The 133,813-nt window shown below is 43.0% G+C and overlaps 1 protein-coding gene across 1 annotated transcript; it reads right to left on the reverse strand.

Moving 5' to 3' along the window:
• Window positions 1-32,386: 32,386 nt before the first annotated feature.
• LOC126356218 (cholinesterase-like) lies at window positions 32,387-101,145 on the reverse strand. The gene is made up of 10 exons (XM_050007030.1): window positions 101,019-101,145; window positions 98,085-98,219; window positions 79,503-79,779; window positions 72,071-72,256; window positions 63,737-63,939; window positions 63,001-63,151; window positions 60,619-60,800; window positions 53,096-53,225; window positions 45,121-45,253; window positions 32,387-32,773 (listed from the first exon to the last, which is right to left on the reverse strand). The coding sequence occupies exons 1-10, from the start codon at window positions 101,079-101,081 to the stop codon at window positions 32,605-32,607; spliced, it is 1,629 nt and encodes a 542-aa protein (XP_049862987.1). The 5' UTR covers window positions 101,082-101,145; the 3' UTR covers window positions 32,387-32,604.
• Window positions 101,146-133,813: the final 32,668 nt, after the last annotated feature.

Genomic DNA, 133,813 nt, shown 5'->3' on the forward strand with positions numbered 1-133,813 from the left:
CTCTTTTCGAAAGGCGGCAACATACGAAAGAGGTATGGATGATGTGGTCGGTGGGGGCACAGCTTCACTCCTCGGCATTTGTATTCTCTTTTGATCGCACTCTCAGATCCAGAGCAGGTGCTGGGCTGCCCGTCGTAAAGGTCAATTGCTCTGTAGCCACCAACAAGAAAGCCAGATGGGACTTGCCTTGTGAGCTCGAGCCAAACTTGTCTCACACATTAAGAGTGGGGTATGTCATAAAAGTGATCCAGTTTTCTGCGACATGTCTAAGGACGCGTCCGTAGCGTTGTAAAGCATTGACCGCAACATGTCACAGAACCTGAAGTTCAAAAACCCTAATAGTGTGGAGTCCAAGACTCACGTGATAGTTTGACAGTGTCCCCACATTCATATCAGAATGTTTGAATTTTAGCTGAATATTATGGTCACACAATTTTATTACATACCTTGTAGATCAATTTAAACTGCACTACTCATAACAGAGAGGTGGACGCTTGTCAAGTCCTGTGGATCAAATCTGATCTCTTCCCACACAAACCATTCGATTTTGAAGAACTTGGGTCTTGCAATCAAATAGTGATGCTGATTATGATGATTTACTTTCTATAGAGATGAGCCATGATGTGTAGATATCGTAGTTACTTGCGAGAAGCACAAGAGGTAAACATTTTCGAGCGTGCAAGGATCTGCAGCGTCGACGTTAACAGGTGACCGAGCCGCGCCGCCACTGGAGGCAAACTGCCTTTGGGTACCCTTGCACAACTCATGCCCAGACCCAAACTTTCGTAAGTCGTCAACCATCCGTCTTCAATATGAACTCGTACATCCATTTTGTATATTGCCATACAGATTAGACATATAACTTGAACTTATATGGTTATGTTGTCTGCTCTTTCAGACATGTTCGGCAGAACAGACACCATTGATGACCGGCAGCCGTCTAGAACGATATTAGAATTCTACTGATACCTTCAGCAGGTTACGAGCATTGATACATATCAACGGGGCGAGGAGAAAATATGTGCCCCGACCTGGACACGAACCCGGTATCTCCTGCTGACATATCAGACGCTCTGTACATCTGAGCCACCGAGGGCACAGAGGATAGCGCGACTGCAGGATTTATCTCGCGCACGCGTCCCGCGAGACCCCCATTCTAGAACTATTACTTATATGGATATCGTGTCTGTTCTTTCGGCAATACAGGTCATTACCTTCTTCTTCTGTGCGGATGCATATATATTCCCCGAACTCTTACGGGACTCGGTAAGACTGTCTTCCACGAGTAATGAGTGTGCTGGTGTGAGACAATGCGAATGTAGTGTGTGGACATACTAGGTGAGGCGGGAGGCCGCCAGCACGGTAACTCAGCGTGTTCGGTCAGAAGGTTAGCTGCCCTCTGTAATAAAAAAGAAACTGAGTTAATGGATCAACGACGAAGTGAAACGAGTGTCTTGTGACATCCGCCCAAGCAGATACAACGAAAGAAAACGAACAAAATGATGGACAGAGGGTCTGTCATGTAAGCAGGAGATCCCGGGTTCGAATCCCGGTCGGAGCACACATTTTCACCTGTCCCCGTTGATATGTATCAATGGCCGTAAGCAGCTGAAGGTATCAGTATAATTCTAATTAATATAATTTGAACGTCGGTTGCCTGGTATCGGCGAATAAATACTTTATTGCAGTACCTGCCTTTTTCTGAATTATAATCCAAAGTTCCTTTTGGATAATTAATTGATCAATGTAATACTTTCATAATTAATTTGATATCTGTTTGCTATAAATTGTCATCGTTCACGCTCTGTCCTACTACTTCCACGGTGGTTCCGTGTTCAGGAAAGTTCGCTAATAACACAGCGCTAATGTCCCAGAACACTGACACAGGAACTTTTCTAGCAGATTGAGTAACTTTGAAATTGTTTTTAACTGGGTAACCAGCATGGTTCCACTCCATAGAGGGATGCTTAGGTCTGGGCGCGGTAATAAGTCCACGACTCATCACCAGTGACGATTCCTTTCAGTAAGTCATTGACCTTCTGCAGTGTAACGCGTTAAGTGATCCAAGCTTGTCATCATTCAATGGTCTTTGTCTGCCTTAGGCACTAAGCGACCATTAATTTTAAAATTTGAATATGTCATGAACAATATAGTAAACCGTACCGTAACAAATGTCTCATTGCTGCAACAATAGTTGCTCTCACCGGTCGTTCAAAATTGCTGCCTCAATGGCTCCTACGTATCGCGGGGTGGCAGCTGTTACCGGCAGCTAGGAGCATGGAGGATCAATAAGGATCATACGGTCATCTTGGGATAATGCACACCACCTGAAAACATTGCTACCGTCCATACAGTCGTACCCATACACGCCGTGCGTGTCGTGTGAGTTTCATTTGGTTTATGCCCTCTGCTCCACAAATACATGTCTTCACTTCGCTGCTCTTCCCAACTTCAGGACAGTAACACAATCGCCATTTTTGTTTCGTAGTTCAGCATTCTCTCGCTAGAGCTCCACTTAAAAACTAAATACCCTCTGTAGAATTAAGTTCAAATTATATCGCAGTGAAATTTCGACATTCCGGGTGCAATACTAGGGGAGAGAAAAATGATTGTGCATTACTTTCCGATCCTCCTGTGTATTTTAGTTTACAATGTCTGTGTGCTATTGGGCAATGCTTGCATGTCTAAAAAACAGACACTGCTGATATTGCACTGGTGTACTAAGTATTACGATACTGATTCGAAAATTTCGAAATCAGTTTGATGTCTGCTGTAATATTTATTAGTGAAACAAGAAAATTTGTGTGGGACTTGGACTGGATCCCGGATATGCCGCCTATCGCTAGTGACCGCATTAACTGCTTCCGCTATCCGCGCATGCATGTCTGAAGGAAGCTGTGCAACAGCATAAAAACATTGTAAAATACAAAAATTGGAAACAAATGTATTACATGCGCTGACTGCAAAACGGCGATGACATTGTCTAGTCCTATTGCGGGAATCACATAGTGTGCAACCATTAGGAAATGTGGACAGTTGGCATATAGTGGTAAGGATCGCTCCCAGAAGCGTGTGGGAGCAGCCGAAGCAGTTAAGACGCGATTGGTCGGAGGTCCGGGACAGAGTCCTGGTCCAGCACAAATTTTCAAATGTCGTTAATAAAGCGTAAAACTGACGTAAAATTTATTTCGCTGTTTGCCAATCAATATCATAATACTGGCACATCTCACAAACTAAAACATATGTTTAAGAAAAGGAATTATCATTCAGAATTTTGAAATTATTTATATGTACCCTAAATATATCAATCAGAAGATGTCACTATGTAGGATATAGTAATGACTATTTACGAGTTTTCGGGTCCATATTTTAATAATTTCAACTGCATGTCCCAACTCATTATTTAACTACATTGCATTTTGATTCTTTTGTATTTAGAAACACCATACAATAAAAGCCATTTATTTTATTTTTATGCGAAAACATTTACCTCATAATTATATGAACGCATGAGGCAAGTCTAGGCCGCTTTCACTGCCACCAGAAATAGGAAATTTGTTGCGAATATCATTAACCATATTTGTAAGCAAATGTGAAAAACTAACTCTTCTTGAATGTACCATATAATTGCAATCTTCGGCAATGCTTTCTACTGATGATCTACAGCAGCCTATAAATGGTCGTTAATTGCTTGTATAATTTAACAGCAATCAGCACCCCAGGCCTTACATCATGTCGATAATTATGTACACCAGTGAATTCCATGGAGTGTTTTTGAGGAAGTAATAAACTTTTAAGTTGAGTCCAAGTCATAACTTACATGATCATTAAGCCAGATGTTTTAAGGCTTGTTGTGTACATAGTTCTGTGTGGTCAGCGCATACACAACTTTCCCACTACAGCGCGCCCCGCTAAGTACAACAACGCAGGCGCAGCCCTCATCCATCTCCGCACTACGAGATGGCGCTACCTTAGAGACGGACCAAATTCTGCTTCTGCCGATCCACGTATTAATACACTCGTGGAAATGGAAAAAAGAACACATTGACACCGGTGTGTCAGGCCCACCATACTTGCTCCGGACACTGCGAGAGCGCTGTACAAGCAATGATCACACGCACGGCACAGCGGACACACCAGGAACCGCGGTGTTGGCCGTCGAATGGCGCTAGCTGCGCAGCATTTGTGCACCGCCGCCGTAAGTGTCAGCCAGTTTGCCGTGGCATACAGAGCTCCATCGCAGTCTTTCACACTGGTAGCACGCCGCGACAGCGTGGACGTGAACTGTATGTGCAGTTGACGGACTTTGAGCGAGGGCGTATAGTGGGCATGCGGGAGGCCAGGTGGACGTACCGCCGAATTGCTCAACACGTGGGGCGTGAGGTCTCCACAGTACATCGATGTTGTCGCCAGTGGTCGGCAGAAGGTGCACGTTCCATCAACCTGGGACCAGACTGCAGCGACGCACGGATGCATGCCAAGACCGTAGGATCCTACGCAGTGCCGTAGGGGACCGCACCGCCACATCCCAGCAAATTAGGGACACTGTTGCTCCTGGGGTATCGGCGAGGACCATTCGCAACCGTCTCCATGAAGCTGGGCTACGGTCCTGCACACTGTTAGGCCGTCTTCCGCTCACGCCCCAACATCGTGCAGCCCGCCTCCAGTGGTGTCGCGACAGGCGTGAATGGAGGGACGAATGGAGACGTGTCGTCTTCAGCGATGAGAGTCGCTTCTGCCTTGGTGCCAATGATGGTCGTATGCGTGTTTGGCGCCGTGCAGGTGAGCGCCACAATCAGGACTGCATACGACCGAGGCACACAGGGCCAACACCCGGCATCATGGTGTGGGGAGCGGTCTCCTACACTGGCCGTACACCTCTGGTGATCGTCGAGGGGACACTGAATAGTTCACGGTACATCCAAACCGTCATCGAACCCATCGTTCTACCATTCCTAGACCGGCAAGGGAACTTGCTGGTCCAACAGGACAATGCACGTCCGCATGTATCCCGTGCCACCCAACGTGCTCTAGAAGGTGTAAGTCAACTACCCTGACCAGCAAGATCTCCGGATCTGTCCCCCATTGAGCATGTTTGGGACTGGATGAAGCGTCGTCTCACGCGGTCTGCACGTCAAGCACGAACGCTGGTCCAACTGAGGCGCCAGGTGGAAATGGCATGGCAAGCCGTTCCGTAGGACTACATCCAGCATCTCTATGATCGTCTCCATGGGAGAATAGCAGCCTGCAGTGCTGCGATAGGTGGATATACACTGTACTAGTGCCGACATGTAACGCAGCCAATGAGATTGCTGCTAATGTAGAACCTTTTCTCCTCGCAGATCACAATCGCGCATTGATACCTGAACGTGTGAAGTATTATAATGAGTGTACAGACCTCCGATTAGTCGGTCTACATTAGTCTGCATTTATCTGCACGTGTCTGTACCAGTCTACGTTAGTCTGTACCAGTATATAGTCAAGTTTCAGTCTGCGCCTAATACGATTATCATATTCCTGTACATAGCCATGAAGAGAAATGTATAGACACTTTGTCAAGTATCGGAGATATGCGACAATAAGATTAACGTACCAAGACCAAAGGAACTTCAGATTGTCAATTGTAAATAGCATCCAGAATCAAGTTACGTAAGGTTTATGCTTCTTAGTATTTTAATAAATGTGTGTGAAAATTAATCAAGTACTGTTTAAAGTTGGTCACTGTCAATCTGCTACTCTAAGCGTGCAAGTGGCATTTCTATCGTCTGACCTAACGGCAGAAGATAAACACGCCGCGATAAGGCCACGAGACATATTGCTCTCACTCGCCTACTTCGTTAGAGGACAAGTCAAATAATGTGATGGTGTGTGTACTGAAGATCTTACAGTACGCACACCACAAAGCACCACTACAGACATAGTGAATACGATTAATCGTCGAGGGTTTGTTAGCTGGTGGGAATGGAAAAAAAATACAGAGACTCTTCTTTGAGGTTTTTTCGCCTGTTCACGTAGTACAAACGTGGTACGTCCGTTCTTGAGGACAAAAATTGTGATAGCGCCCATTTGTACTACCCATCCATCCCTTTAACATGGTTAAAAAAAAGCGAGCTGCGTGACATGCACAATTGAAGATCATCACAAGGAATAGATAATTCTGAGATAATCATGCTCATATGTTTGAATTACCTTCTAAATGGTTTTTTCGGAGACTCTTAGCTTTGTGAACAGAAGTATTCTGTGTTACACCATAAGAGTTTGAAATCGTTTGTTGCATGTGGTCTAGACTGCACAACCTCGGGTATTTGAAGGTAAACTCTTTCAGCGTACCTGTACGGCGTTTATGTAGTAATGGAGAGGTGGTTCAGGCTACAGAAGCACTGCGACACACGACTGGATATCTCAGGCGATATTACAACTGCCCACGAATCACAAGTGTCTGCCTTCGAGACACAGTCCGCCACAGTATTACTCTCCCAACAAATTTTTCGTAAGAGAGACTTACTGTGAGTAAGAAAATCATTGTGTAAATGCAAGACCTTTATCATACAGTGGGGTATATTAATGGCAGAATTTAAGAAGCGATTCTACGAAACGACCGGGATACTTCATAACCCTCTGTCACTTTATAATAAAGTCTATGTGAAGCAGCCGGAGAAATTTGCCGCTAAACAGGGTGGATTAATTTATGTGTGATTTTTAAGCAAGAAATTCTTCTTTCGGGGCGTATGCACTTCAGGTGGTAAGCGCTACAGTGGCCACTCCTGCGAATGAGATCATATAACGAGGCTGAATAATAAGATAAAAACATTGTGCAGTTATCTCTCATTAGGAGTTTTTTGTACTTACGGAACTATACTCAAAGCAATGGTGCTCTGCAACAGTGCGCTTTTGATAAGAGCGTAACAAAAGTTTCACAATGTGATCCAATCGGTGATAGATTTCGGTAAGTTCTTGTTTAATGACACAGCTTCTAAACCGTAGTATTAAAGACGAATAGTTCGTATGACTTATGAAAATGGCTAAAACTGTAAGTATAATTATTATACAGTATATTCTGAGTTATTGGGAATCCCAAAGCGGGAGTTTGCAGCATACACCTGCAGAGTAACTTGTAACATAAATGGAAGTTTATGTGATCCAGGCAAACAAGCTTGTCGCATATCGTCAACAGGGGAGAGCTTTGCCCCAGATGATCATAGTACGATACGTTAACTAGTACCTCATACACGCACCTGATTGATTTAGTGACGCATTGAGATCAGATTATTAAAGCTAAGAGATATGTCCATTATAATTTTCCGGGCTGTTATGCCGTGGTGGTTGATGAATTCTGTGTCAATTCCAAACGTTTCGTCTCCGACTGCAGGAGACATCTTCAAGGGGATCCGTAGCTCGATGGAAGGTCCAACACACCCACTGGCTCGCTAATAACTACCGCTAAATTCCGTGTCCGCGCGCTCCCGTGCCGCAGCGTGACGTCATGTGTTTGGAAACGTCAGTGCAGTTGGCCGCTGTCCGTCGCTGTCGATCGCCGTTGCCATCACCCAGTAGTGGACGGGTGGTACAAATCATCTTTAACACCGGCATCCATATACCGTTTAATTTCACGTCCTCCTCCTTTCGATTGAAATCATTAGGTTGTTTAGCGATTTCGATTGCCTCCCTGTAGAGCCTTTCGTAATATCCGCTTGTGGCCACTAGTACTTGAGTCTCCTCGAAACGAATATTGTGGTTCCCTGGCTGGAAAGCATGCTCCACAACAGCTGATCGTTCCGTTTCTCATCTTCTTCAATTGCCCTTGTGCTCTTCCAAACGTTTAGAAACAATTACTTTAGTGGTACTGTAACGTTCCCTCTTTCTGTTTATTTAGGTTGGATTTGTTTGATTGTTATTCTTTATTTCTATTATTCGGAATCTTTTTTTTTTAATTGAGCCTGAAACTTACGTAATAAATACTTCGCGTGAAGTACGATTTGCAGCATAAACAAAAATTAATTTCGGAAATGTCATCCACTGAATATTAAAAGTAAAGCTTTTGAACAACGCGCGTGACTGACTAGATACATTCAGAGGGTACGTACATTCGCGTGCGAGTGGTTGCGGTCTGATGAGAAATTTTCATTGTGAAATAATTTCGTCGTAACACACTCGGAGATTGCGAACGTACATTCAGAGTAGAGGCACGTACGTTCTATCATTCCCCGTGGCCTGGGTAAAAGAATGGCAATTATTTAAATCTAAGAGTATTTCTTTTGCATCGGACTAGTATTTTTATAAGAAAAAGAAGATTGCAGGTTCTGAATGTCTCGGCAAAACGAATCGGAAGTAATTTTAGCGGCCACGAAAGGAAAGTAGAGAGCACAATCACGCACCTCTATTGTTGAGCAGCGCCGTTTTGAAGATCTTCGGTTCCATCTAAAACTCGCCTTCTCTGCTTAACATAAATACTCCATAGGCATGGGAATAAGGCTTGTTGTGCGATGAAAATAATATAGAACACATCTTGCGTCTTTTAACTCTTTCAGTACCCACATAAAATCTCCACAGCTGCATGGGATCCTATACACTCCGGCTTTTTCCAATGGTTTGCGAGCGTCCTTGGCAGGCTTAAGGTATTCCTGTATCTTCCTGGTTGGCTTTTAAATTACGGTAATATTCCGCTTCGTCAAGATCCTCCCTATTCTTTCCGTTACATTTTTAACAAACGGCAGGAGAACCTTACATTTTGCAGTAGCCTGTACGTCAATATGAGTTCTGCGTGGCCACGTCAACGCACGTTTTATTTCGGCGGACGAATATCCGTTCTTCATTAGTAGATTGTGGAGATGTTCCATCTCAGCGTCGAGCAATTCAGGTTGGATGCCGGTGTTCAAGAAGATGTGTACCACCCGTCCACTACTGGGTGATGGCAACGGCGATCGACGGCGACTCACAGCGGCCAATTGCACTGACGTTTCCAAAACACGTGACATCACGCCACGGTTGCAGGAGCGCGCGGACACGGAATTTAGCGGCAGTCAGTAACGAGCCAGTGGGTGTGTTGGACCTTCCATCGAGCTACGGACCCCTTGAAGATGTCTCCCGCAGTCGGAGACGAAACGTTTGGAATTGACACATGATTCATCAACCGACCACGGCATAACAGCCCGGATAATTATAATGGACATGATATTTCCGGCCGTGAAAGTCCACATTTTAGTAGCTAAGAGATACCCAAAACATTTGAACATGAAGAACTATTTTCGTCGCAGTGCTTTGTGAGATTGGGCAAAAATTCTCTGTTTGTTGTGACCCGTTAGTAATGTCTTAAGCTTTCCTTACATCGAGGTGAATAGAACAGTTTGTGCAACAACGAATGAGAATACTCTCTGGTGTAAACGCCATTCGCGATTGAACAAATGGTTTTCTGGCGTGTCCGGGTCGCACTCGTTCGTGTTCCACTGGTTCTCGGTCTATTAGCAAACCACCAAAGGAAGTTCAAGTCCGCTTCGGCGATAGCAGCGAAAAAGCTTCCGCCCGCTGTCCTGTCTGCTTTTAATGTCGCTGCATGAGTTACGTGAGCAATGAAACGGCCCTAAGAGAATTTAATATTGCTGAATCAAAACCAGAAATGTGAGAGGAAAAATGTGGGATAAAATTACCGAAGCACTCAAAGATCGTATTATTACATTTATTCATTAGGCAGAAACGGAGTGAATAAGCACCAGCTTTGTAATACTGTGCATTAAAAAGAGGAGCACAATAAATTTCGTTTAAAGTAAACAAATGCGAATACGTATCTATTATGCTGATTAAAATTAAAAATATACGAAAGACTGGTCATTAGTGTTACATGTATCTTCAATTACATTGTTTTGTGTCTCTGTTTCATTAGAGACTGTTGATAATAAATAAAAATGGCTTAGCCCGGATGACGCTGTCTTCCAACGTACTATATAGCAGATTTTATCGTGCAGTCCATATCATGTGTTATGTGTACAATGTAAGACAAAAGAAAGGTACCACGAAGGGATTGTCTAGTGGGACGGATATCGATAGATATGAAGTGCAGTGAAACAAATGATTACAATTTCAGAAATACTGGATTACTTCTTCATAACGAATAACTTTACAAATTGAGCTAGTCAGTAAGGCAGTGATCCACCTCTGGCCCTTTATGCAAGCAGTTGCCAGGCTTACCGTTGATTGGCAGAGTTTATGGCTGTCCTCTTGAGGGATATCGTGCAACATTCTGTTCAATTGGCGCCTTAGAGTGTCAAAATGGCGAGCTGGTTTGAGGGTCCTGCTCATAATGCTCTAAACACTCTCTATTGAGGAAAGATTCGGTGATCTTGCAGGTCAAGGTAGGGTCTACTGAAATGTAAGAATAGAAATTTGTTAACATCGAGTATAGATTTAAGTCGTTTCTGAAAGTATTTGTATGGAGTGTAGCTATGTATGGAGGTAAAACGTGGACGATAAATAGTTATAGACAAGAAGAGAATAGAAGCTTTCGAAATGTGGTGCTACAGAAGAATGCTGAAGATTAGATGGGTAGATCACATAACTAATGAGGAGGTATTGAATAGAATTGGAGAGAAGAGAAATTTGTGGCACAACTTGACCAGAAGAAGGGATCGGTTGGTAGGACATGTTCTGAGGCATGAAGGGATCACCAATTTAGTATTGGAGTTCAGTGTGGAGGGTAAAAATCGTAGAGGGAGACCAAGAGATGAATACACTAAGCAGATCAGAAGGATGTAGGTTGCAGTAGGTAGAAGCTTGCACAGGATAGAGTAGCATGGAGAGCTGCATCAAACCAGTCTCAGGACTGAAGATCACAACAACAACAACAACAACAACGTTATCGTGAACATCAGAAAATATAGCGTACAGTAATTAATGCAATTCTAAAAAATCATTAACTTAAATGTCCCATATTGCTAATAACCAGAGTATAAGTGCTACCACTTCTGCAGATCATGTTTCTCGTCGGTAATAATAGTGTTCTGCTTTCAAATATTCTCCTTTATCTTAATGAGAAGCCAACGAAAAGCGTAAACCGATACAGGCACAGAGCTTAAGAACTAATGATAATGAACACTAGACTTGCATCTCAGATGCACTACGTCCGTGCATCTCATGTTTACATACAAACTGAGATACCCCCGCCTTTTGGCTTCCTTCGTCAAAATCAGTGCACTCGCATTGCATAATAATCTTATTTGAATATCAAAGTTTTGCGTTGTGGCCCTAACTACATATAAAATGTTGTACTCTGTGTGCTTATTCTTAGCGCAAAAAGAAACGTAGCTCAACGTTAATAGGCAATCTTTGTTATCTCGTGTTCTTTCGCTCGCCCTCTCTACCACGTATAAATATTGATACAGTGTCATCTTTTGACATTTACACATACGTCTAGTGCGGACACGCATAGGTTTGTCAATTACAAAATTTGTAGATTGGTCCGCCTTGGTAGCAGCCCAGGACTGGAGTTGTAGACTTCGAGACTGATTATAATATGAATGCTGATGATGCCTAAAGAATCGATGTTCTCCGTGGAAAGTTCACAAACACTAGCGATTATAGCGAACACTGGCGACTATCTGCAAATCCGCATTAGCATGTGTATATTTCCATTCACTCTGGTGTAAAGAGGGCTACAGATAAACACTTAGAAGTTTGGACGCGAAAAGTCGACAGCGTTTATACGAACACCATTCTCTGTATGTGACTGGAGGCAGAAGAAGCTCAAAAAGCAGATATCACGGCTATAAACAGCCCGAAGGTTCGCGACGCAGCGTTACGCAGCATTCGTTAACATCCGTTTCCTGTTGCGACCAGATAAACTCCTCCTGTGCGATAATGTTGCCGAATCTCGCTCCGAAGCCGAGAACTACATATTACATAAGATACAGTTCTTACATCACAAGCAATCAAGTTCACAACTTCATTCTAATGGTTTCTTTTATTTCATCATCTTATCGACTGATTTGACGTTCAAGTCATCACCTTATTTTTCATTAACATAAAGCTTTTTTGTACTGGGCTTCCACTCTCTCTGCCTGTTTCTCGCCTTCCCTACTTGCCTTGAAGAACGTGATGAGTATTTGTCTCTATTGTCTTTCAGTTTGTTCTGAAAATTTATTGCATTATATGCAGCCTATTCTCATTCACTGAAGTTGAACTACAGTGGCGAGAACCTGCTTATTTACCTAAAAGTCTTCTAAGCAAGAAATTTCCTATTACTATTTCCTACTGTTTTTTTATATATATTGTAACCTTATCGACGTCAGCAATCTCTGGATCCTTTTACGTTGTCATAAACTGTCTTTTTCCACAAATACACAACATACTTAAAAAAAGTTTTCATCATCTCGGTTTTCAGAGTTCCGGAACCAGTACAGAAAATTGGAATAGAGATCAGAATAAACATCATTTCCGCTCTATTTATTGCTCATGAAAACCACACATTGCATGTTGTACCACCACACAGCAAGACCTTCAGAGGTGGTGGTCCTGACTGCTCTAGACACTCGGTATCTCTAATACCCGGCAGCACGTCCTCTTGCATTGATACATACCTGTATTAGTCGTGGCATACTATCCACAAGTTCATCAAGGTCCTGTTGGTCCAGATATTCCCACTCCTCAGAGGCATTTCGGTGTAGATCCCTCAAAGTGGTTGGTCAGTCACGTCGTCCGTAAACAGTCCTTTTCAATCTACCCCAGACATGATCGATAGGCTTCATGTCTGGAGAACATGATGGCCACTCTAGTGGAACAATGTCGTTACCAGAAGGAAGTCATTCACAAGATGTTCACGATGGGGGCGCGAACTGTCGTCCATGAAGACGAATGCCTCGCCAATATGCTGCCGAAATGCTTGCACTATCGGTCGGAGTATGGCATTCACCTGTCGTACAGCCGTTACATCGCCTTCCATGACCACGAGCGGCGTACGTCAGCCCCACATAATGCGACCTCAAAACAACAGGGACCTACACCTTGCTGCCCTCGCTGGACATTGTCTAAGGTGTTTAGCCTGACCGGGTTGCCTCCAAACACGTCTCCGAGGATTGTCTGGTTGAAGGCATACACGACACTCATGGGTGAAGAGAACATGTTACCAATCCTGAGCGGTCCATTCGACATGTTGTTGGGTCCATCTGTACCGCGCTGCATAGTGTCGTGGTTGCAAAGATGGACCTCGCCATGGACGTCGGGAGTGAATTTGCGCATCATGCAGCCTATATCCCACAGTTTGAGTCGTAACAGACGTCCTGTGGCTACACGAAAAGCATTATTCAACGTGGTGGCGTTACTGTTAGCGTTCCTCCGAGTCATAATCCGTACGTAGCGGTTGGGCGGCCTGTGCGAGGAATGTCATCGACAGTTTCTGTCTCTCTGTATCTCCTCCATGTCCGAACAACATCGCTTTGGTTCACTCCGAGACGCCAGCACTCTTCCCTTGTTGACAGCCCTTCCTGGCACAAGTAACAATGCGGACGCGATAGAACCGCGAAATTGACCGTCTAGGCATGATTGAACTAAAGGAGACACGAGACGTATACCTCTTTCCTTGTGGAATGACTGGAACTGATTGGTTGTCGGGTCCCCTACGTCTAACAGGCGCTATCCATGCATGGTTGTTTACATCTTTGGGCGGGTTTAGTGACATCTCAGGTCAAAAGGACTTTGTCTTTGACACAGTATCCATCGTCCACATCTATCTCCAGGAATTCTGGGGACCAGGGTGATGCAAAACTTTTTTTTGATGTGTGTAGCATAAACGTATCTTTGTGTTTATTAGCTCTGTCATTCACAACTTGATGTAAGTTGAGTTGCCTTTCCGGAATTTCTATTTATTCCTCGACTGCTTCATTGTCACGTGGATTCGTGATGTTCATCTGATTCTACTTCCTTCTCTAGTGTTATCTCCGTAAACTACAGAAAATTAGTTCCACAGAAGGTTAAATATGTTTATATTTTTTATACAGAGTAACTGTGCTAAATTTAAAAATCTAGTTAGGATCGTATGAAGGCACTGTCTGTGTTCATTTTTTTGACAATTCAGACGGACCAATTCCAATGAAGCAGAAGTGCAGAGATAGTGGTAAATACTGTTTCGAATTTATGCGGTGTGGCACGGTTCAAGTTCCGCCCCACTCGTCAGGTGGCCCGAAGGCTGCTGCAAATTTTTCTTCTCGGTAGAGGGTGCTGGTAACAGGTAAGGAGACTGCACCAGTGCCACATGAAGCCTACAAGCAACTGACTTCGCTGTGTAGAGGATGTAACTTTTCTAGCAAATTGGTACCGAGCGAGTCCTAATGTTGTACAGTATATCACAAGTCGAATTGTGTGTGCAACATTCTGCGTTGTTGTGGCATCTCGGTTAAGCGCTGAGTTGGAACTGTTCACTTGGAACCAGCGTCTCCTCTTTCTGATTTGGTCTTAGGAGTACCTCAGCGTATTGTAGTGTTGCTTTTCCTTAACGCTGATTGTTGAAAACGCTTAAGCCACAAGCTCTACTGAATGGAGAATCTATCGCAGAGATAGGATGCAAATTGGTCTGGTTTTGCTCTGTCTGTCACGTAACGGATGGATATAGTGGAGAAGCGGGTAGCGAGTCCCGGGGTTACTGCCAGTGAGACGATCAAATGCTTGTCAGTATTTGTAAGAGTTTATGGGGAGTGTAGTGTTGAGTATGGTACTTGTCTGGCGCCAGTCCCACTGATTTGTTTTGCGTTTTTGTGGGGTAGTAAATTTCATAATTGTCTCTGTATTTTCCGGTGGCCTGTGAGAGTACCCTGGTCGAGAGTACGCAGGAAGGAGCGGTACATGTGACGGGATTATCGATGGAAGAGTATGGTTTTGAGGCATGGATGGAAATGTGAGGATATATGATCTTCATAAGAACGAGGGTGGGTATAGCGTCTGACAAGGTCTCTTGCAGGATGGAAGTGGCATGAGGGATACCGTCAGGCTGCTGGAAGGTGAGATGATGGCTTCCAATCTATCTACGGATTATAATTGTCGTGGAAGTGTTCACGGCCGGACTGTTGGACGGATATTGCGGTGGGATGAATGGGGATGAGATAGTGAGCAGTAGATGGTGAGGAGTACAGGTAGGGGGTCACTCCCAATAGGATCGAGAACCTCTGCTGCAAGGCGTCCAAAGAGGTAGGGAGATGCTAGGTTGATATTTGAGGTGATATTGCATTCATGATGGTGTGATGTGGGATGGGGTCAATGTCATCATGGAGGAAGCAGGTAAAATGACACCACAGTTGGAGCTCTGCGTGGGATCTGCTGTGGATATTGAGGCCAGCATTAGTAATATAGGTGCGGTCGATGTGGGAGAGCAAATCATTAGGGAGCAGTGATTTGGTGTACCATGATCGTACAGGTGACATTCAGGGTTTCGAAAAAAGTCCAAGGGTAAGATGTTTCTTGACTTTATCGAAAAAGGGTTCTGGCAGAAGAGGGATGTTATTCTGGTTGGTGGCTGCAGCTCCATTTCTGGCTGTGAAAATGGAAGATCTGTTAGATGGCGGAAGGTTTGGCTTTCGGAAAGGTGAAGGCACCAGAGAGGACGTTCTGACGTTGGTTCGACAATGGAAGCAAGACCGAAGAAATATCGACACACGTTCATTGGACTTGTCGACCTGGAAAAAGCGTCCGATATGAAAATGATCGAAAATCAGAAAAAATAGGGGTAAGGTATAGTGAAAGACGGGTAACATACAGTATGTACAGAAAACATGAGGTAACATTAAGACTGGAATATCAAGAACGAAGTGGTCGGATTGAAACGGGTGTAAGTCAGTGAGGTAGTCTTTCGCCAATACTGTTCAATCTGTACATCGAAGAAGCAGTGATGGAAATAGAAGAAAGGTGTAAGGGTGGGATTAAAATTCTAGAAGAAAGGTATAAGGGTGGGATTAAAATTCCAGGTGAAAGGATATCAATGATAAGATCAACTAAACACATTGCTATCCTTAGTGGAAGTGAAGAAGAATTACAGGATGGATTGAATGGGATGAACAGTCTATTGAGTACAGAATATGGGTTGGGAGTAAATCGAAGAACGACGACCGTAATGTGAAACAGTAGAAGTGAGAGCAGCAAATAGTTCTACGTCAAAATTGTGGATCACGAATTGAAAGAATTTAAGGAATTCTGCTACTAAGGCAGAAAAATACCCATGAGGGGTAGTTGGGAGCTCCAATGTTAGGTGCGTAATGGGGCATCTTAGGGATATGGCGGCTAAGAAGGGGAAGAAATCCAGTGTGCCCTCTGTGTGCATTCCGGGTGGAGTCATTCCTGATGTGGAAAGGGTCCTTCCGGATGCCATGAAGAGCAGATGATGGCACATATCGGCACTAATGACGTGTGTCGCTTTGGATCTGAGGAAATTCTCTCTGGATTCCAGCGGCATACAGCTTGATGATACAACCTTAAAGGTACTTAGCAAGGGTCTCAACTTTGCTGTGACCCCTAGAAACGTAGCCATTTCAGGTTTCGTCAGTGCAGTAGAGCAGGCTGCAGCCACACATCCACCTAACGTGGCAGAGGAAGTCCGCTGAGAGACCTGCAGGGCCCTCACCAAGGCCAGGACGCCGAAATCAAACATCACAACCGAGGAGAGGCTTGCACTCAAGAAACTCTGGGAAGACAACAGCATTGTGGTATTGCCAGCAGACAAAGGGAACTCCACTGTCATCTTGCAGCAGGTGGATTATGATGAGAAAGTACGCCAACTTCTGGAGGACCCTGCATACAGAATTCTGGAGTGTAACCCCTCGGACAAGGTGGCCAAGAAGACTAATGCTATCTTGAAGGAAACAGGGATGCCCGATAAGATCATCAGACAACTACGGAAAAAAGCGCCAGTGCCACCTAGACTGTATGGTCTGCCCAAAATACACAAGGAGGGCGTGCCCCTACGTCCAATTGTCAGTAATATTGGGGCACCTACGTACAAAACAGCCAAGTACTTGAAAGGTCTCCTGCCCCGTATGTGGGGAAATGTATTCACCACATCCGCAACTCAGAAGATTTCCTGCAACGCCTCAAGCAACTGCACATCACAGATTCGGACATCATGGTTAGTTTTGATGTGGTATCGCTGTTCATCAGGGTCCCACTGAAGGACTCACTAGAACTGATTGCAGAGAAATTTGACGGTGCTCTGTTGGACCTGTTCAGTCATACACTGACATCCACATATTTCCTGTATAGAAACCGATATTACGAGCAAACTGAAGGTGTAGCTATGGGCAGCCCACTGTCCCCTGTGGTTGCCAACAGGTTTATGGAGAGCTTTGAGGAGAGGGCATTGGAGACAGCCGTATTTAAACCCACATGCTTCTTTAGGTATGTGGATGACACCTTTGTGATCTGGCCACATGGGATGGACAGGCTCAATGAGTTTCTTGAACAGCTTAACTCATGCCACCCTAATATCAAGTTCACCATGGAACTGGAGAAGAATGGCCAGCTGCCATTTCTGGATGTACTAGTCCAGAGGAAAGCAGACGGATCAATTGGCCACAGTGTGTACCAACACACACTGATTTACATCTGCAGGCAAGCAGCTGTCACCACCCTGCACAGAAGAATGGGGTCTGAAGACTCTGATCCACAGAGCACGTGCCCTGTCAGACGAAGAGAATCTACATATAGAGATAGAACGTCTCAAAACAGTTTTCTCCAAGAATGGATACAAGGACAGACAAATTGAGAGGACACTCCAACCAGCCACTATACCACAGGTTCCTGAAGAAGACCAAGATGGAGCAAAGAAGGTGGCATATCTGCCTTATACTGGCTCTATTTCTGCCAAAATCAGTAGGATCCTCCGTAAACACAATATCAAGTGTGTTTTCTGTCCACCCAACAAGATTGGGGGACTGCTGGGGAGTGTCAAAGACGACCTGGGGTTATGAAAACCAAGGATTTACAATATACCTTGTCAACGTGGTATGTCCTACATTGGCCAGGACTAGAACTGTAGAGATCAGGTGCAAAGAACATCAGAGGCACACTAGATTAAGACAGGTAACTAAGTCAGCCATTGCTGAACACTGTCTAGAACTAGATCATGCCATGAAGTATGAGGATACCAAGCACAAACACCCAGATGTTGGGACAGTGTTATAAGAGAATCGATAGAAATAAAAAAGGCAGACGATCTTATGAACCGTGACACAGGGTACCAGCTAAGCAGAGCCTGGGATCCGGCTCTGGAATTGTTAAAGGAGCAATGGGGCCAGCTGCTACACTACACAAATACAAGAACCAGAGACATGGAGATGGAAAACGAGCCCCTGACGGACCGCCAGGCGCACCAGACCGAATATGGAACACACAGATATGGGGGCTTTGGTGGGCGCGGACCGCCGAGGGATCATCCCGAGCCGCAGCGGACGAAAAACGGAGCGGCAACGTTCCAACAAGTCGCGGTGAGCGGACGCGGACCGCAGGGGGAACGCTTGGTACCCCAGACCGTAGATGAAACCCCCAGGAGCGGGTTTGGTGGGCGCGGACCGCAGAGGGAACACCTAGAACCGCAGCGGACGGAAAACGGAGCAGCAACGCTCCAGCAGGTAGCAGGGAATGGGCGCTAACCACAGACGAAGCGCCTGCAGCCGTTGGTGGAGGGAGAAGGCCATAGGCATAAATACTGGACCAAGTCCACTCGAGGAGCAGTCTCAGGTTGCACCTGATGAAGGTTACAAGCTACGAGACCGAAATATCGTGCAAGTACGACGCTGATATCCGGCAGAACACCTGACAACCCAAGATGTGATTAGATCGCCGGGAAAGCCTTAAGACTTACATCAATAAATACCCTACTCATACGGTTATAGTTGGTGAGGACTTCAACCTTCCATCAATATGTTGGCAAAAAGACTTGTTCAAAACCGGTGGTAGGCAGAAAACATCTTCCGAGATTGTCCTAAATGCTTTCTCCGAAAATTATTTCGAGTTATTAGTCCGCGAACCCACGCGAATTGTAAATGGTTGCGATAACACAATTGACCCCTTAGCCACAAACAATCCAGAGTTATTACAGAGCATCATGACTAAAGCTGGGATATGTGATCGCAAGGTTGTTGTAGCTAGGTTCAATACCGTTTCTTCCAAATCTACCAGCGACAAACGAAAAATAATTTTATTTAAAAAAGCGGATAAAGTTTTACTAGAAGCCTTCCTAAGAGACAATCTCCATTCCTTCCGAACTAACTATGCAAATGTAGACGAGATGTGGCTCAAATTCAAAGATATAGTAGCAACAGCAATTGAGAGATTCATGCCTCATAAACTGGTAAGAGATGGAACTGATTCCCCATGGTAGAGAAAACAGGCCCGAACGCTGTTGCAGCGACAACGGAAAAAGCATGCGAAGTTCAGAAGAACGCGAAATCCCAAAGATTGGCTAAAATTTATAGACGCGAGAAATTTGGCACGAACTTCAATGAGAGATGCCTTTAATAGGTTCCACAACGAAACATTGTTTCGTAATTTGGTTGAAAATCCGAAGAAATTCTGGTCGTATGTAAAGTACACAAGCGGCAAGACGCAGTCAATACCTTCGCTGCGTAGTGCAAATTTTACTGTTACCATCGACTGTGGTGCTAAAGCGGAGTTATTGAACGCAGTTTTCAGAAATTCCTTCACCAGGAAAGACGAATGGAATATTTAAGAATTTGAAACACGAACAGCTGCTAGCATGAGTTTCTTAGAGGTCGATGCCTTAGGGGTTGCAAAGCAACTCAAATCGCTTGATACGGGCAAATCTTCAGGTCCAGATTGTATACCGATTAGGTTCCTTTCAGATTACGCTGATACAACAGCTTCCTACTTAGCAATCATATACAACCGCTCGCTCACCGATAGATCTGTACCTACAGATTGGAAATTGCGCAGGTCGCACCAGTGTTTAAAAAGGGTAGTAGGAGTAATCCATCTAACTACAGACCTATATCATTGACGTTGGTTTGTAGTAGGGTTTTGGAGCATATACCGTATTCATACATTATGAATCACCTCGGAGGGAACGATCTATTGATACGTAATCAGCATGGTTTCAGAAAACATCGTTCTTTTCCAACTCAGCTAGCTCTTTATTCGCACGAAGTAATGGCCACTATGGACAGGGGATCTCAAGTTGATTCCGTATTTCTAGATTTCCGGAAGTCTTTTGAGACCGTTCCTCACAAGCTACTTCTAATAAAGCTGCGGGCCTACGGGGTATCGTCTCAGTTGTGCGACTTGATTCGTGATTTCTTGTCAGGAAGGTCGCAGTTGGTAGTAATGAACGGCAAATCATCGAGTAAAATTGATGTGATATCAGGTGTTCCCCAGGGAAGCGTTCTGGGACCTCTGCTATTCCTGATCTATATAAATGACCTGGGTGACATTCTGAGCACTTCTCTTAGGTTGTTCGCAGATGATACTGTAATATACCGTCTAGCAAGGTCATCCGAAGACCAGTATCAGTTGCAAAGCGATTTAGAAAAGCTTACTGTATGGTGTGGCAGGTGGCAGTTGACGCTAAATAACGAAAAGTGTGATGTGATCCACATTAGTTCCAAAAGAAATCTGTTGGAATTCGATTACTCGATAAATAGTACAATTCTCAAGGCTGTCAATTCAACTAACTACTCGGGTGTTATAATTACTAACAACTTCTGTTGGAAAGACCACATAGATAATTTTGTGAGGAAGGCGAGCCAAAGGTTGCGTTTTATTATCAGGACACTTAGAAGACGCTACAAGTCCACTAAAGAGACATTTTACACTACACTGGTTCGTCCTCTGTTACAATATTTCTGCACGGTGTGTGATCCTTTCCAAGTGGGATTGACGGAGGACATCGAAAGGGTGCAAAAAAGGGCAGCTCGTTTTGTATTATCACGTAATAGGGGGGAGAGTGTGGCAGATATGATACGCGAGTTGGGATGGAAGTCATTAAAGCAAAGACCTTTTTCGTCGCGGCGAGATCTATTTACGAAATTTCAGTCACCAACTTTCTCTTCCGAATGCGAAAATATTTTGTTGAGCCCAACCTACATAGGTAGGAATATATCATCAAAATAAAATAAGAGAAATCAGAGCTGGAACAGTAAGGTTTAGGTGTTCGTTTTCCCGCGCGCTTTAGGGAGTGGAATGGTGAGAGATAGTATGATTGTGGTTCAGTGAACCCTCTGCCAAGAACTTAAATGTGAATTGCAGAGTAATCATGTAGATGTAGATGTAGATGTAGGAATGGAACAAGGAGAACATAAAAAAAAAAAACAGTTTAGCACTGGCGAATACGGCATTCGGGCTAAGCCTCAAACATTCCTGCTAGCGCCAAACATGGGCCTTAATTTGGGCAACAAAATTTCTGAGGATGTACGTTTGGAGCACAGGATCCTGTGCGAAAATCGGAACAGAAGAAAATCGATGTCTTTGTGATGTGGTTCTACTAAAGAACGTTAAAAATGTGGTGTACTAAGGTACCACAGAAAAAGAGTTTGCGACAGTTGGTACCGTAATTACCATGCACCTTCTGGAGAAACATAGCTGCGCTCAAACCAATCAAGCTGCACGCGAGAATCAGGCCACCTAGAGCGGCAGCGCCACCAGGAAAAGAGACGCACGCTTAACTATCCGTGCTCTCCTAGAGATTTTACGTCCTAGTCTGTCTAGGAATTTCCTGGACAGTGTTGGTCGTATCAAGTCTACAAGTCCTCGAGTGAGACAGAAACAGTGGCCAGTAGATAGACAATGGTTATTCTTTAGTAGAAACATAACAATGAATAGAATTATCGTGACCGGCGGATACAGCCTACCCAGAGATTTAACTGAGTAATGTTATTTTCGAACTGTTCTTCGGATTGTACATCAAGATAGAAGATTAGTTTCTTTCCTTCTGAGTTCAGAGAACATTATTTAATTTGTGTTCATGGAACTGTAGTCATCGCTGGGCGCATTAATATTAACAAAGCTGAAGAGTATATTTTAATATTCACTTTACCGTTTTACATTTATGGAGCGTGTGCTGCCCTAGAACCCAAGCATCTACCCTACCAGATTTTCACCAAAGTAGATGCCCGCAGTCCACAACACGAAATAACGTGGACTGATAAGATTAGGAATGATGAAGTTTCCCTCAGAATCGGCGAGGAAGGAAATGTATGGAAAGTACTTACAAGAAGAAGAGACAGGACAATAGGTCATTTACTAAGACTTCGGGGATTAACTTCCATGGTAAACACTAACAAGAAGAAGGGACAGGAGTTCAGAGGAATCTGATCTTCGGCAGTAGGATTCGGGCTGAGTGAGTTATTCGGTTGCACAGGATGACCAGTAGGTTGGACGGGTATTGTTAATTCCGGTTTGGCGGGTGGCTGGTTAGTCTTGGCATAAACTTACAGTTCTTGTATGCAGCAGTCATGTATCAAGCTCATAGGAGAATGAAAAACACTTATAATTACTTACAAGTCGAGTCTCAACCGTCAAAGATACAGCAAATATAGACGATGAGAAAACAATGACATCTTACGAGCATAATGACCTGTACCCTTCCTAATCACTCTATTGCAACACGAAAAACTCACCAGTATCAAATGCTAGATCACAGCGCATCCTGTAGAGACGTAACGGCATGTGCGAGTGAACAAAATCCTACAGTCGTACGTGTAACGGAGGAGCATGTTGCTCACGGCACACGGCCAATGAAATATGCGGTGCGGTGTGTAGAGAAGTTTGTTGGCGCCCGTCACCTACCCGACCACAGCCGGTCTCGATCATGTAATTATTGTGCTGCTAAGCGATTCACATGGAGTGTGTGAGCAGTGTAGGACACACAAACAATAAGATCATACCGACGTCTTCTATACCGTTCTCTTTACAGTATGCAGCAGTTCCCCATTTCATGTCAGTTAGGAAAACTTCGAAACAATTTTGGAAGCGTCGAATACAGTACAGAAATCAACGAAAATTTTGTACCTACAGCAGCGTAAATCTCCCCCTCCACAAGCTTTTGAAATGAGTGTTGTACCTACAACACTGAATTTTGCCGTGATGGTCCATCTCTTTTCGCACCCAATACAGTATCGTGGTTCTGTGCTACACGGACTTGACAAGATCGGGTCAGGTTGAACGGGATGGAATACTTGTTGTTGTTAATCTGTGCTCAGAAAGGGCGAAGGATGTTTTCCAAAACTGAACAGACTGCTAGTGCTAGTGATATAATAGACCTTTGATTGTTTGCATCAACTCGATGATGTTTCACACAGCAGATTTTTGATATATATTTCATATCTATCAGGACACTTCCCAAGAAGAGGCTTGTGCTATGAATTTCTAGCATATCATTCACAAGTGACATTCCAACAAAGTAAAGCACTGAGCAGCGGAACTGTATTTGTGTGGCATCATCCTACAGGCACCAACCAGAATGGTTCTAAGCTTAGAGGCCAAGACCGCGATCCATGACATCTCTAAAGACGTCAGAAGGTAAGCCGGCTGATCTCGGGATACGAGCAGAGTCCAAAGTGGTTCTTCCAGTTCCTGTGGGGCTGCAGTTGTCTCCCCCGACCACTCATCCTCAGCTCTGCTCAGTCCCTCTCCCCCACCCATTACGGGGGGAGGGGGGGATGAAATAACCTGCGCAAGAAAAACCCCAAAAGTGCAGAACTTCGGGCGGGGTACATGGAACTATAGAGCGACGGAAAGGCCACCACCCACCACTACTGAGACCTCTAAGTAGCCGTAGTTACTCAGTGATCCACTGCTGATATTTCCAAAAGTCTGATAATTAACGAAAATTATCGAGGGAAAATGCCGATTTCATAATAGCCACATGGGCTTAATTTTCTTTTATGAGGTGGCATGTGGTCAAGGAAGAAAGTTGGTTTCGTACGATCTGTACTATTAAAAGGTTAAATAGCAGTAGGCTGCACAGTTAAAGAGAAGTTGTGACTGACTTCTAGATAGGCCAAAATGCGTATGTGTCGGGAATGCAAATAATAAGTAACACAGGTAAACGCTACGAGGGTATATTGGTGACAGATTTCCTAATGGGTTACCACACTCACAAGGAATATCATGGGTGCTAGGTTGCAAAATGGCCAGTGATGTTTACGGCATCCGACCTCCGGCGTATTGTCTACCATGCAGCCATAATACTGGCTGTCAATCGCAAGAGGGGGCGGGGCTGGAGGTGTCCCAGAATGAGAACAGCACAGGCTGCGGAGCGTAGCTGAACTGCTTAGTCGACGAGTAACTCACAAAAGTGCTCCAACAGTGCTACAGTGCTAGTCGTGTTGATACAAAGCAGGGTAATGGCAACGATAAACAAATCAAATATTAAACTGTATCTACAGAAATAGTTCCCGAAGTTGACATTTTTCCAGAAGGAAACCCAAGTAATTTCGCAGAGTGACGAAGAAGCGGCAGATGAAACATTAGAGTATATGCGAGATGAATCACTGGAGTCTGTGCTGTAGTTTACAGTCGACAGTGTGTACAACGTACCTAAAGACAACAATGATGACGATATGTGCTTAAAAAGTGAATGCGACATTGAAACGGGTGTCATATCATGTATTTCATCAAACACTTCGGACAGGGAGTCACAGATTCCGTCTCCAGTGAAACGTAGCAGAGGACAATCTTTGTCCATGAAGCAGGTGCTGAACACAATCACGTATGTGGAAGGTCATCCGCTGAGTTGGACGTTCTGTGCCGGCCGCAGTGGCCGAGAGGTTCTAGGCGCTAGAGTCTGGAACCGCACGACCGCTTCGGCCGCAGGTTCGAATCCTGCCTCGGGCATGGATGTGTGTGATGTCCTTAGGTTAGTTAGGTTTAAGTAGTACTAAGTTCTGGGGGACTGATGACCTCAGAGGTTAAGTCCCATAGTGCTCAGAGCCATTTGAACCATTTTTTGAACGTTCTACACTATTTGTAGCTGTCATGGAGTTCGTCTTCGATCTTGATGTCGCGAACCTCTGTGATCACTCTGGTGCAATTTTTATTCTGTGTTCATGGTGCAAGTTAATGATTTGTTTTGAAGAATCCTTGAATGTCGATTATGTCCATTTTGAGAAGTTAATACATGCATCCCTCAGAAGACTGATCTCTGAATCTTCCGGACACTCATTTACTATCGTCTTCCTGATGTACGTGATGAGTCACTGGCAGTGAATATTTTCCCTGGCACAATTATTAATACAAGACTTTCAAATGATCATTACTAAAGACTCCAACTGCTCCCTCACACTCAATGGGTTCCTTGTCAGATTAATGTACCAGAAAGAGAATCCGATTCGGTTGTAGTAACTGTGCTGCAATGAGAACCTTAATATTCAGACGCAGAGGAATAAGTATTAGTGCTGATGAGATAATGCGCTAACCGAATAGCAAAGTAGTTACGCCGTTCTCAGTCGACGTATGTATAATTGAATGTGAGTGCATCACCCTCGGGAATAAGAGAAACTCTGTAGACCTAAGTGACGATGCCTAAGTGCAAGGAATGTAATTCGTTGTAAACAGAGCCATCAACAAAGTTAAAACTTGCTAGACCACAGGCATTGATGTGTAACAGAAGTGTCAGGATAGTTAAAGAAGAGAAAAGTGGAGAACTGCGTAATCCATAAAGTATTGTAGTTGCAACAGTGTGGAACATAGATCCGAAAGACGTGGTTGAAGTACTTACTAAGGAGCCAGAGATGCAGGTTGTAAATCCCCGTAACGACAGTGCGAGTAAATTAACCGATGACAATTGAACCAATCGAACAGAATCTGCTTGCCAAGTTAAATCATTCATTGCTGGAATATCAGAGAATAGTTTCTCCTGCTACACATAGCCTCGTTGATAATTTCCGAGAATGGGGTAATCTTCCGCAACTCCTTTAGTTGAACTCATAATACATACCGTGGCTCAGGAAGCAGTGAGAGTAAGTCGAGACAGAGGGTTCTATTGGATTACATTCTTAATAAGTTTTACATGCACTTATTAATGAAGCCAAACCAGTATTACCATGTATAGAACGTGATGATAAGCAAATAACGCAGTACTCAAATTAAAAGTACCTGCCTACTATCTATCACACTATAACATATCATGAAATTTTTTGCCTCTCAGAATACTTTTAGTTGTACAACAAGAGGGCTTAAAACTGTATATCATAAATCACAGAACAATTTGAAAAGTATAACAAGAAAAGTTATATAATTTTAACCCCAAACACAATGCCTAAAACATACCTCACCAAAATACGACTCTGTGAACTCATCACCATCAGCAGCATTTTCCTTTCTAGGATGAAGCTGTTGCCTGTTCTAAATCCTGTAACAAAATCTTTCCCACCTTTTTCCAGGTGTTCCAATACCTCTTTTCTCATTCGGCTTGAAGTCCAGAACTTTATGGAGAAGTCTGCGACATTCCATTCATGTGAAGTGTTGTCTCCAATTTTGCACGCTACCTCTCAAAATTTTTGAATTAATGTTGAAAACATTTTATTCATAATATTTTCATTTCTAATCGTTTCTCTTCTCGTGCAGCCCTTTGTCTTTCTTAGGAACGTCATGTGAATTGTTTTAATTTTTCTATACTCATCCAGATTTCGCTTCCAGACAATAACAGACGAACCGCAATTACTTTGTAGAATTTTGTGATGGTCGCTTTTTGTACTTTATCGCCCAATGTTCTGCTAATGGGACCACAGACTGCCTGGCATTTGTGTATTTTATTTTCAGTATGAGAATAAGAAAGAAAACTTATAGAACAGCCGAAAAAAGAGATGTGAGGCACTTGTTGTAAAACTGAATTATCCAAACCAATTTTTGATCTGACTGAATATTTACTTTGGAATGCTTTTGATTTCATTTTATTATTAGAAAATTTGAAGTCGTACTTCTTACAAATTTCCTGCAGCAAGTATACTGATCTTTTACGATCATCTTCATTCTTCTGAATGATAACTATGTCATCAGCAAACAAAAATATATATAGGTATTCCTCATTCGTTTATCTTAGTTCCTTTGTTTACTTCACATTTCCGTTTATGAAGAATGAGAAAATGATTGTTCACACTGTTGTCTGACATCTTGGTTAATAATTATTTCTTCTAGTCGATTCCTACCTCTGGTTATTACAAAGCGTGTAGTTTTGTATAGACTTTTCACCACCTCTGCTAGATGATAAGGACATCCAAATTCAGACGCAATCTTCCCCGGAATATCACAGCCCACACGGCCAAAAGCCTTTTCAAGATCAGTTAGAGCCATATGTGTTTCTATATTGAATTGTCTGTGTTTTTCTATTATATTTTTAATGACAAAAATTTTTCACATGGTTCTGAGTACATGGGACTTAACTACTGAGGTCATCAGTCCCCTAGTACTTAGAACTACTTAAACCTAACTAACCTAAGGACATCACACACATCGATGCCCGAAGCAGGATTCGAACCTGCGACCGTAGCGGTCACGCGGTTCCAGACTGTAGCGCCTAGAACCGCTCGGCTACTCCGGCCGGCCATTTTAATTACAAGAACATTGTGTGTGCGTGAATGACTTCATCTAAATCCATTTTATTCTTCAGAAAAAATAACTTCTTTGATATTCCTCATGTGGTCATTAATTATCGAAAAAATGGTTCAAATGGCTCTGAGCACTATGGGACTCAACTGCTGTGTTCGTTAGTCCCCTAGAACTTAGAACTACTTAAACCTAACTAACCTAAGGACAACACACACATCCATGCACGAGGCAGGATTCGAACCTGCGACCGTAGCAGTCCCACGGTTCCGGACTGCGCGCCTAGAACCGCGAGACCACCGCGGCTTGCTGGTCATTGATTATCTTTGAGTATAGTTTACTGCCACATTTTAGAAGACTGATGACACGATAGTTTTTATACACATTACGTTTCACTTTCCTCGAATGAGAGATCACTTCTGCTGCATACCAAGCGTCTGGGTTCTTGCACTTCGTTCAGTATTCCTTTTTAATTGTAGAAGTCTTTTATCCAGTGGTAACTCTGCATATCTAATTAGTTTGGGATTTATTCCATCTATTCAAGTAAAGTAAAAAACAAGGGGCCCAAGCATAATAAGTAAAGTCTCATCCTTATGACAACGCTTTGCTGACTACAACCCACAGTAAGTAAGAGAGCAATTCAGTCAACATCACAGTAAAACAGGACAAAATTTCTTACAACACGACATGTAACTATTTGCTAGTTTTAACACAGTATCCCCTACAACGGCGTCAGCCTACTGGAAATGTGATCAGTAACACAATTTAGATCTACCAAGCAAGACACAATAGCCAGCACTACGAAGATTTCCACCGGACATAACAGGCAAAACCAGCTTTAACCATGGTACCTCAACACATACCATGGCTAATAATAACTTCTACTTTGCCAGCACCACTCTTCTTGAATCCACCTAGTCAAGCACCACCTGCTCCGTCCACAGCAAGACCAATGCGCTGTGTGGACAGGTAGCACGTCAAACACAACTCCCAGACTCCACCAGATGACCTCTGCTGTTTTGTTACACGAACTTCTGCTCTGCCTCGTCCAGTTCACTACCATCTTAGATAATCACATCTTTCGTCATCCCTTGCTGCCCACCTTCATGCCAGCACCTCTCCATTGGGGCGCCATGTGGTAGCGCTCGCCATCGACTGCCGTGCAGCAAGGTGACCTCTACGTGACCCACATACAAATTGTTCTGGTGCAACCACAAGCGCCGGAACGAAGAGTAAGAACCCAAGACCAGAAGAGGTGGTGAGGCGACGTCATCCAATAGCCCGTTGACAAGGACAACGCCACGACCGGAGCGACCTCTGCTAGAAGTGAATATAAGCGCCGCTCCTGCCAGCCTCGCCCGGACATTAGTAAACAGCACCAGCGCCGCCTTGCAGAGAGTGCTATGAATTCAGTTATTAGTGATACACAAACAGTGTGACAAGCTTGCAAGAACTCTGACTTGGTTGCATGCCGCCCATCGATGGCTACACCTTTGTAAATACAAGTTAAGCGTTGTCAATCTGCTTTACTGAAATAAAACTAATAATGTTATTTGCTTGAATTGTTGTATAGCATTCCGAGAACGCAGCATCCCTTAGGTACGCTATGCGAGATGAGTGGACAGTATCCCACATTTGATGGCAAGGACTCAACACAAATGATGTCTGATACAACCCACAAGCTGCTAGGAAAGTAAATGTCACGTAACGCACAGCATGGTGTGGGAGAAGCAGTACCCATCACTCAAGGACTGTATAGAACCCCATATAGTGTACAAGCTGTAGTCGAAGAGATGATTAATGAGCAGCTGGCTCAGGGCTATTCGAACCTAGAGAACCATCAAATCGACCAAGGCCATCACTAATACTAATTGTCTGGAAAAATAATCTACAGGAAAACAGAAAGACATATTTTTCGTTGGTAACAGGAAGCTGCATGCTGTAATGCCACCACGTATTCATTCGTTGCCAAATATGATACAATCCTCGGGTTTTCTTGCTCCATAGGAAATCTTCTCTGTTTTTGATTTAAACGGTGCGTACAGGGATAAGACATCATTTACTATGAAACTTCTGGGCAGATTAAAACTGTGTGCCGGACCGAGACTCGAACTCGGGACAATTGCCATTCGCGGGCAAGTACTCTACCGACTCAGCTACCAAGAACGACTCACGGCACGTCTCACAGCTTTAATTCCGCCAGTATCTCGTCTCCTACCTTCCAAACTACTAGAGCACCTGCCCGCGAAAGGCAAAGGTCCCGATTTCGAGTCTCGGTCCGACTCAGAGTTTTAATCTGCCAAGAAGTTTCATATCAGCGCACACTCCGCCGTAGAGTGAAAATTTCATCCTAGAAACAATCCCCAGGCTGCGGCTAAGCCATGTCTCCGCAATATCCTTTCTTTCAGGAGTGTTAGTTCTGCAAGGTCCGCAGGAGAGCTTCTGTAAAGTTTGGAATGTAGGAGACGAGGTACTGGCAGAATTAAAGCTGTGAGGACGGGGCGTGAGTCGTGCTTGGGTAGCTCAGTCCGTAGAGCACTTTCCCGCGAAAGGAAAAGGTCCCGAGTTCGAGTCTCGGTCCGGCACACAGTTCTCATATGACAGGAAGTTTCATATCAGCGCACACTCCGCTGTAGAGTGAAAATTTAATTCTAGATCATTTACTATGCCTACGAGTGCGTACAACTGTCTTCCTTTGGTATTCACACTGCACAAGCAACATTTCAGTGACTAACGGGTACTGTCGTCAGAGGATTAACAACCATACAGTACCTGGTTCACTCAATGATGTCCTCATTTTAAGCCAGGACGTATAACAACATGCTGAAAGGTAGTGGGCAGTATTTGAGACACTTCGCATGCATATATTTGCTAGTCCATGTCAAACTTTCATTTCCTTGTACCTGAAGTAGAATATTTAGGAAACAGGATAACCACAGATCGAGCATAACCTACTATAAAACTAGTAGAAGCTGAGAGGAGCTGTAGGGAACCGGTAAACCTGAGAGAACTGCACGCATTCCTACACCTTGCTAATTTTTACTGAAGATTCATTTCGCCGTATGGTGGCACAATATGCCTGATGGCTACTCAAAAATGTAGCGGTTTTTAACTTGGAGTTTCAAATAATCAAAATCAATAGAAACACAGAAAATTGGTTTTCACAAAGGACCCCTTATTGCCTTATTGGCTTGTCCAGACTAAACAAAAACCTACATCCCAGCAAATTAGGCTAGAAGTTGAGACGTCTTATCGTAAGTAAGTAACAGAAAAGACCATCAATTTCCAGTAGTTTTCCTCCCTTCTGAAAGGGACAGAAAAGGAGTTACGTGTTTTATATACCATAAACTAGTCGGTTGAGAATTCATTGTAGTAACAGATCATGCAGCACTGAAGTGACTTATAGACCTGAAAGACTTCAGAAGCAGATTACGCCTATGAGCCTTCCATTTAAGTGAGTACTAATTCCGTGTAGTTGATCGACCGGGGAAATGAGATGTTGTATTTTCACACCGCCACATCTAGTCACATAAAACTCTGATTTGAGTAATGAAAGAGACCAAGAGCCATTTATTTGCCAATGTATAATATTTAACTAAGCATTGTAATTATGAATTTTGATGATTTAAAAGGGGAAATGAATCCAGCGCCACTGACGCGCCTAAGAAACTATAAACTTTGTTTAAATGTACAGAGATATATGGTTATTTTGTGGCATGTGAGACTAATATGTGTGAAAAACGCAGAGTGGTGAATGAATGAACATTTATACGTGATTTCTAAACTTTTCAAACGACTCAGGCTCTGTCATTGTTGTTGACCTAAGTCTTAACATGTTATATGTGTTTCAAACCCAAGCTCGTAATAATAGTATCAATTACTGTAAATTTGTGTTTGCTTTGGTAGTTGGATAATCTTAATCATTTACTTCTATGTGCCAAGTTTTTTCACAGAGACAAACGTGTCCGAGGTGTCATTGTGTAGGCAGAACAGTCGAGGCCGACGTTAACGTACTACTTATATTCCCCCTTGTAATATTTTTCAAACTCAGTTTTAAACTGGCCCTTCGGTACATTTTCAGTGTTAGTGACTTCCGGGAATTTCTTAGCAAACTTTACTTCTCAAGTCGCACATCGCTCGCACAAAGCCTCGCTGTTCCACAATGGTACGCGGCACTTTCTAAACGGTAACGGGAGCCACGCAAGTATATGTTTTTTTCGCTTCTCAGTCTGAAGCTTAATAATAATATTTACTTACAGAAAGCACATAGCAGTCCAGACAGATTAATTAGGGAAGACAGAGAATGATTCACAACTCTTAGGAAAGACGAATTAATGAACTTTCTAAGGACTGACATGCCGTATCAATTATGAAAACAAGTTTTAGGTAGTGTAGGTGCCCATCAGATCCAGCGCCCTACGGGAGTGTATCACAAACAAGCGGACGTGCGATGGTGAACTACTTTGGAGCATTGGGGTCCAAACATCATTTAATTATCAAACATTTATTTCCAAGAATTGTCCATTCACTGACTTTTTACCGGCGCTGCCTATGAGTGCTGAGCTCGCGCTGCATGAAGCCGCAAAGTAGCACGTTAGCACCAGGCGATGAATTTGCCGGCGCAGGCTATGGCGCTCACGGCGTCAGCTGCACTAGAGGCGCCACACGAAATTTTTGAGGTAAAAGTACAAGAACACTGAAACCCTTAACGCTGACACCATTCTAAGGATATATTTGACTTCAGTCAGTGGGTGAGTTGCTCTCTAACATGCATTCTTCTTGTGCAATTTACTGTCTTTCCTCCGCTCCTCCATCTGTGAATGTAGCAGGAAATGGTAGTAGGATGTATAATACCCGCGTATGTTAATTAGTTTAAATTCAATTTAATTGCAATTAATAGTCCACAGTCACTTAGACGTTCATACGTTTTTTATTATAGGTGGTATCATGAATGAGATGTAATTTTTCCATAGAGGAACGTCGTTTTTAAGTATTTCGAATTATCCCAAAGGTTTTATCTCATTGCTAACTGAAGTCCAGAATTAAGATACTTCACTACTGTCGCTTTGATTCTGTTGTCTATCATACGGTGTCGGGAAATGGCAGCAGTGGCACGTTCTCACGCCAGAAGTCCATGCGCTCACCAAGCCTGTCGTGCGCGAGCGAGAAGTTGGCCTGCATCAGCAGGTAGCTGCGGCTGCTCAGGTCGTACGGCTCCCACACCACGGGGTCCGCCTCAGGGGTGGGGTTCCTGTCGAGAGATGTTGTAGAGATATTCACAAGTACACTCTAAAGAACAAAACAGAAAACTCCTTATTATAATTGTGCATAGATAAGCCTAAATTACTGTACATATTCAAGCAATCTGGAAGCATAATTCACTGACACTGTACGTGCTCCAAGTTGATGTTAAAGGCTACTTCTGGCTTGTATATGTTTACGTTCAGGATTGAATCTGACCTGTCACAACATGTAGCAAATGCAGTTATTACTAATTCTATTTCCTTTATCACTGTGTATATCGAATCAGTTCTCCGAAGTGAAACAACGTATTTCGATTTCAGTATTCATTCAAAAATTGATTATCTTTAACGGAGTAAAAAACCACTTAAAATTAATTTTTTGTAAGAACACTGAGAAGTAGCATGAAAATGACATTTGAAAAATGAGAGACACCGTTGTGCAATTGGTAGTTCTAATGCAACCACTCAGTGGCGACAGGCAGAGGAACAATGATAATGAGCACAGGAAGAGTTATAGCCATATTGTAACAAAAATGTCAGCTAGTTTGAAACACCTGAAACCTAGGCTACTGGAAAAGGCCTTAAACGCCATTCACGATCTCATATCTCATGATCGTCCACTTCTCCTCCGGTAGGTTAATTTAGATGAACGTATCTTAGTGTAATGTTTAATCGTTACAACAGAAACTAACTTGGCGGTAATGACGGTCGTTTTTAACCGTTATCAGCAAGGAGCGGTGGCAACTAGAAGAATGTGTCAGATAACGACAAATCGACCCAATTAATGATGGCGAGAGGTCCCTACGATGACATAGACTCTAAAAACAACTAGTCCACGTCAAGTTTTACTACATAGCACTATATGTAACGAAACTGGTTTCGTTGTGCGCATTATAGAATTTACCTTCAGTCTCTCTTACATAATTTGAGAATGAACAAGAGAGATGCTTAATACCGGAAAAATAAAGTACTCAATTGAAATGTAGATAAATCTGAGACATCCCAATTGGGGGATGGAAGGTGTGAGTCTAATCAGCAGTCTTGCTCCATCAGTCGTCAGGTTTGTTGCAGTCAACCACGACTACGTCTCCTTCTCAGAGGAGTACTTGCATCCAAGCCTAAACTATTTATTGCATGTAGTCGGATCTTTAACTTAAACGACAGTTTTCAACATGGAAAGATCCCTCTGGTTCCACGAGAGTATAAAGGAAGAAGCCTATTTCAGGCCTTTTCCTCACATTTTTATCTTATTTTTATGCTTGATTTCCGTATGAGATTCTTCTGCTTCGTATAGTTTCCGATTCAATTTTTTTGCTAACTTAGCACTTGTATCGTGAGCTGATTACATACGTGATTATGGCTAAGACTGTGCCAATGTAGATAACGCATCCCTCTGTACAGAATGCAACATATCGTACCAAAGTAGCCGTTTCTCTTTAACTCATCTGGCTCTGGGACTACCGGAAATTATTTCCACTTCAGGTGGGCTTCAGGTGAAGCTGTAGAGGGATCAGCCATCAATGAAAGTGCTGTTTTCGCGGTAATAGACCGTATAAAGAGGCGAGCGATCTTTGCAGCTCTAATCCTGCCGAAATCCTGGACAATTGGACAGGACAGTCCAAGGAGCGTCTAGCGCTTTTAGTAGCAGAACGGAGCACTGGAGTGATGGGCCGAGAATTTCGCCTGATAGCGAACTGTCGGTGGAGTCTTCAACTGTCTTCAACTGTCAATTCCGGACGTTATGATCTTTCTTACCTCTGCCTTTTCATGGGAACGCATGGCGAAGCTCACACCAAAATTTCCAGAATTTTCTACAAGCGAGTTTGGCCATGACAGTGTGATGAACTCTGTTCTCGTTTCTGAAAACTAAAAGCGTATTGGTAAGTACATTATTAACTTGTTGGTGGGAATTTGTTAGCTGACTTTCAGATCCCTTTTTGGAGGAGCTCTTAGGCCCTGCCTGTGATTGGCTAGAAGAACTGCGCCGAGTACATTTCCGAGGTTTGAAGGAAAGCTTTCTAGAATTAGAGAAGTATTTTTACTCTGGACTCAACTTATGGTTCCACGTGTGTCCGTGTTTCCTAGAGTTCGGCCTCATGCCAGGTCGTCAGAGTTTAACACTGGACTTGCTTTGGACTTTTCCGCATCTGTGAAAGGTAATAATGCAGGTGCCTCGAAATCACAACATTCCGATCCACACTGACCACAACTGGCAGCCATTGTAGTACATGGCACAAAGACCCTTCATCAGCCAGCCCAGTCACAACAATGGTACGACCGCTATTCCAGTCTGCTTGCCAAAATTCTGAAGTCACGAGAGAGTGAGAGGGGAGAAGCTCATATCGATTTATGTTCTCAGCTTGTGCATCATACGTCCTACGCGCTTCACCAAGTTGTATGCATGTGTTCTATAATTTAATTTGCAATTTCAAGGGGATCTTTTTCCGTATTCAAATAATCACTCATATTTCGATTCTGTGTTGAGTCGATTCGCTGGTGTTCATATGTCTTGTGACGAGCTTGCTAATCCTCTTATTACTTGTTAATCTGTTGAGCACTCTTTTCTGACCCATACTGTTCATCGTAATTTTTTTCATTACTACACATTTTTATATCACCATTTCATTTCACAGTTTTTGTCGTTTTTGCGTATGAACGCCACTTCAATCGTAATTGTCCAGTATCATGTTCGTGTTGACTCAAGTAAGCATTCATTATTTTTTACTTTATTCTGTTGTAGTAACGTCGTTAGAAAGCTTTTTTTTTAAATCTCATCTTTGATGTACTTTGCTGAAATTTACGTTTTATAAATAAATTCCATATTTACTAGATCAAACTCTACGATGCTGTGATTAACAAAATAATTTATCCATTTGAGCGCCAAAGCCTTCCAACCACAAGTAATAGTAAGGGCCGCTGAAAAGTTCAGGAACTCATTCTATTTCGTTTACACGGTGGTAATATATCATTTCATACGATCGAGGATGAGAGCAATGTAGAGCTAGAGGTTGTGATCGCAGTACACCTGCTTTCTGCCAAAATTTAGCACTTCATGTCTCAACACATGTTCTATCATCGTTTCCCTTCTTCTAGCCACTGTTTTCTACTTTTTTGTAGATGACTTTATGGAAAACTCTTCATTTCTTATCTAATCAGTTTACTTAATCTTAAAACTTCTTTGTAACCACCACTCACACGCCTCTTTTTCTGTTTTTTCACAGTCGTTGACTCAATTCGATACAATGTTGCTTCCGACACATAGAATTTCAGAAATTTAATCCTGAAATTTAAGCCATTGTTTGATAATAATATGCTTCGTTTGGGCACGAAAGCCCTCTCTGGCCTTTCCAGTTGGTTTTTCTGTCCTTCTTGCTTCGTCCATCATCTGTTATTTCGTTTTCAGGATAGTACAGTTCCTCCACTTCATCTACTTCGGGGTCTCCTAAATTTGTGGAAATTTTCTCACTAATCTGGTTTCTGCTACCCTCTAACTTTTTCTTTCGTGTGCTCTCAATGAATGTTCTGCGCTCTGTTGTCTGTTCATTCCAGTGTGTCCGGTAAATTTTTCTCGCTATCACTACAAATGGGAATGTGATCAACGAATCCAGGATACAGCTGCAAAAGTACGAGCTCTATTCGGAAAGTAAGGAACGATAGGTTGCGAAATGGAAACCACAGTGAGAATCAGAACTGTTTTATTTTCAACAGTTAGCTACAACTTCGAACTACTTATCCCCATAGACGTTTGTGGTAGTGTTGTACCAACTTTCCTGTACCCTCGTTATAGAAGGCAGCCGCCAGTGCTTTCTGCCAACTACGCTGGCCCACAGCTCGTTATCTGTACCAAAATGTCTTCATAGCCACGGTTCATGTGAGCAGAGCTGAAACTCGGGCGGAGACATTTACGGGGTGTATTGTGGATAATTAAACATTTCCAATTAGAAACGGTGCAGGAGCATCTTCATTGCCCCTGCAGAATGCGGCTGAGAATTGCCTTGAAGAAGAAACCGCACGACAGTCGTGTAATTTGGCTGCATAGCTTCAGGCGAAATTTCTCATCAGGCCCTCGTACTTGGCGTGAGACACTATTGTTCTAGGTATCTTTATGTGCTCCCTGGGTGCTCAGAACTAAAAATAACGACGTAACGTGATCGACAGGCATACTAGAGACACTGCCCAACAAACCTGTGCAAAACTTAATAGGATTTTCACTGTGGTTTCCCTTTCACGGACGATCGCTCCTTGATTTCCGAATAACCCTCGTATTTTGTGCCCAATTTTATTCACATTACTTTAAAACTGCTGATATACACGTAATACTTTGGTCAGAGACTTGGCTCAAACGAAGTATTCCTACAACTTCCGTGAACCTAGATGGCTATATCTTTCTCAGGCACGACAGATGCAACAGACGAGGGGGGCGGAGTAGGGGCGTACATACGCTCTGATTTGTCACCGACAGTACTACAAACATCCGACAACAATGTAGATAAACAAGTGGAATATATGTTCATAGAGATCAAATCACTTAAGAGAAAGTGGTTAATATGTGTCCTTTACAAACCTCCTAAAGTAGGTGGGTTCGCCTGCTTCGAAACTGCCCTCTCTAGTCTCGAATCGTCATATGAACATGTAATTATAGCAGGTGACACTAACATTAATTTTCTGTGCAATAGTCCTTCCACTGGGAAATTTAAGAGGATGCTTTCTTCCTCAAATATGACGCTACTTCAGCTGGCACCTACTCATCACACGACTACCAGTCACACTTTCATTGATATATTCGCAACTAAATCTCCGAACAGAATAATCCGCACCTCTCAAATATCTGCGCCTGGCATGTCTGCCCATGACATCATTTCCATGACGTATTCACTAGAATGTCCTAGAAAGAAACAAAAACTGTCCACATACCGAGACCTCAAACGCATAAATTTGCCTGAACTCGAAACTGAGGCACAAGAAATTGTTTGGAGGATGACCTCTACTCCCCTCATGGACATAAACGACAAACTCCAGGATTTCACTAACAAAATTACTCAACTGTATGACAAATATGCTCCAATAAAGACCAGAAAAGTAAAAAGGCAGGCAACCTGCACCATGGCTGACTGATGAAGTAAAACAGCTCATGAATCTCAGAGATGCTGCACATCGAGCATACAAGGTACACCCTACACCTGAAAATCATGCTGTATACAAGCAGAAACGAAACAAAGTCAGTCAAGCGGCGAGAAACGCTAAGCTCAGACATGCCCGTACATTAGCTGACAATAGATGTAGACCAGCTATCCTGTGGAAAAATCTTCGTAGTCTCGGTTTAGGCAAAATAAAAGTTGCAGAAAATCACATGGTCCCAGCTGAAGAACTAAACCGATTCTTCACGTTACCTACAACCAAAATTGTACCGCAAAAAAAAAAAAAACAGAGAATCATTGATTACTTCATGGGGTTGAACGACTGTAGCAACGAAAAATTCTATCTACAGCACGTCACTTGCAGTACTGTCAAGAAAGCCATAATGCGGATTAGATCAGCATCTACTGGACATGATGGTATCACTATCCAGATGGTAAAACTTATTATTGACCAACTACTGCCCTCTATAACAGACATTTTCAGCGATACATTAATCACAAGTGTTTTCCCTGAGGCCTGGAAACTGGGACAAATTAAGCCACTGCCTAAAAGGACATAGCCACTGCACCCTCTGACTACCGCCCCATCTGCCTTCTTCCTGCACTATCAAAGGCCTTAGAATTTATAGTTCGTGACCAGCTCACCATCTACCTCACTACTAACAACCTACTAGACGAATACCAATCAGGTTTCCGTAAACATCGAAGCACAACATCTGCTCTGATAAAGGTGACAGATGACCTGAAACTTGCCATGGACAGACAAGAAGCGACTATCATTTGCTTCTTAGATTTCAGCAAAGCATTTGATACTGTCGACTTCGACATCTTACTGGCCAAACTTAGCGGTCTAAATTTCTCACCAAGTGCAGTGCAATGGTTTCGCTCATACATGACGTCTCGTCAGCAACGCGTCCTATCTGGGGATATAAAATCACAATGGCGGCAGGTAGTGTCAGGCGTCACCCAAGGCTCAGTATTAGGTCCTATACTCTTCTCTCTGTATGTCAACGATGTGTCATCGGTTCTGACCTATTGCAAATACCATATGTATGCTGATGACCTTCAGTTGTATCTAAGTGCGAAACCAAGCAATCTCAAGAAAGCTATTGAAAATTTCAATACTGACCTCGATGCACTGTCAGAACGGGGCACAGGACATAGGTCTAAAACTAAACCCGTCTAAAACCCAAGCGGTACTTGTTGGTCACTCTAAGCTCATTAGCCCAAAACATCGGGAATCCTTACCACCTCTTATCCTAAATGGAACAAATATTAACTTCTATCCCTCAGCAAAGAGTTTGGGAGTAATAATAGATGAAAATCTAAATTGGACAGAGCACGTAACTGCAGTGTGCAAAAAAGCATCAGAATCCCTTCATGTCCTACAAAAATATAAAAAAACTCTTCCCTTTCGATCTGAAAAAGAAATTAATACAAACGCTTATACTCCCAATCACTGACTACAGCGATATTATCCTACAAGGCCTCTCTCAGGAAAATTCCCGACGTCTAGAACTGGTCATGAATGCCTGCGTCCGCTATATCTGTGACGTTCGACTTTTTGATCACATTTCACCAGCATATGCAAAATTGTTCTTGCTGCGTGCAGACAAACGCAGACATTTCCATACACTCTGTCTCATCTACTGCCTTATAAATGTAAACTGTCCCTCATATCTCTCCTCGTCCCTAACGCTCATGTCGGAACAACATGACAGAAACACACGTTCCCATTATAATAAAATCCCCTCCGTTCCACTGCATCGCTGAGTCACTTCCTCCAAGTCCTTTACAGTAGCGGGAACCCGACTCTGGAATAACCTCCCTCGTTATGTTAGAGAACTTAAAAACATGTACAGCTTCAAAAAACAGTTATTGACGTATCTACTTAAGCAACAGTAATGCCTTCCTCTGTACATGAATGCACTTCACCTCATTACTTCCCTCTTTCCCCCTCCTTAAATCTATATTCCCCAAAACACGCTAAACTAGTAAACATCTACTTTACACACCAAGATATTATGTACATATGCTCAAACCTTCATTACTATTGCCAATCCTTCTCATGTTTGTCATTATTATTTGATTTTTTTACTATTATTATTATTGCTTATTATTGCTTTTATCATAATCTGTATGTATAGCACCTGCTGTAAATATACTGCCAGCATTTAATTTATTAAGTCTTAGTCATGTTTATCATTACATTTTTTTACTCTTATTATTATTGCTTTTATCATAATCTGTATGTATAGCACCTGTTGCAAAAATACTGCCACATTTACTTTATTAGGTCTTAGTCACTACTCTTTATTCATATTGTCACTAGAGTAAGCTAATATTCTCATTTAAACTATGGTCATGATGTAACTCTGATGTGTGAAATGCTGCATGTGTGGAACACTGATCCGATGTAAGAGAGGGCCTGATGGCCCTAATCTGATCAGGTTAAATAAATAAATAAACAAAAATAAAAATACGACTCGTTGGTCTGAGTCCTGCATGCCAATATTTTAATTATTATGTTCTGCTCCAAATTTCCTGTCCTAACTAATATTTACGTTGTATTCTCATTCCCAAACAATAACTAATCCCATAACTTTACGACAGAATCTCAGGTTATTTGACAGTTATCATGATCAGCGCATATTTTAGTTGTAAATCATATTACAGAAAGAAGAGATTTACCAAAAATCCTTGGTCAAGCAAGCCTATGTCCGTTAGTAGACACCAAGGAGGTGGACAGAATAGTTAGAAGGGATAATGCATATGGGAGCAGCTGCCCACAGAGCAATCACTGGAAGGTCAGCAAAGGTGCAAGTACACGGTAATCACTTCTGAGAAGGAGAAGAGGCAACAGGAAAAAAGCGCAGCTAACTCCTGTGTATAAAAGGGGAAAACAACGGACCCGGAAAACTACAGACCCGTGTCTTTGATATCGATTAGCTGTAGAATCTTGAACATAATCTTAGATCGAATATAATAAATTTCCTTGAAAGGGAAAAATCTCCTGTCCTCGAATCAGCCCTGTTTTAAAAAGCATCACTCGTGCGAAGCTCAGCATTGCCTTTTCTCACATGGGATACGCCGAACGATGGATGTAGGGCAACAGGCAGATATCATATTCCTACGTTTCTGTAAAAGCATTTGACATGGTGCCATAATGACGACTGTTAAGCATACTGAATGCGTTCGTAGGGATACGAGTGGCTCTAAAATTTAAGTAACACAACCCATTGTGTTCTCCTCGACGGCCAGTGTTCATCAGAGGCAAGGGTATCGTCAGAAGTGCCCTAGGGAAGTTTGCTGCTGTTAATTTTACATAAATGATCTGGCGAGCAGGGTAAGCAGCAGTCTGCGGCTGTTTGCTGGTGATGCAGTGGTGTATGAGAATGTGCTGTCACTAACTGGCTGTAGGATGATACAGAAGATTCAGGTAAGATTTCTGGTTGGTGTGAATAATGGCAGCTGCCTCCCAATGTATAAAAACGGAAGTTAATACAGATGAATCGATAAACAAACCTATAATGTTCGAATACAGTATTAGTGGTGTGCTGCTTGAAACAGTTACATCGATTAAACATCAAATGTGAATGGCCAACTTCGGTTTATTGGAAGAATTTTATGGAAGTGTAAAGGAGACCTCCATAGGACGCTAGTACGACCCATTGTTACATACTGTTCCCATGCCTGGGATCCGCATTCTCTCAGATTACAGGAAGACATCGAAGCTATTCTGAGGGGTGAGGGTGGGGGAGGAGTTGCATTGGGGGCTGCTATCTTTGTTACCGGTAGATTCGAACAACATGCAAGTATTACGGAGATGCTTCGGAAACCAAATGAGAATCATTGGCGGGAGGGCGATATGCAGAACGACTCTACTGCCATCAACGGCTATTTCGTGAAAGGATCATGAAGATAGATCGTAAGAAATCATGTAGATAGTCGTTTATCCTCGCTTGATTTGTGAATGGAACAGCAAAGGAAATAGCTGATAGCGGTAGTCTACCCTCCGCCACCCAGCGTACTGTGGCTTGCTGAGTATGTATGTAGATTCAGATACAGATTTGAAGGTAGACTCATCGTACAAAAGGTTAGACTAAGCAACCAGTGTATTAATTGGAAATAACTGGCGATACACTGAAACAGAATGTGCGAAAAGCCCAAAGATAATGAATGACGTCGGGTGCAGTAGTAATCGAGTAGAAACGATCCTAGAGAAGCGTGTAATATCAAATATCAAAGGAGTACCAAAGAAGTGTCCAAGCAGCAACCAGTCATTAAAGTTTGAAAGTTTATTGTCTTACCTCCTTGCCTAGGGACGCCAGACGAAAGTTGATGTAAAGCCCTGAATCAAAATTGCACAACGGATAACTGGGGAGACGAGCTTGAGGGCGCTACCTAGAGAGCGTGTTCTTTCTGTACGTTACTAGGCAAGGGGCTGGAGGGCTCACACGCTGATGTGTGGGTCCCTGCATTCTATCCCTTTTCTTTTAAATACATTCCTTTAACTTGACTTCTTTGTGATTTTTAAGGTATGTTAAAGAGAGAATACAGTTGATTTCCTATTTATTTTAAACATTATCACACGACTTTACACCGATAGCAGCAATTGTTTCAGTTTACAGATATTACAAATTTTCAATTTATAGCTCGGGTATATTATATACTAATCTGCACGCACATTTCTACAGGTACGACGGAATTGCGTTGGCCAAATGTATATCAGCAAAGTCTCTCAACATTTTACATAGGACATCCATTATGTGAGGAGGATAACGGGCAAACTAGGGACCAGATATATTAACACAGGGGGTCAAATTTCCTAAATTAACAAGATCATTCATTTCCTTACACAATCCGAAGCTTGAAATAAAAGAATTAGTAGAAATATTCAAATACCTCTCTTCCATGAGTGAACATTGAGACAGACGCCCTGAGGGCACGTCTGCTCACTTACCCGTCTTCTGTAACACTCCAAGAATATGGCGGGCACCCGAAGGTCTTCCTTGGCCCCGGTGGAGGGGGTGGTCGAACCACTTGGCCGTGACCAACCTCTCTACCACAAATCTTGTGACCCTGGAAAGTCTTTGCTTTTACTTGGCTGTGCTGTCTCTCTGATCCCCTAGCCAGGAGTAAGGTTGGCACTACTATACTACAGAACTACTTCCCAACAAAGATTTGGCCACGCTTTACGGAAAGGTGTGAGGAGGATTAGGAAAGTTCATATGCAGATTCACATCCACGTACAAGAAAGGCATTATACACGACACATATAAATACGTATTATGAAGCCTCACACATTTGTTTCCACCCGTTCACATGGGCTCTGTTGCACCCGCGGGCGGTCGCGTCGTGTAATAAAATTGGCTGCGCAGCCGCCTCTGTTTCTGTTTCCCGGTGCGAGCGAGGAGCGAAACCTGCTGCTTATAGAGCGGAAACTACTGTACCGTTTCAAGTTGACAGAATTAGCTACTGATGTAGCAGCAGAACTTAATCCAGAAGGCGACAATATTACTTCGGGTTGTGCAGCTAGAACTGATAGATAAGTGCCTAACTTAGAAAAGTCCCCTACGTGTTTCATTGAACAGTGTTGAACAAAGACTGTATATGATTCATGTAACATTGTAGTTGAATTAAGCCCAGGGGTCACTGACATAATATTTTAGACCTGGTAGCCATTGATATACTGTAGTGGTTAGGTCTAGTTGCCACTGAAGTAGCTGAATATTGCTTGTCTCCTGTGAAGTAGGACAACGGCCAGTGATATAATAACTAGGGTAATAAGTGCCCATTGTTTTAGTAGTTACGCCTCTTATCCATTGATTTAATAGACAGCATAACAAATGCCAACGACTACACCTTTGCCTGAGAGAGGCACCCCGTGTAGTCCATCTAATAGGGTTTATACAAAGAATCCAGGTGTCTCTTGTCAGTGTTGATCACATGTGTGTTATACGATGGAGTAATAATTAAAGAAATTCCGGTCTATGTGTATGTGTTTGTGGATTTGTTGTTCAGACACCTCACACACAAATGTGAGGGATTGTAAATATACTTGTTTAAAGAATTCATTTAATGTTGTTACTTTGGCAGATCACCATACCCATCATAGATCCTGCCCTGCTACCCAGAACTAACCCTAAACAAGGAAGGAGACTCTATTTCCTCTCGACTCCTTTATAATGGTTAATTAGGGGCGAACTACTATTACAGCAGCATAATATTGTCGTCTACTCTCTGACTGCACGGCATAGGTCAGACCACTCTACATTGGTAACTTCGACCTGTGGCGGGAAATGTCACACCCGCCTGCATCACTTATGTCCTTTCCCTCCCTTAAGTACCTAATTCCTTTCATTTCCTAATTTACTTGTTCAACTTATTTTTATGAAGAGTATGTAACGCCTTGTTTCTGTTACCCTGCTCCTCCGCACTCTTTTACATTATATTGCTCCAGATCTGCAGTTTTATGCAATAATTACTTACTATGAGGCAACTAGATGTCGTTTACACAGCATGGCTACTTTATATGTCAGTCTGTATCGTCATTTCGAAATTTGGCCTCATTGCTGTCCCCCTCCTCCCCCCCCCCCCCCCCTCCCCACCCTCCACACCACTATCTATGTTTCGGTTTTCCTTCGTTCTTCTCTATGTCGCTTCTATGTAAAGATATTTTTATATTACTTCTGTATTCAACTTCAACGGCATTCTCAAAAGCGCATTAAATCATATGGCGAAATCATTCTGTATGAACAAAAAGCGTTTCTCCGAGGTGTAACACCTTACACAGTCCTGTGAGTCAAGTAAAGGAACATACTCCTTTGATTTGACAACGTGCTAGTTTTCAAGTTTATGTATTTTCAACTTGTATCCCCGTATTTGTAGAGTTCCGCCTTTGTAAAACGCTGCCACTACATTTTCTGTTGCTGACTACGTTTGTAATACTATACCGAGTGGACACAATGACGCATTTAATTTCTTATTCGAAATATTTGTATAGAGTTCCAGTGGCGAAATGTGTCAACAATGGGACATGCTGAAAGACGTCAACACAAACTAACTAGGCGCAGCCTAGCGATGCTCTTAATTTCCAACGCGTTGACTGCAAGTGTGCATTTACTAGTGACTTACTTGCAGAAAGTATTCATTACAATTTCGATAATTTAATTTTTCATTACCCCCGGCCAGTGTCAAACAAGGTAACTACGTACCCATATTTTGCGAAGTTCGTCCAGAGACGCAGCATATTTCTGCGCACTTTCTCTTCTTCTGAATCGGGGTCTAAGTTATATTCGGCATCTTCTCTCAGAAAAAGAATAGGTAACTCCCCTGCATGCGACACTCCTGAAAAAGAACAAGAAAAAATGGCAGATGGAAAAGATTTGTTATTATTAACTATATAGCATCTGAGGAACGAACGAGCAACTCTACGACCTCCCTCTTTTACACAGAAAGCGAAACAAGCACTTGTTGAACATAAACATTTTTGTGAGGGACATAGAGGTCCTGAAGCAAATGAATCAACGTTGCAGTCCCTGTTCTGGCAAACGGTTTTGCGATGTTTCCCACTTTTAAGGCAACCGGTAGTGCTCTCCAGATATTCCCAAATGGGAACTCCTCAAATTACTTGGATCTGGCTCAAAAGAGTAGCACTCTTCCATAGAAACGGATCTCAAAGGCCATATTAACGTATGAACTACGTGGGAAATTTTGTTTCTGTATTATTCACCTAGGCCAGATGTTATTTTCCGTTCTGGACGTCAAAACCAAATATCTCCGTAGAAATTTAACTATCCAAATGACCAATATTCTTTCAGCCTCCCTATTACCTCAACTAGCTACAATTACTTTACCTTCAGTGATAGTAAAGTGTATTGGAATGCAGGATTTGTTCGAAATTTCAGGTGACTCATTACCACTGTTTTCAATGACCGAAAACTTTTTTCCCATTATGTTATTTGAAATATCGTCAGTGAAAAGCATATTTCAATGTATTTAAAAAACTTTTGTATATACATCATCTTTCTTCAAAAATTTTGTCCATCTTTGTTTAATTTGAACTCATGTGTCTGAGGAGTGGAACATTAATCCGCTGACAGCCCATTATTGCTCTTCTGGAAAGAGAGAACGAAATAACTACTAAGTAAAAGAGAAAGAGAGAGACAACATTTCCCCAGAAGTGGGAAGAGCCGAAACATAGCTATCACAATGCATATTGGTGCAGCAAGAGACGAGACAAGATAACAGGGTTGGTGCTGTTGTTTGGAGTGATTCTGACTTTCTACACTATTATTCACCTGACCTCACAATACTTTCTATCTTAAAGTTCCATCTTCATCAAATGTTTGGTCACTGTCTCCGCATCACGTTATACGACTCAAAATAAGGGACGCCTTGAACAGTGCTTTTGAAAGTGTTACGCAGCTTTAAGCAGCCAATACTTTTCGGTAGGATGAATAATCTAAATTAGTATTTTCGATTCGAGTTAACCGGTATTACACTTCATCCAAAAGGACATTAGTTTTACTTCTGCATGTGTGCAGAGCAATTTACGCATTCGTGGAGTAGATAAGGTAGATTTTGGTATCTTTTTTGGCTACAAGGCAGTACAGCGACGCACTACCAGATGAAATCTACATCTACATCTACATGATAACTCTGCAATTCACATTTAAGAGTTTGGCAGAGGGTTCATCGAACCACAATCATACTATCTCTCTACCATTCCACTCCCGAAAAGCGCGCGGGAAAGACGAACAGCTAAAGCTTTCTGTTCGAGCTCTGATTTCTGTTATTGTATTTTGATGATCGTTCCTACCCAGTAGGCTGGGATAAACAAAATATTTTCGAATTCGGGAGAGGAAGATGGTGACTGAAATTTCGTAAATGATCTCGCCATGACGAAAAACGTCTTTGCTTTAATGACTTCCATCCCAACTCGCGTATCATATCTGCCACTCTCTCCCCCCTATTACGCGATAATACAAAACGAGCTGCCCTTTTTTGCACCCTTTCGATGTCCTCCGTCAGTCCCACCTGGCAAGGATCCCACACCATGCAGCAATATTCTAAAAGAGGACTAGCGAGTGTAGTGTAAGCTATCTCTTTAGTGGACTTGTTGCATCTTCTAAGTGTCCTGTCAATGAAACGCAACTTTTGGCTCGCCTTCCCCACAATATTATCTATGTGGTCTTTCCAAATGAAGTTGTTCGTAATTTTAACACCCAGGTACTTAGTTGAATTGACAGCCTTGAGAATTGTACTATTTATCGAGTAATCACATTCCAACGGATTTCTTTTGGAACTCAAATGGACTATCTCACGCCTTTCGTTATTAAGCGTCAACTGCCACCTGCCACACTATACAGCAATTATTTCTAAATCGCTTTGCAACTTATACAGGTATTCGGATGATCTTACTAGACGGTAAATTACAGCATCATCTGCGAACAACCTAAGAGAACTGCTCACATTGTCACCCAGGTCATTGATATAGATCAGGAACAGCAGAGGTCCCAGGACGCTTCCCTGGGGAACATCTGGTATCACTTCAGATTTACTCGATGATTTGCCGTCAATTACTACCAACAGCGACCTTCCGGACAGGAAATCACGAATCCAGTCCCACAACTGAGACGATACCCCATAGGCCCGCAGCTTGATTAGAATTCGCTTGTGAGGAACGGTGTCAAAAGCTTTCCGGAAATCTAGAAATACGGAATCAACTTGAGATCCCCTGTCGATAGCGGCCATTACTTCGTGCGAATAAAGAGCTAGATGCGTTGCACAAGAACAATGTTTTCTGAAACCATGCTGGTTACGTATCAATAGATCGTTTTCTTCGAGGTGATTCATAATGTTTGAATACAGTATATGCTCCAAAACCCTACTGCTGACCGACGTCAAACATATAGGTCTGTAGTTCGATGGATTACTCCTACTAGCCTTCTTAAACAATGGTGCGACCTCGCAATTTTCCAATCTGTAGGTACAGATCTGTCGGTGGGCGAGCGGTTGTAGATGATTGCTAAGTAGGGAGCTACTGTATCAGCGTAATCTGAAAGGAACCTAATCGGTATTCAATCTGGACCTGAAGACTTGCCTGTATCAGGCGATTTGAGTTGTTTCGCAACCCCTAAGGTATCTACGTCTAAGTAATGGTTCAAATGGCTCTGAGCACTATGGGACTTAACATCTATGGTCATCAGTCCCCTAGAACTTAGAACTACTAAAACCTAACTAACTTAAGGACATCACACAACACGCCATCGAGAGGCAGAGAAAATCTCTGACCCTGCCGGGAATCGAACCCGGGAACCCGGGCGTGAGAAGCGAGAACGCTACCGCACGAAAACGAGATGCGGGCCTACTTCTAAGATACTCATGCTAGCAGCTGTTCATGTTTCAAATTCTGGAATATTCCATTCGTCTTCCCTGGTGAAGGAATTTCGGAAAACTGCGTTCAATAACTCCGCTTTGGCGGCACAGTCGTCGGTAACAGTACCATCGGCACTGTGCAGCGAAGGTATTGACTGCGTCTTGCCACTTGTGTACTTTACATACGACCAGAATTTCTTCGGATTTTCTACGAAATTTCGAGACAATGTTTCGTTGTGGATTCTATTAAAGACATCTCGCATTGAAGTGCGTGCCAAATTCCGGGCGTCTGTAAATTTTAGCCAATCTTCGGGATTTCGCGTTCTTCTGAACTTCGCATGCTTTTTCCGCCGCCTCTGCAACAGCGTTCGGCCCTGTTTTGTATACCATGGGGGATAAGTTCCATCTCTTACCAATTTATGAGGTATGAATTTCTCAATTGCTGTTGCTACTTTATCTTTGAATTTGAGCCACATCTCGTCTACATTTGCATAGTCAGTTCTGAAGGAATGGAGACTGCCTCTTGGAAGGCTTCTAGTGACACATTATCCAATTTTTTAAATAAAATTATTTTGCGTCTATCTCTGGTGGATTTGGAAGAAACGGCATTATGCCAAGCTCTGGTGATCACTAATCCCTGTATCAGTCATGATGCTCTCTATTAGCTATGGATTGTTTCTGGCTAACAGGTCAAGTCTGTTTTCGCAGCCATTTACAATTCGCGTCGGTTAGTGGACTAACTGCTCGAAATAATTTTCGGAGAAAGCATTTAGGACAATCTCGGAAGATGTTTTCTGCCTACAACCTGTTTTGAACAAGTATTTTTGCCAACATATCGATGGAAGGTTGAAGTCCCCATCAACTATAACCGTTTGAGTTGGTTATTTATTTCTTACGAGACTCCAATTTTCTCTGATCTGTTCAGTAACTATATCATCGGAGTCTGGGGGTCTGTAGAAGGAGCCAATTAACTTAGTTCGGCTGTTAAGTATAACCTCCACCCATACCAATTCGCACGGAGTATCCTCTTCGCCTCCACTATAAGATAAACCACTACTGACAGACACAAACACTCCACCAGCAATTCTGCGTAATCCATCTTGCCTGAACACCGACTGAGACTTCGTAAAAATTTATGCAGAACTTGTTTCAGGCTTTAGCCAGGTTTCTGTACCTATAACAATATCAGCTTCTGTGCTTTCTATTAGCGCTTGAAGTCCAGGGACTTTCACAGCACAACTACAACAATTTACAAATACATTTCCGACTGTTCCTTGATCCAAGCACGTCCTGTATTTGTCATGCACCCTTTGAGATTGCAGCCCACCCCGTACTTTCCCGAGGCTTTCTAACCTAAAAAACCGCCCAGTACACGCCACACAGCCTCCGCTACCCGTGTAGCCGCCAGCTGAGTGTAGTGAACTCCTGACCTATTGAGCGGAACCCGAAACCCCACCACCCTATTGTGCAAGTCAAGGAATCTGCAGCCAACACGGTCGCAAAATCGTCTGATCCTCTGATTCCGATCTTCCACCCGGCTCTGCACCAAAGGTCCGCAGTCGGTTCTGTCAACGAAGCTGCAGATGGTGAACTGTGCCGCCATCTTGTAAGCAAGACCGGCAGCCTTCACCAAATCAGATAGCCGCTGGAATCCAGAGAGAATTTCCTCAGATCCAAAGCGACATACGTCATTAGTGCCGACATGTGCCACCACCTGCAGCTGAATGCACCCTGTGTCCTTCATGGCATCCGGAAGGACTCTTTCCACATCAGGAATGACTCCACCCGGAATGCACATGGAGTGCAAACTGGATTTCTTCCCCTCCTTAGTCGCCAGATCCCTAAGGGGCCCCATTACGCGCCTAACATAGGAGCTTCCAACTACCAATAAGCCAACCCTCTGTGAGTGTCTGGACCTTGAAGGCTGAAAATCATCCTCTGAAACAGGGCAGGCAGCTGAATCTTGGTCAGCCAGAGACAGTACCTGAAAACTGTTCGTCAGATGCATCGGGGAGGCTTTCTGATCAGCCTCCTGCGACGTCTTTCGCTGCCTGCCACGCCTTGGAGCGACCTCCCAACCAACCACAGGCGAAGGCCCAGCCCCACTGCGGGCAGCAACCGGGGCAACCACAGCGGCAGACTGGTCTGGGCAAAGACGGGACGAGGTTGACATCCCTGTACTACGCAAGTCTGGCTCCCCATAGTGGTGCCCATTGGCAACAGCTTCAAGCTGCGCTACTGAAGTCAGCGCCGCCTGCAACTGTGGGCGAAGGGATGCCAACTCAGCCCTCGTCCGAACACAGCAATCACAATCCCTGTCCATTGTAATGGATGTTCAACAACAGTTACTGAAACACGAGTCTGTGCCTAGATTACGCAAGGGAAACATGCAAAGAATGTATGAACTAACCTGTACAAATGCCTAACGACTGTGCTACAATCTGCCTGAATTTACGATTACAGTAACTAAAACTCGAAATTACACCTCGTATACGAAACTCACACGCAATTTAAGTAAGAATCTACGAAGTAAAAACAGAAAAGAAGCTATATACATATCTTTCTGCGCTGTCGATGTGCACCAACTGGGAGCCTAGGCCCAATTCTATTGTATCGACTACAGTTGGTTTTGTGTTTCAGTAATTACTACTGTATAAGGTTGGCCTAGGGTTTGATTAGAAGTGGACGTGTTTAGACAAGGACTGTTACAGGTACTTCATCCAAGAAATTATTTGAAGAGATTGACTTCCAGTTTTAATAAAGCGCATGGAGTAGTCACAATAAACAAGCTATGCGCATTCAGTGCAAGTGACTGAACTTCATAAATTTAACTGGGCTGTTGAAGCTAGATTCAGGAAGTAATTGATACGAAGATTACAAGTTACATATCTAACGACGAATAACCTAGAAATACGAGAAATTTCCGTCATGGGAAATTAATTACCATTATCTCACTTTGAATTTCATTATACTCTAAAGTAACGGAAATGATGATAATTAACAGCTCATTTCAAATAAAATAAACTTCCATTTAAATCTCCAACGTAGCAATTCCGCTTAACAAACATTTATGTGACCATGAGAAAAAGATTGAATAATCAACGGAAGAGAAACGTTCTATGAGTCGGGGCATGGAATGTCAGAAGTTAAACAGAAAGAAGGCAAGGATTTCTGGCCAGATAAGTATACGGTAATATTAACAGCATCAGAAATGATGTAACAGGCGTGCGATTCGTTATGCATATGAGGTAGGGCAGAGATTATGATACAGTGGACAGTTCAGTGGTAAGGTCGTTATTATCAGAATCGACAGAAAACCAAAACCGACAACGATAGATTAGGTACACATGCCGACGTCGCAAGCTGAAGATGAAGAGATAAATTATATGAGGGCATTTTGAGGGTATTACAGTATATAAAGGGAGACGAATATCTAGTAGGCATGAGGGACTGGAACACAGTTGGAGAGGAAGGAGTAGAAGAAAAGGTTACAGGAGAATTTCGGCGTGGGACAAGGAATGAGAGAGGAGAAAGATCAATTTAGATTTGTAAAAAATTTCATCCAGTAATAGCGAATACTCTGTTCAAGTGTCACAGAAGGAGAAAGTATACTTGAAAAAGACCGCATGCTACGAGAAGATTTCAGTCAGATTACATCAGGGATTCCGAAATAAGATACTGCACTGTAAAGCATTTCCAGGAGCAGATGTACTCGTAGACTCAGATCACGATGTGCTAACGATGAAGAGTAGGCTGAAGTTTAAGAGATTAGTCAGGAAGAATCAATACGCAAAGAAGTGGTGGAATACAGAGTTACTAAGGAATGACGAGAGACGCTTGAAGTTCTCTAAGGCTATAGCTCAGTATGCAGTACCGTTGAAGAGGAATGGACATCTCTAAAAAGGGCAGTCAAAGACGTTGGAAAGAAAAACATAGGTACAAAGAAGTTAACTGCTAAGAAACCATGGTTAATAGAAGAAATACTTCAGTTGAACGATGAAAGGAGGAATTACAAAAATGTTCAGCCAAGTTCAGGAATACAGGAATGCAAGCCGTTGCTGTTTTACAATTGTTCACTGGCAGTAATCAGCGCTCTCGGTACTTGCAGTCGTAACGTCAGCTGCATATTAAATTTTCAGCAGTCGAGTACTCGCCCATTTAGGTAACCTCACGCTACTTGTTCGCAGTAACATTATGTGGGACTTTAGCATATTGAAACTAGCAAAGTTACACGTATGAGTTTGCGTACTCACGGCACAATCTTCTGGAATTATTATCCTCAGTTACTGAAGTATTAACCGCGGCTCACCTTAATAGCGCTGTGACTGTTCAACAAATTTGGAGGTGACGAAGGAACTATATCTGGAGCATAGAAGTTTCAAGAAGCAGCTTGCCACATTCTGGAATCTGACTGCACAGCTACTGTGGAAGATAAATGGGTCAAAATATACGTAGAACAAAAGAACTTTCTAACGTTTTTGTAGCGCAACAGAAGAAACATGCAACTAAGTATGTGTGAAATGAGTAACATGAGGAGCTTCGCACATGCAGGATCGCTGAAAAAATCCATCAAGAGCAGTTTAAATTACTCGAATTTCAAACAGTGCTAACTGAATTCTTCTTTATTGGTATGTAAAAAGAAGTTACGCACCTTACTACAGTCTCTATACACAAACAGCAACGCAAAGAAACATTAGTCTGCTGGAAGCGTTTTCTGTTTCTTGCTAAGAAATTTTAAACTAAAGAGAAGAACATGTTAGGCATTAACTGCATTATTGGCATTTGTATATTTGCAATTATCTTACTTACCCCATGGGTTTGTGGCAACGATATCTCCTCTATAGTCGAACACGTAGAAATAGAGCGTCAGGTTGGAGACCTCGACAACTTTTCTAATCAACGCATCGTTGGAGTCGAAAGATCCGATGTCGTCGTTGAACTGTGACATTGCAAAATATAAATAATGTAGACGGATGACCTTAGTGTGCTTCATACTAGGAAGATGTAAAGAGAAAAAATAATAAATGCAAATATTTGAAATGTGTAATTAACGTAAGGATAGTGGAAGAAAATAGACGTTACCGGTACAGATTCTCTTCCACCGTATTTTTTATTTTTACATTAATGGCCCAAAATTCTGACCTGATTTCTTCTCTACCCCTCCCCCCCTCCGGCAGCTCCCCACCCCACGCGCACCCCAAACATTCTTTCTTTTGCCTAGGACCTATGGCCTGTTTCGGTCTCGTCATCTCTTCCCACACATCTCTTGCCCCTTGGTTTATAATCTGTTCGCAGTTTAAGAAGTCTCTGTCGTTGCGCACGAAGTACATGGTCTCTAAATAGTTTTTCTTATTGGATTGCCTTGAGGGGCACTGATTGCATCCGTAATTCTTCCCTTCTTGGTTCGTTTCTAATCTTACCTTCCCTAGTGCAGCCCTTTAGAAATCCTAAAAATAGTGTCTCTGATGCATGTAGTTGCTGTAAACCATTATTTCTCAGCGTACAATTATTCACCCCATGTAATAAAGTGGAAGCTACTATAGTTTTTATATTTTCAGTTTGGTCTCTTTCCTTGTTCCCCTTCTCCTTATAATGCCACAATTACCCTCGTAGGTACTAGATTTTTTAATTTTTTATTTTTTTTGCATGTCTATATCTTGGTCATATGACATGTCACATCTTAAAACTTGAAATCAGCTACGTGTTGCATCGGTTTATTAAGGACGAGTATTTGTATTTGCTTAGGATAAATACATAAAAAGACCATTGTTTTATTTTATATTTAGATATAGTCGGATTGTAGTTTGCTCTTATTTCATTTCGTTTATGTAATGTCATTTGTAATTGATCTTCGCTGCCATGTATAATAATTAGATCGTCCGCAAATTACATCGCGTTAATATGTTTATTCCGCCAAAATTTGTTTATTTATTTATTTAACAGCGCAAGATTAGGGTCATCAGCCCTCTCTTACATCTAACCAGGCATTCTACTAATTTTACATTCATATGTTTTAGTAGACATGTTAAACTACATCTAGTAAAAAAGTGAAATAAACAATCACAAAGGCACACCTGGAAAAGTACATACATATAGAGTTCATATTCGTAGATCATAAGTACTGTTATAATTAGACATTATTGAAGAGACAGATTTTAGATAATAATGCTAGCAGCAGGGAGTATGAGGGAGACTGATGGTGAAGGGAGGAGAAGAATAGAGACATGACGGAAATAATTAAGGAAATATAAAGGAAAAGAAGACTGCGTGGCTAATAGAGATAGATGAAGGCATCTGAGGAGCAAGATTGGAGACGCTAGCTTTGCAATTTGACAGATGAGGGGATTGGCCTTTTACATTAATTTTGTGGAGAACGTTTTGAGGATAATAGTAGGAAATGCTTCAACTTCTTCTTAAAAGCAGCAGGGGATTGAATTTTGCGCAAGGTAAGGGGCAGTTTGTTCCAGAGGCGGACAGCGGTAACTGAGAAGGAGTTTGCAAAAGATTTTGTTTTGTGAGTGGGCACAGTTAGGATATCAAATAAGAGTGACCTCGTGTTTCGATAATGATGGCATGACAGGTTTTTAATCTCTGAAGCAAGGTACTGGGGTGCTTGCGCGACGAGGAGTTGGTGAAATAGACATAGAGTTTGGTAGCCACGCAATTTTTCCGGCCGCAGCCACCCTAGCTCGGAGTATGAAGCACGAACATGATCATATCGGCGAATGTTGCAGGTGTAACGCACACAGGCATTCATGGTTAGTTCTAGCCGTCTTTTGTTTTCACTACTCATGCCTTGTTGAATTACATCACAATAGTGGAGGTTCGGTAGAACGAGTGCTTGAACGAGCTGGCGTTTCCAGTCCTGTGGAAATATGTTCCGAAACTTTTTGAGAGCATAGAGACATGCAGACGTCTTCCGGCACATTGCGAGTGTATTCTCCGCCCAGTTTAGATGCTCATCCAAAGTTATACCCAAGTACTTAACTGTTTTCCGATATGGTATTGGAGTACCGTCGAGCAGACTAGGAGGTAGCCGTTCGCGGTAACTTGAACTTATTGATTTCTGATGGGCTATTAAGATTACTTGCGCCTTTTTTTGCATTTAGTTTAAGCCCCAGGTTTTTCGCCCATGTCACTACTGAAGACAGATCATCATTCATCTGAGCGATCGCAGTGTTTACATCCTCAGGTCTGACGCTTAGGTAGAGCTGGAGGTCGTGGACATAGAAATTATATTTACTGAAGGACAGAACCGACGAAATATCGTTCACATATAAAGAAAACAAAAGTGGTCCTAAGACTGATTCTTGTGGCACTCCCGAGGAAACATGTTTCTAGGAAGATTTTTCATTTACACAGACAACACAAATTAGGGCTAGTGGTAAATAGTACGGTGTTAGTTTATAATCGACTCCCATGAAACACGGACCTTTCCGTCGGTGGGATATCTCATGTGCCTCAGCGACACATAGAGATCAGCAATGCATATTAAGCGTTACAAATTTGTCGTTCTCATCGACAGAGAATTTGAAAATACGTTAATAACAGTCTTCGGTCTTAAAAGTGAAAATTAGGCGTGAGTGTAATTAACATTACAGTGAAAATAATGGTGGGATAATTATTAGATGAGATCAAGACTGTAATACGTAGCTGTGATTGCTGTGGATGTTGTGATTTATTTTCTGCTTGGAGTCGAAAGCTTAACACAGAGTGCAAAGAAGCGTGGGATGTAGCTGTGTGTCTGAAACAATGATTAATATAAAGTACAGGCACTTTCAATCACGAATCGTACAAAATACAGAGATTAGAAACGACTCTCACAATTTTCTGCAGAAAAACTCTTGAACCGCAGATAACGATCTTCAGCAACATACATTCGCTAAACATTTTTCGTAGTGTACAAAATTAAGATATATGATATGAGATATTAATCATCCTGATGACATTTGCAATCCTGAGTACTTTTTTTTATCACTTTACTTGGTCACGAAGAACAACACTTCCTAAGATTGATTACTACATAGGTAATGCCCATTTGTGGATTACATATATTTATACAGCTAAAGTCACTTAGCACTTCCACCTTCAATGGCCTTATTTAATCGCGAGATGACACTTTTGGACAGGCCCGTTATGGTGGCCACAGTAGAAATGCATTGAGCGACTTCGCGCTGTCCTACTGCTCGTCTTTGATCATATTAACTCAGTGATATCTTGCAGACATGGTGCACAGATCGATTCCACAACAACATTCATCACCACCGTCCTGCATGAGCTGTCAAATGCGTGCAGAGCATACGTGCAAAGACTGCAGGGAACACGTCCTGCCCTCTACACTCCCTTTCGTTATTATTGATAGGGTGTTCCGTAGCAATTGTCGGTTGTTTGTAGACGTTCCTTAGCAGGTGTCAGCTCTTCCTTAGCATTTGTGAAGCAGTGTACGTATGTCGTGAACAATAACCATGACACTCTCTTAGGATGCTTTCCACGCTATTTTTACGACTAACTGTTTCACGCCGCTAAGAACGATCGATGTAGTTCCATACTTTGGGGAGATATCCATCCAATTACAAACCGTGTACAATGTTCCTCTGGAAGATCGTATTCACAAGCCGACATTGCGTGACTGTATAGAATACCTTTCGAAAATCAAGCAAGATAGCATCAACTAGGTGTCTGTTATCTGCTATCTTCTAGATCTCATGGACGAACAGAACAGTTAAGTTTCACAAGACGGCTGCCGAGAAATCTGTGTTGCTTCGTGCAAAAGATATTATCAGTCATCAAAAACTTTACAATAACAGAGTATAAAGATTATTCGAAAATTCTACAACAGGTTTTGTTCAGTGGTGTTGGCTTGAGGGTATAGATACTTGCATCTGTACGACAATTATTAATGGAGAACGTAATCACTTGCGCCTTGCTCCAGTAGCTTGCATTGTTATAAAGTTGAAGAGACTTACGATAAATGCTGCTAGAACCTGTGAAGACTTGTTTTCTTAATTTACGTTGTTTGTAGCCCATCATGTAACTTTTCCTCTGTTGAGCTTGTCAAGCCGTAGAATATGGACAAGAATGGTTTCCAAATGTTGTGCTTCACTCTGAAAGGGATGCCGTGTTTATCTGTCAGCATCTGGGGTCAACAATACGCTCCCAGACTTCGTGAGATCCTTGAGCACCGACCAAGATTAATGTTTCACCTGTTATTCAAGAAAGTGACGCAGGAGAAGTATCCTCGTTTTCGAGAATAATATAGTAGTAATGCTGACAGGAGCCGACGTGGGTTACAGAGCTATGTAGGAACACGGGCCGAAATACTGACCATAAGACGTTATATAGAAGATAGAAGGAATAAGTGGAAACCTACGCTTATAGCTTCTGAAGAAGTGGAGGAAGCTTTGACGACGCTGACTGCCGCATTGTCCTCAAAATTTTGCAGGTAGCAGTGGTGAAATACAGGTAACAAAAAGATCTACGGGCTGTGCAGAAGCCACACAGGGTCACAAGAGTCGAAAGATTTGAAAGGGGGCAGTAGTTTGGATGAAAGTGAAACAGTGTTGCATACAGTGTTACACGATGTGTGCAATTAACAAGAAGCAACGGAAAGTAAATGGTTACCTGGAAAGGATGCTAAAATTCAGGGAAAAGAAATAACACTGAGATTTGACGGTGGCAGTTAGCGAAAGACTTCATAATTCAGCTGCTCAGAAAAAATCATAAAATGAACATCAACTAAAGCAAAACAAAATAATGGAATGTGGTAGAAAGGAATTAGACGTACCAAGGTAAATACATTGAGAAGTGAGACACTAAATGTATCTGATGAGTTTGGCTGTTTGGGCAGCAAAATAACTGATGATAGCCGAAGTGAAGGAAATATAAAATGCAGACTGGAAATAGCAAGAAAACTGTTTAGCAAGAATTATTTGAACATCTCATATAAATATGAATACCAAGAACGCTTTTATGAAAGAATTTGTCTGGAGTTAGTAATGTACAAATATTAAATAGTTGGAAACAGTACAGAGAGAAAAGAAACTTTGGAAGTGTGTCACACATAAAAGCTGCAGATTGGATGAGTAGCTTTTGTACCTACAGGTCGTGAATCGTACTGGTAGTTAATAACGTTTGTTCCACAACTATATTAAAAGAAGAGGTCACTACAAAGTGTATATGATGAGGTATCACGGAAGAGTGAAGAGTTAATTTGCAATGGAGGCAAGTTGGAAGAGAAGGGTATCTGGGATAGGGTACTGAAGAAGACTTCCAAATTTTGATTGCAGTGAGCAGAATAAATAAACATAAAATTATTAAACTTCTTTGTTAAGACAAGAGTATCTTAATATCTATAGCTGTAGTGTATTTCTATACACTAATCTAGCATTTACGCATAAACAAAGAGGCTTGCAGTTTGCTGAAATACTCAAGCTTGTATAGTTGCATCAAACCAGTCTTCAGATCAAAGCTCTCAAGAATAAATGTGATTGAAGTTCATTGTAACGGTTCTATTGCTGGCTTCGGAAAACCCAGTACGTCCTTCTATTCATAATATGATCCTTAGTCAAAATTTCACCTACATTTTTTTTTATTTGTTTACCGAATTTCTCTCCTTACTCCCAGTCTGGCTTATTTGAATTTATATTTCTGTGGAACACTTCATTTAAGACTCTGATGAAGCTAACATTGTTCATGTAGCCTTCCTCTGACTCAGTGTAACAGGAAACACTTCTGTCATGATGGTTATGCTTTATATGTTAGGAGCAAAGTTACCGTCTCAGGAAACGCGTCCATTTCAGGAATATATACTTAAATTTCCATTAGAACTACTGACGGCCTTGGGAGAGCCAGTCATGACAAAACTCTACGAGCTGGTGAGCAAGATGTATGAGACAGGCGAAATACCCTCAGACTTCAAGAAGAATATAATAATTCCAATCCCAAAGAAAGCAGGTGCTGACAGATGTGAAAATTACCGAACAATAAGTTTAATAAGTCACAGCTGCAAAATACTAACGCGAATTCTTTACAGACGAATGGAAAAACTGGTAGATGCGGACCTCGGGGAGGATCAGTTTGGATTCCGTCGAAATGTTGGAACACGTGAGGCAATACTGACCTTACGACTTATCTTAGAAGAAAGATTAAGAAAAGGGAAACCTACGTTTCTAGCATTTGTAGACTTAGAGAAAGCTTTTGACAATGTCGACTGGAATACTCTTTTTCAAATTCTAAAGGTGGCAGGGGTAAAATACAGGGAGCGAAAGGCTATTTACAATTTGTACAGAAACCAGATGGCAGTCATAAAAGTCGAGGGGCATCAAAGGGAAGCAGTGGTTGGGAAAGGAGTGAGACAGGGTTGTAGCCTCTCCCCGATGTTATTCAATCTGTATATTGAGCAAGCAGTAAAGGAAACAAAAGAAAAATTTGGAGTAGGTATTAAAATTCATGGAGACGAAGTAAAAACTTTGAGGTTCGCCGATGACATTGTAATTCTGTCAGAGACGGCAAAGGACTTGGAAGAGCAGTTGAACGGAATGGACAGTGTCTTGAAAGGAGGATATAAGATGAACATCAACAAAAGCAAAACGAGGATAATGGAATGTAGTGAAATTAAATCGGGTGATGCTGAGGGAATTAGATTAGGAAATGAGACACTTAAAGTAGTAAAGGAGTTTTGCTATTTAGGAAGTAAAATAACTGATGATGGTCGAAGTAGAGAGGATATAAAATGTAGACTGGCAATGGCAAGGAAAACGTTTCTGAAGAAGAGAAATTTGTTAACATCGAATATAGATTTAAGTGTCAGGAAGTCATTTCTGAAAATATTTGTTTGGAGTGTAGCCATGTATGGAAGTGAAACATGGACGATAACTAGTTTGGACAAGAAGAGAACAGAAGCTTTCGAAATGTGGTGCTACAGAAGAATACTGAAGATAAGGTGGATAGATCACGTAACTAATGAGGAGGTATTGAATAGGATTGGGGAGAAGAGAAGTTTGTGGCACAACTTGACTAGAAGAAGGGATCGGTTGGTAGGACATGTTTTGAGGCATCAAGGGATCACAAATTTAGCATTGGAGGGCAGTGTGGAGGGTAAAAATCGTAGAGGGAGACCGAGAGATGAGTACACTAAGCAGATTCAGAAGGATGTAGGTTGCAGTAGGTACTGGGAGATGAAGAAGCTTGCACAGGATAGAGTAGCATGGAGAGCTGCATCAAACCAGTCTCAGGACTGAAGACCACAACAACATACTTAAATTTACATTTTGCTTCTCGATTAGGCTACCTTGGTAATTAGGAACTAATAATAGAAATACAGAAATACTCACGTAGACCAAAGGGTCTGGATCATCGACAGAAAGAGTGTTGTTGCCAAAGTAGAAATCCTTCAACTTGTAGGCGGCCTCTGCCTGCTGTTCTGACGTAGGGAGGTGAAGACTGGGACCTACCACAGCTGCAAAGTCTTCGTTCAGACTGGCGATCAGCTCAGAGTCTTCAAGAATCGTGAATCCTGTGAAAAAACTACGAAAAATAGACAAGAGCGAGAAACTGCAATATACATGCGGTAACACAGCTGGGCATATAAAACTGTCAATCTTCTCTGTTAAAACAAATGTCTACTAAAATCTCCTTCTGTCATATATATTTGTATATTAAAATCGAATAAAGAGACTACAGTATTTGTAAATTGTTATGTTAAATAGATCTTAATATAAAGGACGCAACAAAATCATTTATGAATAACTGACTATTCTCTCTCTGAATTAGTTATTACAAATAGTATTTTGACAGCAACAGATATAAATACCACAGAAAAACAAAGCGAAGTGAAAAAAAAATGAAATTCTGAAACTCTTTGACGTGTAAATATATTATTTAACCAGCAAAGATTTTTAATGAGGAAAGATTTGGACTGTAGACAGTTTGCTCGAGTTCTGTTTATTATGGCATAACTTTCCATCTTTAAGTAACTGACAGGAAACTCTGGTTTCGTTCGTTTTATATCAGTGACGACGAACAATTGGCCCAGTTATTTCTCCTGTAAAATATGTTCCAGTGGTTTATTGGCATTTCAGACAAATGGAATGTAAATCGAGTACTGCTTCCAAAAATCAAAGAGTATTATGAAACTTTCTGACTCTGCAGTTCACTATTAAGTGCCTGGTAGAGTATTCATCGAACCAGCTTGAAGCTATTTCTCTATGTCTCCACTCTCGAACAGCGAGCGGACATAACGAGCCCTTAAATCTTATTTCATTATGATACTAATTTCTTTCTGTGTAGATGGGAGCCAACGAAAATTTTTCTCACACTGAGGAGAACGTTCGTGATTGAAATTTGGTAAGAAGAACTTGTCGGAGTGTGTCATATCCATGGCACGCCCTCCCCTAGTTCGCGGTAATGCAGAACGAACTGCCCTTCTTTGAACTTTCTCAATATCCTCCGTCAATCCTATCTGATGCGGATCGGACGCCGCACAGCAGAACTCCAGAAGTGGGTAGTCAAGCGCAGTCTAGTTATTCTCTTTAGTGAAGCTGTTAGGCTGTACCGTCAATGAACCGCAGCCTTTCGTTCGCTTCCGCCCATTACGTGATCGTTTCAGTTATTCATAATTGTCATTACCAAGTATTTTGTTGAGTTTACAGCGTTCCGTTTTATGTGATTTATCGTGTAAATGAAATTTAGCGGATTCTTTTTAGTGTTCGTGTGGATGACTTTACACTTTTCATAATTTAGAGTCAGTTTCCACTTTTTGCTCCAAATAGATATCCATTCTAAGAAACACAGCCCCGGTTAATAGAAGAGAAAATTTCTGCGGACGAAAATGATTGACGATAGATTATTAAGAGGACTAGACTAACTGATCACGTCTTATTGAGGGGAATTTGTTATACTATAGTCTGTATTTTTGGTTCCAACCTTTTAACTTTTACATATAAAAGTAGCGGTTTTGTAACAGCGCCAATACGTTAAGATCTACATCTACATCTACATCCATACTCCGCAAGCCACCTGACGGTGTGTGGCGGAGGGTACCCTGAGTACCTCTATCGGTTCTCCCTTCTATTCCAGTCTCATATTGTTCGTGCAAATAAGGATTGTCGGTATGTTCTGTGTGGGCTCTAATCTCTCTTATTTTATCCTCATGGTCTCTTCGCGAGATATACGTAGGAGGGAGCAATATACTGCTTGACTCTTTGGTGAAGGTATATTCTCGAAACTTTAACAAAAGCCCGTACCGAGATAGTGAGCGTCTCTCCTGCAGAGTCTTCCACTGGAGTTTATCTATCATCTCCGTAACGCTTTCGGGATTACTAAATGATCCTGTAACGAAGCGCGCTGCTCTCCGTTGGATCTTATCTATCTCTTCTATCAACCCTATCTGGTACGGATCCCACACTGTTGAGCAGTATTCAAGCAGTGGGCTAAAAAGCGTACTGTAACCTACTTTCTTTGTTTTCGGATTGCATTTCCTTAGGATTCTTCCAATGAATCTCAGTCTGGCATAACATGAAGCATACATTCAAAGGCAGTTGATGGAACATTTAAGAGACGTTAGAAGTCTAATTTTAAAGGGCAAAATAATATCTTTGTTGATATTTTTTTAAGCTTGAATTTGTGCAAGTGTTACGTTTATCAAGAAAGCGCTGGTAATGGAGAACAGGTTTTGGCAGGAACGTTCCAGATAGCAGCAGACAGGCGATACGTACCAGTTTCCGCAGACGTAGTGCCTGTCATGACGGGCACCTTGCTGAAACGGCCGTCGATGAGCATCTGGATAGGGGAGTCAGAGAGGAAAGCACCCTCCATGTCGGGCTCGATGTTTGGCGCCCAGAGAACGCTTATAATCTGCTTTTTCTCCTAGAATCGTAAAGGGAACTGTAATTCACACATTAGATACTGTAAGTGATGTAGACATCAAAACTCTACCTAGCGCCACACATAATTTCGCTTTAACAAGTTTGTTTGCTTGGCCGTCCTCCGCAGCATAACAGAAATATTGTCTTTTGTAAATGACACCGCCTTTTCCTGCTGGCACTTAATTTATTCATCCCAGACGCGTTTCATTACATACGAAATTCTTTGCTCTGTATCACACCACTGTCTGAACAACGAGTATCACTGCAATATATGTTCCAGCTGAAAGCATTTTCCAGGGTGACAGAGAAGGATGAGAAGCCATTGCGCCAGTAGATAGACATTGTACAGCTCTTAAGTAGCAGCCGGCCTGTGTGGCCGTGCGGTTGTAGGCGCTTCAGTTTAGAGCCGCATGACCGCTACGGTCGCAGGTTCGAATCCTGCCTCGGGCATGGATGTGTGTGATGTCCTTAGATTAGTTAGGTTTAAGTAGTTCTAAGTTCTAGGGGACTGATTACCTCAGAAGTTAAGTCCCATAGTGCTCAGGAATGATGTGTTGCAGGGTTAGGAAGAAATGTGTCTACATACCTCATCTGTCTGGATGAGTGAGTCGTCTACCAGCAGGTCTGTAGCGTTCACTGACTGCAGGAAGCCGAGCAGCTGTTGCGAATCGTCTGTTTCGTAGCCGAGCGCGGCGCCCAGTCTCAGAGAATGAGTGCGTGCTGCTGCGGTCGAGCGTGGGTGTCGGCCGATGAAGTTCCCGCTCTGCATAATGGCCCGTGAGAACAGACCTGCGCAGTGAACCCAGTTTTAGGGTTGAGAAATTCATTACAGATACAGCAGCTGAAGAGATCATTATATTGGCTTTCATTTGGAGTGTTCTGTCTACACTGGAAATCAAAGTTAATGCAAGGCGCCTAGGCTGCATTGTTAGTTAGGCTCCGCGTACTTAGTTTCCCTCGTGTTAATATTGTCATACCATGAAATACGCCTTTTACAGCAGACATATAGACGCGGAATGGAAGTGTTGCGAACTGCAAAAACTCATTTCTTCAGTTTCATCCACAACGCCTGCGGCCTATAGCAAAAGTAAGCCAACGCGTAACTAATGTATAGTTCGTTCGTTTGTTATTATGACTGTCTTACCATGTTCTCTAAATGATGTCTTTCAGCACTGACACACGTTATAAAGCGATTACGGTCAGACTACATACTCAGTTTCCACTCAACATAATGTAGCGCAGGACCATTTTGTACAGTAATTCATGTCCTCCAGAGACATCGCTATTTTCTTGCAAGTCTCTAATTTTCTTTTTTCCCACCGATCAAAAGTTCAGAGCTGTTGTGTTTGGTGTTTTTAGAATCCAACGAAATTCAGTCGTTCTGGTAACAACTTCTATAATTATTTGTGCGAACTGGTAAAACATGGGTTGTCATAGATTGTGCAGTTCCATGTCTTCCAGTGTCTGCTAGGCATTGTACATATTTGTGGCTATTTAGACTTACAACGACAAAAGTGGAGTCTGTGATGTGATTCTTCAAAATCCTGCAACACACGTTGTTTATTCACTTCCCTTAGCTGCCGTGTTTGTTTTTATGTAGCCAGCAGTGCATATTGTGAAGAGGGATTTTCTATGTTTTGTAGACTACGCTTCATCTGTAAACAAAGTTTTGCAGTGCAACGCGATTTCACTTTGTAATGATCCTTCGCAAAAACATTTTCAACGTTTATGACGTATCACAGTAACTTTCTAATGCTATTTGAGTAGCTGATCCAGTAGCATGGAATCAGATCCCAGTACTGAGTGGGGGAGAAAGTTAATTATACTTGAACGTTAGAAAGAAGTTAAGAGAGAGAGTCTGGGCTGTATAAAGCATGATATCGATCATACGTTTTTCGGAAGGCGAACTGACAGCAGTCACAGATGTTCATAAGACTAGAGCCCTTTAAACAAGCAATGTCACTAGCAGCACAGAAAGATGTCTACAAAGAAGTGCAGTAGGGTATCAGTTACCAGAATGAAGAAATATATAGCGGTATTCCCGATATGGAAATCTGAGTCGTCGTCGTATGTGCCTGAAGATGCATATACAAACCAAGAGACGCTTTGTTCGGCAGTGCGTCTTATTTAAACAAATAGTCTACGGAAATATTAGTCAATCTTGTTAATGAATTTGACTACATGCCCCAGCTCTTCGGAGGTGGGAGCGGGAGGGGCGCGGGTGTCCTTACACAACAAAGAAAAGATATTACCTCCACAACAGTTCCAGCAGCGTTGATCTAATGTGCGTAGGCAAAGCTTTGGTGGGTAATAAAACACTAATGAACACATTAGAGACGGTGGTTGAGTATCACTTGTGTACGGGCATAGCTACAATAACAGAATTTGCTTCATCGTTATTGATGAACTCACTTAAAAACACTGCCAACTCTCACTTCTTTATAGATCTAATGATGTCACTGGGAGTGGAATCGTCCTCAGAACCAAAAAAACATTCATTCGCAGTAATCCGGATCTTCACCCTCACTAAGAACATCCGAATAACCGTCAGCAATGTTGTAAAGTAGACTTATCAACCAGAGCGATTTACCATTCTCTGACAGAGCAAACTAGAGAAAACTATACAGGAATTGAAAGAAGTTGCATTGAAAAATTCCCTTTTATTCCTTACGGGAAGTTCTTATGGTGAAATTGGTCAAAAATTGCCTCTTTCCGATTATTATCTCATAATAAAATTTGATCCCTCCTGAATAATTTGATGCATCATTTGTCGATTAATTCCAGTTGAAAGTGTAGCTTTTATTGTTTCAAAGTTAACACTGCAAATGTAAAAAAAAACCAGTCATTGTGCACTGACTTCCTGAAGATTCCAGAAAGACAGTTTCACTCTGCAGCGGAGTGGGCGCTGATATGAAACTTCCTGGCAGATTAAAACTGTGTGCCGGGCCGAGACTCAGACTCGGGACCTTGGCCTTTCGCAAGCAAGTGCTCTACCGACTGAGCAACCCAAGCACGACTCACGCCCCCTCCTCACAGCTTCACTACTGCCAGTACCTCGTCTCCTGCCTTCCAAACTTTACAGAAGCTCTCCTGCGTGCACTTGCCGCGAAAGGCAAAGGTTCCGAGTTCGAGTCTCGGTCCGGCACACAGTTTTAATCTGCCAGGAAGTTTCATATCAGCGCACATTCCGCTGTAGAGTGAAAATTTCGTTCTAGAAACAATCCCCAGGCTGTGGCTAAGCCATGTCTCCGCAATATCCTTTCTTTCAGGAGTGCTAGTTCTGCAAGGTTCGCAGGAGAGCTTCTGTGAAGTTTGGAAGGTAGGAGACGAGGAACTGGCAGAAGTAAAGCTGTGAGGACCGGGCGTCAGTCGTGCTTGGGTAGCTCAGTTTCTAGAGCACTTGCCCGCAAAAGGCAAAGGTCCTGAGTTCGAGTCCCGGTCCGGCACACACTTTTAATCTGCCAGGAAGTTCCTGAAGTATCTCTGTAACTATTCAGTCTAGAAGGCTGTGGTTTTAAAGTATTTATTCCTGGAATTCATGGCAATGTTCGTGCTGAGAGGTTAGATGCAGTTCGTAAACGGAAACGGTGGCATTGCACATCAATTTGTTGAGATTCTAAATTGGTAAGGGACACTTTCAAACAAACACGTTGATGTATTCCAGCAATACTACGTAATGGCCATAAGAAACAATACACATGACCTAAGGGATGGGCTACATTCTTCCACAAATTATCTACCGATGATACACCTATATATGGTCTCTGCGCACCTGGTGATGATTCATGGTGGAAGTACCACAAAGACAGAGGGTACACAGGAAAAATTTAGGCACAAATACAGCATACTATCAGCAATGATGGAAGCTATTAAACCAATATATAGAGAGTTAGCTCAACCTGACATTCTTTGCAAATGTCTCCATGCCCGAAAGCAAAACTCAAATAAATCATTCAACTACGTCATTTTGGCTCACATCCCAAAAAATTTCTTTGTAAGAGGAAAAACTCTATCCTTGAGTGTTTGCGACTCTGTGATAATGTCTAATGATGGTAATAAGGGAAGAATTACGGTACTAGAGTAACTTGGCATCACTCCAGGAGGCAAAACACAACAAGCCCCGCAGCGTATGGATCGACTTAGTATCATGAAAACCCGGAATGCAGCTGAGGAAATGACTAAAGAAGAAAGAGGCAGGAAAAGAAATAAGCTTTCGGGTTTGCAGGATGATGAAGAACAAGATCCAGATAATGCTGATTATGGGCCTGCCGGTTTCTAGGAGCTGCCAAGACGCCTATGTAAGGTAACATCAAATTGAATGTCTAAATTTGATTTCCTGGAAAAGAATTTTTTTAATATTTGACGCATTATCTGGGAACTATTACAAATATGTATTTCTAATTTTACATTATGTCACCTCTTAGTATACTGCTGCTGCTGCTGCTGGACCACCAAAATATATCTACCTATAAATTTCTTTTACTTAAAGAAGCAATATCGTACAATATCGTATTTTAAAAAATTGTACAGAAATTTGAAACAAATCATAACTAATTATTTGTCAGTGTATTACGATACTGGTACTGTAATCAGAAAAGAAGTGAAACTATACTTCATGTAACTTTCGGATCTCTATCTGTCAAAGGTTCTGCGATAATTGATCACCAATATTGTAATAATTATCACCGCAGGTGTAGCATGCATGTAATCGCCTTAATGGTGAATAATTTCGGATACCTGTGCACATTTTCAAAGCATTCGTAAGTGTGAGAAATACAGGCGATAGCCTATGTACATATACTGCCCCTGCATTGGTCAAAGCGATACTATGGCTGACTCAACAGTAAAATACACTACATAGTCCGGACATTCTCCAATATCTGACGTACGTCGCGTATTTTACTGTTGTTGAGTCAGCCCTCCGGGCATTCTCCAATATCTGACCTATGCGGCGTATTTTACTGTCCTTGAGTCGGCCGTAGTATCGCTTTGATCTGTGCAGGGGTAGTTTACGTACATAGGCTACAGCTTGTATTTGTCACGCTTACGGATGCTTGGAAATGGACACAGGTGTCTGAAGGTAGTCACCATCAATAAATAAAAAAGATACTTCTCAATGCAATTTACGCCGGAGCTACAACCACTTATTTCAAATTTTAAGACGAGCTGCGGACCTGTTTTTCTCCTGCAGCATGGTGCAAGTTAGTAACTACACAGTAAACTTTCTTCTAAGAGCACACCTCTGCGATTCAGTTAGTTCCACTAAGTAGGCCTTCGTTGCAACATAAAAATAACGTTTTTCCACACCAGTTTTACTGCTGTCCTCTTAGCACATCAGTATTATCCGTGTAGAATGCATTAGAAACGAAAAATACTCTCACGGTAAAATCTTACTGAAGCTTTATGTGCCGTTCGAAATGTCGTATGTTTGGTGGATATTTCGTTATTTCTTGCTTTTCCTCCAACACGTGGACTATTGGCGATTAACAGGCAGGAGAGCCATCCAGAATTTCCAAATATCAATTCAGGTTTAATATTAACCACGCTCGACTTATTTTACTTTTGAATAAGATTTTTAAACGTAGAGTGGTATTCCTTGGGAGTCATATTTCACGAAAAGCTATTGTCAGTTGTAAGAGAATACGCTGATAACCTTGTCGCTGAGCGCCCGGAAGCTCTTCCCTCCTTCAAGAGAATATGTTGAGAAAACTTTAAAATCAGTAAACAACTTGATGCTCCTCAGCGGATGATTCAGATTTTGTTTACTACAATTTCACGGAACGCAAGTATCGTCCTGACAATATTATGAATGCACTTTCAACTGGATGAATTGATCATCTTGTGGCATGTGCAACAAAAACGCATGGTCAAACTTTTCATGAAACATTCCTTACACGCAGAGAAAGGAAGTATGTTGTATGGACATGGATCCGGAAACGTTTCATGTCCATGTCAGAACTAAGTTTGTACAACTCTTCATCACATTAATCATGGAATGCACAAGGGTAAATAGTGTATCGGTGCAATATGAAGCACTCCCCTAAATTAAATGTTCAAATAGGCCACCGTTTAGAACGCTACACGCATTAACCAGCGGTAGCCCAGAATCTCCGATACCCTGATGTAGCACTGTTCAATCGTGTATTGATTCACAACCTTCAACAACACGGACACAAAGATTCTGTACATCTTGTACCTGAGTACTGCGTACAAGGACTGTCAAATGCCCTCGCAATTAAAATATAATGGTTTTACAACCGGTTTTATGTTCGAGATTTAGCTTTACTATATTGAAAACATATAATATAATTTTTAAGTAGCATGTTTGGACGGATCTCTAAATGTTAAATTTTGTTTATTAGTCACTTTCTCCAGATATTATTTATAGAATATCGTTTTTATTGCATGAGATTCTAAACTGTGTTGACTGAGAAATGAGTTCATCAGCAAATTCTACGTCTCGAACTCTCTGGGTACAATTCAAGGTAGCAAAGTTGAAAAGTTGACCTAAATGTCCAAGTCGTTAGGAATTTATGTTCCGAGGTTAAAATCAACAAGAAAATACTTGGTTTTTTTCACCAGGCGCATTTTTCTTTATTGGTTTAAAGCATTATCAGTGGTCTGTAATTAAAGATATTTACAATTGGATTCGTTTTTAAGATAAAAAAATAGTTCGTTAACAATTTGTTCGATTTTATTTAGGGTGATTTCTTCTTGGTTTCTCGTCTACTTCTGAAATTGCTGTCTACACATCTTGTCGTGTGCTTTATAAAGCGTAAGAACAACCGAAAATTAGGCCACAAGTATTGGTGTCTAATGCGGAAAGACACCAAAGACGTGCTAGCAGACGGTATTTAACTATATAGGTGAGAGACCAAGCAGGAATCAGTGTAAGTGATGTCGAACAAATTGTTAACGAACTATTAGTCGATCTTAAAACTGACTCGAATTGTAAACATCATTAACCACAAACCATTAGTGATGCTTTATGTCAATAAAGCGAAACGCGTCTAGCGGGAAAAAGCACGAATTTTCTTGTTGCTGTAACGACGGAACGAAAATTCCCTGAGGAACTTTAAAGCTACTAAGGACAATATGGCCACACAAATGAAGAAAATAAGTGTCCAATGGATAATATGATATAATTATAGAAATGAAGTTCTGCCTTGAGAAAACACAACTATTTCTTGTTTAACAACCAGACGTGTTTCAGTGATGTTTCTCCATCATCAGTCACTTTATTTATTTTCATAGTGAACATACTGTGTTTGTACGGATGTCTGACATTCGCTGCACAGCTCATTTTTGTTCATGTGTCTTTTTTGTCTTTGTTGATTACTCTTTTTCATGCTTCGGAATGGATTGTAAACTGGTCCTTTGTTATCTAATGTTCACTAGCTGGCATCAAGTGAGTATCTGATGAACAGTGACATTGCCTGTAGGAAGCACAGTTTGCATAATTTGCAATTTACAAAAAACATCATGCTGAAACAGATACCATCTCATCGTACTGCAAATGTCAATCACATGAATACCAATATGCGATACTATGAAGATACGTAAACTCAATGACAGTGTGAAACTTCACAGACACATACTTGTGCGTTGAAAAAGAATTATATATGGTTCACAGAAGCTACGATTGTGGAATTCAGAATCCAGATCATAAATTTAGAGCATCCAATGAGTGGTATGTAACACATAAGCAGTAGAGTCATGTGACCAATAAAGTCTTCATGATAAAGGTGCTCCTGCTCCACCCTTAATCTGTGTTGTTGGGTTTTATCGTGCACAAGCTGGAAACCAGGATCATACATATTACGAAAAATGTACAAAAATCATTGCTATACGTCGTGCTTTTGCACTGAATGTGTAAAGTTGCCAGAACCAAACATATGTAGTTGCGTAGATCTTCTAAAATAATATCAACATATGTGAGAACTCTGTCATCGCCAGTCTTGTTTCTTTCAGCATTACTCGTGGAGATGCCACTTGTAGCAGGGTAACACCTGATAAAAGGCTGCTGGACCTTATCGTTCTTTGGGATAAACAGAGACCCTTCTTCGAACGGGAAACTATTCTACGATACCACTGCCCACTGTCGGGAAGAGTATCACATTTGATGAAATCGAGCATTGACTTTGTTTCGTCTCAGCAACAGACCGTACTGTACTGAAGTCACAAACATTACAGAAACCCTCCTGGTACAAGGCTCAGTACGTATATCAGTAGCGAGTAAAAGTTCGTACCGTCAACTTTACACTAGGAAATCATTCACAGAGTTATTCCGTTGCAAGTCCGACGAAAATCCCAAGAGGTAATAGTACGGTATGGTGTAGCACTTTTCGTAGGTGAATCCATACGGTAAGTTCTGAATGTGAGAAACGTGCTAGAAGGTCTGTTTCCGAAGTAACCGCGGGCTCAGATGCAGCCACCATCACTTTCAGTGAGTAGCTAGTGGACACGTCCACATTACTGTGTGTGGTCTATCTGGAAGTCGAAAATGGTCTGCAGGACACGTAGCACTGCCTTGAGAACTGCCACCTGCATCTGCATCTCAGTAGGTTTAGTATGGACAGTGCCTACATGCACTAAACTTTGAGTGAGGAAAATCCATCTGAGGCCATCAAGCAAGCAGATCATCAGAGACCAACGATATACAACCCAGCAGTTGACATATTATGTACATGTGGCCATCTGATTTCTACCTAGCTATGTCCTGCGCTGTTTAAAAGGCTCTGGGCTCTTAAGGCAACATAAAAGAATGTACTGTAATTATTGCTCTGCTTTCTGGAATTTTGTAATCTACACTTGGTACCACTCTAAAGGAGCACTTCCTGGGACCTTTTGCGGAGATTTCCTGAGGGCCCTATAAGTTAAATAATGTAAAGATGATCAGAAACTTAGAATTTAGTCTTACCTGAGGACATCGGTGAGACAAAATGCAGAGAGATGGAAACGCCACCGGCGCTTTGTCCGAATATTGTGACTTGCTGAGGATCGCCGCCAAAGCTCGCGATGTTCCTCTGCACCCAGGTCAGCGCCAGCTGCTGATCTTTAAGACCTGCGTTGCCAGGGGCGACAGCGTCTCCCGTGCTCAGAAAACCTGCAGTTAACCATGATATTAACTCACGATTTCAATATTTGGACTAAAGGCACTTTATCTTCGCTGAAGTATTGCTTGCTGTTAGGGACCAACATTGATGACTTGGACGTGAGTTACACCAAATTAGAACTGCATTTCCCGGTAGACGAAGCCTCAAATTCATTCAGTCAGTGGACAATCCTTCCGTCTTGCGAAACAACCTCCAGAAACAGAAGTTAGTTTCGATAGCACGTAGCGTTTTCAATGTGCCATGTGAACTTGACGAAACTTACATAGGGTAGAGAAACCACCCCTCTTTAGAGCGCTGTAATGGGCACTGACGTCACATTAAATTCAGGAACTTTTAAAAGTCATCGATAATGGACCATAGCCTTACGAAACAATATAAAATCTCTTTGGAGATAATTAAATCCCTCTTGGGGCTGGGCCCTAGAAATGGTGTGTTAACAAAATATTTAACATGACAACTGATAGCAAATAGAGGGATTGCTACTGAGGCGGTCTCTGTTCTCCTTCCATTCTTCATATTTATTGCCCACCTTTTACTGGGTGTTTGAGCATAGGGGCTGTACTGACTTGATGGGTCATACAGTGTGAATTCTGCCACATATGGTGAATTTTTTTAGATGGGCCTGTTTCCAGCCTTTTCCTACATTTCTAACTTCTTAATCGGTATATAAATGCCCTGAACCCTCAATATCGATTTTCCTTTGCTATATAGGATTAAGTCCACGTGGAGGCTGAAGGAGCGGTTTAGTTATAGTTTGTAGTGTGTCTTTTACAACTACTTTAGTTCACATGTTTAAAATTGAGGTTTCGGAGTTGGTGGAACAAAATTTAGGAATTCCATGGTGTTCAGCTGCTACTGGGGATTTATAATCATGATGCTATTCAGTTTCAGATACCGTCTCGCGTTATGTTTCCGCTTCTCAGTGGGGGAGATCCGCCGTCCTTGAATGGAATCCACCCGGCGGATTAACGAGGAGGGGCGATGAGCAGACCAGACTGGATGCAGTCTTAAGCGAGTTCCTATATTCCGCCAAGTTATTCCCGGGCTGCTATCCAAATCCGCCCCAATTAAAGGTCTTTCTCTGACTTTTATGTAATAACACCATTCGCAGGCAATTGGGGTACATATGTTCCGTATTTGGGGGTAACGAGATGTTGACGGAAAGGACACTGGTCACGCCTTAAAGTAATCACAGCAAAATCCATCAATAACTATGCCGATCTTGTGTCAACACGGGATAAGATCAGAGGGAAAAGAAAAGGAAGAAGAAGCCATACGGTTTTGGATACTTGTCGTGCCGTATCTCTCATTTATTTATATGTTTTGAACTTTCCAACTGATTTCTACGTAAATTACATTACTTCTTCCTAAAATATGGATTCAATATTCACCGTTCATTTTGACAGCTCCGTTTTTGGACATAACTTGAATTCCTCTAATGCAAAATCATTCACCCACGTCACTACTTAAAGATTGTCGCTTAATGTGTGCTTTTGTTCATAATCTTCTTATTGACATACAGTATTCATTCGTGAATTTTTGTTATCTTTCGAATATTCAATTTTTGTTGTTTTTAAAGCATTATTTGCATCGCTGATCGTATTTCCTCATCCTGTAAATCTTTCTTCGTTAATATTAATTTAATTTTTACATCATCACGAAGAAATAATTTTGCAATAATTCCAGGGATTCTAACTCTCACACATTTTTTTTTGTCAGTTGTACAGGTACACACCTAGACCCCATGAAGACCAGCTTGAAACTAATAGCCGTCACCAGTCTTCTTCCATCTGTCACGGACACGTTACAGCGGCTGATCAGACATTATATAGCAAAAAATCACATCAATGAGTTGTTATTTATTTTTCTTTAAGTTAACAGTTTCGGTATTTCACTGTTGCCATCGTCAGGCCTCTGAACCTTAGAACATCAACAAGTAAACAACGTAGTCTATTTCTGATGTGTAACACAAGATTTTGCTACAGATACAAATTAAGACTGGCAAAGGTTGTAAACTACACAAAACGTAAGGTAAAAAGATATGAAGAGTTAAATGTGCACGCTTCACACCATAATAAAACATGTATTGGTTGACATCAATAAACTAACACGTTACATGTAAAAGACCTCTAATAGAAACTACAAAAAAAGGCAATGTGAGATATGACATAACCAATAAAATGCATGAAATGATCGGGAATCAGAACACATATTAGTAGAGGGGTTCATTTTAACCTTTTTAAATACACATTCAAGTCATACGGAAAAAATCCTAATTATAGAAAGAAGACCACAATCTTTCATATAAAGCATAATGTTAAGACGTATTATGAGCGATTAATGAAAGTAACTGAAATATCGTCTCCCTAGCAAAGAAAAGGTTTTCTGTAGCAACCCCAATAGTCCTTGTATTATTATGTGAGGGCCGATACAGAATTAGCTAGTGCGGGAGGAAATCATAAACTTGAATAGCATAAAACGTAGTACCCGACCAGTAATTATATGCTAAGCATACCTTTATCATCGAGTAGTCTGAACTAACCAGAGGACAAGCACCAACGATGGCTAACAAGAAACTCCAGACATCACATCAACTGTTGAAAATGCACTTACGAAGAAGAAATTTATATACAGGTTTTTAGTGGTATAAATGCAAATATTTCTATTTTCTGAGGACAGTTTACTGAACAACATTAAATCAGTATGCAATTCTTTGGCAGAGTAATGATTATTGCCATTACGAGTAGTATGTTCTTAGATTGGTGAGTACCTCCAGGTACACAAGGGAGTAAGTTAACTACTAATATTAATTTTCCCCTGACAGCAAATCAAGTAAAATGCATTGTCCACTTTATTGTCTAATTACGACCAATTGGAAAGCGGCGGGCACTAAATTATGTGATGTGTTTGCGGGAAGACTGTTAGACATAGGCATAAAACAACTTTCACATTGACTCAGGTACATGTTAAGCTACCAATGATCACAATATCTCTTATTATACCCCTAACACACTTTACGAGATTAAAGTTTCTATGGAAATATCAACACAAGAGCGCAAAAGACATGGTTAATAAAAACCTTAGATCTAATTACCAGAACCGCTTTTCAGTCAGAAGTACATTCAATGGTCACAATTAGCGTGAAAGGCTTAGAAGGCGTCGCAATTTCTGAACAACTCAAAAATACGATTAAAAAAATATGTGCCGACCATAAAGTCTAAGCTAGCATGGATATATACATCGGGAAAAAAAATTTGTACACCTGCAAAGACAGTTCCGATTTGGATCCGATGAGAGCATATCTCATCTGGGTAATAGTAGCGTAATGGCATAGCTATCCGAGAGCCATTTGGGCCTACCCTTTATTAGGGAATGCCTACAGCCAGAAGGCTCAGTGTGGTGCAAACGCGTGAAGCAAGCAGGCAACAATGATATGAAGATGCACTTTTGTTTTCTACTGCCAAATGAGCGAGTTTGAAAGGGATAAAATTGTGGCCTTTGGAGTGTGGGATGATCCTTTTGAAGAATTACCACACAGGTTCGACGTGCTGCGTCAGTAGTTCAACGCTGCTGGTATCAGTGGTCACGCCAATATCCTACACCCGAATAGGAGGTCCTTGGTGCTTACACACCACAGACGGCAGCCAGGGTCGTTGTATTATTAACGGCAGCGTTGGTAGATCGCGTTTCTGCCACAGAAAAAATAATAGGAATTGTGACCAAAGACGTGTCAACAGGAACTGATGTGAAACTGTTATTAGCAGTGGGACTTCAGGCACGCACACAGCCCATCTTCCACTCACTCCGCAGCATGGACCTGCTCAGCGCGACTGGGGCTGTCAGAGGAACACTTGGAAGATGGAATGGCGTGCCGTGGTCTTCAGCGATGAAAGCAAATTCTGCCTACACGAAAGAGATGGTTGGCTGCGAGCACGACGTAGACCTGGAGAGCGCTTTCTCACAGAGTGCATTCACCGAAGACACACTGGCCCCACCTCATGCACTATGGTCTGGGGAGCGGTATGCTATAACTCTTGTTCATCTCTGGTGCTTCTGGAGGGGACGGTAATCAGACTCATCCTTCCGCCGATCTTGCAACAGGAAGGTGATGTGTTGTTCCAATGGCATAATGCTCACCCACACACTGCTCGTGAAATTCACCGTGTTCTGACGGAACAGCAACTTAACTGGGCAGGACGATCTCTAGACTTGTGGGATGTGATGGAACGAGGAATGACTAGTGCGACTCTCCAACCAAGAACTTGTACAGAACTACGTGAACAGTTCGAGCAGGCATGGCGTAACGTGCCCCAGGACAGTTGAAGGAGTTCTGTAGTCCCCTTTCATTATCATTTTATTTGCTTTCCAATCATACAGAACCTTCTGGCATGCGTGAGTGAATGAATGTGGGTATGCTTCATTTTGCTATACAGTGAAATTACAATGAAATGAACACCCTTAGCTGCTTACAGGCGTTGACATACGTCAACGGGGACATATGAAAATGTGCGCCCCGACAGGGACTCGAATCCGGGATCTCCTGCTTACATGGCAGACGCTCTATCCATCTGAGTCACCGAGGACACAGAGGATAGCGCGACTGCAGGGATTTATCTCTGGCACGCCTCCCGCGAAACCCACATTCTCAACGTATTGTCCCGCACTACATACGTAGTGCCCCCGCCCATTATACTCATTACTCGCGGCGCGTTGCCGATTCCAGTAAGAGTTCGGGCACTGTTCGTGCATTCGCACAGAAGAAAATGATGGTCAAGTGGCCGGTGAGCCTCAATACAGTAGTTTAGTCTGCTGCAGAGAATCAGAGGTGGTCGTACAGAATGGCCACCCCTTGTTGTTTTCAGGTAGGCAAAATGGTTTGCTCCTCTTGTGTGAAAGTTATCCTTGTTCGGTTGGGGGCGGAAGCCTCATATCTGGGTTTTCTTGGCCACGGGGTCGCGTGGGAGACGTCGAAGTTTGTGAGATGGGCAATCTCCTTCAGCTCGCCGAGGGTCTGCAGCCGAAGTCCCTTCGAGGAAGGGTCAGTTTACTTAACCGCGTTTCGCGTTGTCTCATAGCGAGAGGGGAGCTTTTAGCTTTTGGTCTCGCGTTTCGCCTTATAAAGATTTGCTGGGTCGCAGCAAGGTTTGCAAGGCTTTTGCACACTTTCAATTTGATTTCTAATGCAGACTTTGATCCGTAAGAGGAACGTACCACAAAGGCGTTGCATATGTTGAAGCGCACTCGGTTCAGGGTGAATGTTCGTATGCCTGCAAATGCGTGTTCGTGTCTGCGTGGGTTGATGTCACTAAAATTTCGCCACGGCTGGTAGAAATTGTGTCTCTGTGAACCACGCGTGCACACGAGTCTGTATTTAAACGTATAGCGTTTCACAAGCAATTGTACTTAGTTAACAGGCAACAGCAGTTTTATAGACCCGTGGTGGCCGTGCGGTTCTAGGCGCTACGGAACCGCAGGACTGGTACGGTCGTAGGTTCGAATCCTGCCTCGGGCTTGGATGTGTGTGATGTCCTTAGGTTAGTTAGGTTTAAGTAGTTCTAAGTTCTAGGGGACTGATAACCTAAGATGCTAAGTCCGATAGTGCTCAGAGCCATTTGAACCATTTTATAGATGCATTACATCAATGTTTTAAGGAATAAATAATTTTGCCTACAATCTTATCCAGTGTACCGATGTTACGTCTCCCATACCTACGCCATTTACCTTGTAGTTTTCCTTGTTAGCCCATCCATAGCGTTTCCATGTGCACAGGTTCAATAATTAGTGTCTTTTTTATTTAAAACAAATGCTCTGGAAGAGATCTTGTTTTCAGGAATGTTGCTGCAAGCTGCACTTATGCACAGTGTTCACGCACTCTTTACTTTATTCAATATTTGATGCACGGGAACAATGCCTGGATCATGTTAATAATTACATCCCATTCTTTATCAATGAGTTTACCATGAATGTTTTTTGTGAGTTTTTCTTATGAATAAATTAAATAATTTTGCGACACAGCGCAACTTCTATTTGTCGTGTGGCTTTTACGTCGATTTCAATGTCAGATAGCATTTTCTTATTCACAGTGAGTGTGGCTCTTTTAGCCATCAGGATGCATTCAAAGTGCGCTTCAGGCTTCTTACACATATCGACCTCTTATTGACGCTACTTACACAGTGATTGCCGTCCGTACGATAGACTGGATGCCAATAAAAAAGCCTCCATTGCCACTCTTGGAGGCTACACCACAAACTAATATGTGTCTTTGAGCTTGAGTCGATACCTGCTACTCAGAAACCCTTGTGATATTCATCGGTAAATGCAACCATTTCATCTAGTCCATACGCACTGTTGCAACAGTAAATACTGAATGAATTGGGAAGCTCTACGAGGAGGTACTAATTCTAAATTCAAAAACGGCTCTGAGCACTATGGGACTTAACATCTATGGTCATCAGTTCCCTTGAACTTAGAACTACTTAAACCTAATTAACCTAAGAACAGCACACAACACCCAGCCATCACGAGGCAGAGAAAATCCCTGACCCCTCCGGGAATCGAACCCGTGAACCCGGTCGTGGGAAGCGAGAACGCTACCGCAAGACCACGAGATGCGGGCGTACCTTTTTTTTTTGCACTGTATATAATGTACATCGATTTACTTCATTGCGCCGTTTGTGATACAAGATTCTGTAACAGTTGCGTGGAAGAGTGTGCCAGCTGCTTGTTCTTAAAACTTGGATCCGCATATTTTTCTGCTGAATAATAATTAAAGATTTTGTTTCGTGTTAGGTAACGATGCAGGTGAAGGTTGTTTGTACTTGAACGTTAATTTTGAAGATTTGTGGTGAGAAAGCGTTTCCTCTTAATCATCAAACTGGTATCCTTGGAAATGTATTGTTTAAAGTATACGCACCCCATTTTGTAACTCTGTCTTAGTGTTTCGCCTCAATATCAGACTCGCAGATTATTATTATATTTCTTCACTTTAATTTTTACTAAGCGGGACACATCAGAAATTTCGGATACAGATACATAGGTTACCATTATTGCTGCTACGATATTGTTCACTTTTATTACAGTGATATTGAAATGTCGTACTGGGTGTTCTTAATGGACAAATCGTGTAGTTTAGGGCTAGCGTTGTGACGTTGGAAAATCCTCGTCCGCAGGGGTAATTTTCGAAGAACTATTTTAATAGTTTAGGAGAGCTGATGATAAGAGGAAATGATCACTTACCAAGCTGCCCCAGGCGGTAATTAACAGTGACCAAAATGACACCGTAGGAGATGAAGAAATCGGGACCGTACTCGCGGTCAGAACCGCTGCCGCGTACGTACGATCCGCCGTACACCCAGAACATGACGGGCAGCTGGGCGCCCTCCTGCGGAACCCCCGGCACGTACACGTTGAGGTAGAGGCAGTCCTCGGAGCCGCTGCCGTCCTGTTGGACGCAGTCGCTGCCGTATTGAGTGGCATTGCGTACCCCTTCCCAGTTTCCTGCCGGCTGCGGAGCCTGCGACAAATTGTTGGAGTAAATTTCAAACCGCGCAGTGCTTCTTCAGATATGCGTTAGCCAACCTTTTCATTCAACTTAAAGCACAGGTGCAGATAAAATAATCAGAGGTGCTGAATGTCACATAAAGTCCGATTTCTTTGTGAGGTAGCTGCATGTCATATTTTTTGGCATTTCTTGCAGGAATCTCATTCTTGCTTACGGCTGCTTATAGTCATGTAGCAACAGGTGATTGGGCTGCAACCAGTGGTAAAGAAAATAATCTTCGCGTGCCCCAGTGATTCTTTGTTTAAGGTTATCGTTTCCATTGTGCGCGAAGTGAGTTACTTTCACTTAGTGCTTGCAGTTGATAGATAGCATTCTTGAGATGTAGCCACATCGATATCTGTATCACGTCACGTTGTCACATTAATAATTGTTTCAGACAGAGTGCTCGGTATTGCGAAGTGCTTTCAATACATAATTCATCCCCCTTTTTCTCTGCCAATTTGGTCTGAAAAAAAGAAAAAATGCGGTACTTGTTGTGAGACATTGTGGAACGTTGCTCTTCAGCCTCTATAGTTTCATAAAGTTCCGATAGGCGGAGTATTTACATGTAGACTTCAAAATGGCGTCTGTAACAGAGACACGTTCCAGGCAGAGATATTGCTGATTTGCTTTTGGTGGAAAACCAGAACATCGCAGATAGTCACAGGCACTTGCAGAATGACTACGGTGACTGGAAGTGACCAAAAGCATGGTGAGTCGTTGGGTGAACTGTCTGTCATCGTCGCTAGAAGGTCATGCAGACCTGTTCGATCTCCTGCGTGCCGGCCGGACGCACACAGCTGTGAAACTGAAGAAACGACTTCAGCGTGCTTGTAGCCATAAAAATGCAAACGAACATCTCTATGGCAACGCAAGGCTTCACATAAGTCTGCAACCCGATAGTAGCTCAAAAAACTTCATTAGACTGTTCTATCTCACCCACCCTACAACACGGATCTCGGAGCTTACGGCTTCTATATTGTGAGCCCAATGGAAGATGCACTCTGCGGGAGGCAGTACGTCGATGATGGGGAGGTTATTGATGCAAGCAAGACATTGCCTCCGTTATCTACCAGAAGTGCGGTACCGTCCGGGCAAAAAGCCCTCACGGTAACGTAGTGTATGGCCGTCGCACAGAACGAAGTTTCTACATCTACAATTTGAAAGATTGGGTTATGTAGCCAAAAGATACTAAGGTATACTAAGGTATATTGGAATTCTGAATAAAATCAACCTCCCTTCAAAGAAACATGTGTTAAAGTGCTTCCTGAACGCCCCTAGTAGACTAATCATTCCTGTCAGGAGTTTAGACAACATGATGTATCAGTGTAAAAGTATTTCTCGAAAGTCACGACTTACAGGTATTCTTCAAACATAACGTCTTTCCGATCGCTTAACGAAGGAAGCAATAATTAAGAAGTTTGTTAGCTGTAATTAAGTGTTAGAACTTACAACCAACATCATCCGAATCATCATCAGATTCAAACTAAAATTTCCACATTAACTTTGAAATTAAGAGACATATATCGATGCACCTCCGTGTCGTCAGTGCTACAGGCAGAGATAATCATAATTACCCGAATGGAGGCTTATGACTGACGGATTGGTTCAAATGGCTCTAAGCATTATGGGACTTGACATCTGAGGTCTTCAGCCCCCTAGACGTAGAAAATCACACTTACGACATCACACACATCCATGCCCGAGGCAGGATTCTAACATTCCACCGTAGCGGCAGCGCGGTTCCGGACTGAAGCGTCTAGAACGTCTCGGCCACAGCGGCCGGCACCGACGTATTGGAATGGACTGGAACAGTAGAGTAGAAGATTGCTGAACGTTGTACTGTCTCCGGAAACGGATGGCATTCTTTCCAGTGCGTTATCCATAAAAAATTATCGTTACAGACCCAGAAATTTTGACCCTATGCACTGGGAGAGATGTCGTTGTGTCATGTGACTGGCCGGCACACCTGCTTAATGAAGTACGTGGATCTCGTCTGTTGTCATCAAAGACTGCCAGTGCCCACTTTACTCCCATGCACTAAGTGGGAGGGTTAACTTCTACCGCCGTTACTCTGATGGCTGTACTCGGCGGTTAACTGCAGTGAAAATGATATGTTTAACGGCAGGCTGTCCATATTTGGAACGCAGTACAGCAGCGATACTAAGAGTAATGATTACGGCAGGTCCCTGGTAGGATATTGGTGGTACGTAACACCAGCTGTGTGCGCACAGGACACGCAATTCTCGTCGAATATGGGCCCATGACATTTGAGCGCGGAACTGGTCCATCATAGCAACCTGAAGCTTTCCATTGGGTTTATATTAGGCGAATCTGATGGGCAAGACGTCTGTGTTAGCTGCCCTGAAACCATTGTACCACGATTCTGATTTTGTGGAACGGATAGATACCGTCGTCATTGGGGAAGACTTCAATCATGAAAGAACGCAGGTCCTCGACCATAATGTTCACGTAATCCACAACTTTCATGATAGATAATTCGTACAGCTTCCATGGGAGTCAAGGCGAATGTTCCCCACATCATAACAGTGTCCACATTGGCCTGCCACGTGGCTCGGTACGTGTTTCTTACAGCTGTCCTGCACGATACCGTAACCAGATGCGAGCGTCGACCTAGTGTAATAAGAAAGTGACACATCGCCCAGGCGACACGTTCCCATTCATACACCGTGCAATATCGATGATACAGTGCCCGTGCCCTATTGGTGTCGCAGTTGACAGTGTCGTTGGGTCAACATGAAAACACGAGTGGGTCGTCCGCTGCAGAGCCCCTTGTACAACAACGAACGCTGAACAGTGTACTCCGTAACATCTTTGCCTGGACAAACGTTTTGCTGCAGATAATGTATCACAGACACAGTCCCTTCGACTGTTCAGATATGTCACTAAACCCACCCAAAGATATAACAACCATGCAAAAGCAGCGCCTATTAGACAGAGGGGGTCCGACATCGATTAGCTCCAGTCATTCCACCAGGAAGGAGGTACACGGTTCGTGTTGTCTGTAGTTCAACAATGCCTAGACGGTCAATACCGCGGTTCGATCGCATCCGTATCGATACTTTGTGACAGGAAGCGCTCTCAACAAGGGAAGTGTCCAGACGTCATAGAGTTCAGACATGGAAGAGATACAGAGAGACAGGAACTCTCGATGACATGCCTCGCACAGGGTGCCTACTAGATGACCGCTACGAACAGGTCATGACTCGGAGGAAACATAACGGCAACGCCACCATGTTGCTGCATGACGAGCAACGTCACTCCCGACGTCAATGGCGAGGTCCATCTTTGCAACCACGACACCATGCAGCGAGGTAAGCATGGGCCCAGAAACATACCGAATGGACCACTTAGGACTGGCATCACGATCTCTTCACCGATGAGTGTTGCAAATGCCTTGAACCAGACAATCGTTCGAGACGTGTTTGGAGCCACCCCGGTTAGGCTGAACGCCTTAGACACACTCTCCAGCGAGTGCAGCGAGGTGGAGGTTCCTATCTGTTTTGGAGTACCATTATTTAGGGCCGACGTACGCCACTGGTGATCATGGAAGGCGCTATGAGGGCTGTACGATAGTGCAACCATATCGGCAGCATATTGGCTGAGCATTCGTCTTCATGGACGACAATTAGCGCCCCCATTGTGTGCATCTTGTGAATGACGACGTCGCTCGACTAGAGTGGCCAGCATGTTCTGCCAACACGAACCCTATCAACATTCCTGCGTAAACTGAAAAGGGATGTTTATGTACGACGTGACCCACCAACCACTCTGAGTGATATACGCCGAATCGCCGTTGAGGAGTAGGACAATCTGGACCAACAGTGACTTTATGAACTTGAGGATAGTATTTCACGACGAATACAGGCGCGCATCAGTGCAAGAGGAAGTGCTACTGGCTATTAGAGGTACCAGTAAAGCAATCTGGGCCACCACCTCTGAAGGTCTCGCTGTAAGGTGGTACAACATGAAATGTGTGAATTTCATGAGCAATAAAAAGGGCGGAAATGATACTTATGTTTATCTCTGTTCCAATTATCTGTACAGGTAAAGAATCTCCCGGAACCGAGGTAATGCAAAACTTTTTTTGATGTGTTCATGTTAGCTAATGAAAGTAATGGGGCTTCAAACACTCATGTGAAAATTATCGTGTTTTGAATATGTCTTGACATGGGACCATACCATTTACTGCATCAAATTACGGGTATAGAATACATTGTACGATTACGAAACAGATGAGGAATTACTCTCAATTTTAATGAAGCGCATTGCTCGATTTCGACATTCACTGCTCATGATTAAATAATACATTTTCCAAAAGCTTTGCATCAGTGGCTTTAGTCTTTGATTTGGCGTGTGGCTATGAGCCTACTTCGAGGCTCATCGTTTTGTTGCCTCTTCTACCAGCTCACTTGATAGTTCCGTTGTTCTTGTTTTTACATAGAAATTTTACTCTCAATCAGTAATAAGGAATTCGACAATCTATATAAATACAACTGCAACATCTGATTTTGAGTTATTTTGTACCTGTATCGATATTTCTGTATCAATTTGTTGTGTTGGTTATATAAAATGTTGTATCTCTCATGGAAAATCTTTGGTGATGTATACGTGTTTCGTTTATGTGAAACGTTTGAACAATGTTGTTTAAATTATGCTTGTGAATTTAAATAACTACTGAAATGATTGTTATGTAATGTACTATAAATGACTTGGTTCATAATTACGGAACGTGTAACAACAACGACTCTGTACTATTGTACATATAAGTAATTCCTTTCATCTGATTTTACGATGAACTTGTGTAACTGATGTTCTGATTTGATTTCTTTTTGTTTCATGCCATTATGTTAAGAAAACTGTAAACAAGTTTCAATGTGAATATTAATGTTTATGTCAAATGTCAAGTAATATTGTAATAGAATTGAAATGTAACAAATGTTGAAACTGTTGTTAGAGGTTTAAAATTCTAACTCTGCGTCTGGTCCATATATAAGCAATGTGTTAGGATATGTAGAATGAAAAACCTTGGGTGAATACCCGGTCTGTCAGGGAGCGGTAAAGGGTGGATGGCAGGCGAGCGCGGAAAATGCGCGCGGGCACTGCACGGCACTACAGGCTCAGTAGTAGTTGGAGTTTGGCACTGGTCTGAGCAACACCTTCTGCAGCGAGGAGGCTCTCCTGGAAGACATAGCTTCACTGAGCCTCGGGTCTGCAGTTCCAACGCCCACACAGCATGGGAAAATTCCATAGGCACTAAATGGAAAAGTATTGCGACGCTAAGAAGAATTAAAGTGCCGATAGGTCAAGAGTCATAGCTGTAGTTGTATGTGTGCTCTGTGCCTCGCCATCTTACCGCCCTCCAACCGCCGCATCGATACTAGCTCTTTGAAACTTTTAGTACTGTACTCGTATGGATCAGAGTGTAAACTCTGTTTGTTTGGTGCAATAATAACCTAAATCTTATCAGAATTTTTCCATCATTTAATTATCCTCACACCTAACTTAGACAGGGTCCTTTCCAAACGTTGTGCAATCCAAATGTCCCGAAATGAAAATTAATAAATTGTGTTAATAATAAATATTTGCTGAACTGGCTATATCAGAATGGTGTTTAAAGAAATGTTTTCTTAATGAACCAGTAAATGAATAGCAAAGGTCTAACGAAGTCGAAAGATAGCTTTAGTATTGACATAGTACTGAAGTTTATTATTTCGAGACAGATTTAAGGGCATTTAAATGAGCAGTAAATAAGGTGAAAAGAGTAGTAACTTATATACTGGAATTCTTGAATGAATAGTAAATTCAGAAATATTTCTTTTATATACAATGATCATAGCAGTTTCAGGGTGGCCCCTTCATTCATTTGAATTTTGAAGTGTTCTAAGTTGGTTTGACCAGCCAAAGGTTAAAGTCAATATAAAAGTCAAAATTTACCACTGTTTTATCTTTATCAAAATTGACATTTTGTGTGTGGCATGAAAGTACAATTTCTAGGGTAACCTATGCCCGATTTTAATCAGATTAATAGACAGCATAAAGTTTTGTAGTAAACATTATAGTTTAGTGTTATGTACCACGATTTTCCACATCAGTAGAACGTGAAACTATCAGTTCAATAGATTTTCTTGTTCTAAAATTCTACTACATTATGCATTGTTACAACTTGTTGTTTTGCATGAATGTATACCAACTTGTACAGGGAAGAAACTCAGTTAATGCCTAATTAGGCTGGCGACCGTATCATTGTCAGGTTGGTAGCATCTTCTGGTTTGCGTTTGATCCATCGTTACTTGTGATTGCATTTCGATCTTACTTGACTGATCATAGTAATTAGAGAGTGGATGTAAGTCTGATTTGCCACCATTCAGGTACACACGGTCGATATCTATGCGAAAATCCTTTCTCATAAGGTGAATCCCGATCACTTACCATCACACAGGCTTTAACGAGTACTGTGTCTGGGATTACAAATGTAAGGATAAATGTAATAGATGTGAGGAAGACCCACAGCCGTGCATGGCAGAGTGAAAAAGGTGTGGTTTGTGCGCAAGTGGAAACTCGTCCTTTGTGCTAGTAAGCAGTCGGGGCTGAGCAGTGCTGTGCACGATATCAGTAGCGGATCATTGTGGCTCACATTTCCCAAGTTTAGAGGCCAGAAGTGCTTAAGGGCAATATTTATAGGCCTTGGATGCTGCATTACAATGGTGTGGTTTTTGGCCCTATAAAAATGTATTTGTGACACCAGGAACATACGAAACAGGGCGAGGCCAACAGTATTGCTATGATTGCATCGCCGCCAGGTTAATAGCCACAGCAAATTGCGCCACCAGTGCCACCAGCCTTCAATTAACTTTTTTTACATTTGGCACTTTGTAAATGGACCACGTTTTGAGAAATTTGGTTGATTTTATAAAAACAATCATGGTGTTACTAAAAACTCTATCTTAAACCCATGAATATCCCAGATCACAAACCTAGACAGGAATCCTATCCCAGTAAATTTAATACCGAGTGTCCTAATTTATTATGAGAAATTGGTTGAACTTGAATCTAATGTTGTGCTGTCATTTGCACAGCCAATTATAACTATGCGTGGATCAAAAGACTGCTTATGATAGCACATTTGTCATTTAAAGAGTTATAGTTTACTGTGATTCAAATAATTAATACTTATCTCTTCTCATAAATACTGGTGTAGTTTTGTTAATGAGCATGGTTCTTCAAACCACGAAACTTTATGGGTCATTATGTACTAGGCTAGTTAGTTAATGAAGCAATGCAAAAGCTCCTTTCTTGTTAGTTGCTTCAATCCGAGTTTAAGAAAGAACTATTTACTGTGCTATCAATTCTAATAGAAGTTGGTTAATGCACACGCATAAAGACCGTGCACTAAGCAATGAAGTTATAGATTATGATCATTAGCAGATGCCTGATCTATATTATCATTCCAAGCTTTCCCCTGTTCAGTATTGCTACTAGTTTCATGTGTGTCGGTATTTGGTTTTATAAACTGTTGCACCTTGTTCATTTAAGGTACGTGTTGTTCAGAGGCATATGTTGCTTTTTACTATGTGATTGGCCATTTGCTTATCTGACGTACTAGTTAGTAGCACATTTATCTGCAAGGTTAGATTACTGTGTTGTAGTGTGAACAGATACAAGGAAAGAGTTTAGTGTGTGTGTCAAGGAAGGTTAGTTTAGCCTTAGCACTGCCTTCTGGTTTATCTTTTGCTTGACACAAGAATGCATAATTAGGTTGGCCACCTGTCTTAATACTTAATGTTACAACTTGCTTTTGAGCTAGGAGATCGTCTGTTCCTGACTCACCATTTCCTATCGTTTATACATTGCGAGAGTATTTTGGAAACGAATCCCAATTTGATTGCTCTGTTTCTATTAGGTAATCTCACTGTGAACTTTTCAAAAATTCCTCGCTGAGGTATATCGTTATCGTCGATTGCCGTTTAAGGCGATAGGTGTTGCTGTTACAAATCTCATTGACTGATTTCAACATTCACTGCTAATAATTACATAACACACATTCCAAAAGCTATACATCAGTGGCTTTAGTCTTCGGTTTCACATGTGACTATGCGTAGACGCAATCCTTCTAGGCTCATCGTGTTTTTTGCCTTCTACCTGCTCATTTGATATTTTCATTGTTCTTTTTTCCATATAGATCATTTTGTTCAGAATCAGTAATAAGTCATTCGACAATCTATAGAAATATAACATGTAGGTCTCATCTCACCTCTAAAGAAGTGTTTTGATTGCTTTCCCCTTGATTTATGATTGAAAGTCTGACTCTATAATGCTTCCAAGCTTCCATAAAACTATATGTATATATACATATATATAGTGTCTGCCTGTTTGTATCATCATCTCATCTACATTATTGCTCTGCTATTCAAAATGAAGTGCTTGGCAGGGGGCTCAGTGACCCACCATCAACCTGTATCTCTACCATTCCACTCTGGAACGGCACGCGGAAGAAACGAGCTCTTAAATATTTCTGTGCGAGCCCTGATTTCTCTTATTTTATCGTGAGGATCATTTCTCCCTATGTAGATGGCTGCCAACAGAATGTTTTCGCAAACGGAGGAGAAAACAGGTTATTGAAATTTCATGACAAGATGCCGTCGCGACGAGAAACGCCTGTGTTTTAATGAATGCCACCCCAATTCACGTATCATGCCTGTGGCACTATTTCCCCTATTTCGCGATAATACAACACGATCCGCCCTTCTTTGAATGTTTTCAATATCATCCGTCAGTCCCACCTCTTACGGATCCCCGACCGCAAGGTAATACTCCAGAATAGGGAGGAGAAGAGTAGTGTAGGCAGTCTCTTCAGTAGATCTTGTGCTCCTTCTAAGCGTTCTACCAATGAATCGTAGTCTTTGGTTTGGTCTACACACAAAATAGTCTACGTGATCGTTCCAATTTAGGTTATTTGTAATTGTAATCCCTAAGCATTTACTTGAATTTATAGCCTTCAGACTTGTGTGACTTCTCGCATAATCGAAATTTAGCGGATTTCTTTTAGTACTCATGTGAATAACTTCACACTTTTCTTTATTCAGGGTCAATAGCTACTTTTTGCGCCACACAGATATGTGACCTAAATCATTTGACAATTCATTTTGTTCGTCTGATGCCTTTCCAAGACGGTTAATGACAGCATCGTCTGCAAACAATCTAAGACGGCTACTCAGATTGTCTCCTATGTTGTTGAAATAGATCAGGAACAATAGAGGGCCTCTAACACTTCATTGGGGAACGCCAGATATTACTTCTATTTTACTCGAAGACTTTCCGTCTATTACCACGAACTGTGACATTTCTGACAAGAAATCACGAATCCAGTCGCTCAACTGAGGCGACATTCCGTAGGCACACAGTTTGATTAGAAGATGCTTGTTAGGAACGGTGTCGGAAGCCTTCTGAAAATCTAAAAATATGGAGTCAATTTGCCATCCCCTGTCGATAGCACTTATTACTTTGTGAGCATATGGAGCTAGTTGTGTTCCGCAAGAATGATATTTTCTGAACCCGTGCTGACTATGTGCCAGTAAATCGTTTACTTCGAGATACTTCATAATGTTCTAATACAGTATATTTTCCAAAACCCTACTGCAAATCGATTTTAGTGAAATGGGCCTGTAATTCGACGGATTACTCCTATTTCCCTTTTTGAGTATTGGTGTGACTTGAGCAACTTTCCAGTCCTAGGTACGGAACTTTCTTTGAGCGAGCGGTTGTATATAGTTGCTAAATTTGGAGCATCTGCATACTCTGAAAGGAACCTGAGTGTTATACCATCTGGACAGGAGGCCTTGTCTTTATTAAGTGATTTAAGCTTATTTGCTATACCGAGAATATCTACTTCTATGTTTCTCATATTCGCAGTTGTTCTTAATTGGAATTCTGGAATATTTACTTCATATTCTTTGGTGAAGGAGTTTCGAAAAACCGTGTTTAATAACTCTGCTTTGGTGGCACTGCCATCAGTGACTTCACCGTTGCTATCGCCCAGTGAAGATATTGGTTGCGTCCTGTCACTGGTGTGCTTTATATATGACCAGAATGTCTTTGGGTTTTCTGCCAGATACTGAGATAGAGTTTTATTGTGGAAATTACTAAAAGAATCTCGTATTGATGCACGCGCTATATTTCGAACTTCTGAAGAATTTTCGCAATCTTCGGGATTTTGTTTTCTTTTAAATTAGGCATGCTTTTTATTTCGTTGCTTTTGCAACAGCGATCTGACCCGTTGTGTGTACCAAAGGGGATCAATACCATCACTTATTATGTGGTGTATATCTCTCAATTGCCGTCGATCACATCGGAAGTAGTGGAACTGTCTCTTAAAGAGGCCTTAAGGTCATTTTAGCAGATTGTAAAGTAGATGTACTTTGGGTTTCTTTTTGATGGTTGTGCGTGTTACGGTATTTAGACTAGCAGCAACAGGCTTGTGGTCGTTAATATCTACACTCCTGGAAATGGAAAAAAGAACACATTGACACCGGTGTGTCACACCCACCATACTTGCTCCGGATACTGCGAGAGGGCTGTACAAGCAATGATCACACGCACGGCACAGCGCACACACCAAGAACCGCGGTGTTGGCCATCGAATGGTGCTAGCTGCGCAGCATTTGTGCACCGCCGCCGTCAGTGTCAGCCAGTTTGCCGTGGCATACGGAGCTCCATCGCAGTCTTTAACACTGGTAGCATGCCGCGACAGCGTGGACGTGAACCGTATGTGCAGCTGACGGACTTCGAGCGAGGGCGTATAGTGGGCATGCGGGAGGCCGGGTGGACGTACCGCCAAATTGCTCAACACGTGGGGCGTGAGGTCTCCACAGTACATCGATGTTGTCGCCAGTGGTCGGCGGAAGGTGCACCGTGCCCGTCGACCTGGGACCGGACCGCAGCGACGCACGGATGCACGCCAAGAACGTAGGATCCTACGCAGTGCCGTAGGGGACCGCACCGCCACTTCCCAGCAAATTAGGGACACTGTTGCTCCTGGGGTATCGGCGAGGACCATTCGCAACCGTCTCCATGAAGCTGGGCTACGGTCCCGCACACCGTTAGGCCGTCTTCCGCTCACGCCCCAACTGAATAGTGCACAGTACATCCAAACCGTCATCGAACCCATCGTTCTACCATTCCTAGACCGGCAAGGGAACTTGCTGTTCCCACAGGACAATGCACGTCAGCATGTATCCCGTGCCACCCAACGTGCTCTAGAAGGTGTAAGTCAACTACCCTGGCCAGCAAGATCTCCGAATCTGTGCCCCATTGAGCATGCTTGGGACTGGATGAAGCGTCGTCTCACGCGGTCTACACGTCCAGCAAGAACGCTGGTCCAACTGAGGCGCCAGGTGGAAATGGCATGGCAAGTCATTCCACAGGACTACATCCAGCATCTCTACGATCGTCTCCATGGGAGAATAGCAGCCTGCATTGCTGCGAAAGGTGGATATACGCTGTACTAGTGCCGACATTGTGCATGCTCTGTTGCCTGTGTCTATGTGCCTGTGGTTCTGTCAGTGTGATCATGTGATGTATCTGACCCCAGGAATGTGTCAATATAGTTTCCCCTTCTTGGGACAATGAATTCACTGTGTTCTTATTTCAATTTCCAGGAGTGTATATTCTTGATGATACTCCCTATTTGTCCAGGATTTTTTGTTGCTAAGAGGTCAAGTATGCTTTCGCAACCATTTAAGCTTAGAGTTGGCTCATGAACTAATTGTTCAATACAATTTCCTGAGAAAGCATCCAGTACAATTTCAGAATACGTTTTATGCCTGCCGCAGGCTTTAAACGTATAGTTTTTCCAGCATATCGAGGGTACATTGAAGTCGCCACCGACTGTAATTGTGTGCGTTGGGTACCTATTTGAAATGAGACTCAAGTTTTCTTTGAACTGTTCAGCAACTATATCCTCTGAATCGGCGGGATCGGTAAAGCGATCCAGTTAATAGTTTAGTCCGATTGTCAAGTGTAACCTCTACCCATACTATGTTGCAGCAACTATCTATTTCAATTTCACAACAAGGCAAACTACTTCTGACTGCAATAAATACTCCACCACCAGCTGTATTTAATCTATTCTTTCTGAACACTGCTAGATCGTTTGAAAGAATTTCGGCTAAACTTATTTCCAGCTTTAGCCAGCTTGCTGTACCTATAACTATTTGAGTTTCAGTGCTTTCTATTAAGGCTTGGAGCTCTGGTTCTTCCCCAACACAGCTACGACAATATACACCTACAATACCCATCGTTTCTACAACTACCTTACTGTGTTCTACCTGCCCTCTTTTAGACGGCCTCCCTTTCTGAGGTTTCCTGAGACCCTCTAACCTAAAAAACAGCCCAGTCCCTTCCACACAGCCCCCGCTACTCGTGTAGCCGCTTCCTGTGTGTAGCGAACTCCTGACCTATTAAGCAGAACCCGGAAACCCACCACCTGATGGCTCAAGTCAAGTAATCTGCAGCCTACATCAATAGCCTGGGGGATCTTCGTCTTAGCAGTGTGGACCTTGTAGTAAGTTTTAATGTGGTCTCACTTTTTACAAAAGTTCCTCTTGCAGATTCTTTGACACTGATTGGTAACATGTTTCATGTTGATATCACTGCTTTGTTTAGGCACGCTCTTTTCTCACCTTATTTTATATTTAATCAAGAATATTTTGAACAGACTGACGGTGTCGCCATGGGCAGCCCCTGTCTCCATTGGTGGCCAACCTTCTTATGGAGGATTTTCAGGAGAGATCCCTTGAATCAGCTGCCCTGCAACCAACAGTTTTTTGGAGGTATGTGGATGATGCTTTCATAGTGTGGCCTCATGGAGAAGACAAATTTACGGATGGTTGTTTGCCTTTCTTGGATGTCTTGTTTCGAAGGAAGAATGATGGCTCTGTAGGGCATTCAGTTTATCGGAAGCCCACTCATACTGATTTGTACCTGCAAGCATCGAGTTGCCATCACCCGTAGCAAACCATGAGTGTGCTTAAAACACTTGTCCATAGAGCTTATACTGTCTCAGATCTAGATAGCTTACCCCAAGAACTCACCCATCAAAAGACAGTATCCAGCGAAAATGGGTATTCTATCCGGCAGGTTAACAGGGCACTAACAGTTAAAACTAAGATGCTGGAACTGGATAAAGAGGAGAACATGACGGAACAATCTTTAGCTTTTCTTCCTTTCGTTGGCAACACTTCGTTTAAAATAGCAAGAATCCTTCGAAAATTTCAGGTAAAAGATGTTTTCTGCCCATCATCAAAGATTCCGGACCTTGTGGGATCAGTAAAGGACAATCTGTTATTAGGAAAGGCCGGATACCGTGCCAATGTGGTATGGTTTACGTAGGTTAAACCACACGCACCGTGAAAGAACGCTGCGCGGAACATCAACGTTACACCCGCCTTTTGCAGCCAAACAAATCCGTTCTTGCTGAACATTGTATTTCCACAGGACATTCACTGGAGTATGAGAAAACAATTATTTAGTCGACAGCAACATCTTTCTGGGACTCCATTATTAAAGAATCCGTAGAAATACGCCTGGTGGAAAATCTGTTGAGCCGTGACACCTGCTACCAGCTGGACAGTGCGTGGAATCCCTTCATTTCCACGATTTGCTCAAATCGAAAACGACAGAGTGCGCCGACAGCAGTGGCAAACAGCAACGCAGAGGGCGACTGAGTTCCGCTATTCCAGCAGCGAGGGCGCTGCCAGTGTGGTCCATCTATCAAGTTTTCCACGCATGCGCAGAATAGTTACAGTGCGCTATATATTGAGGAACGGAGGACGTTTTCGCCACTCTGCGACGGCTTACCTAAAGGTGCCCAGTTGAAATATCGTGCGAAGTATTGAACGACAACCGGCTGCAAGCTTGAAATTTGTTTGAACAGAGAGAATCTCGTCTGATCCAAAGCGATACACGGAGTTAGTACCGACATGGGCTACCACCTGCAGTTGGCCGCACCCTGTACTCTTCATGGCACCCGGAAACGTCCTGTCCACATCCGAAATGACTCTCCCCGGCATGCACACGGAGTGCACATTGGCTTCCTCCCCTCCCCCCCCCCCCCCCCCCCACCGGGCAGCCATGTTCCTAGGGGGCCCCATTACGCGCCTAACTTTGGAGTTCCCGACTACGAGCAAACCGGGCTCTGTGAATGCCCAGACCTTGCAGGCCGAGATGCTTCCCCTGGAACAGGGTGGACGACTGCATCCAGCTCAGAGACTTCGTTAGCTACAGATAACCCCCGAAACATGTTCGTCAAACGAACTGGTGAGGCCGTACGATCGGCCCCACTGAAAGCCTTTCGCTGCCTGCCAGACTTTGGTATGATCTCCAACGTGACCACGGGTGAGGGGTCACCCTCAGTGCAGGCAGTACAAGGGGTCGGCCACAGCAGTGGATCCATCGGGTGACACGTGGGTCGTGCTCGACATCCTTCGTATCCCCGCGTCCAACCACCCACAGTGATGCCCCTTGGCAGCAGCCTCAAGCTGTGTGATGGAAGTGATCGCTGCCTGGGTCTGTGAGAGAATGGTCACCAACTCAGCTCGCATCTGTACTCAGCAATCACAGAGGCTATCCATTTCTGAACTCGATCCCGTTTGCAACTCTTAAGGATATGTACTAAACAAACGGTGTACTCGCCTTATGAGGAGCAGGAACTCGCGGTGCTCTCTCACTGATGATCTAACCGAAACTGACGTAAATAAAGGCGACTTATTTTTATTTTACTTCTCACTTGTTTTCCAGATTCTAAACGAAATATTTCACACCATCTATACATAACGTTGTTATAATCTTAACAGACATATTAAGAGATGGCTAAAAATCACCTTTCTTCGATATTTCTCCTAGCAACTATATTAACTATGCCTACTCTTGAAGAGAAAACCCACTAATTTCCACGTATACATCTACAGCATGTTCTGCATAATTACGTGAAATTCTGTCCATAATAAACACCCTGCTATCAGTTAGCTTTCCAACATTTTTTTTTTTTCCCTGTGCTTTTGTTTATGTGGTAGTTTTTGTCTAGGACGAGATTTTTATTGTTTTTTATTCTTATGATTACTATGCCTTTGTCTCTGGTGATAATTGTATCTTGATGTAAGTGTTCACCAAAAGCTGAATGATTCGTCTTGTACGACCACTCTCTTACATGCTGGTGTCAAATGTTCTCGTGGTCAGACCTGTACAGTACATTTTCTTTTAAGTGCATTACCTTTTACGTCTTGTACTCCTAGTTTCTGATAAAGATCTGCTGTTATATTGCTTTTGGAAAGCATTTTTTATTGAATTGTTGGTTTGGTGGACTATTTTTATGTTTTGTCTCCTAAAAATTTTAGGTTTTCTGTGTGTGTATTTTTGATTCTATGGCCTTGCACAGCATCTTTTGTTTTCTTTTTTACCCACTCTGTGTCGTTTCTGCTCTACAGTCTTGTATATTGGTTGTGTGGGAGTCTGCTCTTGTGTTGGTGTTAGCTGCTTGTTCGCTCTTTTATGTTCCGTAATTTTATTCTTGACCTTTGTTACTAAGTTTTGTTTCTATCCGTTGTTTCTGGCTTTTTGTATTACGCTATTCATGACTTTTTAATAAATGTCTGTGTCTGATGGTAAAGTGTTTTATCGGTGCAGAACGCACCTGTGTACTGCTTGCTTTTGGGCACTTTGGTGATTTGATGTCTGGTGTGTTGTTGTATTTGTTACTGTGGGATTTTGGTACACGAATCTCCGATGGTTGTTCTGAACCTATATGTGATTTCCAGGAAATGTAACCATTTATTTTGCTCTTTTTCTATTGTAAAATTTATCTAATCATGAACAGAACTTATGTCTCAGTGCAACTGTTCAGGTTTACTGCTTGGTGCATCGGTTATTAACAAGTTTTTTCTACGTACCTAAGACAGTGTAGAATGTTGTATCTACTCAGAACTATTTTGTCCAATATGACCTGTTCTACATGTTTCATGAATGTTTACTATCCTCTGAGACACTGAGGATTCCACTGGTGATCCGCCACTTTGCAAAAAGAATTCATCATTGAACTGGAGATAGTTATGTACTGTTATTAGCTGAAGCAGCTTGATTCATTCTGTGATGTAGTCATGCGGCAATGCAATATTTCATTTAAGGTATTTTGTGCATATTTTTGTTATATTAAGATAAATATTTTCTATATCACATGTCACGTAGGTGGCTACATCTCCGATTTACATAGTTTTTACTTATTGAGTGTGTTGTGTAGTGTTTCTTATTGTACTGCCCTGTTGCAATATATAGCTATGCGATAATATTTACAACACATGTCATGCAAGTGAATATGTGAGGGCATTTATAATTCACTGCAGGTCTGTCCAGGAGGTTTTTCTTGTGAAACTTCGGTTGGCATTAGAAGGAAGATGATCTGGGAATCGATGGGAACAGCTTTCTTTCTTCATTGTCTTATAACGTGTGTTCCATCTCATCCACACCGTTTTCCCACTTCTTATGGGACCTTTTAGGTAAATTTGCTTTTTCTTTCATAATTTTAGTTTTGTGATGAATTAATGTATTTATCTATTGAGACCTGTCAGTGTATTGAGATTTGTCAATGTTATGGAATCTATGTTGATTTGGTTTCCAATGTTGTCTTTCAACTGCATTTTACATTTCTGACATCATTGCTTACAAGCTGTCTTGGTAGAACAATGTTTACCTCACATGTTTTGTTTCTATTTTCCCTTATGAGAAGCTTTCTAGCTCAGCTATGCAGTTCTTGTGTATTTTCCCCTATTTGTGTTCTGAAATTGTTCTTTTGAGCTTATTCAATGCGTTTTATTTTTTTCGTAAATAACGCAGTGACAGTGAGGTTTGACAGTTTTGGATGGAAGTGATTTGTTGCCTTCCTTTATAAAGTGTCTTTTATATCCATCCTGGAAATATTGATATGTAGTATGTCTATGCATTTTGGAATTTGTAGATTAGAAATAGTATTTTATTATAAAATTACCGTACATTTAATTCAAGGCTTGTTTTTGCTTCTTCTTTCCTTATTTTGCATATCACTACTTTTTACTTCATTATTAGCAGAGGCTGAGGCCGAAAGAGAGTTGGTTCCCCATTCACTTTTGGCAATAATTCGACTTCTTTTAATCCATTTTTCTTTATGCTGTACTGGTATTTTCTGTACTCCACCTCAGTTTTGTGAAACTAGAGAAGATAAATAGTTCCTTAGTTTCGTTTATGCCACACTAAGCACACTGTTTCTCTTTACTCATTCGTTTTCTGTGTAAGCTGTCAGTGTTATCAACCTGTGAATACAGATTTTTAGTATAACGTTAAATATAGACAAATGATCACACCACTTCCTGGATCGCCGGCTCAGTACCATCCCTTCCACTCTCATCTCCAACACTTAGTTCCCATTCAACATTACTGTTTCATTTCACTTGGGTTCACTGTAGTCACTACCCCTCCAGAAAAACTCAAACCATGACTGTTCACCTTCCTTCCCCTATTATTCACATTCAAGTTGAAAATCCAACACACTCGCACCTCCAATCACACACACACACACACACACACACACACACACACACACACAGACACACACACACACACAAACACACGCACACAAAATAAAATATTGTTCTTAATCCATAAATAGCAAAGTGTAGAAACATTGGTATCCTGTATTACTACGGAAGACGCTTTACAAATAAAAGTGGAACACGTCTGATGAAAATACTTTTTCATTACAGCAACCTTAAGGCGGTAAAACCTATGTTGACTGGTTGTAGGGTATGTTTCGATCGCTTTTGGGGAGGCGAGTTACCGCATCTCTCTTCCATGGCTACAAATTGTTAAAAGCAGAGGTTCAATATGGTTGTACTGAGTTCTTGCATACCACCCTTAACAACATCTTACTCCACTGAATGTGCAGTATTGCTGTACAAGGTAGTCGAACATCTTATTAATTTTACTTGTACTGTAATAAACTGACAAACGATTTGAATGTTTCAGATACTTTCCAAGGTACAGCATGTATTATTTGTCTGAAACTGGATATCCCTTTTTTATTTCCACCACTTCAGTACACGTTTGCAAAGCTTCGAAACATTCTTTTTTTGAGACTCTCTAGGTTCCATGTTGTGTTGAGACCAATGTGGACTGTGTGACTAGACGGTTTCTCACAAAAGTCCAATCACACTTGTAGTCAGCTGCACACTTACCTGGAAACGAAGTTTCCCCAGTGGCGGTACAGCGTACGGGATACCCAGAAAGGCCGTGTAGGAGGTATTGTAGATGCTCGTGGCTGTGGTTCCTCGCAGACCACCCTGCTCAACGGTCACCAGCACATCCTCTCCCTGGAACAAAGATGAGGTTTAACTGAATGCAATGATTAAGATAACGAGATAAAGATGCTTTCTCTTTACAGTTTTATAGCCAGATAAATATCTGCACCAGCAAAAGACATCGACAATAAACGAGGAAACTCGTTCTTCAAATATCTAAGAATATAATATTTCAACAATTATTTAAAATGAACGACGTGAGCGGTGCAGCAGTAAAAGGATTTCAGGAATATACCGTGAGATGATACAGAGCTAGTAACTTTATGATAATGAATCAGATACATGTGTGATACATTGTGAGGCACTACCAAGCGCTTCGAGTCACACTCCTATATCATTTCTAGTTAATTTCAAGGGAGTTTTCTGTTTATATATGGAGCACTGTGTGGCAATGAAGAAATAGCTGTTATACGCGATACAAAGAGAATGAGATATTTCTGTTTAACGTACTGTTTTCAGCTGCGTGAGTACAAATTGATGACTGCTATAACTTGAAAAAATATCTAATGGTTGTTGCACCCATGCTCACTGCTGTTCACGGCGACGAATGCTCGAGTTTGCAGGCCGGTTCCGTAACAGGACGTGCACTGACTGATGACTAGTGGCATTTTCAAATGAATCACACATCGACAGATTATCGTTGTCTTGTAGGGCACGAACCATCTGAAAGCAAACACGCTGCAACTAGTAGTGGTCTGGAAATGTTTGCATGGCGTTCTCCAGATAATCTCGTCATTGTGGATAGCACGATGGTTCAGCACAAGTATGCTTTTATCCTTCGGGTCATGTCCAGCCCGCTGATTGATTTTCCTCGATATGAGGAGCTGTGTCACGCAGCTTTCCGTGTAAGTGTGTGATTCGAAGAGCATCAGGATCAGTTTGACCTACTGCCCTGCCCACCAAAATCCCCGGATTTAAAGCCGATAGAGAATCTGTGGTGCCATCTCTATCGGGCTGTTCGTACCGTGGATCCTCAACGGTGAAACCTAGCATACCTGGCCACGGTACTTGAGGAGACATGCAGAGGATCTACGTCGGTACCTTCCAGAACGTCACTGACTCTGTTCCTGCATGTACTGCAGCGAATCGTGTTGCAGAACGTAGTTATTCAGGTTTTTCAGAGGTGGTCATATCAATGTGAGTGGACAGCGTAGATGCTTCATAAATACTACTATGCGGAGCTATAAATTTTCATCATAGCAGCAATGGGCAACTCCGTCTGTCTCAGTTTTCAGCTTCAGAGCGGCATCTCAGAGAATGCTAGCAGTTGCTTCAGTCTGGAGCCGCGCGACTGCTACGGTCGCAGGTTCGAATCCTGTCTCCGGCATGGATGTGTGTGATGTCCTTAGGTTAGTTAGGTTTAAGTAGTTCTAAGTTCTAGTGGACTGACGGCCTCAGAAGTTAAGTCCCATAGTGCTGAAAGCCATTTGAACCATTTTTAGAATGTTTGCACACTACCATTCATTAATCACCCCTCAGGAGAAATCACACTAATTCCGTGTAAAACCGATACCGTGATAACGACCTCACTTAGGGCGAGGAAGAGAGTCAACAACTTTCGTAAAGCTTCCCACACAGAGCTGAAGCCACTGGCTGCTGGTTATGCCATATCCCATAGAGCTGCCAGATTGCCTGTTGACCTGTTGACTGCTACGTTTCAGTCCCCTCTCCAGACGGTCCTAGATGTTTTCTATGGGATCAAGCTCGGGTGACTTATCGAACCAATGAAACTGCGACAAGATGTCTGAATTTTCGTCGAACCAGGGGCTTATGTGTGCAGTCCTATTAACACAGCTCTTATCATCTTCGAAGACGGCTGTGCCAAGCACCAAAGTATACTCCTCATTAGACTGAGAACCGAAGTGCCACAGCTGGTTACAGAACATGTTCAAATGAATATTCTGGCTCACGTTTACGGTATCATGAATTACTGAGCACATGTCATGGCACGACAAGCACTTCTAAAACCTCGCTGACCAACCTCCAATCTAAAATACATCCTCCACCTAATGCGAGATAAGCACGTCATTGGACCTACGGTGCTCTCAACACGTTATATATCGTTTCAGTACAGATAAAATCGCTACTCTTAGAACCATCCCACACATCTGGTGTCAGCTACTGTCTTACTGTGCTGTTTGACCCAGTGATGAAGTGAAGCTTAATCTGTCGCTATAAGGAATGGTAAACTGTGGGATGCACGACTCCAAATGTAACATTTGGATCGCTGCGTTATGTTCACTCGGCAGCTGGCTTAGATGACCCGGTACCCACTGCCAGAAGAAATCATTCCTGTCTAGTGGGAAACGAATTGTCACTGACGAGGAGTGATACTCGCTTCCAGGCCGTGCCGACTAGAGCCGTTTTGGGGCTACTGTTCTTCCACCGTCTTACGTGGCTGCGAGTGCTACTCTTTTCCATATAGATACATTGGATAGTTGGCTTTGACATAGCAACATACTTGGTCAATTCACTCACGGTGTCGTCATGGGCTCACACAATGACGATGGCTGCTCGCGGACATGTTGCCACGGCTGCACGCAAACGATTCCTAATGCGCTCATTATACAAACTGGAATTATACATGCACACCAGTCCCATGCGAGAACTTACGTCAGCGTTGCAGAGTCACATTACACCCTGGTTCCAGGTCTACACCTATAGCGCTCCAAAGTACACAGTATGTCTCTTTATGGGTGAATAATATTTTGGCCTTTCAACTTATGTATTTCTGTATGTCCATATGAAAACGGCATACTTTTACATTTTACTGGCGTTTAGATACAAACATAGGACAGAATAACGTTTTACCTTGGCGAAGACTGCAAAAGCGAGGAGAATTAACGACGCAAACGATGAACGGCCCGGCTCCATGGCTGTGGATACTTCCCACGGGTGTGGACTACTGGTGGTGGGAAACAGAGAGTCGTCAGACAGCAATCAGCGATGCCGAGTGGAGGCAACAGCTTTTATCTGGACATCAGTTTTGGAGCTGTTATGTCTCGATTAGATAGCCATCCGGTGTGTGTTAATCAGCTGATATGGAACAACAGATGGAGATTCGTTCAAAACTGGCTCTGATCACTATGGGACTTAACGTCTGAGGTCATCAGTCTCCTAGAACGTAGAACTACTCAAACCTAACTAACCGAAGGACATCACACATATCCATGCCCGAGGCAGGATTCGAACCTCCGACCGTAGCAGTCGCGCGGTTCCGGACGATTCGTTCTTTAGCCAAAGAAGTGTAAAAGGATGCTTAATATAGGCAAAAATGGTAACTTTAATAAGATATGTCAGACGTTTTATCTGGTATCACTGTACGGCCCAAAAGTTCGTTCAAAATTTTTCATCTAGCAAACAAGAGGTAAGTGAATAATTTCTTGCAGTCCTCTGATATTATATCAGAATTTAATTAGAAGACTGATTTCAGATATAATATTTAAGAAAGATTCGTTTCGTATGGCCTTATGTTTTCATAGTGGGTTAGATTGTTTGAAGAATTTTTCTTCGAATGACTATGTAATCAGGTTTCATATTACCTCCTTCACATTCAAAAATGTAAGACGACGCTGCAAGAGCGTTTAAGCCACGAAAATATCTTTCCCAGCAAAATAATGTTCACAAGTCATTGATATTCGTCATAATGCCTCTTACAGAAATATTAGCAGTTACCTTAAGCTCTTTCAGTCTAAACAAAAAGGATAAGTTTCAAACTGTTGATAAAATATGTGAACAGTGCTACTTTACAGACAAATTACATTTGTTACTGTCTGCAGTAGTACAGATACATTGGCCACTTGTCAAACCAGCAACCAGCCACAATATACACGATGAGCCAGGAGGAAAGGTACATACTTTCAGATGTGATTGTAATAGTGATTAGGAAAAAAAATCGTCATATGCACATATGTCCTGTCGTTAACAGTTTCCGAGGAAACTAATAAAATCAGTGGGGGACGGGCAATCGCAGCAGATAGTAAATGAAACATTGTGATCTAATACTTTGTTTAACGTGTACATTTCCTCACAAAAGGTATTCACAAAGTCTACCATCAGCCGCAATGCATTTTTCATCTCTTGTAGACAGCTGCTGTGTTGCTGATATGAGCTCATTCGCACGGTCCTTTATTTATGGAAAATTCGAGCGAGCATTTCCTCCTTTGTGTCCACTCTTGTCCTTAGGCAAATCCAAAAAATTAATCTAATGGAATGAGATCGGGAGATCAAACTAGCGTCCGGCCATCCAGATATATGTTTTCTGTGATTTCCCTAAACCGCTCCAGCAAATTCCGGAACGGTTACTTGGAAAGGGCGCGTCAGATTTCCTTCCCCATCCTGGCCCCAATACGAGTTTGTGCTCCGTCTTTAATGACCTTCATGTGGACGGGACGTTAGACACATTCTTCTTATTTTTATTTTGGGTGATCTCGGTGGCCAATAAATGACCTGACGGTGACCGATTCAGTACTGAGGATACGTATCAGTGAGGTACTGTCTCACCTACTCATCGAAACGGTCGTTCTGGCTGCATTCTCATGTTAGCGCTGGTGAAGAAGGACATGCGACTGACGCATGTGAATGTAAAACAGCTGTATGTCAGATATGGTTAAGAAAAGGGCATATGTTCATTTCAAATTTTTGTTCAGAATCACCATTATTATCATCGTTCACAGAAGAAATCAAAGAATTGGAATAAGATAAATGTTTCCACACCGTTACAGCGCCACCGCAGCATTGTGTACGTCCTATTATCTGTTTGCGGTGATTTTGTTTCCGTGAATGAAGGTACAATTCTTGAATCTCTGATGCGGAATGAATGAATAATGGGGCCAGACAACTCATTCCCATTGTTTCGTACACCAATAAATATATTTGTGTGTTCCCTGTAAGCTTAATTTTCTACATCGTCTAAGAAACGACGTCTTACGCATGGCGGTCCGTCAGCTCAACAACGACAGTGTCAGTGAGGTAACAAAACGTTTTGAAACTTATGAGTTCACCGACATTGTAATCCATTGACAACAGTTCCCTATTTTATGTTCTCTTTAACAGAGCACCGATCGTTTTATCCATTCCCTTAGTTTCAGTTACTGCACAAGCAAAATCTGCGAATTTATATGTTTTTATAGACTAGCGTTTGTGACAGTCGTTTCAGACACGAATAAAGGGTACAAACCTTGCAGCGTTGGTTTCAGTCAATATAAACTAGTGCTGTAAAGTGGAGGGGTACCAGCTGGTCCAGCAGTGTCTTGTCACTGAACATAAAGTTTATTATTACATCTTGCTCAAACGAAGTGTAAGCTTAAAAGCATACGCTTGTGAAAGATGCATTTTCTGTTTATTATTGACTTCGATCAGGCCACAATGATCGATCACCAGACATTGTTTGGTGAAAGTTCAGTTCATACGGGTACGTTGACATTAAAGTTATGCCTGTGGACTCGACAGATGAAGGAAACAGTCGTACACAGAAAGGAGCGTGCAGTTTGTTACACAATGTGCCCACAGCGAAGTACGAGCGACATGTTGTCCATATCACATTTTCTTCTCAAAGTTTAACGCTCCAACCGATGTGGAACTTCACCCATCGACAGTTTGTTAATTTGTTCTGTTGTAGGATGGAGTTCTGGAAATCATATCGCAGTGTTAACCGGTGTTTTCTAGGAAAACCCGAACGCCTCAGAGTGCAATGGGCCCTAAACGGCGTTCCTGAAGGGCTGAGGTTCTTCATAAAGGGTGGAATGGGTATGAATGTCGATATTTTTGTATGTGGTACGTTAATATGTGTAGACATCAGTGTGTCAGTTCTTTTTTTTCGATGCATCAAACAGTCTTCTCACAAATACGTAACAGACCTTAAGACCAGTGTTTTTTTTCCACGGTCGTACTGCACCACTAAGTGGACTAAGCCTGTTAGTACATACTACATGTTTTGCGTTCACAAGACCACGCTTGAGCCCTTTATCTGCTGCCAGGGAAGGACAAACATTTATGGATTCCTCTTGCCGAATGTACTTGGAGTTACTAACCAACCTAAAAACATATCTCTTGTAGTAGGTAAATTATTAGTCCGCAAATAATGTAAGTACTGATTTAATGTTGTTCGGAACACTCAGTCAACAGTAGAATTCCCTGCTCGTATACCCATTTCACCCTGTTTAGTACTCCAAGAGGTGTGCTGCGTTAATTTTTCTTACGGTGATGGTGATTGTATGTGTTCCATGCTACGTGATCTGGCAGCTTACATTATAGAGCAGCATAGCTGATAAATATATTGTGGTGGTATATAGCGGCAATGTATATGTATTACCTTACGGTGTATATGACAGCTATTGTCACACATGCAGATTTAGAATAATAGTTTGTTGCATTTAAATTTCCGTTTATCGTTATGGACACACCCTCATTGGAGTGAAGTCGCTAGGTTTTCGCCAGGTCAACTTCGAGCAGACCATTACGGACAGAATCAGTTATGAACATGAAATATCTGCTACGACAGCGCATGGTATGAGCAAAAGAAGCGTGTTACGTTCCATTCCCTTCTGACGTACTTTGCTGAAGCACACGGAATCCCCTCTAATGGCTGATAGGCCGGCCGTTGTGGCGGAGCGGTTCTAGGCGCTTCAGTCCGGAAACGGACTGCTGCTACGGTCGCCGGTTCGAATACTGCCTCGGGCATGGATGTGTGTGATGTCCTTCGGTTTGTTAGGTTTAAGTAGTTCTATGTCTAGGGGACTGTGACCTTAGATGTTAAGTCCCATAGTGTTCAGGGCCATTTCTACCATTTTTTTAATGGCTAATGAATCACCTGCTTGAAGGTTAGTGTACGTGGTGAAGTTAGGGGTGGTTCGGGGGAGAGAGTCAGGAGGATTGGGTCAGAGGTTCTAGGGTTTCCTCCAGTGTCAAGCAATACAGGAAACTCCAATGGAAAACACCTATTTCCGCCAATTAAAACACGCAGTGCAAAGTCCAATAAAATAACACCTAATACCCTTCCTCCTCATCCTCATACCCAATGACAGCACTTCTCCATAGTATATAAGTAACCAAACTAGTGGTCATTCAGTTCCCGCACCTCCTCCTTTTCCTTGAATGGATGCGGATCCTCTACACGTCCTGTAAACTTGATCCCCCTCACCTCCTTGTCTCTCCCATCCTCTCCCACCCCCGTCCGCTGCAGCACCTCTATACCCACGTCCCACCTACTCTCCATCTCTCCACTCTCGATACCCTCTCCCAAGGATTGCCGGCCGCGGTGGTCTCGCGGTTCTAGGCGCGCAGTCCGGAACCGTGCGACTGCTACGGTCGCAGGTTCGAATCCTGCCTCGGGCATGGATGTGTGTGATGTCCTTAGGTTAATTAGGTTTAAGTAGTTCTAAGTTCTAGGGGACTGATGACCACAGCAGTTGAGTCCCATAGTGCTCAGAGCCATTTGAACCATCTCCCAAGGTGGCTTCCACTAGCTCCCCCTCCCTGATGATGCCCTCATCCCATCCATCTAGCCATCCTATCAACTTTGATCCTCCTCTTCCACATCATGTGTTTTTTTCCTTAGGGCACCCTCTCTCCCTCATCCCTTCCTCCCCCTCCTCCCCCCAGGCTTCCTCTAACCTCCCATATCTTCTTTCCTCCCCCCATCTCCTCTGCCATTGGCATCTCCACTCTCCCCTCTCCATCCTCCCCCACCTTTTTCACCTTTTGGCAGGTCCCCGGACTCGCACACGTCACGTGAACATTCGCGCGCTGGAGATCTTCGCCATCGGTTTTGTTTGTGTGCCGTCGTGTTTGTGCTGCAGTGTTTTCGCCGCTCACGCTCCATCATTCACGTGTGTCATCTCAATCATCAGTGTTCATGTATAGTGCTGCCAGTTTTTGTTATTCTACGCCTTCGAACGGCTTCGTGTCTTTTAATTACTGTGTCTACTGTTTTTTGTCCACCGTTATGTTATGTTATTCTCTGTCTTCATTGTTTCTCTTTGTACTGCCTGTGGCTGAAGAACGGCGTAATGTTGCCGCTGCCAGCCTACCTTTTGTGTAAGGTGTAAAATCACATCTTGCCTCGGGCATGGATGTGTGTGATAGCCTTATGTTAATTAGGATTAAGTAGTTCTACGTTCTAGGGGACTGATGACCTCAGAAGTGAAGTCCCATAGTGCTCAGAGCCATTGGAACCATTTGAACCTGATTTGAATTTTGAGTCATTACTTCCGACCGTTATTTCTTTTTCGATATCTTCACATTTTTATGCACCCATTGCGCATTAGCTTCCTTTAATTTTCTGTTTATTTTATTCCTAAGTGACGTGTATTTCTGTATTCCCGAATTTCACAGAACGTTTTAGTACTTCCTTCTTTCATCGGGCAACTGAAGTATTTCTTCTGTGACCCATGGTTTCTTCGCAGTTACCTTCTTTGGGCCTATGTTTTTCTTCTCTACTTATGTGGTTGCCCTTTTCAGAGATGTCCACTTCTCTTCAACTGATTTGCCTGTTTATTCGTATAGCAGTATCTGCAGCCTCAGAGAACTTCAAACGTGCCTATTCATTCATTAGAACTTCCGTAACGCCCTTTATTGCGCATTGATTCTCCGTCACTAGTCTCTTAAACTTCAGTCTACTCTTCATCATTACTAAATTGTGATCTGAGTCTATATCTACACCTGGGTACGCCTTATAAACCAATATCTGATTTCTGAATCTCTGAAGGCAATCATGTAATCTAACTTAATCCTTCCCGTATCTCCCGGCCTTTTTCCAAGTATACCTCCTCCTCCTTTTGTGATTCTTGAACATAGTATTAGCTATTACTAGATGAAATTTATTGCAGACCTCAGTTTTTCTCCTCTCTCATTCATAGTAGCAAACACATATTCTCCTGTCACTTTTTCTTCTAGCCCTTCCATGAGAACCGCATTCCAGTCCTCCGTGACTAACGGATTTTCATTTTTTTATGTATTTAATTGCCCGTTCAGTATCCTCATATACTTCGTTTATCTCTTCATCTTCGACTAGAGACGTCGGCATCGTATATCTGAACTATCGTAGTCGGTGTTCGTTTACTGTCGATACCAATGAGAATAATGCTACCACTGAACCGTTCACAGTAGCTTCCTCTCTGCCGTATCTTTCCATTAATAACGAATCCTCTGCTGATGTTCATATTACCCTATACTCACATGATCACCAATTTCTCTGTCTTTTTTCAATTACACTTCACTGACTCTCACTATATCTAGATTGAGCCTTTGTACTTCCCATTTTCAGATTTTTTAGTTTCCCTGTTACGTTCAAACTTCAGACATTCCACGCCTCGACTAGTAGAACGATATCCTTTCGTTACTAGAGAAAGGATTGATTTTCTCTCATGGTTACTCCCACCGTGGCAGTCCCCTCCCGCAGATCCGAATGGGGGACCAGTCCGGAATCTTATGTCAATGGAGACAGCGTCATGACACTAACACAATGGTTTGGCCTGCCTTTTGCATCGTCATGGCGTTGATCATTGTTCATTATCCATCTTTAGGTCAGTTTCCCAGAGCAGTTGGAAGAGAGTACCCTCAACCACTTTCCGCTCCTCCGTCCTTTTTTACAAATCCGCTGCCTGAATGAAGCTGACTTCTTATGCCAGAAGTCTTAATCCGCAACTTCTGGTGGTATTTATTCAGAATTTCGGCGGTGGCTTTGTTCTAACCAAGGACCGAAGTCGTTTTGGTTACTAATCACAGACGATGCTGTTCCTTGTTTATTTTTTGTCACGTTTGCCAAAAGCACGGTAACAAGAATGGAGCATGTGAATAGAAAAGGAACTCCACACCTCTTGCAACTCCTTGACGACTGAGTACCAGATACAGCTTATTCGCCAAAATCTCAAGATAGCGTGGCAACCTTTGTTATGTTCATTGGGTCGTAACCATAAATTGGTAAAAGACACAAGGATCCGGGTGACACGTGCTGCCCACTACGTAATGGACAGACTACCCGACAAGCCTCATAACTATACTGTTCTTCGTTCTGGGAAAGGAGATTGAATGGGGACGTATGGGACTCTCACTGGATATCGCCGCCTCCGTCATCCTGGAAAGAAAGGCCATTTGCAGGTCGAGCCATGTCTGTACCCGCAGGCGCAACAGATGACATAATGTATTCATTTTATGGCAACGAATGCATCGATCTGTCTCTGTAAGGTCAATGCGGAAAAGTCGAACTTTGGTGGGGACAAGATTATGAACGACTTGGTACCACGAGGCAGACACTTCCGTCGGAGAAGTAGGTAGCCTGACACTGGACCAAAAAACCTTCCTGGCTGTCTCCCGAAACGGGCCCCAAATAGAAAGCGCGAGTTAGAAACGTCGAGCGTCACAGTAGCATTCTGGCAGATATATGCGACTGGGAAAGAATACCAACCTCACAACTGACACCAAGAAAAAATTCAGGAACGTGCCTTACTTTATTCTTTATCATATGAACATCTTTTGGAGGGCAAAAAAAAAGAGGTGTATGTGATTGTGGCACCAGAAGATACGTGAAAATTAAAACAGTGCGTCGGAGTAGTTAATCAGACCTGAACATCAGGGAGACCCCAACCTCCCATCAGGTGGGTTCTCGCAGTAACATCTTAGTGCACCCGAAAATTACAGTGTCGCCAGATAAACCTGCCTGATAATCGTTTCCAGAAATAGCACGAATGACGACATAGAAACGGGAATCCTTTGAAGGACACCTTGACACAATTCTATGGGGAACTAAGACGAGCATTCACGTCAATAGACGGCTGAATGCCAGTAAGTAGACAGTTGAAGACCGTCGTGCTACATCATTAAAATCCACAGCCGTCGACACTCGCAAGAGAAAATCTTGACTAACTAGTACAAACAAATGATTAAAATCGTTAAAGGGTAAATCTCCCGACACAGGAACAATGGAAGGGCCGGCAGGAAACTCTGATAACGCGCGACAATGTCAGCAAGCAAAACCGATAATTGGCTATTTGTCACCCACGCTTTTATAACAAAATCGAGTAGTGTTAGCGGTATTCCCTGATCCACGGACCGACGTTCCGTCTTGTTGGGAATTAAAACAATTTTTCCGACCGGGTGACATGTGTACCCTTTCCATCACTTCATTTACCGTAGAAGTTATCGTATTATGTCAGATGCCAAAACTGAACCTAAATCCTTGGGAAACCCATCCTAACACGGCTATTTGCGGGAAGAAGAACAAACTACAGGGTGAAAAGCTGCCTAAAGTACCTCATGGAGAGCCGGAGTAAAAACACTTATCTAGGAGGGAAGTATTCAGGGCATCACCATTGGAAGAAACCTCCTCCACCATCACCTTCTCAAAGAGACGAGAATGGGTAGGCGTCACTTCATAATCTACAACATCCTGAGTCCGCCAGCGTTTAAATTGTGCTGCTGTTGGTGACGGTGCCTTAATGGTAACAGCGGCCGCATCTGAGAACAACACTATGAAGGAAGGAACTAAAATCAGCAGACGCTATATTGCCTGATGTCCCTCCATTGTACACATCGGAAAATATCAGAAAAATTACGCATTATATCTGTGATGATCACTCACTGCCTTCTGTAGAACGAATGGTAGTGGGACACGGCTTTTGAGATCTCTTTCAAAGCTGAATTAGATGTTACGGAGCCGCCAACTCATTCTGGAGTATTGAACGTGGTTGGGATTGGAAACTTTTGTCTTTTGAGTTGCAGGAGTTTCGCCATCACGTAGTGAACTTCCACAATTTTTAAAGGGATGTCTCGAGCACCGTCATAACGATCACGAAGGACAGCATAATAAAATTCCCGAGTCCTCCTCATTTCAGCCGCTTTACCATCGCTAAAGCGTGTGAGTGCAATGCGAAATCGGGTTTTGGCAATGGCAACACTCTATTCCATGACTGAGGTACAACAGACTTGGTAATAGATTGCCCTGTCCCACACTGCATCAATGATATCATTCAGAGAGGGATTCTCCAGATATAAAAGTATTTAAGTTCCAGATAGGGCGAGAAAGATGTACCGGCTGCTCTATTTGGTTAAGAATCACTGGATCAGCACAGTGGTCAGTGCGTTTCACGCATTTTACAGGTACTTATAGTACTCGACTTGCCGTTTTTAGTTGTCTGCTTGCCTTTGCAGCCAACTCTTGTGAATTGATGTAGCAGAAGTCAGCTTCACTGACCACTGTGCTGATCCAGTGATTCTTAACCAAATAGAGCAGACGGTACATCTTTCTCGCCCTATCTGGAACTTAAATACTTTTATATATGGAGAATCCCTCTCTGAATGATATCATTGATGCAGTCTGGGGAGGGACGCTTATCCGCTTCACTCAACGTAATGCGAGGAACCCAACAGGGAGCGAAGAAACTCATCTTCATGTAAAGAATAAACACTCAACGCAGCGTCTGAAGCTGGTTTCATAATCTGACTACCTGGAAGAGATACGCTGTTGCTCTATCGTATCAGATTGAGGAAGGGGTCGTATTTCACTAGAGACCTGTAAAGGCACAACAGCATACAAGGTCTTCGTTAAGGACAGGTGTACTGCAAAATTGCGAAAAAAATCGGATTTTTTATTGCGCAGTTTATTATATTGATTCTTTCAGAATAACATCGCAGAGTTTCGTAACTGAATTCTGGCTAGAAACATGTCTTAATAGAAGTTATTTGGGCGTCTACGCCTGCAACGCCCCTACTTTCTCTGCCGTGATCCACATCTTCTGTTGCTGTGATCAACATCTTCTGTGAGAAAGATTATCTTTGCTTGTTCCTTTGTCTACAATGTGGTTTTTTGAACAATACGTGCTACGAACTGTTTTGCTCGAACTGAGTCTTAACAGTGGACGCATATTCAAAAAGGTAAGAAAATGTCGAATTCCTCGTGTGAAAGGTGTAGGAAACTTAAGTAACAATGTTACAGATGCTCCTCCTAAGTATGAAGAACAATTTTTGACAGAGTCGCTGAGTTCACCGAAGAACAAAATTAGTGCAGCAATTGATGATGCTGTGTACAGTGCGAAAGACGAGTTTCCCAGTGGATTTAGATTAATTGACTTACAAAAATTTACCCATATGGTTAATGCTTCGTGTGCATTATGGGTCAAAGGGCCTTAGACAGTACTTATGTCCTCAATTGTTGTGAAGGTAGCAGCATGTGATGCCTATCTAGTGCTCAGTGGTGGAAATGTACGTAGGATTAGTGCCTACAGAGACTACACTATCATCCAGATGCATGCAGACTAAAGATACTCAGAAGTAGCGACGAAGCGTTACTGGACAAAACTGAGGCAGCAGAAGGAAACATGAAAAGTTGGCTAGACAAAGGAGGCAGGGGAGGAGATTATTCCAGGATGATGAGGAAGAGAATAAAGATTACGGATATCGACAAAATTAATCCACAGAGGTAAAGCGATATTGTCAAAAACTGAATGCACAATGTCGGCACTAGTACAGTGTATATGCACCTTTCGCAGCAATGCAGGCTGCTATTCTCCCATGGAGACGATCGTAGAGATGCTGGATGCAGTCCTGTGGAACGGCTTGCCATGCCATTTCCACCTGGCGCCTCAGTTGGACCAGCGTTCGTGCTGGACGTGCAGACCGCGTGAGACGACGCTTCATCCAGTCCCAAACATGCTCAATGGGGGACAGATCCAGAGATCTTGCTGGCCAGGATAGTTGACTTACACCTTCTAGAGCACGTTGGGTGGCACGGGATGCATGCGGACGTGCATTGTCCTGTTGGAACCGCAAGTTCCCTTGCCGGTCTAGGAATGGTAGAACGATGGGTTCGATGACGGTTTGGATGTACCGTGCACTATTCAGTGTCCCCTCGACGATCACCAGAGGTGTACGGCCAGTGTAGGAGATCGCTCCCCACAACATGATGCCGGGTGTTGGCCCTGTGGGCCTCGGTCGTATGCAGTCCTGATTGTGGCGCTCACCTGCACGGCGCCAAACACGCATACGACCATCATTGGCACCAAGGCAGAAGCGACTCTCATCGCTGAAGACGACACGTCTCCATTCGTCCCTCCATTCACGCCTGTCGCGACACCACTGGAGGCGGGCTGCACGATGTTGGGGCATGAGCGGAAGACGGCCTAACGGTATGCGGGACCGTAGTCCAGCTTCATGGAGACGGTTGCGAATGGTCCACGCCGATACCCCAGGAGCAACAGTGTCCCTAATTTGCTGGGAAGTGGCGGTGCGGTCCCCTACGGCACTGCGTAGGATCCTACGGTCTTGGCGTGCATCCGTGCGTCGCTGCGGTCCGGTCCCATGTCGACGGGCACGTGCACCTTCCGCCGACCACTGGCGGCAACATCGATGTACTGTGGACACCTCACGCCCCACGTGTTGAGCAATTCGGCGGTACGTCCACCCGGCCTCCCGCATGCCCACTATACGCCCTCGCTCAAAGTCCGTCAGCTGCACATACGGTTCACGTCCACGCTGTCGCGGGATGCTACCAGTGTTAAAGACCGCGATGGAGCTCCGTATGCCACGCCAAACTGGCTGACACTGACGGCGGCGGTGCACAAATGCTGCACAGGTAGCGCCATTCGACGGCCAACACCGCGTTCCTGGTGTGTCCGCTGTGCCGTGCGTGTGATCATTGCTTGTACAGCCCTCTCGCAGTGTCCGGAGCAAGTATGGTGGGTCTGACACACCGGTGTCAATGTGTTCTTTTTTCCGTTTCCAGGAGTGTAGATACAGTGGTAATTAAAAATTCAAATACTTATAAAATGTATTTCGATGCGCACTTTCAAACAAAAATTTCACTATATATGAAGCAATGCGTTGTACATAATAGACTCAAGTTTTACTATCTTAGTTGTAATATTTTGGAGATCTATATATTAAAGTACAAGAACGCATTTTACCCTACGTCTGTCCTTAAATCATCGGAAACCATAGGAAGATACATTTATACGGGTGGAGGAGAGGACGCAGGCTCAACGTTATTTAAACAGCAACAGAATCAGCTTCGTCATAACTGGCGAAACAAGATGCGCAATTATCGTCAGTATTAGTTCATCACTACTGGAACAAGCACGCTCCACCAACGCGAGAATGGGTAGGGGTGAATTCCAAATATTCACAGTCCTACGTCCGCCGGCTTTTAAATTGTGCTGAACGTGTTGGCGCCTTAACGGCAACAGCGGCCGCATCTCAGCATGCCGGTAACGGCGGAAATTCGAGCGCGATGGGAGGCAACGTCTCTTAAACTTCGTTTAAATCTGGAGACGTAATGACAGAAGATTGCGAAGACACAAATTCAGCTAATGTCAACGGACGACGTTTTTCATGTGTCGACCTTAATATCGTAACATAGCGCAGAAAACTGGATCTGAGATGGCCAGTTTCATTGCAAAGGAAGAAGGTTCTTTCTGCCATGCATGCATACCGTGAATCTGGTAACCAAAAAGATTCAGGTGTGAAGGAACATTCTCTGAACACACACTGTAACATCACGAACGATGAAACTTCCAGTCAGATTAAAACTGTGTGCCGGACCGAGACTCGAACTCGGGAACGTTGCCTTTCGCGGGAAAGTTCTCTACCACTTGAACTACACGGCCCGTCTTCACAGCTTTAATTCCGCCAATACTTTCTCTCCTGCCTTCGAAACTTCACGTCCACCATGTCTCCCCAATATCCTTTCCTCTAGTAGTGCTAGTTCTATAAGGCCTGCAGGAGAGTTTCTGTGAAGTTTGGAAGGTAGAGGAGGAGGTACTGGCGGAATGAAAACTGTGAGGAAGAGTCGTGAGTCACGCTTGAGTCGCACAGATGGTTCACTACCACTTCGCGCGTTGGACGACTAAGTTGCGCTATTAGCTCCGCCTCTATCGTAACGCTGCGTGTTTTCCTCATGTCCGTTTACTGTCTTGTTGGTCTCCGTGAGCGTCGCTTCCCTGGTTGTTGGCTAGTGTTTGGTGTTCGTGCATCCCTTCCTGTCGCGGCGTCATCTCGAGCCGTGATGTCCACCATGGGTCCCACGAAAATTCAGCGTACGGGTACTGTTAGCTTCACCTTCGACAAATCCATGCGTCACGTCCAGCCCGCTTCTTTGGAGATACATGACTGGTTAGTCAAAACAATTAAAGTCACTACTGATCGGGTGCATAGTGCATATTTTGACAGCGAATTATATGTGTTTTTCGTTAAGTTTCTTGACCCGCTCCAGGTTGATAGGACACTTTCCCGTCACGGTTCTCAGCTACCCTTTAAGCACCGTGATGATTCCACTAGTATGGTTCTCTTGGCAAATGCAGAAGTGATATATACGAATGTCCTGGTGTTTAACCTTCCGCCCGAGATAAACTGTTTTCTGAGCCCGGTTTGCTTCCGTATGGGGAAATACGTCATATTCGAGAGGAGCGCTAATCTGCTCAGCACCGCTTACAGGTCTATAATGTTGTTCGGTAGGTGGAAATGGTGATCGAAAAACACAAGCCATCTAATCTACAGGTGTGTGGTCGTAGGGTCCATATTACGTACAGTGGCCAAGAAGGAACATGTTATTTTTGTAATCAAACCGATCATTTCCGTACTAATTGTCCACGGCATATGGTGGTATTAAAACCTACATACGAACAGCGTAAAAAAATTGACATTAGCTGATCTTCTCCCTTAGGGATCTCAGACTGAATCGCTCCCTGTTACAGAGAGACGCAGTGATCGGTTGACCGACCACGAACGTGATTTCCCCCCCCCCCCCCTCCCCCACACACTCCTTGCGTCGGGATGTTAATGCAGTCAATTCTGACGTGCCAGCAATGATTTCTGACAAAACGCGTCGCCGAACACAGGATGGTGCGACAGATGAACCTTCCCTATTGGCTCGCCTTTCCGATGGGCCTCCAGTAAAGGATCCCCTTTGTCAGCCTGAAATGGTGGATGAGGACGAAACAGGTGCTTTCACGCCTGCGCAAATGATCCCTGACATCGTATCTGGCGTTGTCCCTGTTGTCGAGGCCGCCCTTTCAGAGACGCCCGTGAAGGAAACTGCTTCCGGTTCCCACGTGTCTTCTCGGACACTTCTCCTGTCGACTCTGTTTCCCAACCCCCTTCTGCGACTTCTGTGGCCCTCTCTGGGTCACAACCTTCTCCCATGAAACAACTGGTCGATTCTCAAAAGCCTGTGGATCCCGTTGTTATTTACCAACCATCCCTCCGTAAACCCACGTCTGCGGACGAGTGGGATGTAGAGGCCTCTCCGTCGCAATCTAAAGCGGAATACCTACATGATACTCCCACGCGACCAAACGCGGCAGCGTCGGCGCCGCGGAGCCGCAGTAGAATCCGTAAACAGCCACAGAGAGCCGCGTCACGGCCGAAGAAAAAGCAGTGAGAAGATGAGGGTTTTGCTTCGTAGTTCTCTCTCTGGTTCAGCGATTGATTTTGGTATGGTTACTTGTATGTTGCTCCGTCAACTGACGTGTCTCTACCGTTCTTTGTTGTTCTGTCTGGGCCGAAGTTCCATGCAAGCATACACATTTGTTACTCTTGAATAATAACAGAATATGTTATTAGCTTCGGCTCACTGCTTTGCGACAGTTTATATCAATCTGGGACAGATTTTCTTTCTTTTTTTTTTTAGGAAGTCTTATTCGACTAGTTTTCCATTCGTGGGTTCTCAAACTTTTGTAATGTACACTCCGAACTTTCTATGGACAGTGCCTTGTTTTATAGGGAAGGCATTCCATTGGTGTATTTCGAAGTACTCCACAATGGAGGGAGGATCAGGTACACGTTTTGTGATCTCAGTTTATCCCTCTTTATTCCCCTTCTGGCAACGTTCGAGTTTCTATAAAGAAGAAATCATTTACTTGCTTCGTACATCCCCGGCTAAGATTATCTTAGGTGGGGACTTCAGTTGTGTTCTACGGCTGGTGAATCAGTCTCCTAATTTTAATTTCAGTTAAGAATTCGACGACCTGGTGCGCTCCTTACGCCTGCGCGATGTGTGGGTTTCTCGCTATCCTACACTTGCCGACATACATACTTTACTCACAAGTCTAGCATTCGCCTCGATCGCTTTTACCTTTCCGATTCCTTGTGTTGGCAACTTCTGGATGTTGGTGTGATACCAGCCTGTTTTACTGATAATTGCGCCGTAGCCGCCTCGTTTAAAACAAGCGGTAACCGGTAAAACTGATTCGTGCTCCCTGGATGCGCAATGTAGTCTATTTGCAAGATATCTCTCTTGGTGTTGTCCTGGAGGATGTATGGGTTCGTTGTTCTCGTACTATGGACCGGAACTCGTCTGTTGTGGTATGGTGGACACTGCATGCTAAACCACAATTCCGTGGGGCTAGCATGCGTTTTGGAGCTGCTAAGGTGGCAGACGAGCGACGAACGCAAGAATTTTGCTACTCAGTCTTACGTCAACTGTACGATAGTACTACGCATGCTCCCCTACGGGTTACTGATATATAGTGCATCAAAGCCAAATTTCTGCAGCTCAAACGCATTCAAATGAAGGGACTGCAGACGAGGTCTCAAACACGTTCCATTTTAAAAGACGAATTTACGTCACTTTACCAACTAGTCCATTTACGGGCGCCGGTGTGCCCGAGCGGTTCTTGGCGCCTCAGTCTGGAACCGCACGACCGTTGCGGTCACAGGTTCGAATCCTGCCTCGGGAATGGATGTCCTTAGGTTAGTTAGGTTTAACTAGTTCTAAGTTCTAGGGGACTGATGACCTCAGATGCCAAGTCCCATAGTGCTCAGATCCATTTTTGAACCGTTTACGGGCTCGCCTCCCTCACCACCACTGACGGCCGCTTGTTCACCTCTCACCTCTCTCCTCCGGCTTTATTTACACCTATTTCCTGGTCTGTGCGATACCCATGTCCTGGCTGAAAACTTTCTTTGATGACTTTACATCCTTGCTGGATCGCGTCGCTACTCCTCAATTAAATGACGCCTTTCTGCGTCGCTTTCACAAGAATGATTTATATAATCTTGTTACAGGATCTCGGTCCCGCAAGTCTCCTGGAGTAGGAGTTTTATGTTCAATTTTGGCCAGTCATTGGTGATACCTTAACGTCACTGGGAAATGAAGTGATGCAGGGAGTCTCACTTCGTGCTCCTTTTCAGGAAGGTAAACTGGTCCTCCTCCCGAAATCCACAGGTCGACCTTCGATTGAGTCTCTCCGTCCTATTTCCTTAACTTCGATAGTAAAATAGTCGCTCGAGGACTTAATATCCGTCTCTCTAAGCTGCTCGATAACATTACTGCTGCCCACCTGGACGCACGATGCTGACTTCTGTTCTTGAATGTCGCGATGTAATTTCAGTGGCGGCTGCCTCTAATGTCCCAGGGGCTTTGCTTTTCCTTGATTCCCCCCTGTGGGTTCGGGGATAAGAATAGGTCCGCGGTATTCCTGCCTGTCGTAAGAGGCGACTAAAAGGAGTCTCAATTGTTTCGGCCTTTAATGTGATGGTCCCCCAACGGGGTTTGACCACTACCTTTCCAATTTTTCCGTTAGTGCGTACCATTTGGGGAAAGACACCTTATGTGATGAATCTTAAATCCATCTTGCCCTAAGATCTGGCACACCTGATATTTTCATGGAGTTGGACTTACATCGAGCTTCCGGCCATATCCACTGCAGTGTGTTCCGGGTAGCATACATTCCCTCCAATGTGCACTTCCATCTTTGCCCTCATGATGTACATGAATATTTCGACAACCGACATCCAGCATGGTAGCCAGTCCGTTGTGGTGGGGTCGTCATGTACCCTCTTGGTGATAGCCCCCTGACTACACAGGGATCGCACTGCTGATGCCTGAGCTGCTAGTTCCCCACGTATGCCGAGAAGTAGATGCCTATCCCTCTGGTGCATCGGGATTCCTGGTAAAGGCCATCCTGCCAGGTGGTCTTTGCTGTGGCTGGGTGGCGCCCGTGGGGAGAGTCCCTGATCGGAGTGGGTGGCATCAAGCTGGATGACATTCAATGAAGCGTGGTACCTCATCTCTCGCTGGTGGGCCTCCACCAGATGTCTCTAAGCGATCGAGGTCTAACCTGAACGGGAAGAAGTACGACCCGAGATCATTTCCCTCCCGGGCCACTCCATGGGAAGAACGCATGGCTAAAGACAGCAGTGGTGATTATTCACCCCAGTTCCTTGTCTGTATGTGGGTTGATGGTGAATGTTTTATGCCAACCAAGCCTCAGTTTTTTGTGGAGCATTTGGAGGACAAGTTCGGGGAGGTGGAGGGCTTGCCCAAAATGCGCTCTGGGTCAGTTCTCATCAAAACAGCATCCTCTGCCCAGTCACAGAGGTTGCTCACTCGCGACAAGTTGGGGGGATGTTTCCATCACCAACACTCACCATAAAAGTTTAAACATGGTCCAGGGTATTATCTTGCACAGGGATCTTCTTCTACACTCCGACGATGAACTACGCGCCAACCTCGAACGACGAGGTGTTCACTTCGTCACCGCCGTCCATCAGGGTCCAAGGGATAATCAGATGTCCACTGGTGCCTTCATCTTGGCCTTAGAGGGTGATGTCTTACCCGAAAAGGTCAAGGTGATGGTTTACCGCTGTGATGTGAAACCACATATCCCTACTCTGATGCGGTGTTTTAAATGCTGGAAGTTCGGACACATGTCATCCCGCTGTACTTCCAGCATCACGTGTAGAGACTGTGGATGTCCTTCGCATCCCAATACTCCATGTGCCCACCTTCTATCTGTGTTAACTGCGGAGAACACCATTCCCCCTGCTCGCCAGACTATAGGATATTCCAGAAAGAAAGGAAGAGATTGGAATATAAGTCCCTGGACCACCTGACCTATCCTGAGGCTAGGTGGAAATATGAGTGGTTACATCCTGTGCCAATGACATCCATATATGCCGCGGCTGCAACACCGTTTCGAACCTCTACTGTGTCGTCACCTACAGTTCGACCTCTGCTCAGTCAGAATTCACCAGCCCCGTTGGTTGTGGGGGGCACTTCACTCCCTGTTACTCCTGCTCCATCTTCTTCAGGAGCAACACCCCCAAACCATCGGGGACATCAGTTCCCCCTTCCCAGCCGGAGAAGCGTAAGACTTCCTCGGCTTCTCTTACCAGGAAGGGGTCCCTTGGGGACCTCCCTTCGCAAGTTCTGACCAGTTTAAAAGCGGACACCCGCAGATGGCTGAAACAACCACCGGTCGCTGGTCGAAGGGCCTCACGGTCGTCGTCCGTCCCTGAGACTGAACCAGGGAAGCCCTCCCAGCCTGAACCACCGAAGGCACAGAGACAGACACAGAAAAAGAAAAAGGTTCGTAAAAATCACGACAATGCATTGGCACTCGTCCCACCACTTCCTACAAGCTCCGCGTCTGAGGACGAGGTGGAGATTCTGGCGTCCGCTGAGGACCTCGATCTCGCCGGTCCCTCAGAAATCATGGATAGCACTAGCACAGGGGCTCAATCAGAGGCAGCAGGTGACCCAGCTGCGTAATCTGCCTTCCCAGTCCTGTCACTCCTTTCTCAGCCACGGACAATACCATTCTGCAGCCTTCACACACTTCAGTGTGGCGCATGGCACATATTCCGCCATTGACCTTTCGGTCTGCAGCCCTAGCGTTTTACCATCTGTCCATCGGAGTGTGCATGACGACCTGTTTGTTAGTGACCACTTTCCAATCTTTCTGTCACTGCCATGGCGTCACTCTTCTGGGCGCCCCAGCACATGGGCTATGAATAAGGCTGACTGGGTCTTGTTCTCCTCCATTGCCGCTATTGAGCCTCTCTCTAATGACGACATCGATGAGGTGGTTCAGTCAGTCACCACCAGCATCTTACTGCCTCAGAATCTGCCATTCCCCGTTCTTCTGGGTTCCCTCGGATGAGGACAGTGCCTTGATGGCCGCCTGAGATCGCTGAAGCGATTAAAGATCGCCGGCGGGCGCTACAGCGTCACAAGCGACATCCCTGCATTCAACACCTCATCACCTTCAAACGGCTGCGGGCACGGTCCCGCCGTCTTATCCACCAACGCAAGCAGGAGTGCTGGGAGCGGTATGTGTCCACTATTGGCCTCCATGTCTCTCCATCGCAGGTCTGGGCCAAGATTCGACGCCTCTATGGCTATCGGACCCCTGTCAGCGTCCCTGCGCTCTCACTGACTGGAGCAGTTTGTACAGACTCCGACGAAATTGCCAACAGCTTGGAAGAGCATTTTGCTCTGAGTTCTGCTTCTTCCAGTTACCCACTGGCCTTCTGCTCCATTAAAGAGCGAATGGAAACTCGGAGCCTTTCTTTGCGGACACACCATCCGGAATCCTACAATGTTCCATTCAGTGAGTGGAAATTTCACAGTGCCCTCGCCGCTTGTCCTGATACCGCTCCTGGGCCAGATAGCATGCTCTGTCAGATGCTGAAACACCTTCCAGTGGACTGCCAGCGACGGCTCCTCGACCTTTACAACCGTATTTGCGTCGAGGGTGAGTTTCCGTCGCAATGGCGGGAAAGTATTGCTATCCCAATTCTGAAACCTGGGAAGAACCCTTTGGAGGTGGACAGCTACTGTCCCATTAGCCTCACCAACGTTCTTTGCAAGTTGCTTGAACGGCTAGTGAGCCGGCGGTTGAACTGGGTAGTAGAGTCTCGGGGCCTTCTGGCCCCGTCTCAGGGTGGGTTCTGTAAAAGCCGCTCCGCCACCCTCAATATGGTGAGCCTGGAGTCGGCCATCCGTACTACCTTTGCCCGCCGTCAGCACCTGGTCGCTGTCTTTATCGACATGCGGAAGGCGTACGATACGACATGGATCACATCCTTTCTACGCTTCATGGATGGGGTCTTTGGGGCCCTCTGCCGATCTTTATCCGCAATTTTCTGTCGTATCGTACCTTCCGCGTGCAAGTGGCGGCCTCCCATAGTTCCTCCCGAGTCCAGGAGAACGAGGGTACCACAGGGCTCTGTTTTAAGTGTCTTCCTGTTTTTATTAGCCATTAACGGGCTCACTGCGGTGGTGGGAACGTCCTTGTATGCTGACGACTTCTGCCTTTACTACAGCTCTATTGGTATTGCAGCTGCTGAACGTCAGCTACAGGGCGCTATCTGTAAGGCGCTGTCTTGGACTGTAGCTCATGGGTTCCAGTTTTCGGCAGCCATGACCTGTGTTATGCATTTCTGCCGGCGACGCTCTGTTCACCCAGAGCCGCAGCTTTATCTTGAGGGTGAACTTCTTGCTGTGGTGGAGACCCACAGGTTTTTGGGTGTAGTTTTTGACGCACGGTTGACTTGGCTGCCTCACATTCGGCAGCTTAAACAGATGTCTTGGCGGCATCTAAATGCTCTGCGATGCTTGAGCCACATCCGCTGAGGCGCCGACCGGCTCTACCAGGCGCTAATACAGTCCCGTCTGGATTATGGGAGCCTGGCTTATGGCTCCGCATTCCCATGTGAGTTGCGGGTGCTGGACCCAATCCTCCACCGCGGGATACGCCTTGCCACTGGTGCTTTCCGTACCAGCCCTGTGGACAGCATACTAGTGGAGGCAGGTGTTCCTCCACTGCGGTTACGAGGCCAACAGTTACTGGCTGCTTATGCTGCCAATGTTTCTAACTTGCCCGGGCATCCAAATTATCGACTCCTGTTCCCGCAGTCAGTCGTCCATCTCGCAGGACGCCGGCCCAGGGCTGGATGTACGATTGCGGTCCGCGTCCGAGAGCTTCTCTCCGGGCTAGGGGTTTTCCCTGTTCCCGCTCCTTTCTGGGCCCTTCTGCATACGCTGCCGTGGTGCCTCGCCCTTGCCTTCGGTTCGAATTGGCACAGGGCCCGAAGGACTCAGTCCCTCCGGAGGCCTTCCGCCGCCGCTTTCTTTCCCTCCTTGCAATGTATCAGGGCTCTGACATTGCGTACACTGACCGCTCGATGGTTGCTGGTCGTGTCGGTTATGCGCTTACTCTAGGGGGCCATTACGAACAACGTTCATTGCCGGCTGGCTGCAGCTTTTACACTGCTGAGGTGGTCGCCATCTTTCGTACCCTAGAGTATATACGCTCCTGCTCAGGTGAGTCCTTCATGATCTGTAGCGATTCCCTGAGCGGTATGCGAGCTCTCGACAAGTGTTTCCCTCGTTCTCGTCTGGTGATGGCTATCCAGGAGTCCCTGCATACTCTTGCCCGTTGCGGCCGCTCTGTGGTGTTTGTGTGGACCCCAGGCCATGTTGGGATGCCCGGCAATGAGAATGTTGACCGCCTGGCGAAAGAGGCCACCAGTGCACCATCTCTGGAGATTGGCCTCCCGGCGACTGATTCGCGGGCACTATTACGCCGTCAAATTTTTGATTTATGGGACACTGAATGGCGCAATCTGCCCACGCCAAACAAACTCCGTCCAATCAAGGTGACGACGACTGTGTGGCGGTAGCCCATGCGGAACTCCCGCCAGGAGTCTGTTGTCCTCTGCCGCCTGCGCATTGGGCACATTCCGCTGACGCACGGCCACTTATTGCGCCGTGAGGATCCACCTCTGTGTCGCTGCGGCTCCGTTTTATCTGTGGTCCACATTTTATTGGAGTGTCGCCTTTTAGCTGTGCTCAGGCAGACGTTCGCACTGCCTGACACACTCCCTGCCCTTTTAACAGATGACCCTGCTATGGCTGGGTTAGTTTTGCGTTTTATTCGGGCAGGATTTTTTTATCATTTAATCTGAGTGTTTATGTTTTATTTTATTGTTTTGTGTTGATTCTGGCCTTTGGCCTACTGTTTTAAACTCAGTTTTTAATGTGTTCTGGGTGGTTCGCTTTTCCTTTTTTTGTTTCTATGGTTGGCCAACCACCGTCATACTCTGTGTGATTTTATTTCGTTTTGTCTGGTCCTTGTCGACGGTTCTTTTGTTCTGTCTCGTCTGTCTCCTATTCTGTTGAACGTTTTTTCTTTTAATTCTCTGTGGGTAGTTTAGTATTTGGAAAAAGGGACCGATGACCGTCGCAGTCTGGTCCCTTGAATCCCCCAAACCAACCATCTTTCCCTTGATTTCCAAAGAGCGTTTGATCGTGTCAGCCATGTTTTTTTTAATAAGTGTGCTCACCGCTGTCTGCATTAATAATGATGCTCGACAGGTCTCGATATCAATGTCTCAGTGATTGTGAACGGTCACCCTACCCCCCAGATATCGATCAGACGGGTTTTACCCCAGGGAAGCCCCTTATCCATGTCCCTTTTTGTCTTGTTCTTAGAGCCCTTACTTCACCACCTCGCCATGCAATTATGCGGCTGGACAACATTAGGGAACTTTTTTCGGTAGGTGCATACGCCGATGACGTCACGGTTTTAGTACATGTCGAGAACATACCGAGGCCTAAGGATACCTTGGATTCATTTTGTCGTCTTGCTGGTGCTCTCATTAATAATCGTAAATGCACGTTCCTCCCGTTGAGAGGCTTAGATCATGTCTCGTCATTCCTTGTGCGACGGTCGTCAATCGCCGTAAGACCCTAGGGATCGTAGTGGATCGCAAACCGATCAAAATGGCGATACTAAATTGACGCGAGGTTACGAGTCGTGTTCATGGGGAGATCCTTCAACATGAACGCCGCTCCCTTAGCCTCCTTCAGAAGGTTTTTTTAAACCTATGCCTTCAGTAAAGAGTATTACGCTGAGCAGGTTTACCCGCTTACCTCCATGATGCCCCGCAGACTGAAACAGCTTTCTAGTCGATTCCTGTGGCCATGTATTTCGTGTCTTCTGTGAAGGGGGGTCAGGCCTCGAAAGCTTGGAGGATTGGCTCTTTCCGATATCAAAGTGAAGACCTCCACCTTATTTGCCCACCGCAGTGTTTTAACCTGTACGCGGGCCCCGCATCCAGTTACCTCTCGTTTACTTTCCTGCCTCCGGCCGGTCTGTCTGACCGCTGCTGTTGATGTTGGACGGATTAATCCTACATTGCGGCACATTCGTGAATACTTTGTAGTTGACGGTATCCTAGGTGCTGATACACTTTCCATGAAGCATATTAACACCAACATGCTATCACTCCGTTGGAGTGGACCATATCCCCTTTCTTCTGTTGCACTTGTTTCCTTGTCAACGTCTTGGAAAACGGTCTGGTCTCATCTTAGTCATCCTATAGTGCTTATGAAGATTGCTTCAACGTGGTATAAGGTCATTCGCCGTCTGATACCTACTGGTGATCGTCGTTTCCGTATTGGCCTTCGTCCGACTGATCACTGTTAGCCGGCCTCGGTGGTCTCGCGGTTCTAGGCGCGCAGTCCGGAACCGTGCGACTGCTACGGTCGCAGGTTCGAATCCTGCCTAGGGCATGGATGTGTGTGATGTCCTTAGGTTAGTTAGGTTTAAGTAGTTCTAAGTTCTAGGGGACTAATGACCACAGCCGTTGAGTCCTATAGTGCTCAGAGCCATTTTTGATCACTGTTAGAAGTATCATCAAACTGACAGCTTACTTCGCAGGTTTGTTGCTTGCGCACTGGATCATTGGATCTGGGTCCGCCGTCAATTAGCTTCCATTACTCGAGGACCTGAAACCGCTTCCCAGACGACATTCTCCTACATCCGGACATATCCTTTTTCCTCAGACGAAAACGAACACGATTGTCTGGCTCTTGGGTTACTATATTCACTATGTCGTTGAAGGCTGGAATGACCCAGATCCCTCCGTTTTTCACCATTATCTGACAACTGCGCATTGAATATGGCAGTGGTTGCCACGAGATCGAACGATTTTTGCAAATATGCTTATTCTTGTGTAACCGTCAGGGTGTCGGTTAAGCTCCCCTGTGATCCCTGTTTCTTCCCTGTAATTGAGTCCCCTCCCTTGTAGCTCTGTTTTGTCACTTTTTCTCTTCCAAATGTATAAAAAAATGTCGATAAGGGTGGAATAATGGGTTACTCGTCCCGTTCAGAATTAAATAGTTGTTTTTGCTTGAACTAATTTTTAATTTTCTTTTTGCAACTGATATTAAATGATGATTTGAAGGTGGTTGTCTGAATTTCATGAAAATACCAAGTCAATCTGATAATTAAAAAAAAAAGGATGGTAGAGCTCTTGCTCGCGAAACGCAAAGTTCCCGAGTTCGAGTCCCGGTCCGGCACACAGTTTTAATCTGCAGGAAGTTTCATATCAGCGCACACTCCGCTGCGGAGTGAATATTTCGTTCTGGATATGGAGTGATGTTCAGCAGACCAACGTTTCCACCAGAAATGCCGAACGACTCTACAAGGAAGCAACGGCACCTTAAGAAAAGAATCGTCCTGTCGAAGATTGTAAACTGTAACCGAAATACATTCTATTGCCACATTTGCAAGAAGAACTGGACTAATGGAACCATCACGATATATAAACATCGCCCGAGAATCAACCCGATCGAGATATACGTCTTCTAGCAAGGGATCGTGAATCTTAAAAAAAAAAAGAATACAAACAAATCTGAAACAAAATAAGCAGTATCTACCCGATCAAATGTAACCCGAATCGTATAAACTAACCAATCGTGTATTTTTTTGTATATAGAGAGCCCAGTTGCACATGAAGCTTACTCTTGCCAAAACTGAGACGAACCGTACCCCGACGGTGAATATTTTTGGTAGACTCGACAGACATTATGGCGCGGGAAAGAATGTCAGAGCTAGAGAGAAAACAACAATGAGCTCCGCTAGGGAAGAGCGATGTGACGCCGGTCAATATACACACAAGACTCAGTATACAGAAGTTAGGGAAACGTGTCGCTACTAGACAGGCGGAAATACATAGAAACCTGCTCCCTCGACGAGCAGTGCGGAGATACCCCTAGACCACGAGTGAGACGTTGACCTAAATAAGATACTATCTCACAAACAAAAATTATTTTGGCAAGAAATAATATAAGAACCATTTTGGTGTAGAATGGCACTCCAGTTGATTTTCCTGTGAGGTATCAGTGTACAAACAACCACAATGTGATGCCTATTCCGAATCAGAATGTACACTGTTCTGTGAATGTATTGCTGAATAGTTATAAAATATTTGTGAATGTCTTTTTGGAAAATAAAAATAAAAAATTGGTGGCTGACTGTAACAGATTCAGAATGTAACATTGTATTTCATACAAACAGAAGTGACAATTTAAAATCCCTTTTCCTTCTTGTTACTAATAAAATTTCACGTTTTCTCACTAACTGTTCGTTTGCAAACTGTACAACACCATGATTGTTTTCAAGTTTCTGTCTGTAGCGGGGAATACCCCAAATATACACACTGAAGAAATACACTATTCTTAAAAACTAGATTCAAGTTTAATGACGGAAAAGACTTTCGTGTGTAAGAATAAAACGATGGATAATCTGACGTATCAGACAGGTACTGTAGTATATTTGTTGAATATGTAGAAAATTATTTCAGATTAAAAAGAGTCTGTATTTATTCTGAATTATTTCGAAACTGGAAATATGAATTAAAAAACGTCTTCACTCACAGATTTTCCTGTTTCACCAAATAAATTAAGCATTTTAGACGTTGTGGGTCCATAATCATATGCAAATTTTCTTAATGGATTATTAACATTTTCTCTTGAAAGCGGTGAAAAGCATGTTCCTGTCATCAGAAAGTTTGATGTTAAGTTATGAAATTCGTAAGTCAGATGCGGAAAATATGTGCGAAACTGTGGAAAAATAAACAGTGCAATCTTACCACACAATGAAAGAAAAGTATTTCAAACTTTTTAACGCCATCGTACATTGGTTTCTCCATCCTGTTCGTGCATATCAGTTCACTGAAGAGACAAATTCGTATACACATTTCTGTAAACACAATCAAAATGATATCTAGACTGTTGATGATATGTTTCTTTTCTAACATGTATTGAAGAATAAGTGATTTTTCTTAGTGATTGTCCCTGGAAACAGGTTCTGAAGTTTGTCTGTTTTTTCTCCACAGTAGTCAGGAGGGCTGGGGCGTGATACTTTGTACACTCCACAGCTGTTGGCTTTTTCTGTATTTGATTTTATCATACGGACATGAAGATTTCCTAACTCATTTTTGGTTGATAATGCCACTGCTAAATTTGCTTTCTTTGGAAAGGTTAGCGATTTTTTGTGATATGCGGCCCAGTTATTGGATACTGGGAAATATTTTCTCTTCTTTCACAGCGTACCCAGTAGTTAGCTTACTGATGTGTATTTGTCTGTCTAAATTGTCAGATGTTTTGACTATGTGCCATAGTTAAAAAGAAGCCATAGTTTATCGCAGTGGTTTCACTGTTTGTAGCTCATTCGTAAGTCTGTTTTCTCCTAAATCTAGGGAGTGTTGTCTGTGTAGCGTGGACCTAAATTCAGCATGTTTCTGTGTGGTGAGATGTCATGATGGGTTGTTCAGTGCTATGTCTGTGTATGTATATTTTTCTGCGTATGCTAAACTCATGTTTTTGTTGGTGGTTGGTGATTTTTAAGAACCAGTAACTGTATGCTTTCGTTGTCCTCATATGCTATTGTGTATTTTATGTTTTTGTTTGAAAGAATTGGATAATGCTAGTATCCTTCAGTCTTCTCATTAGTCCTGTCAAACAGCGGCAAGGAATCAACAACATATCTCCAGTAATGTATATAATTTTTCTTCTGCGTCTATTTTTTGTATTAAGAACTTAATTTCCAAATAACTGAATATGTGTGCCACAGAGCTTGATTTGCTACTGCCAATGGCAAGGCCGTCGTTCTGTTAGTCAATTGTTTCCATTTAATGTTATGTATTTGTGTGCCAACAATAGCAGCGATATATCCTTGACTACTGATATTTCTGCAGTTGACAATTTCTTAAGTTTTACTAAGTTTTCATTTGTTTTTCATATTGTTTCTGCAATTGGTTCAGTACTAGTATAAATAGCTTAGTTATATCAAAAGAGGCGAGCCTGCACCTTCAGAAACTTCCAAATCTTTAATTTTAGTTGTTAAATTATTTGCGTTCTTAACTGTGTATGACTTTTCAAAAGTACAGTTTTGCCTCAAAATTTCATTCAGTAATTGAGAGAGACTGAAGGCAGGTTTGTTTTTAGATCTCACAATAAGCCTCAATGGAGCATGAGGTTTATGAGTCTTAGGGTAAGTGGGATTAAATGAAATGCATGTTTTTGCTTGTTTTTCCGTGAAGAGGAAATTGTATTTATTAACCTTTTTCCTGATCTTATTATGAAATTTTACAGTTCGATCTTGTGTAAGCTCTGTTACGTATTTTTTTCTTAAAAGAAAATGTTTTAGTCCCGTATTTATCTCTGTTTATAACTACTACAGAATTGTTTTTGTCAGCTTTCAGAATCATGTCTTTGATGTTATTGAATACCATGTTTACGCTGTTTATTAATTCTCCCTCTTGATAATCTACTTTGGGGATTCCTTTATGTTTACTTATACTGTTATGATTAGTTATAGTTGTGTTGTATGTTAGGGAAGTCTGCTCAGTGTTATTTAGGTCAACTAAATCAGCTGCTTTATCTGTATGTATGATGAGTTTTTTAGATAACTGCTGCTTAATATTTGTTTTGAGCTGTGTTTTAGCCCTTTCCTGAGTAGATGTTGTTCTTTTTCACTGAAGGTAATGTAAATTTGGTTAGTGTCTCTTTCATACAACTGTGTTTTTTTTGGATGATGGACTTTTAGTTACATGGCTTCTATTTTCTTTTCACGCTGGGTGTGATTTCAGATTGCATTTTGTTTACAATACTTTCAACATTATCTTCAGCAGCTTTTAGTTCTAATGGCTGTAGTGTATTAGATAATTCTAAATATGTGTAATAACAGCACCCTATAATATATTCTTTCTTTTTAAACTGAGATTTTACTTCTGACTTCATCCATTATATCTCACATTTCCTTTGCGCAATATGGACAACAGCAGACCTGTTTTTGATCTTAACACTGACATAACTGGAACAAAAATCATACACTTCGGTGAACTTGATACTGGAACTGGCTTTCATAAGTTTTATTTAGCAATTCCTGTATGTCAATGTTGCTTTCTGTGCCTGTCTGGGCCAATTCAATTTAATTTTATGTGTACTTTAAGTGCAAACATAACTATATTCAGTACACTGGATGAATGAAAAAACTTTTTGAATCATGAATTTTCGTGTTTTGGTGATTTACTTTTGCTCTTGAATGAGCTAAATTTCATATTCTTGTAGTGAAAGTGTTTGACCTTATGTTATGAATTTCTTAAGTCAAATGTGGAAAATATATGTGAATTAGTAGGAAAATAAACAGTGTAAGCTTGCTCACAATAGAAGAAAAGCGTTTTTATCATTTTAGCTGCATTATACATGGGTCTCGCCATTCTGTTTTTGTATATCACTTAAGATATTTATTTGTATACACAATTTTGTAAACACTTCATAGGTACTGTTCAATATTGTGTTGCCAAAGATGAAATTGTTCATAGTACCAGAGATTTAATTATTAAACAACTGAAATATGCGTAATAAAGCTGTAGAGCAGTTCGTTAAAATTACTAATAGAACTATAGCTTGTGAAATCTATCTGTTCATTTAACATAAAATCTGGTTTCTTCATTTTATTGAGGTACATCTCCAGTTCTTCTACCAGATTTAAGTTCTTGTCTGTGGCTCCATTGTGCAGTAGTACAAAATTGTATTCTCTACTGTTGATTACATGTTCCGTGTCCAAGACGCGTTGTACAATAACTGAGTTTTCAAGGTTGTTGAAAGTGAAAGAAATTATGTGTTCTTGAAAACAGGTTCTGAAGTTTCTGCCTGTTTGCTCCTCACAGTAGGCACAGACTACTGGGCATGATACTCTGTACACTCTACTGCTGCTGAATTTTTGTGAATTTCCTTCTATGTTACGGATGATGGTGTTTCCTAACTTAATGCTTGTTGAGAATGCAGCTGTTGTAGTACTTTTTAAAGATTTGTGACTTTTTTTGTGATATGTGGCACCTGTATGGGATACTGGCAAACATTTTGTCTTCTTTTGCAGTTCGCTCATTTGTTTTACTTTTGTGCATTTGTCTGTCTAAATTATCCATTGTCTTGGCTTTTAGCTATTATTTAAGGCAATCATTTTTGTTGAATCAAGCTCATTCCTAAGGCTGTTTCTTCGAAATACCAGGTTTTGTGTAGAGAATAGACTACGTATAACAAACAACTCAGGGCGTTGGGTATAGTTGCTACACTAAGCTGAAGAGACGGCAAAACAAAAAAATTGTGGCTGATAGGCTAAATCACCCCAGTATGAAGATAGCTGCAGAAAAAGGAAGATATTTTAAAGATGTAACACTCCCAATTTTGATAGCACTACATCAGATAAGGATGGTGGTAAATTCCTATGGGACCAAACTGCTGCGGTCATTTGTCCCTAGACTTACACACTACTTAATATAACTTAAAGTAACTTGCGCTAAGGGAAACACACACGCACGGACCCACCCACACCCACACCCACACACCCACCCACCCACACACACACACACACACACACACACACACACACACACACACACCTGCGGTCGCAACATCAGAGAAGACATTTTTGTTTATTACCTCTTTGTCATTAGGAGATAGTTTGTAGTGGGAAAAACTGTTTTAATAAAACTACGTTTCAGACAAAACAAAAAAAGAGCGCTGGAAGACAGTTGCTGGCAATTTGCAGTTATTTCGAGTTAGAGTTCAGCCTGGCAGAAATTTTCAGTTGCTGCAATATATTCATTACACAGCGGGTTCTGTATACCTGGACAGTTTGCGGTGAACTACTTGACGCTAATGCGTTGTCAGTGATTTCGTCCAGTCAATACATTCATTTTATTTCATTGCATTTAGTTCATGTAAGATTTTGTTGCAATCCGTAATTTTTCAGACACTGCTAACGTTAACTTATGGTACTAAAAGTTTTGTCTGCGAGACAAATTAAAAGTGAGAGAGTTTCTGCTAACTATTTATTGGTCAGGTGGGATTTTGACCAGCATATGAAATAAATTTCTTTGATACAATGGGAGATATATTGATACCTAAATTATTTTCTGATGAACTATACAGGGTGAGTCACCTAACATTACCGCTGAATATATTTCCAAACCACAACAAATACTAACGAATCGATTCCACAGACCGAACGTGAGGAGAGGGGCTAGTTTAATTGGGTAATACAAACCTTAAAAATGCACGGAAGTACGTTTTTTAACATAAACCGTCGCTTTTTAAATGGAACCCCGTTAGTTTTGTTAGCACATCTGAACATATAAACAAATTTGTAATCAGTGCCGTTTGTTGCACTGTAAAATGTTAATTACATCCGGAGATATTGTAACCTAAAGTCTACGCTTGAGTACCACTCCTCCGCTGTTCGATCGTGTGTATCAGAGAGCACCGAATTACGAATGGTGATGGACCTTAGGTACAGAAGAGACTGGAAGTAGCATATTACGTCCACATGCTAACACCTTTCTATTGGTCTTTTTCACTGACGCACATGTACATTACCATGAGGGGTGGGATACACGTTCGACGGGCGTTTCATAGGACGTGGCGGGCACATAAATTGGCCAGCCCGTTCTCCTGATCTTACACCTCTGGACTTTTTTCTGTGGGGTACGTTAAAGGAGAATGTGTACCGTGACGTGCCTACAACCTCAGAGGATATGAAACAACGTATTGTGGCAGCCTGCGTCGACATTACACTAGATGTGCAGATTGCAATTGTGTTCAGCAAATGATGGCCACCACATTGAACATCTATTGGCCTGACACTCTATTCCACTCCGTAATTGAAAACGGAAATCACGTATGTACGTGTACCTCACCGCCCACGGTAATGTACATGTGCGTAGGTTAAAAAGACCAATAAAAAGGTGTTAGCATGTGAACGTAATGTGCTGTTCCAGTCTCTTCTGTACCTAAGGTCCATCACCGTTCCCTTTGGATCCCTACGTAATTCGGTGCTCTCCGATACACACGATCGAACAGCGGAGGAGTGGTACTCAAGCGTCAACTTTAGGTTACAATATCTCCGGGTGAAATTAACATTTTACAATGCAACAAATGGCAGTGATTACGTATTTGTTTATATGTTCAGATGTGCTAACAAAACTAACGGGGTTCCATTTTTTTAAAAAAAAACGTAGGTTTATGTTAAAAAACATACTTCCGTGCATTTTTTTATGGTTTGTATTAACCAATTACACTAGCCCTTCTCCTCACGTTCGGTCTGTGGAATCGATTCGTCAGTATTTGATGTGGTTTACGAAATATATCCAGCGGTAACGTTAGGTTACTCACCCTGTTTAAGTACTCTGAAGTAACGTGAAGTATAAAAAGAAAAGAAAAGGGAAAAGTAACTGTTTTGTGCAGCATTTAAGGCAAAGGCTGCCAGAAAAATTCTGTATACCGTTACGGACAGTTCTTCGTTTCAGAAAATCTACTCAAAATATGTGCCACGACTAGCGGCAGCTAGCGTCACGTTTGTTTCCAAGGCAAGAGAGCAAAGATACTTTCATCAGTAGCAGTAACTCGAGGTACAGACTACCTCTGCATTCAACGTCTCTTTACCACACAGATCTAAAAGTAACAGCTTCCTATGTAAAGTAAATGATAGCAGTTTTGTATCTCGGTGAGTGAACGATACTGAAGAGTAAAAATGTGTGGTCTAATAGTCCCTAGCAAACAGCAACTAACAATACGGAAATATTACATGCTGCAAATCTGGCAGTCAACTACACAATGTCAACGCGTTTTATTCGTGCTGCTTAGTCCCACCCGATTCTCGCGAATAAAGAGTGAAAAACCTGTGCAATGAAAAATAAAATAAGTCGAGAATTCCCTCCCGTATTTTCCATCTTGTAAACCATGGGTAAAAATATTGAAGTTAACTAGCAGCCCGCCTTGGCCTGTTGAGTAAGAAATTAAATAGAATTAAAGAAATAATACATATAAATAACCGCAAACACGTCTAAAAGTGCTGCAACACGCATCCACATCGTTACAGCATACAATACAAACAGTCTGAATGAACATTATTTTAACAGTCTTGATCATTAACAAGATAGAGGATAAATCAACTGCCCTGTCAAATAACACATTGTGGAACATGGACAAGTTAGGGCACCTAAGTAGGAAAAACATTGCTGAAATTTTCAAATTCAGTATGAATGGTTTGCTGTTTGACGGGTTCGTCGAATAAATATTCATGCATAATGCTGCAAAGCGTCATGAAACGGAACGAACAAGTAAGGTCGACTGTAAGGAAGGCGAGCGGCAGACCCATTCTTCAATACTTCTAGTATATTTAGGATATCTTCCATGTTAGATTAAAGAAAGACGTTGAGGAAATTCTGAGAGGAGGTATTGATCAGAATTGGGGAGAAGAGGAGTTTGTGCCACAACTTGACAAGAAGAAGGGACCGGTTGTTAGAACATGTTCTGAGGCATCAAGGGATCGCCAATTTAGTATTGGAGGTTAAAAATCGTAGAGGGAGACCAAGAGATGGATACACTAAGCAGATTCAGAAGGATGTAGGTTGCAGTAAGTACTGGGAGATGAAGAGGCTTGCACAGGATAGAGTAGTATGGAGAGCTGCATAAAACCAGTCTCAGGACTGAAGACAACAACAACAATATGTGTGTAGTATGTACGTGCGACTGGACT

This window comes from Schistocerca gregaria, chromosome 3 (assembly GCF_023897955.1).
Source record: "Schistocerca gregaria isolate iqSchGreg1 chromosome 3, iqSchGreg1.2, whole genome shotgun sequence".
In the NCBI taxonomy this organism is placed as follows: domain Eukaryota; kingdom Metazoa; phylum Arthropoda; class Insecta; order Orthoptera; family Acrididae; genus Schistocerca; species Schistocerca gregaria.

Excerpts from the sequence above, each read along its gene's own strand:
- LOC126356218 (XM_050007030.1), bottom strand. The coding sequence starts at position 101,081 with ATGGAGCCGGGCCGTTCATCGTTTGCGTCGTTAATTCTCCTCGCTTTT. Across the intron at positions 72,257-79,502 it reads TTACCGCCTGGGGCAGCTTG|GTTTTCTGAGCACGGGAGAC; the intron begins GTAAGTGATCAT and ends GGTTAACTGCAG. Across the intron at positions 45,254-53,095 it reads CGTTGCCACAAACCCATGGG|GAGTGTCGCATGCAGGGGAG; the intron begins GTAAGTAAGATA and ends GTTCTTTTTCAG.